At 41.4% G+C, this 144179-nt stretch overlaps 2 protein-coding genes and 1 long non-coding RNA gene across 6 annotated transcripts; 2 read left to right on the top strand and 1 right to left on the bottom strand.

Moving 5' to 3' along the window:
- Nucleotides 1-52081: 52081 nt before the first annotated feature.
- PFDN4 (prefoldin subunit 4) lies at nt 52082-59983 on the bottom strand. Of its 3 annotated transcripts, XM_081947530.1 has the most exons (5): nt 59916-59983; nt 59697-59884; nt 54447-54554; nt 53360-53500; nt 52082-52440 (listed from the first exon to the last, which is right to left on the bottom strand). In XM_081947530.1, exons 2-5 carry the CDS (start codon nt 59766-59768, stop codon nt 52309-52311), a joined length of 453 nt encoding a protein of 150 aa, XP_081803656.1. In that variant the 5' UTR covers nt 59769-59884; nt 59916-59983; the 3' UTR covers nt 52082-52308. The 3 variants fall into 3 exon arrangements, with proteins under 3 accessions (XP_081803656.1, XP_081803657.1, XP_081803658.1); XM_081947531.1 differs by lacking the exons at nt 59697-59884; nt 59916-59983 and adding an exon at nt 59486-59677; XM_081947532.1 differs by lacking the exons at nt 59697-59884; nt 59916-59983 and adding an exon at nt 54642-54664.
- Nucleotides 59984-72084: 12101 nt separating this feature from the next.
- On the top strand, nt 72085-109077 carry CYP24A1 (cytochrome P450 family 24 subfamily A member 1). Of its 2 annotated transcripts, XM_081949140.1 has the most exons (13): nt 72085-72231; nt 82864-82981; nt 89319-89509; nt 90453-90546; nt 91533-91629; nt 92399-92490; nt 94713-94824; nt 96168-96313; nt 99815-99981; nt 100840-100918; nt 103735-103926; nt 105958-106069; nt 107064-109077. In XM_081949140.1, the coding sequence occupies exons 3-13, from the start codon at nt 89355-89357 to the stop codon at nt 107108-107110; spliced, it is 1293 nt and encodes a 430-aa protein (XP_081805266.1). In that variant the 5' UTR covers nt 72085-72231; nt 82864-82981; nt 89319-89354; the 3' UTR covers nt 107111-109077. The 2 variants fall into 2 exon arrangements, with proteins under 2 accessions (XP_081805266.1, XP_081805265.1); XM_081949139.1 differs by lacking the exons at nt 72085-72231; nt 82864-82981 and adding an exon at nt 88070-88622.
- Nucleotides 109078-123458: 14381 nt separating this feature from the next.
- Nucleotides 123459-141736, top strand: LOC309389817. The gene is made up of 4 exons (XR_014175010.1): nt 123459-123597; nt 127689-127865; nt 139203-139378; nt 140922-141736. It is a non-coding gene; the product is annotated as an uncharacterized lncRNA (long non-coding RNA).
- The last annotated feature ends 2443 nt before the right edge of the window (nt 141737-144179 follow it).

Here is a 144179-nt window from a genome sequence, read left to right as displayed (position 1 = left end):
AGGGAGTCAAATAATTGGTAATTTTAGTTTTTAAGGGTTAATTTCACTGGGGTTTTAACTTTTTTAGGTATTGTAACTTATTTATTTATTCTTACCTCCTCTGTACGCTATATAATACTTTTGTACGTCGCCCCGAGTCCCTGTGGGGAGAGGGGGCGACTAATAAGTTCAAGTAATAAATAAAATAAATAAATAAATAAACAGCCAAGCAGAGAACTCACATTTAATATTCTTGTTTCTACATTAAAGTCACAAAGCTGTGCATTTGTACCCCAAAGAGGATATTACTGACTTACTTCTGAGTAAATGTGCATGTATACCCAGAAGCAGGGGTGGGATTAAAAAAATGTTAGCAATGGGTTCTCTGCCTGGTTGTTGGGTGGGTGTGGCCAGGGTGGGTGTGGTCTACTTGGCCACCTGAACTACAGTGGGGGGGGGACGCGTTTTCACCCTCCTCAGGCTCCAAAGGCTTTCCTTGAGCCTCTGGGAGGGTAAAAACATCCTCCCCTGGGCTCCAAAGGGCCTATGGAAGTTAGAAACAGGCCCATGTTCTCACTTCTGGTACTTCTGGTACGTCCGTTTTTCACCCTCCTCAGGCTCTGGAGGCTTTGCCCAAGCCTCCAGGAAGGAGAAAACATCCTCTCCAGGCTCCAGAGGCCCTCTGGAGGCCCTCTGGTGGCTGGAAACAGGGTCATTTCTGGATTTCTGGGAGACCCATTTTTGCCTCCATGCAAGCCCTGCACTTACCTGGCATGGTGAATGAGCCAGGTGGAGACTCGTGGGAGGACAGGTGGGGTGGGCGGTGCCAGCTAGTCCTTGCAACAACTGGTTCAACAAACCTGGTGCAAAATTAACATCCAGTTCGCCCAAACCAGTACGAACCGGTTCAATCCCACCCCTTCCCAGAAACCTGTCTTCATTTTATTCAGTTTTATAACAATGGCTGATGATAAGATGATGATGATGATGATCTTTGCCTCTGACTTCCCAAAGGTTATGTTATTCTGGATGAGGAAATTACAGCATCTAATTTTACAAAAACGGGTATCGCTAAAAATAAATAGGTTGATTTTGGCAGTAAATTCACTCGGACTACAACTTGTCTCATTGGAACTGTTCCCATTAATAAGCTTACAGCTTGAATATTACTTCGGTCAGGAACCATAATAGTTGTTTTCAAACATAAAATATGGGTTGACATGTTTAACTGTTTAGCACTTTTAAAACCCACATTTTGAAATGTATCCTAGATGTTAATTTGTACACGAGCCATGCATTCTTATAGGATTCAGATTAGCCTAAGGCAGGGGTATCCAAACTTGGGAACTTTAAGACTTGTGGACTTCAACTCCCAGAATTCCCCAGCCAGCAGAGCTGGCTGGGGAATTCTGGGAGTTGAAGTCCACAAGTCTTAAAGTTCCCAAGTTTGGACACCCCTGGCCTAAGGCAATAATTTGTGGTGTTTCTTGTAATCAGTGGCTGATGTTTTATTTGATTTAGTAACGTACAATAATGCTTTTTGTTGCACTTTGTGAAGATATGACAGGTCGTCCTTGACTTACAACCATTTGATTAGTGACCATTTGAAATTACAATGGCAACTGAAAAAAAGTATTTTATGACCGGCTTTCACATTTAAAACCATTGCATCGTCCCCATGGTCTTATGATCAAAATTTGGCATGTATTTATGACTGTTGCACTGTCGTGAGATCATGGGATCACCATATGTAACCTTTCCAGCTGGCATCTGACAAGCAAAGTCAAGGAGGAAAGTCAGATCTGCTTAACAACCTCACAATTCACTTAACTGCAGTGATTCACTTAACAACGGTGGCCAAAAATAAGGTTGTAAAATGGAATGTAACTCCCTTAGTAACTGTCTTGCTTAGCAATGGAAATTTTGGAGTCATAATAATAATAAACTTTAATTTATAAACCGCACCCATTCCTAAACAGGACTCGGGGCGGTGTACAGTCATATTAAAACAGTATGAATACAAAATATAGATATACTTAAATCAGTGCTTCTCAATTATTTTCTGTCATGCCCCCCCTAGGAAGAAGAAAACATTTCGCGCCCCCCCCCCCCCCCGCGCGACTGTAAATAGTATAATTTGTCTATAAAATTGTTATAAGTACACCTCTGCATAACATAGCACACCGGTCTTTCCTCGTCTCCAACCGTAGTCACATGCTTTCTTTCCTCTTTCCCTCTTACTTGTCTATCCTTCCTTCCACCCTCCCTTCCTCCTTCCCTTCCTTCCTGCCTCCCTTCCAGTTCCCTCCTTCCTCTTTCCCCCTGCCTGCCTGCCTTCTTTCCTCTTTCCCTATCCTCCTATCCTTCCTTTCTCCCTCCCTCCTTCCCTGCCTCCCTTCCAGTTCCATTCTTCCCTCCTTCCTTCTGCCTCCTTCCTGCCTGCTTGCCTTCTTTCCTCTTTCCCTCTTGCTTGTCTATCCTTCCTTCCACCCTCCCTTCCTCCTTCCCTTCCTTCCTGCCTCCCTTCCAGTTCCCTCCTTCCTCTTTCCCCCTGCCTGCCTGCCTTCTTTCCTCTTTCCCTATCCTCCTATCCTTCCTTTCTCCCTCCCTCCTTCCCTGCCTCCCTTCCAGTTCCATTCTTCCCTCCTTCCTTCTGCTTCCTTCCTGCCTGCTTGCTTTCTTTCCTCTTTCCCTCTTGCTTGTCTATCCTTCCTTCCACCCTCCCTTCCTCCTTCCCTTCCTTCCTGCCTCCCTTCCAGTTCCCTCCTTCCTCTTTCCCCCTGCCTGCCTGCCTTCTTTCCTCTTTCCCTATCCTCCTATCCTTCCTTTCTCCTTCCCTCCTTCCCTGCCTCCCTTCCAGTTCCATTCTTCCCTACTTCCTTCTGCCTCCTTCCTGCCTGCTTGCCTTCTTTCCTCTTTCCCTCTTGCTTGTCTATCCTTCCTTCCACCCTCCCTTCCTCCTTCCCTTCCTTCCTGCCTCCCTTCCAGTTCCCTCCTTCCTCTTTCCCCCTGCCTGCCTGCCTTCTTTCCTCTTTCCCTATCCTCCTATCCTTCCTTTCTCCCTCCCTCCTTCCCTGCCTCCCTTCCAGTTCCATTCTTCCCTCCTTCCTTCTGCCTCCTTCCTGCCTGCTTGCCTTCTTTCCTCTTTCCCTCTTGCTTGTCTATCCTTACTCCCTCCTCCCTTTCTTCCCTCCCTCCCTGCCAGCAGCTCCTCCAGCATCCCAGCTGGAAGCAGCAGCACAACAGTCGCCGTTACCAGGGGCGAAGGGGTGGCAGTGGCAAGATCGGGCGACCGCCGCCCCTTTGTCCCTTCCCCAACAGCGGCTGTTGCGCTTCCGCTTCCAGACGGAATGCTTGCGGGTGAGCTGCTGGCGGGGAGGCGAGCTACCTGCATAAAGACGCCGCCGAGGGCATGGCAGAATATATCCCGGCTTGAAGTGGCAGCGCTGGGGACTGCTCAGAGACTCATCAGAGCCGCGGGCTGGAGCTGTGCAAAAAGTCTGCTTGGGCTGGGGGGGGGAAGGGAGGGAAGCCTGGGACAGCCATGCTTCCCTCCCTCCCACCCCCGCCCGAGCAGGCTTCTTGCACAGCTCCAGCCCGCGGCTCCAATGAAAATCCACAGTCCGAAGTGCTGCCACTTCCAGGCGGGATATATTATGCCTCGCCCACGCCGCCGCCGTTGCACCCAGATGGAAAGGGAGCCTTCGCGCCCCCCTTTACGGAGCCTCGTGCCCCCCCAGGGGGGCGCGCCCCACTATTTGAGAACCGCTGACTTAAATATACAAATAGGTAAACGGAGGAGGTAGGATGTGCACTTACAATATTTAAATTAAAATACAAATAAACATTAAAATTACCCTTAAAAACTACCCAATAAGATGTTTGCCAGGAGGTTAAAAATGGGACTATAAATCAGTTAAGGCAGCTAATTGGAACAGGTGGGTCTTAAGCTTCTGTCGGAAGGAGCGGAGGTCAGTAATAGTTCTAATATTGGGGGGGAGGTCATTCCAGAGGGTTGGGCCCATCACAGAGAAGGCTCTGCTCCTGGGCGCCGCACGTTGACACTGCTTAGTGGACGGCACCCGAAGGAGTCCCTCCCTGTGAGAGCGGATTGGTCGCAGGGATGTGTGAGGTGAGATGCGATCCCGCAGGTAACTAGGTCCCGTGCCATGGAGCGCTTTGAAGATAGTAACCAACACCTTGAAACGCACCCGAAAAACCACAGGCAGCCAGTGCAGCTCGTGCAGGAGTGGTGTTATATGGGAGTATCTTGTCCTCCCCATGATGGCCCGCGCAGCCGCATTCTGAACTAGCTGTAGTCTTCGGGTGCATCTCAAGGGGAGCCCCATGTAGAGAGTGTTGCAGTAGTCCAGACGAGACGTCACCAGCGCATGAGTGACTGTGCATAAGGCGTCCCGATCCAATAGGGGGTGCAATTGGCGCACCAGGTGAACCTGGTGGAACGCCCCCCTTGCCACGGCTGCCACATGGTCATCCATCGACAGCCGGGCATCAAGGAGGACGCCCAAATTGCGCGCCCGTTCCACGGGGGGCAGTTGTTCACCCCCTATGGCCAGCGATGGAATCCACTGGTTGAACCGGGGCGCCGGTAGCCACAGCCACTCAGTCTTGGAGGGGTTGAGTCTGAGTCTGTTGTCCCCCATCCAGACCCAAACGGCTTCCAAGCACCGGGACATCATTTCGACGGCCTCGTTGGGGTGGTTTGGGGTGGAAATGTACAGCTGTGTGTCATCAGCGTACAGATGGTATCCAACCCCAAAACCACGGATGATCTCACCCAGCAGCTTCATGTATGTGTTGAACAGGAGGGGCAAGAGGACCGACCCCTGCGGCACCCCGCAAGTGAGTGGCCGCAGGGTCGACCTCTGCTCCCCTGCCAACACACATTTCGTCCGGTTGGAGAAGTAGGAGCAGAACCACCGCAAAACGGTGCCCCCTACTCCCAACTCCTCCAGCCGGCGCAATAGGATACCATGGTTGATGGTATCGAAGGCCGCTGATAGGTCTAATAGGACCAGGATAGAGGAACAGCCCCTATCTCTGGCCCTCCAGAGATCATCCACCAACGCGACCAAGGCCGTCTCCGTGCTGTGACCGGGCCGGAAGCCGGACTGGCACGGGTCTAGATAGTCGGTTTCCTCCAGGTGACGCGAGTCAATGGTGGTTGTACATCGAGGACTACCTGTAAAGGCATTTTTTGGTGTAGACAGACTCTTATGGTTTTCAGGGATCAACAATTTGGGAGAAGTAATGCTAGCTGAGGAACCTCAGGCTTAGAGAAGAAAGGCTGTGCAGAACAAGAAACATCAGCTCCTAGTGAACCCTGGATTTTCCCTAAAAGGTGCAGAAAATTCAGGTCATGGTTGTAATGGGCTGTGAGAATAACCTTGGGAGACAGGAGGAAGACCCACAGTCTAGACTCTAGACCAAGGGATCTGCAAACTTAAAAAACTCAAAGAGCCATTTGGACTCATTTCCCACAGAAAAGAAAACTGGGAGCCACAAAACCTGAGGGAGCATAGCCAACTCAACATCACTCCCAACCAGTCACATGACACCCAGCCACGTCTACCCAAGTTTTGTAGCTCCCAGTGTTTTCTGTGGGAAATGGATCTCTCTCTCTCCCTCCCTCCCTCCCTCCATCTCAGTTTTTCTCTCTTTTTTCCTCTCCCTCTTTTTCTTTCTTTCTTTCTTCCTTCCTTTCTTCCTTCCTTCCTTTCCCCCTTCTTTCTCATTTGTTTCTCTTTTTCCTCTCTCATTCTCTCCCTCCATCATTTTCTCATTTCTCTCTCTTTTTTCTCCCCTTTTCTCTCTCTCCCTCCTTCCCTCCCTCTCTCTCTCTTTGCCGTGCAGAGGACACTTTTCAATCAACGCTGGCGGCTTTGCTCAGCTGGAGGAGTAAAGAAGCTCAAGGCAGTGGGAAAAGGGCCCCACCAAACCTTGTACAGCCACCCCAGGGATTAGGCTCGGACAAAGCCAAAGCCCCCTTGCCAAAGACACCTGCTCCATGTGCCTTTGCTGCACTTTGTCTGAGTTCGGCCACTCACTTGAGAAGGGTATCCCCACCCATGCGATCCTCCCAGCTGCGCAACAGAAAAGGAGGCAGAGGAGGGTCATCTTCAGAGAAGGTGCGGTGGCTCCTGCTCACTCCTCAGCTGGGGACTTGTCCCCCTTTCCATCATACCCTCCTTCCAGATCCCATTCCCACCCTGCCAGCCCTCGTGTTAGTGAGGTTGCCGTTGGGTACAGCCAGGTTGGGACAGTCTCTCAAGGCAGAGAGCAGGTCACATGACTGGGTCAGTAGGGAGCCGCAGGAGAGAGGTCAAAGAGCCGCATGTGGCTCTGGAGCCACAGGTCACAAATACCCACTCTAGACAATGGTCAGGCAAGACAATCTCAGTCTACAGAAGGAAAGGGGATGGAGAAAGAGTCTCAGAAGGGACCCTCCCTAGTTCTCTGAAAAGTAAAGGCAGGGGAAGTGGAAAGTGCTTTGACACTTGTAAGATTATGTTACTATAACCTTAGCATAAAAGTAGGATTAGTACTCATAGTTTTGGTTTCTTGTCTAAACTTCCTCAAGGGGCTGACAATAGCACAGAATCCGTTAATTGGCAAACACAATAAATATAAATAATTACTGGGAGAGAAACCTATGCCATCATCTTGGTTTGGTAAGGAATATACTGTATGGGTTGAAATCTTGAGTGTTGACACTATGGCATGTCATAGCTGATCCAACTCCCCAGTAAGAAGATAAGGAAAATCTAGGTGAAGCACTTGAAAAAACATCTTCGAATATTGTGCTGATGCAGAATTGTCTTTCACAAAAGACTGTCTTCAGCTCAGTCCAATGACAGGTGCAATAATCTCAAAGTTTGGTTAGTTAATGAAGTGGTCTTATAATGTTATCTAACTGATCTATCCTTATGATCTGGGATTGGGTGATTCCCAAGGGAGGGTGGTTAAATTACTAGCCTCATTTCAATCTCCATTTAAATAGGTTGGACTGAATGAATTGCACACTCAATTAACACCTTAAAATGCACCCCTGTTATAAGGAATAATTCACTCAGATGTGCCATAGTTGAATTTGAAGCTACAGAATTACAATGTGTTTTCTGCTTCACTCAAACCCATAATTTCATCTAGGTTCCTTTGGAGCGAGGTACATAGACTCCCTGTTGATACAATTTGTAGCATAGTTGCTAAATATAGCAAAATGTGAAATCAGAGATTCACTTACCAGATGTCATTTTCTATTATGCTATAAAATAAATGAAACACCCAGTCCCTCCCATTCGAGAAGGATATAATTATTGATTATATTACAATCATTATGTTAAGGCAACAGAACAAAGAAAAGAAAAAAGGCAATTTCCTGAATTAAAAACTATGGCAATGTTTTAATCAACCTACAGCACGTTGGGGACGCACGCGGTGGCTCAGTGGCTAAGACATTGAGCTTGTCGATCAGAAAGATTGGCAGTTCACAGTTGAATCCCTAGCGCTGTGTAACGGAGTGAGCTCCCATTAATTGTCCCAGCTTCTGCCAACCCAGCAGTTCAAAAGCACACAAAAATGCAAGTAGAAAAAATAGGGACCACCTTTGGTGGGAAGGTAAGATCTTTCCGTGCTCCTTTGGCATTTAGTCATGGCAGCCACATGACCACGAAGACGTCTTCAGACAGCGCTGGCTCTTCAGCTTTGAAATGGAGATGAGCACCACCCCCTAGAGTTGGGAATGACTAGCACATATGTGCGAGAAGAACCTTTACTTTTTTATATTACAATCATTATGTTAAGGAAAAAGGAAAAAGAAGAAAAAGATAGAAAAAAGCCAATTTCCTTATCATCCCAAGGAAACATGAACTGAGACCTGAAAGAGATACCTACAATAATAGAAAAGAAAGGGAGAGAGGAGGAGAGAATGAAAGGAAGATGAGGGAAAGAAGAAAGAGGTAAGGAGAGGAGGATGGAAGGGAGAGGAAGAGAAGGAGAGAGAGTAGGGAGGAGAAGAGGAAGAGAAGGAGAAGGGGAAGGGAAGAAGGGAAGAAGGAAGGAGAAGGAGAGGGGGAAGAAAGAGGTAAGGAGAGGAGGATGGAAGGGAGAGGAAGAGAAGGAGAGAGAGTAGGGAGGGGAAGAGGAAGAGAAGGAGAAGGGGAAGGGAAGAAGGGAAGAAGGGAAGAAGGGAAGAAGGAAGGGGAAGGAGAGGGGGAAGAAAGAAAGTAGAGAAGGGAGGGAGGGAGAAAAGAAAGGGATAATAAGGTGGTGCTACAACAGGAGGAAGGGATGGTAAACAAAGCAACCCAAACTGTATATTATAACCTATTACATGAAATAATAAATGTATAAGAATGATAAATGTAAAGAAGAATAACCATTATGTGAATTTATACTTTAAATGGTATGTAAGAGAATAAAAAAAAATTCAGGAAAAAGAAGAAAAAAGTGAATTTTCTCAATTAAAAACTATGGTAATATTTTAATCAACCTACTGCATGTTAAGATAAAATCAACTATATTCCTAATAACATAATCAGAAAATACCAGAAAACCACTCTTGTTTGTTAAATAACAAGCATCCCATTGTTGTTCTATATGGAATTTGTCAATCCTGTAATGATTCATACCATTTTTTCCTATATATATATGAGAAAAATAACACGGCTTCACACTCCACAGCTCGTGAGGTACTATAGATAGTCCTCATTTAGCAATTGCCTCATTTAGTGACCGTTCACAGTTATAATGGTGATGCAATGAATTCATTTGCAATGAATCCTCATACTGTATTTACAATCTTCACAGGTCTACAGTATAAAACGAAGGCAAGTTGAATTAAGACCATAAGCAAAGTCGTAATTCATTTGCAGCTTTGCTTAACAAACAGATTCCCCGACCTAATTGTGATCAGTAAATGAGGATTGCCTGTAGTTCTTTCTTTTGAAGCAGATACAACCCCAGATTTCCACCAGGTTTAAAGGGAGCTTTTTTAAAAAGGCTAATTGCTGACTCTCCTGAACATAGAGGATAATAATAAATAATAATAATAAAATTTTATTTGTTAGCCGCACCCTCTCCAGAAGGACTCGGGGCGGCGTACAATAAAAACACGTAAAATACAAATATAGACAATACATACACATAAATATAGACGTATACGTGGAGGAGGTAGACAAATAAATGGAAATGAAATGGATCTCGTCTCCCTCCCCTGTTGAGAGAGGGCTGTTCAGATTTGACATAAATGGCCTCTTTGATCCCTCTTTCATCTATGTCAAAACTGAACAGCCCTCTCTTAGGGAGGGAGGGGTACAACATCATCTACCTCTAATCTACAACACAGTCTTTTTAACAGTGCCAAAAAGGTTCCATACCCATTTGCACTACTCAGGTTACCCTGAAGACACAAATAAACTCCAGGTAGCCTCAACAACTCTCTAAAATATAATTGTCAAACTTGATCATGTCAAGTGACATTACGTGACATATCATGACGTTTTTTGCCTTTGTAGAACCGGGGTGGGCGTAGCCTGTGCCAGAGGTGGTATTCAGCAGGTTCTGACCAGTTCTGGAGAATCGGTAGCGGAAAATTTGAGTAGTTCAGAGAACTGGTAAATATCACCTCTGACTGGCCCCACCCCCATCTATTCTCTGCCTCCCAAGTCCCAGCTGATTGGAAGGGAATGGGGATTTTGCAATAACCTTCCATGCCCACCAAGCCATGCCTACCAAGCCATGCCATGCCCACCAAACCACACCCACAGAACCAGGAAGTAAAAAAAAATGATACCCCTCCATGGCCTGTGCGTGACGCATTCAGTTTGACACCCCTGCTCTAAAAGAATGCAAATACCAGCTGTCTGCAAGGAGTATAAATCTTGTCATTCTCCACCATCCAGTCAGAGCTGAAGAAGCTTCTTGGATGAGAAGCAAACATCTTCAACGAAAAACCAGAAAGTCTAGTTGCCTCTTGAAAAAAGCACCCTTGGGACCTTATCCTTTATGTTTTGGTTAATCAGGAGCAGAATTGCAACTGCAATTTAGTCTTTAATACAAGACAGCTTCATACTGGAGAGCCAAAAAGTTGTCGTAGTTAAGAGACTAGACTTTAATTTTCATAGTGAGCTCATTGGATGATTCTGGCCAGACACCTTCTCTTAGCCCAACCTATCCTACAGGTTATTATATAAAGACTCTTATATATGCCATAATGAGTTCTAAAGGAAATTCAAATGATATATCTACCTTTCTGGTTTAGATTACTTCCAGGGGTGGTATTCAACCAGTTCAGACCAGTTCAGGAGAACCGGTAGCAGCGTTTTGACTTGGTTTGCCAAACCGCTAACTACCACCTCTTACTGGCCGCTCACCACTTGTCCCTTCCAGCTGCTCACCTCTTCTGGCCACTTGCTGCTCGCTCCGCCCACCCACCCCCTGCCCTATATATGTTGCCTTCACCATGCTGCCCAGCTAATCACCTTGCCAGCTGTGCTCAGCTCACCAAAGGTAAGCAATGCATGCCGTCTGCTTGCCCTTTGCCTTGGGTCAAAGTCCGGGGCCCAGGGATGCTTCTCTCCTCCTTCTTGGGTCCATACACACGGAGCAAACATGAGAAGGAAGCGAGAAGCAGCCAGGTTGAATGCTAGAAGACTTGGTTGAACTTTTATGTCGGTTCTGTGGGCGTGGCTTGGTGGGTTGCCATGAGTGACGTCAAGTTGGCCAAGCTCGTTCAATCACATGAAGCCACACCCACAGAACCAGTAGGGGAAAAAATTGAAAATCACCACTGATTACTTCCCCTAAGGAAGTCTCAATGCAGAAGAAAGGACCGATAGCTTTCTAGGAAATTGATGGAACAAACTATAAAGATAAAAGGAGAACATATAAAAGTCTTCCTATTTTTTCTCCTCTGCTTTATTTTTTCCTTCTTCTTTTTGATTTTTAAAAAATGGAAGCAAGATGCACATTTAAGGAGGGGGGAATTCTTTCTGTTTGGTTCTCTATGCCAATATATTATTTACTCAGAAAAAGAGAAGTCCAAATTCATTCAAAGACCAATTTGTCCTTGGTGAAAGTGATGTTTGTTCCACCTTGAAATTTTCAACCATAGAATACATTCTGATCCCAGGCGTCTTTCAAAGCAGTATTTTAGCATTGAAAACAAACAAACAAGCAATTCTTTATCAAGATAAGGTCTCTGCCTCCAATCAAGAAGGAGGCAATGTCTGACATAGCATCAGGAAAATGTATGAGGATTTTAAAAATTATTTTTTCAGCTTTTGTTGAAAAGCCATTGAGATCATTTATGGGACTAAACCTTTCAATGTTTTGGAGATATCCTGTATCTTTGACAACTGAACATTGCTAAAGATTCAGCCTAGACTTGCTTCAAAACAATGCTTTAAAACAGAGTTCATAGAAACAAGTATGCAGAAGAGTCAAGTCACTTCCTTCTAATGCTGTCTATTCTGCTCTCACACAATTCATACTATGAGGAAGTTCTTTGCCATATGAATGGACTGTCTGTTTTTGTTCTGACTGAAGCAACAGGAAATAATTTATTTTTGTTCTCCATTTTTATACCAACTCTCCAAGTACTTGAAGATGGATTATCACGTCTTAATCTTTTCTCCAGGCCAACCCTAACATGTTTTCAACCTTTTCTTATAATAGCTGATATCTGGTTTCTTCAATTGGCTTAGTATTGAGAAATTGCTAGATAACTTTTATTGATTGGTGGTTAACAGACTAGAAAATGTTTCTTTTAAATTGAGACACATCCCTGCCTACTATGTAAGTAGATTGTAAAACTAGTTAATTATTCCTGTCAACTGCCCACTGAGAAGGTAACAATTTTTGAAATTATTTAACTGCTGGATATAATGATAATTCTTCCTACTCCCTTTTAATTCAAAGGCATACATTTGAACCCTGAGGGGAAAAAAACTACCCACAATACAATTGCAACAGTATTTGAAGAAGTATTAAGGGAAATAAACAAGGCATTATTTTTCCAAAAACATGGAATTGATACAAAAAATATAAAACCACTTAATGAGCCCCGACTATGAGGGGTAATGCTTGTTTCCTGACTCAAATAAAGGCATATACAATACAATACAATACAATACAATACAATACAATACAATACAATACAATAGTAGAGTTGGAAGGGACCTTGGAGGTCTTCTAGTCCAACCCCCTGCCTAGGCAGGAAACCCTATACCATTTCAGACAGATGGCTATCCAACATCTTCTTAAAGACTTCCAATGTTGGGGCATTCACAACTTCTGGAGGCAAGCTGTTCCACTGATTAATTGTTCTCACTGTCAGGAAATTTCTCCTCAGTTCTAAGTTGCTTCTCTCTGTTAGATATTAACATATATCGTGGCAAGTCTCCTCTCTGGTCTGCTGCTACAGCGGGAAACAGGTATCGTTCTGATTGGTCGAGGGGCGTACCCGATCCCTATAAAAGGGGAACCCTCCGACCACAGAGCAAGCTGGATCACTACTACTATTAATAAAGAGCTGTTAAGTCACTTCGTGTCCGCAGTCTGTTCTCTCGTTGCCCAGATCTAACATTGGCGACGAGGGTGGGATCGAGAGGCAGATAGGACGAAGAACGCTACTCCAGAATCTCCGGATTTGATCCAGCCCAGGAATTCGGCAGAAATTCCGGCAGCCATCTCGGTCACCGCAGCGCGGCAAATTCAAACGAGAGAAGATGGCGATGCACACTCCCCCCGCTCCATTCGACCCAGCAAACGACGAGTGGGAAGCCTTCATGATTCGATTCAAGTGTTTTCTCGAAGCGAACGGATACACGGGGATCACCGTGTAAAGAGCTGTTAAGTCACTTCGTGTTAGTTAGTTTCCACCCATTGCTTCTTGTTCTACCCTCAGGTGCTTTGGAGAATAGTTTGACTCCCTCTTCTTTGTGGCAACCCCTGAGATATTGGAACAATGCTATCATGTCTCCCCTAGTCCTTCTTTTCATTAAACTAGACATACCCAGTTCCTGCAACCGTTCTTCATATGTTTTAGCCTCTAGTCCCCTAATCATCTTTGTTGCTCTTCTCTGCACTCTTTCTAGAGTCTCCACATCTTTTCTACATCGTGGCGACCAGAACTGAATGCAGTATATATTTGGTAAACTCAGGCTATTCCTTATTTAACATCAGCACAAATAGATGTGTATGGTTATTAATGATGAAGAAAAGAGAAAAAGTGTGATGCTTGCTTTCTGCCCATCCCCCATTTGATGTTAGAGATGAACAGTCATGCACCCTAGAGCAAAATCTCTTTCATCTATGAAGTCCTCAACTTAACTTCCAAAGCCCCTTCAAACAATCCGATAGAATCCCAACCATCACAGTCTGTCCTGGCCTATAACATGGAAAAGGTAGAGCAGAGATAGGGGAAATAGTGTCAAGGAGAAAGATAGTGTGAAAGGTGAGATGACCAAAAAACAACTGGACATTTCAGAAAAGGGAGACAGGAAAGACACAAGGAGAAATAATCAATGGGCTCACCCAGTTTAGGTGTTGGACTGGTCTACTGCTTGCTTAAAGCCCATCCAGAGAATCCTCCTGCATCTGAGGCAAACAATCAAGTTGGAAACCACACCCTAATTAAGAAACTACTAAGAAGAAAGCCACACTTCCGCTAACACTAGCAGGGCAAGCTACTGTATATAAACAGAGAAAAAACCACACTCTGTATAGTCCTGATGATAATATCTAGTCAGGTAATGGAATGTCTACAAGCAAGCAAGCAAGCTTAGAGAGCACCAAGCAATCCACACTACAGTAATCCAGGCATTTCAGGCAAAAACCAGGAAGTAGCACAAAAATACAGAAAACTTCACCTTTTTGTTGCCATCAAATAGTTGTCTGGATTTCTATCACAAGATGTAACGTGGCTACCAAACCACCATTAGCATGTTATCTATTATGCCTATATTAAAATGCAATCTTCAGAAGCAAGAAAACTTAGCTATTCTCTCTTAGATGCTCAAGAAAGGCCTTCCTACAATCACCTTAAAAAAATCAAGATTTTGGTACCGTCCAGCAGGCAAGCCTCATGAATCCTACAGCCTGGGATCTAGGAAATTCCTTTTAACCATACCAGGGCATTATTGTGTTTCTAATGCTCTATTCTGTATTGCTTTAATTCATCGTCCTTATTCTTTTTGTTTTGTATCAAGTTTTTTTATTTCATATTATACATATTTTAAATATAATACATATATTATATTTATACATATCACTGCATGAATGGTGTGGTACCTGAGTATCATACATTTCAATATAAATAGACATATATTATTACTCATAATTATTACATTTCATTTTCATTGTTTCATATTATTTACCCCAGAGGTGGGTTCCTACTGGTTCAGACCAGTTTGGCCGAGTAGGTAGCAACTTGGCTGCCCACGCCCCTGAACTGGTTCTATTGGTGGTACTGCTTTTTGCTTCTGCACATGCACAGAAGCATTTTTTTCACTACTGCACATGAGTGCATAGTGTGCATCAAGCATGCATATGCCTAAAGCATGTCCCTGAGCAAACCGGCAGGAAAAGAATCCAGAACATATCCCTGATTTACCCGTATCTTTTACTACCACTCTTCAGTTCTAAATCTTCTTCTTACTCTTTCATATATCTTAATATATTGATATACATATACCATATTTCTCCTCTTATTTCTATCTCTATTTTAACTTTTTTCTCCCTCCTATCACTATTATGTTCAAAGATGTGATAGTAACATTTCTTTTCTGTTTCCCATCTTCCATCTGTTTTGCTATTCATGTTTCCATTATTTAGCTCTTCACATTTGTTTATATTAAAGTTCCATCCTTTCCTTCTTTCATTATTCAATATCTCAATATACATGTTTGGTACCAATAACAATTATTTAAAGCATTTAAAATATATCTATTTCATGTTTTTTTCCCCTAATATCATCATTCAAACTTTAATTTTCAATTAAAACTTAATTCTTATTCATACATCTATTCATATTCTTTCCAATTATTTCGTCCATATAATTCAACTATTAATAAACATGTTTACATTAAAATATATTATTTCATTATCTAATCACCTCTTGCTTAATTCTAGAATTTCACAATTCATCGTCCTTATTCTGGCAGGGTTCGATATTTATTGCACACTATCTGTTTGTGATGAAGAGAGGCTTTAACAATTAATGAATTGCAACAAATCTCCTGAAAGCTTTTGGCATTTTCCACTAATGATACCCATTTTCTCATAGATTCAATGCAGAATAGGTACAAAGAGGGACACACAAAGAAGAAAGAGATTATTTAAAAAAGAAGTCGAAGTAACATCCATGACTTCCATCTCAACTCTTTGACCCTCTTCCCACAGAGACCTTCATATAAGAACCAGATTTCCACAGCCAGTTAAGTAGACTAGCAAATTTAGTCTAGTTCAAAGCAGCTGTACCTATGTGAATGTTCCTGAATAGAGGAATAATTAGATTCCCAAAATAGCAGATGAGGGTTAGCACTGTTTCACTACAGCAGCTCTGATTTTGCTCCTCACCCTTTTGGTTTCCATTCTGCCTCAACACACATCTCCATGTTGCACGCCCACCCCACCCCCTTGTGTACCAAGTTAATACAATGATCTCCCACCCATATAATGACTGTGGAAGAAATGAATCAGTTAATCAGGGGGGAAAGCCTGACACTGAGAAGTCAATATATTTTGTTGCTCTCATGGAAATGGTAGGGAAAAATATACTTGAAGACCTCAAGTTGTAATACATTGTAGTGGTTAGTTATAAGAGAGAGGGGGGAGGGAGGGAGACAGAAAGAGAGAGAGAGAGAGAGACAGAATGTATGTGTGAGAGAGAGTCACAGAGAGAGGGAGAGAGGGAGACAGACAGAGACAGACAGAGACAGAGGCAGACAGGGAGAAGGAACAATCAGAAATCTTTGAGTCAAAAGTGCCAAAAGCTATCTTGGTTTATAACCTGCTCTGCTTTTAGCTTTCATTCAATTGCTCAGAGCTCTGCTTTTAAGCTTTCATTCAATTTAATGAAAGAGCTTGTGTACTTGAGATTCCTTTCAAAGAAGAAGAAAATTTCAGATAAATTCTCATGGGTGCAATGCACAGTTGTAATTCTTTCTGTACGAAGTCTCTGTTATTTATATGTGTGAAAATGTCCTGTCTCTCATTGTCTAGTCACCTCTTCAGTGGTCAGCAGTATTTTGGGTATCTGATGTTTTAGTTAAATCTCTAGTGAAGAGACCATGAGGGATCTTCACACACAGTAGGGTACTATCATCTTTGTTTAGTGAAAGTCTTCTCCTTGAAAAATTGATTAGAGAATTTGGTGGAGAACTTTGAAAGACTATTGTTGCCCAGGAGCTGATGAAACTAGTGTTTTACAAAAGCATGTTTGCTGCTTGAAGAAGTGTCTCCCCAATGTCCATAATTTATGTCATTATAATTCTAACAATAACAGAATAATAGAGTTGGAAGGGACCTTGGAAATCTTCTAGTCTAATCCTCTGCTCAAGCGGAAGACCCTATACTGTTCTGACCCCCTCTTCCCCCGCAATCACAGAAACACTCCGAGCCAAAGAAACTTTACGAGGTTTATTGCACAGACAGACAGATCCTTGGCAGCAATCCAACACAACTCGGCCTTCAGAACCCTCCGGCACTGACACGCAATAGCAGCTATCCAGCCTGCCATGCTCACAAGACTGTACTCCCACAATAGTTCCTGCATTGACTTCTGCAAAGGGCGTGTGCACAAGCAGTCCTTTTATAGTCTGGAGAGGAGTCTAATTATCAGCAGCTGAGAGCAATTACCTCCTGTAACTGCGCAATTGCTCCTTATGCCTGTTAGCGCATCGGTAACGAGCATCTAACAACTCACTGCTGATGTCTGACTCACTGTCCCATGACTCCTCCCCACTGCTCCAAGGCATGACATCAGGAGCCCCCTTCCTTTGGCTTTCACTGCTGCTCCTTGCCTCAGGCGCCTCCTGGTGGGCGACCAGCCTCTCTGATCCCTGCTCGGAGTCAGAACCCTGACCAGGGTCCTCCACATCCTCCAGAGCCGACTCATAGGGACCCTCGCTGTTGGAGTCTGGTGGCAGCTCCAACGGCTCCTGCTGGGCCACAACATTATACCATTCCAGACAAATGGCTGTCCAATCTCTGCTTAAAAACCTCCAGGGATGAAGCACACACAACTTCTGGAGGCAAGCTCTTCCACCGATTAATTGTTCTTACTGTCACAAACGTTCACCTTAGTTCTAGGTTGTATCTCTTTTTGGGTTTCCATCCATTACTTCTTTTCCTGCCTTCAGATGCTTTGAAAAATAGTCTCCAATCTATACATGAATATTATCCTTGCATGGTGATTACATTGGTATCTACGAGAACATTGCAAAGTTTGGCAATACTCCAGAAAAGGGCCTCATGTGATATTCTCACCAACACTGCTCTTTGCACCTACTTAAACTGCTACCGTATTGCCAGGTTTACCACTACAAATTCTTCCTTCAATTTTTTTTTCACTTACTCTTACACTGCTGTCATGGACACCCCCTTGGCTTCTTCTCTTGCTTAACTTTAGTTTCTTTATTTTAAAATTAATTTATTTATTTTTAAAAAATGGAGCTATACAATACAATACAATAGCAGAGTTGGAAGGGACCTTCCAACTCTGTCCAACCCGCTGCCTAGGCAGCAAACCCTATACTGTTTCAGACAAATGGCTATCCAACATCTTCTTAAAGACTTCCAGTGTTGGGGCATTCACAACTTCTGGAGGCAAGTTGTTCCACTGATTAATTGTTGGTGATCCATAAAACAATATTATTCACAATATGAAGATATTTCATGCATATTCTTAGAAAAATAAAAATAACAAATGGTTTCAGAGAGAGAGAGAGAGAGAGAGAGAGAGAGAGGGAGGGAGGGAGGGAGGGAGAGGGAGAGGGAGAGGGAGAGGGAGAGGGAGGGAGGGGTAGATAGTGAAAAAATAGGAATAAATTCTGTAGTTTTCCTTCCGGCCCATGAGTGGTTGGATTATGACAAACATGTCAGCCATTTTGTATTTGGCAAACCTCCCTTTGCTAGGCATATTCTGAGGCTGTCCACAGTATAATTTCATTATTTACCATTTCCATACAATTCACAATATACTTTGATGATTTTTCCGTAGAAAAACAATTATAATTGTTCAAAGTAAATAATATCTAATAGACGTTACAACAATATTTTTGTACAACAAAAAATGCCTTCCTACTAAAGATATCTTTCACTATATCTGTAATTTTAATTGAGCCTGTAATTTCTTTTCAATTCTATGGAGGTTTGTAAGAAGAGGAGAGGAGTAGAGAGGAGAGGAGAGAAGAAAAGAGAAGAGAAAAGGAGGGGAGGGGAGGGAAGAAGAGGAGAAGAGCAGAGCAAAGCAGAGCAGAGCTTTTTTTGAGTTACACAACTACAACTGCTTACTGTGCTCCCTGCCACAATTTGCTTAAGGACACAAATGGTGCAATCCCGCATTTTCACGTAGAAATGAAAAAGAAAATTACTTTTTTCTTTTCACAAAGAAATGAAGATGTGATGTGGTGTTGCTTTTAAAATTATAGGTTTTCTCCCTTACATTATTTGTCTTCTTTTAAATCATAAATAGCAATTCATAATGACACCAATAAAATTTCAAATATGCTGCTTGGGGGCAGATAACACTGTCCTATACTGGTTGAAGGACACATGCAAGACTCTCATTAAGATGGTAAGCAAATGTTTTGATTTCCTGGGGGGAATATACAAGATCTTTTGATGATACATTTTGTGACATTTGACTTTATCTTTGATTCCCCTGCCAAACTTTTCTTAATGCCAAGAATGCTTCAGTTTCCAAAGGTTACCACTACTTAGTAAAATCCTCAAACATAGAAATAAAACAAGTGGCAGCTTCGATTTATTCCTAGGGCTTGGATAATGAACTCTGACTTCTAATTTCTCACAAAAATTATATCACATTACCAACACTCTATAGCTACAAACTAAAATGTAGCTGTGGGTACATTAGAAATGCTTTACATTTCTTTTTGCATAGTTGTCGTCCACTTTCTGTCAAGTAAAGTGTCACCTAAACCAATGTACTAAACCTCAGCCAAATTAATAATGATTTGTTTGTAGAAACTCTGGTGTATTTTCTTTCTGTTGGGAAAACACGCACATTCAAACAAGCCTGTTAAAATACGATCATGCTAGCTGCATCCAAATTCTGAAATTAAATATTGTCAGATTGTGTCTGTAAGAATATGTCTTTATACACATTGATAAGCCATAAAGTGATTTGTTGATTCCGCAAACCAGTGGTTGGTTGCTAACTGGTTTGCTACTAGTTTGCTTGTGCGCATGCGCAGAAGCATCTGGGTGGGTGGGCGGAGCCTCCCGCTGCCCATACTACTGGTTCGGGTGAACTGGGCCAAACTGGGAGCAACCCACCTCTGCTACAAACCATGTTTACAGCATACCATGTCTTAATGCAATCCATGAATCCAGTACTAGCATTAGCTTAATTCCCACACATTACAGCAAGCAAATTTGAAGTATAACTAAGTCCTGATAAAACCCAGAGGCAGAATATTTTGAAGCAGAGAGAATGGTTTAAGATTTCAATACTGAAGAAGGGATAGTAAAATGACATCATTTTCTCTTTATGGTTGAGTCCCTCATTTTAATTTCTCTGGTAGTATCTATATGACCTTCATTGATTATCACTGGTGCTAACTAGGTCATGGATTGTAGTCACCAAAGCATGTCAAGAGTGTAGGTTAGACTGGGAATGGAAATTGATGAAAATCACAGAAAACAATGCAAACTACTTCTAGATCATGTCAAGTCAGTATAAGTAAGTATAATCTTTATTGTCATTGTACTTAAAAACAACGAAATTGCAGTGACATGGAAATGCCCATATAAATCATTATAAGTTAAGCTGAACTAAGACATTACTTTTTATCTTCTGTAGTGGCAATTATAGGAAACTAGCCAATAACATGGCATTGCCCAGGTATTTATTTATCCTAATTCTGTATTAGGTTGGAGTCCCCTGGTGGAGAACTGTGAAGCTGTTACCATGGCAACTCCACTGTGCTGTACAGTAGACACCATCTTAAAGCACAACAGGCTGTATTCTAACACTATCATACTAATGCACACCATCACTGTCAAAAGTATTGTGATTTGGCACTATATATATAATTCATTCCTTTTTGTTTCAGCAGCCCAGGTGTTCCAGAATTATGCTGAAACACACACACACACACAGACACACACACACACACACACACACACACCAAGAGGTGTTAGGGGTGTCTTACCCCACAGTATTTGTTTCCAGAGAGTAAATCATCTGTATACCAAGTTTGGTTGAAATTGTTTGAGGCGTTCCAGAGTTATACTGGAACATACACATACACACAACCATTTTTGTATATATAGATTATTATGAAAGCTTCATTGGCACAGATTTCAAAAGATATAAACGGATAGTGTGTGTTTTGGATCTTATGAATTCAAATCATCTCTGATTTTTTACATGGTATGCTTCTACTTGGATCTTTCCAAAGACAGGTCTTTGGCATCAGAGAAGGAAGGGATGTGATGATAGCAGTGATCTTAAAATGAAAGGCATGTGAATATGAACCCAAGATCAGATCGTATTACTTTATTTCACAATCCCAATTTCTTGAGCAGTCAACCCCCTCTTTTCAAAGCAATGAGATATTTACACCATATAAATGTCCCCAAACTCTGAAGGGCATTAACTTTAGGATGCTTGCAATGCACTTCCCACAGCAGGCTTGGAGGGCTGATTTTTTTTAAAAAATCCTATATGATCTGAGTGTGCCCCTATTTAAACTACACCTCATGTCCTTTTATAATATACTTTCTGTAAGGACTCACAAACCCATTTCATAACACCTCACCTGATAAAATACCTGGAAATACTGGTTTCCTTTATGTATAACTAGCCAATAACCCGGCGTTGCCAGGGTATTTATTGATAGAGGGAAAATGTCTGTACCAAACATAATTTCTAATGTTGGATTTTTCCCCTTACCAGGGAAGCCCCTTCGTGGAGTACTGTGAAGCCATTACCATAGCAACTTCCCTGCACTGTATAATAGGAGCCATTTTACGGCAGTACGGTAGAAATCATTTTAAGGCACAACAGGCTGTATCTTAACAGAACACAAACCCCAAGGGATGTTAGGGATGTCTTACCCCCACAGTATTTGTTTCCAGAGAGTAAGTCATCTCTGTACCAAGTTTGGTTGAAATTGCTTGAGGCGTTCCAGAATTATGCTGGAACATACACATACTATATATATATATATAGTATATATTGTTGTTATCAGATTGATCCAATGTAGTCTCTTCAACGTAGCTACATTTTGTTATATTGTCTGCAATATTAAGCAGACTTTGACTGCCCGCTGATAATCCACAATCAATTACCAAATATTATCTTGTCTCATTTTATTTCATTTTTAATGCTTTTAATTTGTACTGTTGGTCTCTGGCCATAATGAAAATTGCTACTACTTTTAGGCTCCTAACCATTATGTGTGGTTTAGAAACAGTGATTAATATGTTTAGCATGTTTGTTTTAATTCCAGATAAAAGGAAATGTCTGACTGGGAGGAAACTGTGAAATCAGAAAATGCATAAATAATACAAATTAATAATATACAGAGAACAGGTCAGAGAATTAGAAACCATACAGTTACAGATCGTCACTGGTTGTTTTCAGAACCCAATAAATGATCTTGCAGTAGAATAAGAAGATTTCTGTTGTCATTGCTGTACAGACATTTTAGTGAGGAAAGTGGAGAGGAAAAAGTTTTTGCTATTCTAGAAACAGAGTGTTGGTATAACTCATATCTCTAAAACTGTGGTATGATAATTTAAAGAATGATGGCCTATCAACTCAGACAAATAAATGGAGATAAGAGATTTTACAATTTTTCAGCATATAATTTTTTGGAATCAAATAAGCTTCTTTTTAAAACATATTACATTATTTCATTTCCTTCACATTGATACAATAATCCTTATATTTTCTTCTCTCAAAGTCCCCCTGAAGAAAGCTTTTGCAAGTTGCTGAGACATTTCATCCAAGGCTACATTGTTGTACACGTATCTGCTCAAAATTAAATTCCTTTAAGCTCCAAAGGGTTTATTCTCAGGTCAATGAAGTTAGGATTTCCACTTTATAGATATGAAACGCTGCCTACAGTCAAACTGTAACTTTCCAGCTTGTAATTTAAAATATTATTTTGTCTCCTTATCATTGGACAGGCCTTAACAGGATTTCACCTTATTTCTTTCTCCTCTCCAATTATCTTTCATCCAGGCTGAACCACCATTGATTGTGCTGCCAATACGGCTGTCAAAAATCAGACACAGTTTAGGTGAAAAAACTTTTAAAAACTGTAACATTATAATATACCCAAAACAGAGTTGGGTTGCTGCCGGTTCGGCCAGGATCAGGCAAACTGGTAGTAGCAGCAGTGGGATGCTCCGCCCACCCGCCTGGACGCTTCTGCGCATGCGCAAGCAAATGCATAAGCGCATCCGAACTGATAGTGAAAAAATTGATAATCCACCTCTGACCCAAAAGTATAGGTAGTCCTCAACTTACAGCCACAATTGGGAGCATACTTTCCACTGCTAAGCTAGGGAGTGAATCACACCCAATTATATGACCTTTCTTGCCACAGTGGTTAAGTGAAGCACTGCAGTTATTGAGTGAGTCATACAGTTGTCAAGCAAATCTGGTGTCAGGGTTTGGATGGATGCCCTAATTAAACCATGAGTCTTGAGCCAAGCTTCAAAAGAAATCCAGTTTATTTATTAGGAGCAACATGTCGACACATACTCAAGTGAAGCCAACCCTGATCTCACGTAATTAATGACCCAATTATGACCCTGTTTCCCCCCTCCCCCCCAGGTGTGTCATAAATAACATTCTCCAACGGAGCACTTTCGCGGGCTATAGAGATCACGCCCCTCCGGCTGCTGCAGGTAACCTGGGAGACAGCCTTGAGAAAGGTATGCAAGGAATGTGCTTCTGTTTGTGGTGGCCATGCTGCGTTGTCAGTTCCTCATCCCCCTTGCTTATGGCAACTCGCGAGCAGGTCAGGGATGCTTTGTGAGTTGACATTTGGCTTCTCTCATTGACTTTGCTTGTTGGAAACTATCTGGGAAAGTTGCAAATGGTGATTACATGACTCCAGGATGCTGCAACCATCACAAATGCATACCGGTTGCTAAGTGTCCAAATTTTTATCATACATCTGTGACGATGCTGTTATAGTCATAAGTGCAAGGAACAGTTGTAAGTTGGTGCCACTGTAACTTCAAACAGTTACTAAATAAATGGTTATAAATTGAGGATTATCTGTAGGGGGAAGCAAGCAAGCAAGCAGTGTTATCATTACTGTGCTACCTTAAATGTGGGCCTCAGGCCTCCAACAGTTTGCTTATCTATAATTTAAACAATTTTCCAATATGTACAATTACTTGTTTTTCTTCATCCAATGTATTAGCATTCTTTGATTTAAGCCAGGGGTGTCCAAACTTGGGAACTTTAAGACTTGTGCACTTCAACTTCCAGAATTCTCCAGCCAGCCATGCTGGCTGGGGAATTCTGGGAGTTGAAGTCCACAAGTCTTAAAGTTCTCAAGTTTGGACACCCCTGATTTAAGCCATCTTGCCAGGATGCATTTTCCCCCACATATAGGATGGGGTTGTTTTTCCAGCACTGTCTTTCCAGCGTATCTTTCTAAAGGAGATTAGTTTATTGAGTGATTGAAGATCTTTTTGGTTTGATTTTTGTCATCGTTAATATTCTTCCCTCCAAGGATAAAAAAAAAAGAAATTGGTTGGAGAAAATACATTTCTGTTCTTCACTAAAGTCCCAGTTCAGAGATGGATACTGAATTTATTTCTTTTTATGGTGATGAGCTGAGTGTGTGTGTTTTTGTGTGTTATTTTCTTATTGTGTGCTGGTTTAGACCAAGTTTGATGGAGCATGAAAACAGCCTTTAAATTCAAAAGTGAAGCAAATAAAGAGTACCATTCAGCCCAGCCCAAACTAAGCAAAGTTGTGGCAATTCTTTCAGTGGTGAATTAAATCTATAGGTCAATTGCTTTCATCAAGAGCAATGGCCTGAGAGGTACTTATTTTAAAATTATTCCTTGCTTTTATGTTTGTTGAATTTCAGTTCCGTACTCAGCTCAGCAGGTAGCTGATGGTAATGATGAATCATGAGACTCTCTTTTAAGGAGGTCAAGATATCCTTTGTTCACTTTGGTTCATAAAGAGGATAATGCAAATTCTGAGAAGATGAAAAAACTGCCCGGCCGTTTTTATGTCCTCTACTTCAGCTTCGTCATACGGTAGCCAACTCAACAAAACCAGACTTTTAGCTGTCTTCTTTGATATTATGTTCTGGGCCACTGAACCAAAGCCTCATGATAAATTACTGCTCTGTGGCTTTTTGACTTCAATCTTTCCCTGGTAAACAGTTTGCCATTTTATGCTTAATATAAATAAATACATTTCATAAAGATACAGTTGTATCAACAAGAAATTGGAGAAGCCGGAGGACTTTTAAGGCCTTCGCTGAACGTTTTCATCTGAGCATTTTTATAATCCAAAGAGAAACGAGCAAGGCTGCCGGGTGGTAGAAAGAGACAGTTTGTTCTTTAAAAGAAGAAACAAAATGTGGGAGGAAAAACTGCCAGACTGATTTTCTGACAAATGAACTGCGAAGCTCCTGTATGGGTTAGACAATTGATGCTGACATTAATTGCAAGCTGGATTTGCACACAACACTGGGCAGAGTGTAGTTGACTGGTTTGTAGAAGACTCACCTGTGTGGGTAACTCGTTGGTTCACCTGTGTTATGCAAAACCAAGTGATTGGCTTAATTCAGTGAAACATAGATCAGTTTATTTATTTCATTTATTTATTTCATCAAGCATGAATTAGATAACAGATATACGTATAAACAGGATTATGAATACATGAAATGAATCCGAATACAAGGGAATATTAGGACAGGGATGGTAGGCACCCTGGTGCGCTTATGCACGCCCCTTAAAGACCTCTGAGGAATGGGGTGAGGTTGACAGTAGACGGTCGACAGGTTAAAGTTTTGAGGATTTGGGGAAGTAATCACAGTGTCAGGTAGTGCATTCCAGGCATTGACAACTGTTAGATACCAGAAACATTGGTAATGGTTTACACCAAGGTCCTCTGCTCTGGTGGGAACAGAGATTCAATCTGATTGGTTGAAGGGTCTGACAGCTCCCTATAAAAGGGCTGCTGTCAGACGGAATCTTCGCTGGATTGTACATACTGGACTTGTGCTAATAAAGAGCTGTTTGTTACTCTGAAGCCTGAGTGTGCCTTCATTCACCCGATAGAACACTGGCAACGAAGGTGGGATTGGAAGGCAACTAGGCAGACAAAAAGAGCACTACAATCCAGCAAGTAAATTCAGCCCGGAGCAATCCAATATAGTCAGACCCTGCCACTTGTCCTAACATGCGACGCTTCCCCAATTGGCCTCAGAGCTGTCCTCAGCCATCACATGCCCAATTGAACCAAGGTGCCCATCGCCTACTACTCACGAACATTGTCTGCTGCCGAGAGGAACTACAGCCAACTGGACCGTGAGGCTCTGGCTGCAGTTACTGGTGTGAAACGGTTCCACGAGTACATCTATGGCCGTGACTTTGAACTTATCATGAACCACAAACTGTTGCTGGGATTGCTGGCTGGGGACTGGCCTACCCCTATTTCTTTATTGCCGCGAATGACCAGATGGACAATCTTCCTCGCGGCCTACAGTTATTGCCTCGTCCATCGACCTAGCTCTACCTTGGGGCATGCCAATGCCTTGAGTCGATGCCCACTGCCTGAACTGCTTGCAGACCCTACCCCCGAGATGCTAGTCCTCCTCATTCACTGTCTTGAGGCTGGTCCTGTCTCGTCTTGTGACGTTGCCCTCCACTCAGCAAAAGACTCTACATTCTGACAGGTTTTGAACTGGGTGTGGAGGGGGTGGCCCAAGGAGCCTGTGGGGTCTGAATTTAAAATGTTTTACTGCAAACGTGATGAACTGTCAGTAATAAATGGTTGTTTACTGTGGGGGGGACCAGGTCATTGTTCCACCCAAACTGTGCATTGCAGTATTAGAGGCCTTGCGCGTAGTGCATTCTGGAATTGTCAGGATGAAATCTTTAGCCAAGAGTTATGTGTGGTGGCCTAACATGGACAGGGAGATAGAAGAATGGGTGGCTACCTACACACCATGCCAGGAGTCCAGACCAGCTGCCCCAGAGGCACCCACTAAGAAGTGGGAGTGACCTCAAGCACCATGGTCTAGGGTGCACATAGATTTTGCTGGCTCTGTTCATGGCCAGATCTTTATGATAGTTGTGGATGCCTACACAAAATGGCTAGTAGTAGTCCTCATGACCTCTACCACGGCAGAAGTGGTCATCAAGGAACTACGGAGACTTTTCTCCACTCATGGCCTACCCGGTGTTTTGGTCTCTGACAACGGGCCCCAATTTACATCCATACATTTCGAGACCTACTTAGCAGCACAGGGAATCAGACATGCCCTGGTCGCTCCATTCCATCTGGCTTCCAATGGTCAGGTGGAGAGAATGGTGAGATCTGCAAAAGAAGCCCTATCCAGGATCGGCCCGGGAGATTGGCAAACACAGGTTGATCAATTCCTCTTCATACAGCACATCACGCCAAGGGCTACCACTGGTAGAAACCCTTCTGAGCTTCTAATGGGTCGCCATGCCAGCTAAGGTCCCACTTAGACTGGCTACACCCAAACTACTCTGCCGCGTCGCCCCCAGATTCGACCGGCAAAATAAGAAACTTTAGCGTAGGGGATCAAGTTTATGCCCACAACTACGCTGGGGGAACTCTTTGGATTCCTGCCACAGTAACAGGCATCACCGGCCCTCGCTCTTACCTATTAGAGCTCAAGGATGGTCAAAATTGGAGACGGCACATTGACCAACTCCGTGGCTACATCTCCAACTCCAGTCTTAGGCAACCAGAGGTAACTCCTGCACGAGTTAGCCAAAGTCCTACACAAAAGGAGCAATAATTCACTCCTTCCACAGATAACTCAGTACCGAAGGTACTGGGGCACTTATCTGTAATTGTTGCAGGCCCGCAGCAAGTTCCGAGTGAACCGGCTCCAGACACTCCAGTTGCGGCCTGTGAGAAGTTCCAGGAGCTTCCACCAGGCGAAGACCCAGAGACAACAGGTCCATCCGACCTGACTGAAGAACATCCACCAACTGAACTGCACAGGTCTGGGTGAGCCACCAGAAAGCCCGACTACCTACGTGACTACGTCACAAGTCGGTTGAGCCCATCTAAGAGGGGAGGGGTGTTAGATACCAGAAACCTTGGTAATGTTTTACACCAAGGTCCACTGTTCCGGCGGGAACAGAGATTCAATCTGATTGGTCGAAGGGTCTGACAGCTCTCTATTAAAGGGCTGCTGTCAGACAGAACCTTCGCTGGATTGTACATAGTGGACTTGTGCTAATAAAGAGCTGTTTGTTATTCTGAAGCCTGAGTGTGCCTTCATTCATCAGATATAACAACAACTGTGTTACTGAAGTCATATTTTCTGCAATTAAGTTTGCAGCGGTTTACCATAAGTTTGTATCTATTGTGTGCTCGTGTGTTGGGGTTGAAGCTGAAGTATTCATTGACAGGTAGGACATCGTAGCAGATAATTTTATGTACTAAGCTTTGGTCAGATAGAAGGTGGCGATCAAAGACAGTTCATCAGAATTATCAAATAATAGAAGGTAAAAAAAAACTGCTGCACAATTAACACATCACTCTGTATTTCCATTTCTGAAAGCTAAAGTAACAAGGTGGCCCAGAAAGAAACAGCAGATCTGAAATCCAAGGATAATAATATGTTCTTTTTCTAACAGGGTTTTCAAACTGTATTTTTTTTTAAAAAATGTTACTTTTCTGCCTTTTTTTTTTTGAACAAGGTGTCATCATCATCATCATCACCATCATTTTAACCATTGTCTATCCACTGCAAGATGAAGGCCACTTCCACATATTTCCAACCAATTTGGTCCTAAGCTTTCTTTTCCCAATTGAGCCTGCAATACTTGCTGATGTCATCAATCCATCTTATTTTAGGTCTCTTTCATGGACCTTTTTTATCAAGTGGGATCCATTCTATGATCGCCCTGATTCACCTGCCATCAGTTCTTCTTGCTATGTCACCAGCTCATTTTCTTTTCAATTCTTTTACTCTCTTGATGATATCGTATACTTTTGTTTGTTGTCTAATCCATGTGCAGGTCTTTCTACCTTGTCTTGTAAATGCTGAGCATGTATCCTTCTATGGCTCTTTGCTCTCCCCGTAGCTTTTGTATCGATTATGAGGTTAGTGTCCATGTTTCACTGGATGGAAAAAACCCAATCCTAAATCAGTGGACAGAATTAGCCTGCAGTACTGCATTCTAACCACTAGGCCACCACAGTTCATAGTCCAAAGGTAATTAGAAGTGCCAAAGAACTTAGAAATCTAAACTGAAATACTGATGCTGAAGTACTGATGTGATAGCATTGTTCCAATATCTCAGGGGTTGCCACAAAGAAGAGGGAGTCAAACTATTATCCAAGGCACCTGAAGGTAGAACAAGAAGCAATGGGTGGAAACTAATCAAGGAGAGAAGCAACTTAGAACTGAGGAGAAATTTCCTGATAGTTAGAACAATTAATCAGTGGAACAGCTTGCCTCCAGAAGTTGTGAATGCCCCAACACTGGAAGTCTTTAAGAAGATGTTGGATAGCCATTTGTCTGGAACGGTATAGGGTTTCCTGCCTAGGCAGGGGGTTGGACTAGAAGACCTCCAAGGTCCCTTCCAACTCTACTATTGTATTGTATTGTACTGATATTGTCTATCTAAGCATTGATTGGCATACTACCATGTGGAATTTAAATTTGTTATTTTACCTTTAAAAAGGTTGTTGTATTAATGTCTTGCTTACAACCACTTGTCCTCCTAGGTATGACTTTAAACAAAGCCTGAGACTGACTTCATCAGAAAAGACAAACATTACAAACAAAAATATGATCAGGTCTATAAAGGCCAAGTCCATCCACCCAAGTCGTTTTTAATTGCTCATAAAGGAAAATTAAATATTGCATAATAAAATCACTCCCAATTAACCATATTAGAGACAAACAACAGACCTCATTTGATTACCAATTTTGACAATCTTATAAAAATATTAAATTATAATAAAGAGTATTTACTGCCATTGATTAACTGCAGTTTTTTAAAAGTATTTCATAAAGGGGGATAGGAAGGGAGAGAGAGGGAGTTATGGCACAGAAGAATGAAACATTGCAGCTCAAATGTCACAAATTAAAGGGGGGAAAGTGTGTATATATTACTGTTTTCGCTTGGAATTTGTTGGGAAATCATTCATATTTGAAACTCTACCATGGGTATGCGTGGGTCGCTTGCGCACACGCGGGGTGTGTGGCACACACTTGGTGGTCACTGTGCATGAATGGGGAAGTGGGTCATGCAGGAGGGGTCATGCACGCATGCTGTAACATGTGCATGCTTTTGGCATGCAACGGCAAAAAGGTTAGCCATTACTGCCCTATACCATTTCAGACAAGTGGCTGCCCAGTGTCTTTTTAAAGACTTTCAATGATGAAACACCCACAACTTCTGAAGGCAAGCTGTTTCACTGGTTAATTGTTCTCACTGTTAGGAAGTTTCTCCTTAGTTCCAGGTTGCTTCTTTCCTTGATTAGTTTCCATCTATTGGTTTTTGTCTTGCCTTCTGATGCTTTGGAAAACAAGTTGATCCCCTCTTCTTTGTGGCAGCCCCTCAAATATTGGAAAACTATCATGTTCCTCCTAGTCCTTTTTTCTCTAGACTGGCCATACCCAATTCCTGCAACCGTTCTTCATATGCTTCGGTTTCCAGCCTTTAATCATATTAGTTGCCCTTCTTTGCACTTTATACAAAGTCTCAATGTGTTTTTTGTAATGTGGTGATGAAAACAGGATGCAGAATTCCAGGTGTGGTCGAACTAAGGATTTATTAAGTGGTACTAATACTTTGACTGTTTATACAACAAAGGAAGTGTATAAACTTCTTTGGTTGAATAAATTTCCTTGGTTGTACAAACCAAGAAAGTTTATACAACAAAGGAGGTAGGGGTGAAATCCACTTATCTTTGCTACCGGTTCGGTAGTAATGTGAGGGTGTGCCAGTGGTGGGTTTCAAAAATTTTAGAACCTCCTCTGTAGGTGTGGCCTGCTTTGTGGGAGTGGCTTACCGGCCATGTGACTGGGTGGGAGTGGCTTGCTAGCCATGTGACTGGATGGGCGTGGCCAACTTGTAAAATGTGGTGAAACTCACTTGACAACGCTCTTGCTTAGCAACCAAAATGTTGGCTCAGAAACTCTGGCATTTGGAGCACGCAAGTCTTAAAGCTGTCAAGTTACAAGAGCCTTGCACCCCTAACCCTTTAGAAAAAAAACCCAGGGGTGTTCAAACTTGACAGCTTTAAGACTTGTGGACTTCAACTCCCAGAATTCCTCCTCTTGCTCTTCATCTTGATGATGTGCGGACGGGCGGGGGGAAGGGAGCTGGAACTGGTTCTAAACGGCACTGTAGATTTGTGGATCTTCATTTATAGATGAGGTTAGAACTGGCAGGAACCCACCCCTGGCATGTGCAGAGCGTAAACAATGGATGCCTGAAAAGGTAAATGAACAGCAGGGGTGGGGGAATCCTCGATGCCACATGATTTAGATTACCTAGAAAGCAGGAAATCCTGCTTTCTAGCTAATGTAAATTGTGTGTCATAGCTGATCATCGGAAAAACCAGTTCGCCCAAACCTTTTTCATTTTTTTTACTACCAGTTCGGGCGACCCAGTAGCATTTTTACTAGTGGTTCGGGCAAACCGGTCCAAACCTGCAAGGAGGTTTATACAGTTCCATCATCTACTTTGATAAGGCACAAATGACTGTGCACATCCTATGAAGATCTTTTAGACTCAGGTGCCAAAAAAAAAGGATCAATCTACTTTAATGAATAGTGGAGTAATTACGCATTGAAATGAGGCTGGAGACCGTTCTTCTGAATACTGCTATAAGCATGCATTACACAACCCTAATTCTTATTACTCATAAGAGAATAAATCAGGCCAAAGACCGTCTTAGGGCCAACATTTTGTTTCTTGCATTGGCCAATTATTTAACTCAGGATATTTGCAAGCAGGAGATGGATACCTCCAGCCTATCCATATTATTATCCTGCAACTAATATTTGGAGCCATGCTGCTTTCAGCCTTGAGCAGTAACTCTTGATAGACCTGTCTTTCAAGAATTTATTTAGTCCTCTTTTAAAGCCATTCCATTAATGGCGAGTGTCCCATCTAGGTGCTATAAATTTCTCTGTTTATTTATGCAGTGGGTGTAAAGAAAAGCATCCTCTGGTCTGCTTTAAATATACTGCCAATCAGTTTCAATGAATGATCCTTGGGCTTAGTATTTTTGCAGTAGCTTTATCAGCCCCTGAGCTACATTTTCTACCTTTTTCAATCATATTTCTTTCTCTTTTCCAAGAAAACATTCAGAAGTTCACCCTTTTCTTAAAAACTCCATTGTTACTTCCCCGTCTTTTCCAGATGAGAAGGAACTTTTATCTTTGATTCTTTACCAAGTTACTGTTACTGAGTTATTCAATAAAGTGGATTGCTCACCTGGAGAGAATGTCTTCGGTAGATTCCACACTGGGGTGGCTTCCCACAATACCATCCAAGGCATATATAAAAAGAGGAGAAGGGTGTAGGTTTCAGAAATCCATCAAGCAGTGGTATCAAAAATGTCTGTCTGCCTTTGCAGAGTTTATTTGGCTTTTTTACAGTTTTTACAAGCAAAGCACAAAGCAACAATATATTGTTTTTGGTTTACTCCCCCATTTTTTCCCTAGTGAATCCAGAATGCTATTCAGGCCAAGGTTGAATCTCACATAACTCCCTGATACGGTATGTCTCTGCTCAGTGAGATAGTAGGCTAAAAGATAACAGGCTACTCAAGACCATAGCTGTAATGCGTATGTCTGTACGTAACCTTTCCTTTATTCCCACATCTGGTTCTGCTAATTAGGTGAGCTTGTAGGTATCCAAGATAACCAGCTACTGAGATCATGGTAGCTTCCTACGCATGTCTTTACCTAAGGTTACCTCTCATTCCTTCAGAAGGGCAAAGAATACAAGGCAGCCCCGGAAAGAGATGGATAGATAACATCGAAGACATGCTACAACAGCATCAAATAACAACGGTTGAGGCTGCCAGAAGAGCAGGAATCAGAATTTTGTATCTCCCTTGACAGTCGAAGCAGTAAAAGATGAAGTGAAGAAGACAAACACACAGTTACTGTATCATGAAGGTTGTTTCCATTCAGGGGTGGGCTTCAAAAATTTCAGCAACAGGTTCTCTGCCCGGGTGCTGGGTGGGTGTGGCCATAGTGGGCATGGCTTAGTCGGCCTCCTGCACCATGGCGGGGTGGGGTGGATGTTTTTGCCTTCTTCAGGCTCCAAAGGCTTTCCTTGAGTGTCTGGGAGGGTGTAAACTGCCTCCCCCGGGCTCTGGAGGCCCTCTGGATGCTGGAAACTGGCCTGTTTCCGCCTTTCCCAAACTTCCAGGAAGCACATTTTCCCCCTCCCCGAGGCTCCGCGTGGGCCCTGCACTTATCTCGCATCCAAAATGGGTTGCATGGAGACTCCTGGCAGGGGTGGGGCAGGGCGGGTGGGAGGGGTGGGGCAGGGTAGGCAGGGCCAGGGGTGGGATTTGGAAGTTTTCTGAACCGGCCATAACTTTAGCTACAGGTTCTCCCGAGCCCGGCAAACCCATAGCAGCCCTCCCCCTGTTCCCCTCTATCAATATGTTTCCTATTAAAAACTGATCTCATTGTCATTTGAAGGGGCAAAATCATTAGACATTTTAAAATAAGAGTAACCTGGGGTAGGAAGTTGAAAGCTGCAAAACAAATGGCTATCCTTTGGTATAAGATGCTATCTTATTTCTTCATCTAAGGTTTCTCACAAGTACCTCCTAATCCCCAGGGAATCATGGGGAGAAGCATGGCATGGAAGAACTGGAAATTCCTCCTGTGTGTGGTCAATCTTGAATAAATCTTAGAGTCCAGCAGTCACAATTTAAAACAAAAACCCCAAAACTGTACGTCGGTAACATAGCAAAATTCCGGTTGCTTATAAAACGCTATAAACCCAGGGATGTTTAATTATGCACGTTGTTCGTAATGTGGTTATGTGGGTACAGTTGTATAATAGCCGAAGCAAATTCATTAGCTTTATGAGAGAGTAGTTATCACTTCCTCCACAGATTGTTATGTAGCTAATGACATGAAGATGGGAATGTAATTAAAACCTTGAGAGCTTTACTCTTCGTTTTAATGTACTTCTTTTTTTCAACCACACAGGGCACTAATTCTCTCAGAAGTGAAAAATGTGTGTGCAAATCACAGGTTAATGTATTCATACACACACACACACACACACACACACAAGTTGTAAATTAAGCTCCAGAGTGGGGTGTTGAACAGTTAAGATGTTCATCAATAAGACTGATATTGAAATCTCATTTGTTTTATTACAATGTTTGCAAAAATACAACACTATTTTGTCAGAATATTTTGTCCCCCCCAAAAAAATTAGTGACACAAATGTCTTGCCTTTTTGAAAAAAACTTTTCTAGCCTAGCCTATAGCAACCATCCAAATCATAAATGAGGTCTGACCTTAGTTAGCCCAAGTCACCTGTTTATACAGTCACACAAAATTATTTTAGGTTGGAGTCAACTCAACCCAACTCAATAGAATAGAATAGAATAGAATAGAATAGAATAGAATAGAATAGAATAGAATTCTTTATTGGCCAAGTGTGATTGGACACACAAGGAATTTGTCTTTGGTGTATATGCTGTCAGTGTACATAAGGAGAATAAAATACGTTCATCAAAAATAAAAAGATACAACACTTAGTGATAGTCAATGTTACTAATAAGATATTGAATCGTATTAGGAAACAAATAAAAACAATATAAATTGAAAGATACAAGCAACATGGTTATAGTAATAAGTTGTAAGAGATATATACTAGTAAGGAAGTGAAGAATAATAGTAATACAGTCTTAGTAATTTATTTGACAGTGTTCTAGGAATTAGTTGTTAAGCAGAGTGATGGCATTTGGGGAAAAAATTGTCCTTGTGTCTAGTTGTTCTGATGTGCAGTGCTCTATAGAGTCGTTTTGAGGATACAAGTTGAAACAATTTATATATTTTAAAAATCTGGCTGCTCTTTGGAGTGTCTTAAATAGTTTGCCTAGTTTTAATCTTTTAATACACTATGAAAACAGTTTTAAAATTGTATGATAAAGCATTTTTAATGATTGCAGTATGAATATAAAAAGTAATTAATAGAGTATTAATCATCCCTTATGTACATTAAACCTCAGTTTTCAAATATGCTGTTCATAAATCTGTATTTGTCTGTATTAGAACTTTGCTTAAAACACAACAAAAACAATATATTTAAGTATTTTGAGAGCTAATTCTCAGGCTATGATCAAGAATTGCGACCCGAGTAACAAATGGGGACAACCACCTTTGAAGTCTTTCTTACTTCTCATCCTTGTCTTTGTGTAACTTCAGAAGTATCTCTTCTCACTTCCTCTATGTGAGTCATATTTAAAATCCGGCATTGAAAAGTGAGGAAAACAAATACTGACAAGATGATAAACAAACTGAAATAATACATTTGCATGTTGTGTCAGCATACAGATTATCACCCAAATTACTTTGGGCAAATCTGTTATACAGTTGTTACTGGAGCGTTGATGGAGCCATGCCATCTGACTGGGTTTTATTTCCACTGTCAAAAACCACAAGAAAATTGCTGAGCTATAAAAGCGCTAAGTTCATTATCTAGTGGCAGTCAAACATGAATGAGTGTTTTGGGGTCCTGAGCAATCAATGAATCCACATCTTTAAATCTGGCTTCTGGGGATTATTTCAAATCAAGAGGCATATTTTTAGAGCAACAGAAGGTAAGGGTGATGGTCCCATTTGTTGCCTCTTTATGTCTTATTAGATCTACTTAGCATGGTCAGTGATTGTGGATTATAAGGCTGTAATGCCTTGGGTTGTTCTTAGTACATAAATCTAACAAAAATAATGATAGTAACAATAAGATTACTGTTGATTAAATTATGCTGAAATCCATAAAGTGAATTGTGTATGAGAGTCTCTGTGTCTATATGAAAAAATGATAGAGGAAAAATACTCTATTATTTAGAGTCATTCTCTTGAAGTAATTTATCCTGAAGGTTAATGTATTCTAAACTAATTCAGAGACTAATAACTGCTTAAAGATACATACAAACATTTTTGCAGTGACTTTGAGAGCTGACCTGATGAGATTTGAGGAGAAATTTGCATGATATTCAGAATGACAAAGGCAGAGAAGAAAGGGGTGTTTCCCTGACCCACACTTTTAATCCTGAATCCTTACTTCTGCGCAGGCAGAAAATGAACGTGAAATTCTGCTTGTTTTCATTATGCCTTTCTTATTCCAATAAAATACATCAATTCTCGTGAGGCCGAATGTGCTTTCTTTTCAGGAATTTTCAATTACATTTTTCAGGTACACTTTATGCATACATGTTTACAGGAGCTCAATCAACAGTCAGAAGTCCTCCAAAGAAAAACCTATTTATCTGGGAGTTTAAATTGAACGTTACAAATCATGAGCATTTTAATCATTGCCGGAACAGATTAAAATGATTAATCCTTACTGAAATTTGATCATAATTTTTGGATGAAATTTGAACTCACATATCTATTTAAATCAGTACAAAAGTAAAGGTAAAGGTTCCCCTTGCACATATGTGCTAGTTGTTCCTGACACTAAGTGCTCATCTCCGTTTTAAAGCCGAAGAGCCAGCGCTGTCCGAAGATGTCTCCGTGGTCATGTTGCCAGCATAACTAAATGCCGAAGGTGCACGGATCGCTGTTACTTTCCCACCAATGGTGGTTCCTATTTTTCTACTTGCATTTTTATGTGCTTTCAAACTGCTAGGTTGGAAGAAGCTGGGACAAGTAACGGGAGCTTACTCTGTTACATGGTGCTAGGGATTCAAACCACCAAACTGCTGACCTTTCTGATCGGCAAGCTCAGTGTCTTAGCCACTGAGCCATGTCCCATTAACTCAGTACCATTTGCTATAACCTTCTCCATTCTCTATATTTAAAATTACATTCCTATCCATTTGGTGAGTTGGCCTTTTTTTTCTATCTCAAGAGACTAGAATTTCTTTTAATGGTGTCTCTGAATTTTTTTTCATTGTTGCAAATTGCTAGAATGTTGGTATTCTCCATTTGTGTGTTTTGCTTATGTATCTCTCTTTCACTCTGCCCATGGTGTCCAATACTTCCTGACCTATAAATATTTTCATGATACTTCCTTTTGGATTTAATGAAAGTCAGGAATGCTGCAAATGTCAAGAAAATGGATTGTACAACCAGGGCTTCTTGGCTGAGAAGCGAAACATCTTCAGAAGAAAAAAGAAAGTCCAGTTGCCTCCTGGAAAAGGATCTTTGTGTTAAACTATGGATATTACACATGTATGGAAGCTCTCGTCTACCAACAGTTGAGCAGTTGCATTTTGCATTAACTTTGTTGTTGTTGTTCTTAGTTGTGAAGCTGTGTCTGACCCATTGCGACACCATGGACAACATTCTTCCAGGCCTTCCTGTCCTCTACCATCCTCCAGAGTCCATTTAAGCTCACACCGATTGCTTCAGTGACTCCATCCAGCCACATTCTCTGTCGTTACCTTCTTCTTTTGCCCTCAATCTTTCTTTGTAGCCCTTTGTAAATCTCATTCCAGGAACTGAATATGCCAAATTGTTAACTAACCCAAACTGTGCTTAACCCAGTATTTCTCAACCTTAGCAAGTTTAAGAGAGGTGGTCTTCAACTCCCAGAAATCTCCAGGCAGCCATGAAATCTCCCTCTCTTAAATTTGCCAAGGCAGAGAAACACTGGCCTAGGGTCTTTATTGTTTCAGGTTTAGATGTCATATTACATCATTACCTTTCAGTAGCACTACCTATCTCTTCTTGATTGGACTTGAAAAGCCAAGTAGAGCTGCATCTGTTTGGATAGGAGATTACCCAAAAAATCCAACAGTGATAAGCTATATTTGCCAACACCCACCATCTGCTGTCAAAATATAATTGTGGAGCCCTAAGGAGATAATGTGAAATCAACTAGTGTTCCTCTTCCATGTCACAGCATTTTGTGTTGTAGTATTTCATTCCTGTAAAACTCCTAATGCCGCTGACTACTCTGTAGTCACAATATCCAGTGGCAACCAAGAAGCATGAATAACAATTTGCATACTTTTGAATCATAAATGTGTTTTGCTGAAGCTGAGCTGCCAGAGTTCATTTATTTATGTTTCCCCTGACATGTTTCTCATTTATCCATGCCGCCGTTTAAATGGGAAGCAGGAGAATGATCACTATTTATTTTCAGTATGTACCACTGAAAATTGCTGTTATAACAAGGCGGCGATTCTGTCATATAAAATTAAGCTGCTGGAAAGCCCCAAATTTTGTAATTTATCTGAAAAATGACAGCTTAGAAACCTTCTGAGATTTCTTTTTTTTATTCCAGCCCTCTCTCGGGAATGTTACAGAATTCCAACCCTTCCAGCAAACATATTTGATCCAATATCCAGGGATTCCTATTCTTAGGATGTAGGAAGCCCACGGTGGATCAAACCAAACCTTTCAACAGGCTTGAAGGAAACAAGGCAAATGGGCTGTACTGAAACTTACTGAACTCTTCAGCAGCATGAACTAATAGCAGAAATTCACTCTGAGGTGGGTTGTTGGTTTGCCAATATTTCCTTAAACTGACCAAGTAATTTCATCAAGTGTTAGCGAGGGTGGGGTATGCGCCCTGATCATATAGACATAGTTTACTCTCAGGTTCTCAGTAAGTACTTTCTATCTTGACCTCTTCAGTTACAATTTCTGGAGAAGATATCTCCTCAGTCTCTTCTTGGTTTAGAACAGTCCAGAGGCCCAGAAGGAAAACAGGATCTTTTACTTTAACAAGATGGGTGGATGTATTGGTTTATTTATATCCTGGCCTTAAAAACCACTCCAATCAGACTGACTCTGAGTGGTATATAATTCCACAAGCCCCTAGTTTTAGTTTAAAAACAGATACATATTTGTTATGTTCTCAAAATTAAACCTGAAAACCATACGTTTTAATACATAAACCAGGAATCTAAACCCTGAAAACCTAGGGGCCAACTCACTGTGCAGAGAAATAGCCCCAACTCTGCCCCTCAGGTTTCATGGAACAACCTGTCAGGCCAAAGCCCAAAGATGACACAGTGAAATCCAACCGAGTCCTGTTGTTTGCTTGCACCTAATAGACAGAATCTTGCCAAACTAAAGCTGAAACTTTTTAATCTAATGGATACATCCTGAAAGATTTGAGGGCTGGGATGGCGAACCTATGGCATGCGTGCCACAGGTGGCATGCGAAGCCATTTGTCAGGGCACACGAGTCGTTGCCCTGAGTTCAGCCTTTTTAAAGCCATTTTTCACCCTCCCCAGGCTCCAGAGGCTTTATAGGAGCCTGGGGAGGGCGAAAAGCACCTTTCCCCCCCCCCCCCCGGGAGGCCCTCCGGAGGCTTCAGGAGCTTCCCTGAAGCCTCCGGGGTGCAAAAAACCGCCCCTATTGGCAAACCGGAAGTTCGGGAATGGACTTCCAGTTTGCTCGTAGGGTCGGTTTAAGCCCTCCAGAGGAGGCTTCAGGAACCTTCAGGAGGCTTCCCTGAAGCCTCTGGAGGACTAAAAACGACCCTACGAGCAAACAGGAAGTGACTTCCGGTTTGCTCGTAGGGTCGTTTTTAGTCCTCCGGAGGCTTTAGGGAAGCCTCCTGAAGGTCCCTGAAGCCTCCGGAGGGCCTCTAGGGGGACAGGGGAAGCTGTTTTCACACTCCCCAGGCTTCTATAAAGCCTCTGGAACCTGGGGAGGGTGAAAAAAGCATGCAAAAAGTGGGGGGAGTGCCTCTCATGCATGCATGCGCACTGGGGGGGTCATGTATTGCATTATGGGTACGGCATGCCCATGCACAACCCCCCTGCGCTCCCCCCACTTATGGCACGTGAGCCAAAGAAGGTTCGTCATTGCTGTTCTAGGGTATGGAACTCTGAACCTCTTCCAGCCCTATTTTATTCCTGTCTCCATTTGTTTCTTTTCTGTTTTCTTTTTGCCTTTGAATCAATGTTAACTCAAAGTGTTAACTCTGGTGACTGCCTGGACTCGTCCTTGAACTTTTTAAACAAGATTTCAAAAATGGTTTGCCCTTGCCTGCTTCCTCACAGTCTCCCTGATTCTAGCCTGCTGCCTTAACCACAACACCAAACCAGGTCAAGTTTATTTCTTAGACTAGCAGAAACAAATGCTTAAATCAACATAGTTATTATTCTATTAAACTGGTAGGTAACAGGGCTGCAAGCATACGTCAATACAAAGTCCATGGAAATTAGATATAATCATATTCTTTGCTCAATTTCTTTCCCTCTCTGGAGTTATTTTTAACCTTGTATACGTTAATTGAGTGGGTGTCTAAAAGCTTAACTTGTTCCATTTAGCACAGTGAATAATGTGGCTTTTCCATCCTTGCTTGACATGCAATCATTTCATTTTTTGTCTCCATCATAAAATCTTTGAATCGAATGCCGTGCTGATCATAGAGCCAGCTTCCTTATACTGTCTTATTAAGTCTGGGCCAGTGACCCACAAGAAAGAAAAAACTGATTCTTACATTCTAAAAGAGATTCAAGCTATTTCACACTTCTCTTTAAGAAAGAGGTCTATGATTTGAATTTCTCCTGGAATCTTTGTTCCTGTTAGAATAAGAGGAAAAAAGACCACAGAACTCTGGTAGAGGTGGCACTCTTATGACAAACAATGTCAAAATAGGGTTGTTTTTAGTTTCTTTATTAACAGATTAACGGATTAACAGACTTGGAAGGGACCTCATAGGTCATCTAGTCCAACCCCCGCCCCCGCTCACGCAGGAGACCCTACTTCATTTCTGACAAATGGCAGTCCACTCTCTTCTGGGAAGTTTCAAGTTCCATTGGTTGATTGGTCTCATTGTCAGAAAGTTCCTTCCCATTTCTAGGTTGAATCTCTCCTTGTTCAGTTTCCAGACATTATCCTTGTCTGGCCTTCAGGTGCCTTGGAAAATAGCTTGACCCCTTTCCTCTCTGTGGCAGCCCCTCAAATATTGGAACACTGCTATCATGTCTCCCCTGGTCCTTCTCTTCTCTAGACAGGCCATGCCCAGTTCCTTCAACTGTTCTTCATATGTTTTAGTATCCAGTCCCCTAATCAGTCTGGTTGCTCTTTATGACATTTTTACCTTTCATAGGACTGAATTTTCTCTTATTTTGCATTAATTGTTATTGCCTTCTTTTTTCCCCAAGATTATATATGTATTTTTCTACAACATCAGAATTTATGGTAGTTGTTTTCTTAGTACACGAGTTATGCACCAGGGCATAATGGGGGATGGCTTTCATTTGTTGCAATTTATTTCTACAGTTGGCTATGCCAAGCTTTCCCAAAAATTCTAGGGACCTCGATACTCTGAGGAGATTCATTGAAAGGGCACATCAGTGGAGCATCCTTTAAATTCCCAGTGCCTCAAGACAACAGGGACTGATAGGGTTGTGCATTAGCATCCTTCACAGGTGGCAGCCCCTGACCAAACTTATCTGGATTTGGAAGCTAAGCAGGACTAGCATTTGGATAGGATAACAATAGACAATTCCAAGTCATGACTGAGATCTTAAAGATGTTGATGAAAAGCAAGAAAAAACTTCTTCTGTAATATCTCCAATACCTTGTTATGTCCATGAAAGCTCCAGACGTTCAGCTCAAGTCAAAGGAGGCTATCTGGAAGCTCTTTGTAGTTGGTCCATAAAAGCTGCCACTTTCAATACATTCAGCAGTATTTCTGGGGAAGTGAAAGACTTGGTTGATGCAAAGCAATCCATATTGATGGGAAGTGCCAAGGCAGTGTGTCTGTCTCAAATTGATTGGTACCCAGGCAATTCCATGACCTGAAGAAAAGCTTCGTTGTACAGATTTATTAATTGAGGATTTTGTAAAGAAAAAAGAAAAAAAAAGAAAGAGAAAACCGAGCTTGGAAATGTATTTTTTAATTTAATATGTCAACTTTTACAGCTGCCTACTCATAAGAATTTGATAGCAGCTTTGTCTATAAAGCTAGTTGTTTCAAGTCCAGGAAGAAGATGGTGAATTCCCTTTTTTTTTCTTCAGCATTCCATGAAACAGTGATATAGGTGATATTCCAATGGGTATAAACAACCCTTATTCTATATAGTTGCAAAGACAATTACGTTTATTTATTTTTAATGCCATTAATCAGAAGTGTCTATGGGGTGAAGTCCAGATGGGGGCCAAAAAAGCCAAGATGGTGACCACAACCATATATTCAAAGCCACCATATTAACTTTTTTAAAATTCATCTATGGATGTCTCCGCCATGAACTTCGGATCAATTTTCCATAATTCTTTGGTTACCGCACACAGCTTGGCTTCCCAGTTGCATAACATTTTACATTTTAGGTGGACTATTTTGATTGTGGTCTGAATGATATGAAATGGAAAAAAATTAAGTGTATCATTTTTCCAATAAAGTTTGTGAAGGTATAAACTTTTCTTAATGTATCCTTAATGTATTCAGTAGTTAAAAAGAGGAGGATTATAAACGTGAATGTTAACTAAAATGTAATCACTACTACAGTTGATAAATTTGCTAAACTGCAGATGAGTAACTGCCAATTTAGATTACTGAACATCTCTATTTGAATGACTTTTTTTTGTATGCATTAGAGAATTAGACAGGTTGAAAAGCTTACTGCTACACTAACAGATGACTTAAATGAAGTTCAATCTCTGGAATAACTGACTGTACAGCTAACGTATTTGCACTGGGAGAGCCGTATGAGTTAATCAGAAGATTAATTAACTAAAGTTTTAGCCAATTAATTCAAAAGTCAATTAATAAACTGAAATAGGATGATGAGGTAGGTTTTTTAAAAAAGAAAATCCATCTCAACGCTGATAACATTGAATAAAAGTCAATGAAAGAGGAAGCAATACTAAAGATTGGGTTTTTTTTTAATAATCAAGCTAGACCTCAATTAATAAATGAAACTTTTCTTGTCCTCTAGGACACGGGTCTCCAACCTTGGCAACTTTAAGCCTGGCAGACTTCAACTCCCAGAATCCCCCAGTCATCCAAGTTGGGAAATTCTGGGAGTTGAAGTCCTCCAGGCTTAAAGTTGCCAAGGTTGGAGACCCCTGCTCAAGAGGTCAGTTCTGATTGAAGTTCTGACCATACATTATAATTCCATCCTGTAGGTAAGAAAGTGGGGTCTTGAAGCAATGTTAGAAAAAAGCAGACAGGATCATACCAGGGGACAAGCTGGATTAACTGGTATATGTAAGCCAGAGATGGAAAGAGCAAGAGCTGCTGATTTGTTGGTTTTAAAAGAGATGTAAGAGAAGCATTGGTGAGATAACCCCTTGTGAATGAGAAACAGAGGGCAAAAATATACTGCTTCTCCTTGGAGTGAAAGTTGGGTGCTCTTTGCTTCTAACTGGACCTGGATGAGAGTGGGGTCCAGAGAGGAAGGTAGGTGGTAGAGGTGAGTGGGGAGAGAATAGATGGGTGGCCTATGTGAAGGTAGAAAGGATTAGTTGCTGCTGAGGAACTATATCAGAAAAAATATTGACTGAAAAGACAGACTTGAATTATATTATTGGGAACTCGCCAAATGAGAAGGGGAATATCCTTCTCTCTGAGATTCAGGAGATTATTGCATTGTGATGAACTTTTTACCTCAAACAAAAATTGCCATTAATATAAATGTCTATGGAGATTCTCAGTCATCCAGGTCATGGCTGTCCCAAAGATGCTTTTTCCAAGAGGAAACTGAATTTTCTTGTTTTTCTTTGAAGATATTTTGCTTCTCATCCAAGAAGCTTCTTCAGCTTCAGAACTACTGCTCTGAATTTATAGGAACTATTATTTGATCCATAGCATTTTCCCTTTTTCCGTGGCATTTATCTTAATTATCAATCAATCAACCATGAGTGGAGCAGGATATTCTATACTGGCAGACCAGTTATCTTAAATTAAATAAGATCAAGGCTTTGAAAGTTTGGTGGTGGCTGTTCCTTAAAGGTGTTGCAAGAAGAATATTTCATAGATTTATTGTCATGCTAAAAGACTTCAAATCTCAAACATTCTTTTCGCTCCATCTTTTCAAATAAAATGAAGCAGTTGCAGACATCTGAATGCTTCCCTATTAGAGCTGAAGATCAATATCTTATCGTGCCAAATGCTGACTTTGGTTAGATTTTAATTTAATCTTTTGCCTGTAATTCTTGAAACTCTATTTAGAATGAAATCTTGCTGTTCCCAAACTGCAGTTTTGGCAAGGATCTTAGCAAGTTTACATATCCCAGTGATGGCGAACCTTTTCGGTACCGGGAGCTCATCTGGGCTGCAACCTGGAAGAGGAGCTGCCCAAGAGGTATGCATGTCCTGGTAAATGAACTTTTGGTTTCTGGCGTGCGCATGCACGCTGGCCAGCTACTCTTTTGGTTACTGGCGCGTATCCACTCAAGACGATCAGCTGGCCAGTGCTCATGCTCATGCCAGAAAATGGAAGACCAGCTCTTCCAGTTTCCAGCACTGCCCCATGAATGAAGCCTAGCTGATCATCGCATGTGCATGCACGCCAGAAGCTCGGAAGAGGAACAGATGACACCGCATGTGCCAGGCGACATGGCTCCATGTGCCACTTTGGGCATGTGTGCCATAGGTTCGCCATCAAGGATATATCATTTTGCATAGGTTCGCCATCAAGGATATATCATTTTGCATAGGTTCGCCATCAAGGATATATCATTTTGCCATCAAGGATATATCATTTTGCATAAGCTGCAGTTGTCAGGCCTGTAGTTATGTTCTTTTTAGGATCTTTGGCCTGCCACACTTTCTTATAATTTTCTAAGCTGTTTCAATAGTGTAGTAGTTGGGAGGGGGGAATAGAAAGGAGTAGGATTGTAGAATGTATTGTTGACATTCTTTTATAGAAGCCAAGGTCATCTTTTGTCTCCGCACCTCGACACCTGACCGGAACCAGAGGGGTGTAGATGCCAGCGTGGAAGATGATGATTGGAACATGTGATGGATTTGTGGGTGTGGGGATAGATCATGAACTTTCAACTGGGGTGGAATTCCAGGATGCAAATCAGAGTTGGAATTTTTCCATAGAGGTGCTAACTTGCCTGTAAAATAAATTGGACCTTTAAGGATGTTTTGCCTTGGACAATGATTTATTTCTGCATGGTATTTAGAACCCTAACAGCAGTAGGACAGCTCTCAAACAGTCAAAACATGGTCTAATCTAAAATAAGAAGTGAAGCTTCAATAGAATTGTTGGAGAACTAGATGGCCCTTTTTGGTAGCCAATCACACTGTGATGTCCCTGGCAGAAGGATGAATGGCAGAAGAATGTAGGGATTTTAATAATGAAAGAGATAATTAATATGAGACGTAAGATAATATGGGTATCAATGCAGTTGATGTTATTATTGGACTATCTTTTTTTTTTTTGAAGAACCCAAGAATGGTATACAGTAATAAAACAATCCTTAACCTAAAAAATAGATAAAACTTGAAACATGAAACTTAGCTATAAAAACAATAAAAGAATAATAAAAGAATAAAACTATGTCAGGCTTTATTGTTCCATAAAAATGTAGTATTTTGGTCCCCTTCCATGCCCCCTCAACTGGAAAGCTGACAAATATAATAGTGTTAGGAGGGAGGGAGGGAGGGAGGGGAGGGAAGGAAGGAAGGAAGGAAGGAAGGAAGGAAGGAAGGAAGGAAGGAAGGAAGGAAGGAAGGAAGGAAGTCAAAGTTTTCTGACAACGAAAACAAATTGAATCTCAAGTTAGAAAGTATGAAGTTTTAATTTTTAGAAAAAGTTGCTTCTCTAATCAAAAGTGAACTGATCAAGAGCACCCAAGCTGCATCAGTCTGCAAGAGGCCCAGATATTGGATGCTTACAAGAAAACAGAAAGGGAAAATGAGAATGATTTAGTGAGTTGTTCTAAATAATTAATCCACTAGAGAAAAATTACACTCATTTTTTCATGACCAGTCAGCCCTCCAGTAATGACTATTAAACTTACCCCATGAATAATGCATTTTATTTTAATAGTTTTTGAAGAAGGCCTGTCTCTCTTTTATTCATTCATTTGGATCTGTGGTACACCAACAAAGCTGATGATCATTTTCCAAAGTCAGTCTCCTATAATAATAACCTTAAGCAGTTCCCCCCTCCATTCAGTGCAAAAATATATGCTTATTTCCTCTCATTTGTTCCACTAATTCTGTGTTGAATTTAGAATGAGGCTTAGAGAAGAAAGCAACTGGAATGCCATTGAAAATGGCAACACTGTGTATTTCATGTACTATGATCTCATGCATAGCTATCTCCTAAACAGCACTGGATAAACTATAGCATATATTTTGAAAATAATACATGGCTTTTCCCCCTTATTGTCAACCCCATAGTTGTAGTTCTATAATTGAAAACCTAAATATTTTTGTACATATAATAGTCACTTCCATCACCAGACTACTACAGCAAGTTGGTAAAATTATCTCTGTTTTATAGTTAGGAGTTCTAAGTCTAAAAAACAATCAATATCAGGGCTGGGGATCTTCTAGCTTGCCAAATGTTACTATACTACAGTTGCCATCATTTTATGCCTGCAGATAGATAGAGATGTGTGTGTTTGTGTGTGTGTGTGTGTGTGTGTTTTAAATTACAGGGGCCCCTATGCTATTCTAATGAAAGATTATGTTATGTTTTCTTTTTCAGCAAGAAGGTTTAACTACAACAGCAGTATAATGAAAACAAGCAATAATATAAAATAATAATAAAAACAATAACTGAAGAAAAAACAGAGACTGCCAATCCTCACTCTTGCCTCTGTTCGCTCAGGCTGCTGGAGTTTGTAGAAAAGCAACACATTCTTTCTCCAAAGTTTGTCTTCACCCATTAGGTAACATTTCAATTAAAGTTTATTGTGATGCTTTTTTTTAAAGAATCATACATCTATTGAGTCAATAGCCCTGTAGGAGGAAACAGTTGTCCAAGTTCAGAGAGGCAAAAACTTTCATCTATAAAACCAAGTACCATATATTCCAGCCTTTTTCCAATTTTACAACTTCCCATATTTTTTATTTTATTTTTTAGTTAGTGCTCCTCATCCTGACTGAATGATAAGAATGGAGAATTCTCATTCCTGTATTCCTAGGGAAACATGGCACCTTCTGCAGCCAAAACAGAAATGGGGTACTTGAGGGTGGAATGAAATCCTTATTAGTCCAGTGTTTAGTTATTTCAAATGAGTTAATCAGGAACCCACTGTTTGGTAAGTTTCTAATGTTACTTGCTTGTTGAAACAAGAGTCAGTGTATTCTTACATTGAGATCAAGCAATGTTAAAGAAGCTCAATTTTGCATGGATTGGATGTCTATCATATAATAATAATAATAATAATAATAATAATAATAATAATAATAATAATAATAATAATAATAATAATAATAATAATAATAATCTTTAATTTATAAACCGCACCCTTTCCTAAACAGGACTCAGGGCGGTGTACAGTCATATTAAAACAGTATGAATACAAAATATAGAAATACTTAAATATACAAATAGGTAAACGGAGGAGGTAGGATATGGACTGTACAATCTTTAAATTAAAATACAAATAAACATTAAAATTACCCTTAAAAATTACCCAATAAGATGTTTGCCAGGTTAAAATGGGACTATAAATCAGTTAAGCCAGCTAATTGGAACAGGTGGGTCTTAAGCTTCTGTCGGAAGGAGCGGAGGTCGGTGGTCTTTCCCTTTTGACATGTTAACTTCTATTTTGACGTATATGCTTTTCTGCTAAGGCACACAAGCTTTGACAGCACAATTGTCTTATATTAATCATGACCATAGTCTGAAGCCTGCTTGGTGTCTAAGTTTACAAATATCGCAAGTGACACCTATTCAGTCAACAAGAAAATGATAAACTTGCCTCCCAATCTACCACCGAGATAACCATCCTGAGATAAATATCCTGCAACAAAAATACCGTAAAGATATTTTTTTTTTAAATACTGTCAAGGAAGAGAAAGGACATTCAGTTTGGCATTTCTAATTGGAAATACAAAAAATGTATTACTGGACTATTACTTTTATTATTATCTAGAACAGTGTTTCTCAAACTTGGCGACTTTAAGTCCTGTGGATTTCAACTCCCAGAATTCCCCAGCCAGCTATGCTGGCTGGGGGATTCTGGGAGTTGAAGTCCACAGGACTTAAAGTCGCCTAGTTTGAGAAACACTGATCTAGAACATTGAGAGCAAAGAAATCAAAGATAATTCTGTCTCTGATTGAATGTCACTAGATGTTTTACCCTGGAGTCTGGGGGGGGGGGAAATACACACTGCATTTGATGGGATTGTGATTTTATATTGATACAAGTCATCTGAGAATTGCCTACCTTCTAAATGGGGGAAAACATGATTAGCTTTTTGAGATCAGTCAAGATTGAGTAGTTACTATACATACCTGTAAGTTGACCGCTCACGACATATCTTATTTATTTTGGAACATCTCATTCATACTTTCAACTCTGCACTTAATCCTTGACTTATGATCACAATTGGAGCTGGAACTTCTGTCACTAAGCGATGTGGCCTTTAAGAAAGTCCTATCCAATTTTACAATCTTTTTGGCTGTAGTTGTTAAGAAAATTATGTGGTTGTTATACAATTCTAGCTTCTCTGTTGACTTTTGCTTGTCAGAAGCTCCCTGTGAAGGTTGCAAATGGTGATTACATAATCCCAAAATGCTGCAATTGTCATAGACAGGCCAGTTATCAAATGCCTGAAATTTTATGCTGTCTGTGGACAGTTGTTAAGTGCAAAGATGGTCTTAAATCTCTTTTTTCCAGAGCTGCTACGAAATGGTTGTTAAACAAATGATCGCATATCGAGGATTACCTGTATTACAACCTACAACCAGGGAACACAGCTTATCTATGGCTCTGTCTCAAATTCAAAAATATTTTAAGGTCATTCAAGGATTGTGCATCTCACAGCATTGTAAAATATGATTTTTGGCACCTTTCTTTAGCAAAGCATGTGGGGAGAGGATCATGGGTGGGTCAGTTTATCCCCATGTTGGAATATAAAGTTATTGCTTGCATTTACAAAAGCACCATTATAGAACATCTGAAGTTTGCTGTGAATTCACAGAGTTGCAGAAACAAGATGTTAATAACCAGTCCTTCTTTCAAAGTTTTGCAATAATGGCCTTGGAGAACACTGGAGCAATCAGTCATCAATAAATTAGGCTTACTAACCTCTTCATGCACAGAATATAGTTCAAAAGTGATGAAAAAAGATAGCATATTATGAGCTTAAGATAGCATTTTATGAGCCGTGATGGCGCAGTGTTTAGAGTACAATACTCCAGGCTACTTGTTTTGACTGCTGGCTGCTTGCAATTTGGCAGTTCAAATCTCACCAGGCTCAATGTTGACTCAGCCTTCCATCCTTCCGAGGTGGGTAAAATGAGGACCCAAATTGTTGGGGACAATATGCTGACTCTGTAAACCACTTAGAGAGGGCTGTAAAGTACTGTAAATCACTATATGTCTAAGTGCTATTGCTATTGCTATATTCAATATTGGCCTTTCATAAATTAACATTTAATTAAATTTAGTTGTAAATTAAAACTTCTACTTGATTCAGAATTAGGTTTCTTCAATCTCCGTTCCATAGCAGGACAGTTAAATGTTTTCTTCATAGGAAGAAGCCAGATGAGCCTTTTGAAAAGCAAAACTATCAAATGGACACAAAGGTTTGCATCTTTTAATTTTTCTAGACTTTATCACTTGCATTTAAATAGCAACAGAGTATGTGGCATTGATGTGTGCTGAGAAAGTATTACAATCTACTTACATATAGTGGTACCTTGGTACCCATCATTAATTGAATTTGGGAGGCACGATGAGTACCAAAAAATGATGAGCATCAAACAATTTTTTCCCATAAGGAACAATATAGTGAGTCACAAGCCAGCCAGCACTGACAAGTTAGTACTGGGACAAAATTTTCACATCAAAATGCATTAAGTATGAAATTGTATGAGTTTCAAAGCAGTCAAGTACTAAGGTACCACTGTAAATGGAATGTAGAAATCCATGAAGATTTACTAATTTAACTGTTGTGGGCAAAAAGGATGCCAGAGGAAAATGTTATAGTTCTAATTCAAAACTGTTATTAGCATTCTTTTGTCAAATGAAACTATTTTAGAGCAATAATTTTCTTCTTGAGATTTGGGATTGCTGGCACTGTAGTGCCATCTTTTGGAAAATCCAAGTAACAGCAATTTAATTTGCTGAAAAGAACGAAGAATTAAGAATAGTCAGCTCTTAGCAATTTTTAAAACTATTACAGGATTTTCTGTATGTACTGTATGTTGGCTTAATACCACTAATACATAAGTTCCCAAGTGCCCTAAAAGCAAATTTCTATCTCTCCAATTCTCTTAAACTGTATTGTATTATATTATACATTATAATGTTCCTACATTAAAAAAAATTAAAACAACATGGGAAGATAGTGGAAGTATATAGCACTTCTGTAGCAAAAGTGTAATGTTATTATGATTAATAGCATATTAGGGAATGTTCATTTTAAAATGTGTATTTCATCACAAATACCTAAGTATAATGCATAGGATGCCTCCTACAGTTCAGAATTCCTTGCTAAGCTAAGCTAGATGCACACGAGACACCAAATTTGAATTCTAGTTTTTAAAAAAATTACCTGAATGAGACCACTTCCTACAACAAAAACAAAATGCCTTATTATCTTTTATTTCTCCAGATCCAATCCCCTATCCTCCTGTTTTCTTTAGAATACTTCATTATGATCAGTATAAAAAATACAATAAAAAGTAATAAAGCATCAAGTTGTACATACTGTAGATTTGTCATAACATGAAGATTATATAGAATCTATACAGCCTAAACAACTAAACCTATAAACCCTATTATCTACGAAACCTGCCTACTTTGTTTACCGAATTTCGGTTGCTAAGTACACTTAAAAATGAGAAGGCAATATTTAAATTGTGGCATACAATATTAAAATAAAATAAAAATTATATAAATAGAACATAAATTTTCCTTTTCTAAATTGGCTGCTTTTTATCCCTAAAGCACTTGATCTCAGAGCAGAATTGCACAACATGGGCCGAAATATTATGGACTGTATCCTTTAGTAATAAACAGGTGAAATCAATATCCGGTCTTTAAACCATTCAATAAGAACAAATATTGTATAGCAAGGGTGGGCAATTCATTTTCCATGTGAGAAACTGCTGCTGCCCCCTCCCCCCACTTTCCGCCCCCATGAGCTGGATAGGGACGAAGGGCCTGATGTGGCCAATGGACCATAAAATGCTGAGGTCTGTTGTATTTTATCTGCTTCATAAAAGGAGGAGCTTAAAACAATACAAATCACTGAGTCTATTTTCCCTTCTCTGTGTTGGCAGATTCTAAAGAATCTTCTTGGTGTTGAATGTGTGCTCTTAAAAGGACTCATCTGTATTTATAAAAATAAAATTATATAAACTGTTGGCCAGTCCAATTAGATCCTTTCATCAATGTACAGTAAATTTCTGGAGTTTGAGTCAGTTCCTTCTGAGGTTCCATATCAGCTTTCCTTTTTTTTTTAACCATCCCAGTTTACTTAAGGGTTCAGATCAGAACCCATAGATAGCAAACTGCAACTCACTGATTATTAACCAATTGTCGTTGTATTTCTCCAGTGACTAGTAATTCACTGGGTAATTCTGATTCAAGTTGTTAGTATTCTGGACCAGGACTGGGTTTCAATGCTCGGCAAGTCTTCTAACCTCAAGGCTGCATTAGACACACATTAATTATAGCCTTAAAGGAAAGTTGATTTGATCCGTTTGTAGGTTGTCAAATGTAAAGATGGATCTAATTTAATTCCTTACATCATATGGACTATAAGCTTAGTTTACCTTGATTGCTGCCAGAATGAATTTCCCTGATTTCCATAAAATCTTGACTATAATGCTTCTTTGTACTTTCAAGGTGGCATAGGTAGTTTGAGCATTTAATTTCCTTTTGCTTTGGAAGACAGATACTTACATGGCTTAACTTGTTCAACTATATGATTATTAACTGATCATTTGTCTCTTCAATTTTTTTTTTTTTTGAAAAAAAAACACATCAAAATGTTTGGGATTTTTTCACAATAAATACACAAATGTTCACATCAAAAGAATGCCATTTTTTTGCTTAAAATTACTCCAAACTTCCCCTTTGAGATTGAGTTAAATGATACTTGAAAATCAACAAACACAGCATATAGTTAACAAAGCAAGTGTATATTTTTTCCTCTTGGAAATAATCTTCTATTGGATTAGGCTGGTCTACAGAACTGATTTTTAAGCTTTCCTATTCAAAGATGCGTTTTGGGTGATAATCTTTGTTAAATATTAAAACTATTTATAATTCATTTCTCAATGAACCGTCTTGCGCTAACATTTAAAAATGTTTTTTCCCCTAAAGTGTACAAATAGGCATGAAAAGAGAATGTATTTCTGTGAGCTTTATTACTTTTTTCAGTAAATTTTAAGCACCCATCTTTAATAACATACCAGAAAATTTGGACAAATTTGTTTAAACATATAAATAAGAATGTATGTAATTAAATACATGAAACAAAAATGTAATTTAAAGAAAAGCGGGGTTTCTCAAAAAAATTGACCATGAAGCAAAAATAATTAATACAAAAACATCCAATGCTATTTCTATTCCTATTTAATTATCGTCTGCCTCGAGATTTATATTGTTGCCAAACTTTGCATAAAGCTGGACTTTAAGATCTGATAATACTCTTTGGATTGATTCCACTTGTGTTTCCAAAGTTCCTATTTCTTCCTGTAAGTTTTTCTGGCAAAGAAAAAAAAATGGAAAAAATGTTAAGTAAAGATTTCAAGGAAACATTTTCCCTTCCAAACATTCATCTATTATATCAAAATCAATAGAGATTCTGTGTCACCTTAAAGAGTAGCGTATTTGTTAACAGCTAAAACAACTTTTTTTCCTTTATTGATTAGACTTCTGATTCAGAAGATCACGAGTTATAGACAGTTTTTAAAAATGTGAATCCATCAGACCACCTTATCTGCATACTTAGAATGTTTCACCCAATTTGAAGTTTTTATATATATTATTTTTACCATGGGTATTTTAATGTTACTCTAGCATGAATGCTTTATCTGGACAACACTATGCATAAATTACTATGCGGTTCAGAAAACAACAATTGAAATGAAATATGGAGCCATTCAAAACTGGAAAAGCAGCGCACCAAAGTTAAATATTGTCATTCTATATATTCAGTGTATGTGCTGGACTTATTATGGGACTGAAAGAAGCAGAAGGTGGTGTTAACATTGCCAGGATATAGAAAACATACAGATATGCTGATGATATTATTTTAGTGGCTGGAAAGAAGAAAGTCTTCATGAATCTTTTCTTGAAGGTGAAAAATGAGAGTGCAAAACCAATCTTATGCTCAATATCAGAGAACATCACATTGATGACAAAGATACACTTTGCCAAGTCATGGTTTTCATAGGTGTGAAAATTGGCAATCAGAAGGATTGAACAAAAACAACAACAAATCAATGTCTTTGAACTGTGATGCTGAGAAATTGTTGAGAGCAAGAAAAAAAGTGATTCATTTATAGATACAATAGAAGAAAGAAGACTACCTGGAAAAACATTTGCCAGATCCCGTCCCCACACTTTTCTTGCTGCAATATCTTAAAAGAGTCACAGAAGTAGCAAAAGGAACAGAACATACCTTTGCCTCCTCCAACATCTCTTCTGTTTCAACTTGGGGGTGACTAATGAAGACATCTCCAATTTGATATGGTATCAATAATGAATCATCGTCAAGCACCAGAATGTCATCACAAGCATCTTGCAGGTTCTGGAGCTGTTTCTGTGTTTAAGAAATCAAGTTATTTTCCCACTGATTTAGCTATCATTGTGATATGGATTGTAATTCAATTTAGGATGATAAGTTCATGTATGTAATGTATATTTATGTTTGCATGTTTGCATGTAATTCTAAATTAGCTGTGACTATCTTAGAAACAGCTTTAGAACAAAATTCAAAAGAGTAGAACCAGCTAGCCCTAGCAGCTATCTCTCAACACTGAAAAAGATAAATTTAAGTGATTAAAATACAGTGATAGGTTTTAATGGCCCATGAACTGTCAATACGATTCTTACAAGGTGAGTTGATTTAAACTGATTTTTAAACACACAGTCTCATGATTCAATTTGGTGACTTGATTGAATTGATTTTAATTTCCACACAGTCATAATCGGTTTGACAAAGTCCTTACTTAGATTTAAAATGCTCTCTTTCACTATATGACTGTATGGTTGGCTTATCTTAAAAAAGTATCCATGTTCAGAGAAATGTAGAATATGGCAGAATACTTAAAGAGTCTCTCTCTTGCAGGGGAAAATAAAGTATGGTTATGTTTAATTTTGTGGGAGAAATGAGTTACTACTCTGAGATAATGAATAACATTTGTACACTATTCAACTTCCAGAAATTCTGAAACCTTTTGTGGCCAATTTGAAACCACATCAAACTTTACCTAACACTATTAGCCAAAAGAAGAAATATATGCCAATAATATTATAACCTGGTAGAAGAAATATTTCTACCGCAAATTTCTTCCCACTCTGCTAAATCAGTGAGAGAAATCTGAGCTTTCACTATTTGTACCATTGCCAGTTCTCCTGAATACCACCGGCACACAAATGAACCAAAGAATAAGGGTTTGGATAGTAGCACACACATTTTTGACAATTAATCTTATGGAAAAAAGTATTGATTTGATTTGATTTGGGAACCGTCTGATTTTGGTTACCTTCTTATCGTCTATTTCTTCTTTAAGTTCTGTAATTCTACTGGTGTTTCTAGCAAACTTGTTGATTTTCTGCTGATCTTCAAAAGTAACATTAACGTCTTCTGCCGCCTATACAAAAAACAAGAGATTCTCAAATATATTGCATGTGAATAATAATCCACTTTTTTCAGTTAAGCTAGGTTACATCATACACACCATTATTTTAGCTTGTCAGAGAATAATCAGGTTATGTTCTAAGACAGGAAGTGATTACATATTCAATACAGATAAGATGTTGACAGAACGAGAGCATAACATTGACAGACAAGGAGTACAGGGAGAGTATAAGGAAAAGCCCTTAGGAAATTTGCATACACAACTGTAACCATAGGAAACACCTGAGATCATAAACAAAACAAGTCATAGTGGCCTGATTCATATATAGCATTAAGCTAGGGCATATTTAGCTGACCAAATCAAAATAGCTAAGTCTGCATATAATGCTAAATACAACAGATGTCTCAGATGACTCTACAATAAAAGGCAAGCAAATCTCACAATGTTGTCATGCTACAGCTGAACTATGCCATTATTTTAAATTGGGGATAGAGGGGATAGACTAATGAATAAATAGGAGAACTGTATGTCCATAAAAATAGAAAATACACAACAAATCAACTGCAATAGAAAAATAGTAATAGTTCCTTACTCTCACAACATATGGACAGACTCAACCATATTTTCAAGGAGAAAACAGTGAGCATTCTAGATCAAACTAAATCCAAAACACTAGGGAATTCCTGTAAGTTTGGCAGACCAACCATCCATCAATAGACACATATAAATAAAGAATATTTACATGTCGGTCAAAAGAGACAACAAAAAAGTAAAGAAGGAAACAAAGACCAGGACATACAGTATCATCGCCAATAGCAGATTCAGATAAGCAGGCATTAACACCAGACAAACAATAAAGCAGAAAACAATACCATAATAAAGGAACTCCCAAGGAGAAAACCATACACACCCCAACACTGGAAGAACAAGCTACTGTATATAAACAAGGAGCAACTCCCCTTTACTATCAATGATAATGTTACCTAGGCAGGGAATGAAATGTCTACAAGAAACCAATCAAACTCAGAAAGAGCACCAAGAATTCCACAGAATATTCTACTACATTCAAATAAAAAGGGCAGTAGAACAGAATAAATATGGAACAATGAATCGGTTTTCTTCCTCAATAATTTTGAGCAAAGAAAAGTAATCCGAAGATTAGCATCAATCTAATGCAGTTAGTTAGACAATGTAATGCGTATTTCTTCAACTTCATGCTCTCTTTTGAACTACAAATATTGATATATATCTATATCTACATATTACACTACCTATATGGTAAAATAAGTTAATGCATTGGTTGTAATTTACTTATTGCTCAGCAGTTTGACTGAAACTGCCCTTGAACACTGATTGAAAAGTTTTATAAAATTATTTAGTTTTACTGAAAAATCAGCTTTTTCCAATAAAACTAAGCAAATAACCAAAACATTAGTGGGGAATACATGAAAACATATTCTCTTTTTATGCTTTTGATTTTAAAGCATAACTTAACCACCCACCTAGGAGAAAGGATTTAGGAGCAACCCAACTCTGAACAAGTCTCTGCCTATTCACCTAATGAGCTTATTCAAATTAGATGAGAAATGAAACCACCCTGGAGGACATATATATTGGGTTCCCCTAATCCAGGGTTCGGCAACCTTAAACACTCAAAGAGCCACAAAGGGAAGCCCCCCCCCCCCCCCTTCAATTCTGGAGCTGACTGGAAGTCCGGTTCCCCCATCACAATTTCCTCCTAGCGTGGTGTCTTTTTTGCTCTGCTGACCGTAAGTCGGTTCCCCCACAATAGTGTCTCCTAATGCAGCATCCTTTTTCCTCTACCTGTCCTAACCAAAAGCCCTATCAATTGTGGAGCTGAGCAGTGACAGGGAGCCGCAGCAGAGGGATGAAAGAGCCACATGCGGTTCCAGAGCTGCAGGTTGCTGACCCCTGCCCTAATCAAACTGCTCAGTCTGAAGAAATTACTTGGATAGAGCCGCAGTGGTGCAGTGGTTAGAGTGCAGTACTGCAGGCTACTTCTGCTGACTGCAGGCTGTCTGCAATTTGGCAGTTCAAATCTCACCAGGCTCAAGGTTGACTCATCCTTCCATCCTTCCGAGGTGGGTAAAATGAGAACCCAGATTACTGGGGGCAACCTGCTGACTCTGTAAACTGCTTCGAGAGGGCTGTAAAGCACTGTGAAGTGGTATATACCGTATTTTTCTGAGTATAAGACGCACCTTTTTCCCTCAAAAAAGAGCCTGAAAATCTGGGTGCATCTTATGCACTGAGTACACCATTTTTTGCCTCCTAAAACCCTGCCCCCTTCACCAATATGGCCATGCAGAGCTGGTAGAAGGCTTTCAGAGAGCTCCTGGGGGCTGGTGAGGGCAGAGATGAGCAAAAAAAGCAGCCTGTTTTTTGCTCAATTTTGCCCCGTCCCCAGGAACACTCTATAAGTTTCCTAATGTCCTTTTTTTTGACAAAAATGGGCCCGTTTTCGCTTTTGGGAGGTTTGCAGAGTGCGAAAACTTTTTTAAAAAAATTGCCTCTTCAAGACCTTGGTGTGTCTTATACTCCGGTGCGTCTTATACTCCGAAAAATACAGTAAGTCTAAGTGCTATTGCTATAAGAAGTGAAACTTTCAAAGCAAAAGAAAATAAGTCCAGTCGCCATGATGTAACTCTCCAACATCTCAGTCTAGATGACTGAGACTCTTTGTAAACATATTTTTAAAGCAAGATTCTATCCTCCTTGCCCCTAAATCACAGCTGAATGTTTAATTGTTTTTATTATTTATAATAAATATAATAAATATATTATTTATAAAATAAAAATAAAAGTGGTGTAGGGTTTCCTGCCTAAGCAGGAGGTTGGACTAGAATACCTTCAAGGTCCATTCCAACTCTGTTATTCTATTCTATTCTAATAAATTATTTTATTATTATTTATTTACTTTGCAATTTTGTTGCAAAGTAAAAGGGCAACTTGTCTCAGGGCAACCAAGTAACTGGGTTTGATCATATATAGAATAGAATAGAATAGAATAGAATAGAATAGAATTTAATTTGTTAGCCGCTCCCTCTCCAAAAGGACTCGGGGCGGCGTACAGTAAAAACCCATACATATATACATATACATACCATTACATATACACATACATACAAACACATACACGTACCCGGAGGAGGTAACACTCGTTAAAAGCATACAATAGTAATAATAGAATTAAAATTAACAATTAAAATACCCTCAGTTAAAATTACAAATACCCTCAGTTAAAATTACAAATTTAAAAAGATTGTCAGGTAATATAAAGGTAATGTTTTGCACAACAAAATTAACTTATTCTTAAAGCCAGTTTAATAAAATACATTCAGCCAACACAGGGACTATTTTGAAGTATTTTAAATCCAAAACAAGAAACCCTAAATAGAAAATGCGCAAAAGAGTAACCCTTTCAAAGCAAGGGGTTAACAAAGGGTAAAATCTCCTAAGCTTAGGCTGTGTTGAAAAAGTGTTGGCCAATGAATTCATCCTCATTAGGATGTTCATATCCTGGAAAGCATTTTCTGGTAGGGACTAATTGACGATTGCTTTATTGTCAGTTATTTTTTTTTCCCCAATAGAAGAGAATATATGTAGTTCATGATTCAACTGCTGAAACCTTGGTGCTCTGTGAGTTTGGTTGTTTGCTTGCAGAAGTTTCATTAGCCAGGCAAGCCAACAACCAAGCTTAGAGAGCCTTAAGGACTGTACAGATTTTACCTTTTAGTTCTGTTTACAGTTACGAGAGTTCCTAGCCCCCCCCCTACCAAATATTAACCAGGTCTGTGGGATGGGAACAGGGGGAGTGCATAGTGACCCAAGCCCTGTCCTATTTATTTTTTTTATCCTACCTTTATTTTATTTTTTATCCATTCAAGGCGATGTACCTATCAGATGCTCTATTTTCCCCCACAAGAATCCTACAACCAATTTCATTGTATACATGATATACAATGACACAAGGCCTGTCCTATTTTTTTTTAATCCTACCTTTATTTTTATCCATTCAAGGTGCTGTACATATCGGATGCTCTATTTCCCCCCACAAGAATCCTACGATATTTGATTGTACACATATGTACAAGGACAATAAAGGCTACTGAAAGGAGTTGGGTTGGACTGAGAAAAACTGACTGGCCCAAAGTCACCCAAATGGCTTTTTATTCCTAAGCCAAAACTAGAACTCAGTCTCCCAGTTTCCACCCCAAGACCTGAACCATTAACCCAATCTGCTGCCTCTCGGTTCTGAGAGTCAAAATAGTGCACCTACGCACCAAAGGGGCAAAGCTTGCACCCAGCGCTGCAATGGGCTCCCCAATAGCATCCAAACAGGTTCACCAATGCTTGACCTCCAAGCATCAGCTGAGTGCTGCTACTTATTAAGGTGCACATGGGGGAGGAATGCCAGTAGCTCACCTAAATCTAGACCCCAAGACCAGACTTTGACATTGGAAGACAGGAGAGCCTGCATGCATTCCCAAATTAATAGGGGGGGGGGCACCAACGAAAAGCCTCTTTTCAGTTGAGCTGGGCTCCTTGACCTACACTAATTTATCTGGCTGGGGGCCAGGAAAGTGCTTTAATCATGCCACTTTTGGGGGTGGCTGGAAACTTTTCCAAGGATTTCCTCGTGGTCTCCACTCCCTGTCCGCGGCGGGCCGTGTTCAGCCAGCAGTCAGAATCACGTGGCGCTTCAGTTGCCCTAAAACTCCCAGCGGCCCCTCAGCCTGAGCTCTACGGCGCCCTCTACAGGCGGCCAAGAGTTTGACGCCGCCGAATGAGGCCCCGCCTTGGCGCCATTTCCCACCTCGCATCCCTCTCCAAACGCTGAGGGCGCCCGACTGGGAGTTACCGGACGCCACGCTTATTTCAGGGCAAAAAAAAAAAAGTGGGGTCCCCCCCCTTCAACGCGCCTCCATTTCGGACAGGTCACGACGCTCACGGCCTCCGCCTGTCCAGGCCTAAGGCCTCCCCGCCGGACGCTCTCCGGCCTCCTCCCGCTCCTCAGCTTCCACTGAGGAAAACGCCGGCGAAAGCATCCCGCGGGGGGGGGGGGAAGCTAAGACAGTAGAACAGCCGCCACTCCGCCCCGAGTTCGCTCTCCTGCCTCCCCAGCCTTCTCACCGCTTTCTTCATGGTGGCCGCCATGTTGTGGACTAAGCCACCTACTCCTTTCTCGACGGGGAGGTTTCCCATTTGGCCGAGGCTCTCCCCCCCCCCTCTCTCTCTCTCCTGTTTTCTCTGCTGCGCCTGTTCGTCCGAGTCGCGGTGAAAGGGAGCGCCTTCGGTGTTCAGTTTGAGGAAAGACGCGGCTTCGGCGTTCCGTTTGAGGGAAGACGCAACTTCCAACGCCCCCTCACCTCGAGGATAGTTGGTATGGTCCAAAAGGGGCTAGAGGAGGAGAGCGGAGAGCAGCGGGAGGTTGGAAAATGTAAGCAGGTTGTGATGTTGGCGAGAACCGGCAGAGGGCGCAACTCCCTTGTTAATGATGGAAAAAGGAAGGAAAGGGGGGGAAAATCTTATTTTGCAAACTAGTAATAAAGGGAAATTCTTTTTCCCATTCAAGTGCACGCAGCACATGAGCACAACCCTGCAGCTGCCTTTATTTACTTACCTACCTATTTGATTTTTAGTTTATTTTTATTACTTTATGAGTAATTCAAGATGGGGGATATATAAGTTCTTCCTCCCCCCCCCCCCCACTACAATAACCTTGTGTGGCGTGTTAGGGTTGAAATAGAGTTCCTTGGAATGATTTAATTTGTTTTACCAATAAAGGAGATTATTTGTAGCTCAGGGCTGAAATGAGGGGCCCTTGATGCTCTCTGAACTTGGTGGTTTCCCTCCAGACGTTTCATTACCCAACTAGGTAACACCATCAGTGTGTTGATGTTGAGTGGGGTTTGCGCTCTTCACTCCTTATTAGCACTGATGATCTTATCTAGTTTGGGCAATGAAAGTCTGCAAGCAAGCAACCAAGCTCAGAGAGTACCAAGGACCTCTTAATTTGATTCTCTCTTTCTCCCTCCCTCCCTCCCCATCTCCCTCCCTTTCTTGTTCTTTAAGACGGCATGAAGAAAAAATATGATCTCCCCTTTTCTCATATTTTAGTTAGAAACTCCCCCCACCCTCGATTTCGCTTATTAAAGGCAAAAGACTCTTTAACACCTAAGTGAAATTTGGCACTTGATAAAAATTGACTTATGAGTTGTGCATAAGAAAAAAAAATCAATGTTCCCTTTTTGAGAACATTAATGAAAAAAATGCTATTTTGCAATATGTCCTTTTCACTGTTCTTTTTCATTTCCCCCCCCCTTAAACTACAGGCTTTAATCAAAGCAATGTGTAAGAATTATTTTTCCATAAGGGAGGAGGCTTTTCCAGTCATTAGGGTACAAAGCCTTTGGGAATGGGTAAAGGTAAAGGTTCCCCTCGCACATAAGTGCTAGTCATTCCCCACTCTAGCGGTGCTCATCTCATTTTCAAAGCCGAAGAGCCAGCGCTGTCCGAAGATGTCTCTGTGGTCATGTGGCCGGCATGATTAAATGCCAAAGGCACACAGAACGCTGTTACCTTCCCACCAAAGTTGGTTCCTATTTTTCTACTTGCATTTTTACATGCTTTCAAACTGCTAGGTTGGCAGAAGCTGGGACAAGTAACGGGAGCTCACTCTGTTACATGGCGCTAGGGATTCGAACCGCTGAACTGCTGAACTTTCTAATCGACAAGCTCAGCGTCTTAGCCCCTGAGCCACCGCATCCCTTGGGAATGGGTAATACGACAATAAAGCAACTCAGCTTCGAGAGTGAAGATTGTTTGCACAGGTTTGTTTCCTGTATCAGAGTGTAATGGAAATAATTTTAAAACTTCCTGGATTTGACACCACTAATTTTGCAAAAGACTGGGGATGCTATTTATTTTACGGGATAGCTCTGTGACTCTTTCTGTCCTTGGCTAACATCTGAATCATAGGAGTCAACGCCCAGTCAAGTAGATTGTGATATCCATTGGAATTGATAGAATAATCATCATATAAAGTCACGTGGCAAAGGTAACGTCCAAACATATAAGTAGACCGGTGGGATTTTAATAACCTCCGCACTTAATGACCTATTGATTACCAGGGGAAAGTGGGGTGTAAATAGATAAGGATGTATTCTGTCTAAAAAGTCTGCTAATCTAAGATTACTTCCTTCTGTTCATCCTCCCAGGTACAAACATGTACAAAGAACATGTTTTGTTGACTCTCCTCTGTAGGATGCAATTAGCTTGATGCTAAATATTGCTTATCCCTATAATATGCATGCGCTTCCTGTAAATGAACCTCCTTTCTTTTACAATTGTAAAACCTTCATCATTATTCATTGCTCGGGTCGTGTTTCTTTTACTCAGAAGCGCACACACAATGCTTCAAACACCAACAGTCTTCTTCTTACTCAAAATCCTTAAAAGAGTTTTTAAACTTGTTTGATTGTTTAATGAACTGAAACTGAGATTTGGACCAGAGGTGGTATTTAGCAGGTTCTGACCAGTTCTGGAGAACCAGTAGCGGAAATTTTGAGTAGTTTGGAGAACCAACAAATGCCACCTCTGGCTGGCCCGAGAGTGGGGTGGGAATGGAGATTTTGCAGAATCCTTCCCCTGCCACGCCCACCAAGCCACACCCACAAAACCAGTAGTAAAAAAAAATTGAATTTCACCACTGCCCACCCCCATCTATTCTCTGCCTCCCGAGTCTCAGCTGATTGGGAGGGAAGGGGGATTTTGCAGTATCCTTCCCCTGCTACCCCCACCAAGCCACGCCCACAGAACCTGTAGTAAAAAAAAATTGAATCCCACCACTGATTTGTACATAGGCATCTGTGGGTTCCTCGGGGGGCATAGGGCAATATAAATATAACAAGACAAGTCTTACCTTATTTTGTACATGTACTGTAACAATGTACCGTATTTTTCAGAGTAAAAGACCCACCTCAAAAAAGAAGCTGAAAATCTGGGTGCGTCTTATACACTGAATACAGCATTTTTTGCCTCCTGAAACCTCGCCCCTTCACCAAAATGGCTGTACATAGCTTGTACCTTTAAGCAGTTTTCAGAGAGCTCCTGCGGACAGGGGAGGGCAGAAATGAGCAAAAAACAGGCCGGTTTTTTGCTCAATTTTGCCCCCCCCCCAGCCCCCAGGAGCACTCTATAAGCTGCTTAAAGGCTATCCATGCCCTCGTTTTGAAAAAACGGGCCATTTTGGGGAGGTTTGCAGAGTGCCAAAACTTTTTCTTTTAATTTGCCTCTTCAAAACCTTGGTGTGTTTTATACTCTGAAAAATATGTACATTTATACACCACAGGAGGAGTTTGCCTCGTAAGTAAGAAGACACTCGCTTCCTCATCCTGATGAAACTCTGATTCTATAGATGCCTCTTGAAGGTGAAGGCGTAATTCATTACTATTATGTTCCTAATATAGAAAATAAGTTGAAGGACATAAATAATTAGTGTAACAATATAAATGGGCTAAAGCAGTAATTCCATGCACGCACGCACACACACACACACACACACAAAAGTGCAAATAAAGCCTTTTGCTGTGAGGCTGGCAGGTTGGTTTTCCCAGAATGCCTGACCTTCTGCTATTGTTGCCTTTTAATAGCCATAGCACTTAGACTTATATACCGCTTCACAGTGCTTTAGAACCCTCTCTAAGGGGTTTACAGAGTCAGCACATTACCCCCAACAATCTGGGTCCTCATTTTACCCACCTTGGAAGGATGGAAGGCTGAGTCGACCTTGAGCCTGGTGGGATTTGAACTGCCGAACTGCAGCTAGGAGTCAGCTGAAGTAGCCTGCAGTACTGCACTCTAACCACTGCGCCACCTCGGCTCTTAAATATGAATAATAATCACATCATTGGCATCCTTCAGTCTCGAAAGACTATGGTATCGTGCTCTGGAAAGAGGCCCTAACGCAGCATCTGGTGTGGCTAAAAAGGCCAATTCGGGAGGGCAATCCCTTCCACACTGAGGGCAGATACATGCCCTGCCCGGCCCCCAGATTTCGTTGTTTCCGTGACTGCCTCTTTGCCTCACCCTGCCGAACAAGTGTCTCTTCGAATTGGAGAAGGCCATGCTGCGTCTTTAGCGTCATAGCTGAACGATCAGAGAACAGGTTTCCCAGCTGTTAATGTCCATTCCCAAGGCCTTTAGATCCCTCTTGTAGATCCTTGTATCGCAGCTGTAGTCTCCCTCTGGGGCGCTTTCCCTGCACTAATTCTCCATACATCTTTCGGGACCATCAGCCATTCTCATGACATGCAACGATAACAACAACAACAACAGAATTCAAACATTATTTAAAGGCTTTCTTGCTGAAGTCATACAAGCATATTTTAATTGCTTTCCATCTCATGACCACGCCCAATTTACTTTGGGCTCAGAAGCTAAACAGGATGGGAGGTGGTTAGTCCTTGGAGGGAAGACCATCAAAAAATCCCAGGACTACAGAACTTACATTAAATAAATCGAGGAAGGAATAAATCTTAGAAGACTGATATTACCAGTTTCTGTGGCCCCCCAATTTTTTAATCTTTTCTCTTGTCTTTCCATCACTACTTCTCAATGTAATTTCTTAAATGGCAACTTTTTAGGGCACTGGTCCAAACCATGACAAAATCTAAAGGGAGAAAGAAAAAAAGCATAAATGTTTTATTCAAAAGTAATGTTATTCTCCACTAATAATACTTTTCCTTGTTGCTAAAGCTGGAGCTGTTTCTGTCCAGGACAACTAGTTCCAATAAGGTCATGTGAAAGAAATAATTGATTTTGAGTAAACATTGGCCTAGCATTTCTAGCTTGGCAGCATCTAAGAAAATGCAAGGCAGTGACGTGAAATAGCAACCAGTAGTCAGCTTCCTCCCCATCTCTGTCATTTATGAATAAATTGCCAAGCCTGGATAATTAAAGGAAAAAGAAGAATTAAACTGTAAAGGTAAAGGTTCCCCTTGCACATATGTGCTAGTCGTTCCTGACTCTAGGGGGCAATGCTCATCTCCGTTTCAAAGTCAAAGAGCCAGCGCTGTCAGAAAACGTCTCCGTGGTCATGTGGCCAGCATGACTTAATGTCGAAGGCACACTGAATGCTGTTACCTTCCCACCAAAGGTGGTCCCTATTTTTCTATTTGAATTTTTATGTACTTTCAAACTGCTAGGTTGGCAGAAGCTGGGACAAGTAAAAGGAGCTCACTCCGTTACGCTGCGCTAGGGATTTGAACTGCCGACCTTTCTGATTGACAAGCTCAGCATCTTAACCCCTGAGCCATCGCACACCGAACAGCAACCCACTGAAGAGGAACCAAATATGTCCCCTTTGAGCTGAATGCCTGAGTGAGTATGAAAACTCATAGGATGCAGGGTAAGGCCTGTAGGGAGACAGCAAACAGCTGGGTGATTGGAGAGGTAGGACAAGCTGGAGTGTTTGTTGATGGCTTTTGGCCCAAGGATGATGAAACCTGTTGCACAACAGCAGCGGATCGGCAGCAGCCAAAACGTACGAGCAGGCTTCAATGCTCAGCTTGCAGATGGCCTAAGGAGCGTCATCCTTCCCCCCCCCCCCCCCCCAGAAACCTCTTGAGTGGCATAGTGGTTATATTGCAGATGGGCCAAGAGATTCTGAGAGCCAGACTAAATGTGACATCTATTGAACGAGTGCAATTATATGGTACATAAATCTGTTCTGTATGGGTGCTGTTATATGACCGAACTCAAGAGGAAGTCCAAGTAGCTGTCCTTAAAAGGAACGAAGGACAATGTGAGGCTTTCTCCAGTAGTTTTGTAGCAGCTGTATGTATTGCCATTTTGACTATAGTTTAGGAAAGACCCTCTAGCCTAGGCATCATCCCAGCAGGTGGCAACTTTTAATCAACTTTGATTGACCTAAGAAGAATAAACCTAATTAGTACTCAATTGGGACAGTTTCAGAAAATCCCATGGTTGTAGGCAAAAACGGGATTTTATATATATATATATATATATTGCAAAGCTATATGATTGTATGGATGGTGCTGTGACTCGACTGTTAAGACGGTGGACTTGTCCACTGGAAAGGTGACAGCAGCCTGGGTTCAAGACCTGAGTGCCACCCATTAGCCAGGGGTGGGCTTCAAAAATTTCAGCAATGGGTTCTCTGCCCGTTTGTTGGGTGGGTGTGGCCTAGTCGGCCTCCTCCACCATGGCGGGGGGGTCTTTTTATCTTCCCCAGGCTCCAAACACTTTCCTAGAGCCTCTGGGAGGGCAAAAACTGCCTCCCCCGGGCTCTGGAGGCTCTCTTCCGGAAATTCTGGGAGGCCTGTTTTTTCCCCTCCCCGAGCCTCCATGCAGGCCTTGTACTTACTTTGTATCCAAAATGAGCCACATGGAGACTCCTCGGAGGGGCGGGGTGGGGTGGGAGGAGCAAGCCAGGGATGGGATTTGGAGGTTCTCATTACTTACGGGTTTTCCTGAATCTGGGTAAACCCATAGCAGCCCACCCCTGCCAATAGGGTGAGTTCCTGTCCTCGCCCCAGCTCCTACCAACCTAGCAGTTTGAAAGCATGCAAGTGCGAGTAGATGAATAGGTACCACTTTGGTGGGACGGTAAGAGCACTTCATGACATCATGCTGACTACATAACCGCAGAAACGTCTTCAGACAGGGCTGGCTCAGTGGCCGTTGAAACAGATGAGATGAGCACCACATCAGCAAAGACTAGTTTTGTGGAGTAAAATCTTCTGGGATTCCTTTACCTTTTTATACGCTTGTATATCGTTTTACTATATCTATATGTCTATCTATCTCTCTCTCTCTCTCTCTCTCTCTCTCTCTCTCTCTCTCTCTCTCTCTCTCTCTATCTATATATATATATATATATATATAAAATAAAACAATATAGGGAAAGAAAAGAAATTAATATAAGGACCTCCCAACAAATTAATTAGTTTTAATTATAACTCCAAAGCAAAAAGAAAATATGCCAAAAAGGAAAAGTTCTAAATATTTAACTACTAAATTCATATGAATGACCTAAATAGGTCACATTTTTCCTATAACAACAGTATGTTACCAACCTCACCAACGTCCTTGTTCACTAATAAATCTATGCCAAAGGGAAACCTGCTGCGTCACTTATGAGAAAACAAAGAGCCTTTTCAGAAATGAGTAAGTTACACATTTCTTCAATCCAACGTCTGTGGAGATTCTCAGTCAATCCAGGTCATAGCTGTCCCAAAAGTGCTTTTTCAAGAGGCAACTGGACTTCCTTGTTTTTCTTGGAAGACATTTCGCTTTTCATCCAAGAAGCTTCTTCAGCTCTGTTGAATAACGAGAAATGAAACGTCTCCAAAGAAAAACAAGAAAGTTCAGTTGCACATTTGGGAGGTCTTGAATCCAATCTTTTATACCCGAGCACTTTTCCAGTTATTCTCGGCTATTCGAGAACAAAGTGGGGGCAGACCAGGTCTGTATCAAGGAAGCTCCCTGGAACACAAAGTCACTGAGTTGAGATTGATTTGAAGCCTGAGAGCCATCTCCTCCATTTGTGTGTTCAGCTCAGGAACCCAGATGTCTTTCTTAATGCTGGCTTGGCTCAACCATCTTTAACCTGGATCCTTCCGGATTAGAATCCCCCATACAATTAGCCAGCCTGTCACCTGGATATTCTAGGACCTTGATGACAAACCTATGGCACAAGTGCTACAGGTGGCATATGGAACCCTCTCTGTGGGCGCCCGTCACCCAGCTCAGCTCCATCGCACATTCATGACCACCTCCTGCTGGCCAGCTGATTTTGGGGTCTCTGCCGCACATGTGGAAGACATGCATGCATGGGTGTGGGGGGAGGGGTTGGGCATGCATGCACGGGAAGCACAGGGGGTTCATGGCGGCTCCGCACATGGCCCATTTTTGGCCTGGAGGGGCAAAGCAGGATGCAGGGGGCTCGTGCGCATGTGCAGGGGGAGCACAAGGAGTCATGCACATGTGCAAGGGGCGGGGTGCATTGCATCATGGGTGTGGGCAATTTCGGCGCATGAGCAGAAAAAGGTTAGCCATCACTGTTCTAGGAACTATACTACCAACCCAAGTGGAAGATACCTGTTCCAAAAAGTCTGCTTTGGAGAGATGTATGTATGTATGTATGTATGTATGTATGTATGTATGTATGTATGTATGTTTATTTAACTTAAGCTTCTTAAAGTGTTCCCGTTTCCTCTTCAGGTTCCCCAGCTTCGGGGGCTTTTGACTGCCTCCTCTTCTCAGAAAGGGATTCTGTAGGTGAGGTTTTCCTGCCAGAGCTCTAGCAATTTTTAGAGATGAATAAGCATTACTATATCTAGATCATTTTTTCTCTGTGTTGTTGTTTCTCCACCAGATGGTGGATGTTGGCAGGGACAGCTGTGAAATTCTTCCACATGCACAGAGAGGATTTGCAATAGGCATGTAATATATTGCTGAGTCTTGTTTGGTTTATTTTTCTTCCCTGCCATTTAAAAGTGAAAGCTGTGTCCTTGGAGGATGAGATGAACTCACTGAACTCAGTGGCCTATACAAGGAAACAACTTCTCACTCTGAAGCGGAATGGCTTTCTTTCTTTCTTTCTTTCTTTCTTTCTTTCTTTCTTTCTTTCTTTCTTTCTTTCTTTCTTTCTCTCTCTCTCTCTCTTCCTCTCTCTCTCTCTTCCTCTCTTTCTTTCCTTCCTTCCTTCTCTCTCTCTCTCTCTTCTCCTCTCCTCTTTCTTTCTTCTCTTCTCCTCTCTTCTCCATATAAACTTCTTAATTGGAAACAACTTATCACTCTGAAGTGGAATGGCTTTCTTTCTTTCTTTCTTTCTTTCTTTCTTTCTTTCTTTCTTTCTTTCTTTCTCTCTCTCTCTCTCTCCCTCTCTTTCTTTCTTTCCTTCCTTCTTTCTCTCTCTCTTCTCTCTTCCTCTCTTTCTTTCTTTCCTTCCTTCTCTCTCTCTCTCTTCTCCTCTCCTCTCTCTTCTCTTCTCCTCTCTTCTCCATATAAACTTCTTAATTGGGTAATATTTTACCGCTTTAAGTCTAACTATATTTCAAAGTTGGTTTTGTTCATTTCTTTCCCCCACTAAACGAATCTTAAAAAATAATCCTGGGATGTCAGTTCAAACATGATACCCTTTGGAAACATTCTGTAAAGAGACGAGCTTGGTTTGAGGTGGTCCCTGCATGAATTGCGTAGTGTGCCCAGGTATCCCAGTTTGTCCTCCGAATCCAGATTCTGTACAAGCCTAGTAACAAATAAAATAAGGTCGTGTCTGATATGTGTGCATTTTGGGTGTGTCTTGCAAACGGTCATGTCTATTCTCCCAACAAATTAGGAGTTTGCCTCAGTTTCTCCGCAGAGTTGCTCCCGATGACAATGATGGCTAACCTTTTTGTTCTCGCGTGCCGAAAGCACGTGCATATGTGTGTAACAGTGTGCATGTGTGTGCCCACATCCATAATGCAATGTGTGTGCAACTACCCCTGCACTCCCCCGTGCAGGCACACATGACCCCCCACCCACTTATGCATGCACAACCACCCCACCCTGTTTTGGGCCAAGCAGGCCTCCCTAAAGCCTCCTGGGACCAAAAGTGGGGCATGTGGTGGCGGCGTACTCCCCCCATCCACTGGGCATGTACGCATGACTCCCCCGAGCGCATACGCACACCTCTCCCACATGTGCCCTGCCTCATGTGCATGCATGGCAGAGACCCGAAAATCAGCTGGCCGGCGGGAGGCATGCGCACATGCGCAGTGGAGTTGAGCTGAGGTGACGGCTCACATGCCTTGCAGAGAGGGCTCCATGCGCCAGCTGTGGCACGCGTGCCATACGTTCCCCATCATGGCCCTATGAGATGGGGAGAGATGGGGAACCTATGATCTCCAAAAGTTGCCAACCTCCTAACAGTTCCTCCTGCCAACAATTGGAAATGCTATTATTTGAATTTATATTATTCGGTGGAAGTACATTCAGTCGAGAAAAGAAATTGTATCCTAGCAAGTACTTCTTGTAGCTCCTAACTAGAGGCTCAGCCACCTAATGAGATAAGCATTGGGTAATAATCTCCCTTGGTTGTGATATACGCTCTGCACTTTAAAGCCATTCCAAGGGGGAGAATCATAACCAGGAAGAAAACAGAAAGAACCAGGAAGACACAAGTCAGGGAGTTTATCCAAAGAGTCTCATTGGCAGCCTTGTACTTAATCTTTAACATCAGCTCACAAGAGTGAACATACTCAACCAGTGCTTAGGGCACTGAGTTCAATGAACTATATGGCTCAAGAGAGTTGGGTTATATGACCTTGCAGAGAGATGGAGTGATAGTTCTTTCAGCCTTTGTGTATTTTGTTTGTCTTTGTGTCTGTGTGTATGTGTGTGTGTGTGTGCGTGTATCAATGACTAAGAGAGAGGGCCTAGGAATCCAAAGTCCTTTTATTCAAGTCCTTTCAAAGTAGGGAGAAGGGGGAAACGCGAGAAGATGGACTGTTATACACTGAGCACTTGCCAGCCAACTTACCTTGGCACATGGCAGAACAGCACTTGCCAGCCAACTTACCCTTCCACATGGCAGAACTGAGCACTTGCCAGCCAACTTACCCTTCCACATGGCAGAACATGTGGAAGGGGCTAAAGGGAAACCATGATAACAAAGGAATAGAGATCCTTTTACAGAGAGAATATTTGATGCATGGATTTATGTCCTTTAGGGGACAGAGTAAGCCAGTAAGAAGCCTATTGGAGTTCTTTAAGTTTGTGGCAGTCATAAGCTCTTAATATTCAGTGAAATGCGGTTGGGGTGGAAAACAGGATGGAAGACTGAGTCAACCTCAAGCCGGTGAGGATCGAACTGCCAGCATACCGGTTTCTGGCATACCATGGACTAGTGCTGCTCCACAGACCAGGGGTTGGGGACCCCTGCATTCTAGGGATTTGTATGTTGTGTAGGAACATGGTGGCTCAATGGCTAAGAGGCTGAACTTGTCGCTCAGAAAGGTTGGTAGTCCAGTGAGCTCCCATTACTTGTCCCAGCTTCTGCCAATCTAGCAGTTTGAAAGCACGTAAAAATGCAAGTAGAAAAATAGGGACCACCTTTGGTGGGAAGGTAACAGCGTTTTGTGCACCTTCGGCGTTGAATCATGCCAGCCACATGACCAGGGAGACGTTTTTGGACAGTGCTGGCTCTTCGGCTTTGGAACGGAAATGAGCACCTCCCCCTAGAGTTGGGAACGACTAGGACATATGTACAAGGGGAACCTTTACCTTTACCTTTTATGTGCCATGGGCTGACAGGCTACTGATTCATGTGCTGGTCCTTCGAAGCTTTTAAGGATGACATTGTGAACCATGTGAAAGAAACATATGCAAAGTGGTACTTTCGTGAGTCTTCAATCTTTCTAGTTAACTGGATTGCAGAGAAAGACTTGCTGTCTCTGCCAGTTTAGACACACTTCTATTCTCAGTTCCTCTCTTCCAAGTTGAGTTCACCTGTTGCCAGTATTGATCCCTGGTGCAAATTACAATGTGAGTGTGACGAGCAGATCTGAGCATGAGGGATGTAGTGGTATCCCACAGATGTGGGTCTAAAGAAACTGATTGATACTCCCCCTCCTTCTCTTCCACAGGCCAATCTTCTGTGTTTGTCTGAGTTAATGTTGAAAAAAATGAGATACAGTCACATCTCAGGGATAGTTCTCAGCATAAATGTTTTCCTTGGAGCTCTAGGTTCAGCAGTATCTCTAAAGACAAGCAATTATTACTAACTTATCATCTGTTTTATCACTGGTCTATCTTTGCCAACAGCAGAATTATCCGCACAAAATGGCAATCCCATCCTGTTAGGCTTGTACTGTAAAAAAAAAAAAATCAGCAAAGTAACTTCTGTCACCTTGCTTTATTTAGAGGCCTAAGGGGAACAGCATATATTCCATTCCATTCCAATCTTATTCTTCAACATTTTCCAGAGAGCGCTGGATCAGCTGTCTCATCGCTTGCTATGTACTATTCGGTAGGTGTCAGAAGCTATAGAGGGAAGAGCCTCCTCTACCCACCTTGCCCTCCCTATCTTTATTCCTAATTTATCCTCTTGGGAATCCTTCCAGTCACTTGCGTAGCTTCCAGAAAGTTTGGCAAACTCTAGCATCGGTTAAGGACGTCAAAACTAACATGGCATGAATCACAAGCGTCTCAGTTGACAATTCCCACCAATCCAGATTTTGGCATTGCGTCACTTTCTTTTTTCTTTTTTTTTAATGTATCCACCTTTCAACAAAGATGACTTATGTGTTGGTTAAAAAGGCAGGATGCTGATAAGCCAGCTGAAAGATTCCAGCTGTTTGTTCTCTCAAAGTCCCCTGCTTTCCAGATTGAAAGTGCCCATATCTTTTGAAACTAGATCAGATTTTGTGGTCAGACCAGGAAAAAAAAAGTAGCTTGCTAGTATATAATTTGTTCTGTTAAGATTTGAATATTGATAGGCTTCCCGACCTAGGGACGTGATGGCTCAGGGGCTAAGGCACTGAGCTTGTCCGGCAGAAAGGTTGGCAGTTCAGCAGTTTGAATCCCAAGCGCCGCATAACGAAATGAGCTCCCATTACTTGTTCCAGCTTCTGACAACCTAGCAGTTCGAAAGCAAGTAAAAATGCAAGTAGAAAAATGGGAATCACCTTTGGTAGGAAGATGGAAGTTTTCACGAAGATGTTGGATAACCATTTGTCTGAAATGGTATAGGGTTTGCTGTCTAGGCAGGGGGTTAGACTAGAAGATTTCCAAGGTCCCTTCCTATTCTATTCTATTCTATTCTATTCCATTCTATTCCATTCTATTCTAAGGTAATAGTGTTCTATGTGCCTTCGGTGTTTAGTCATGCCGGCCACATGACCACAAAGACATCTCTGGACAGTTCTGGCTCTTTGGCTTTGAAATCGAGATGAGCGCCACCCCCTAGAGTCGGGAATGACTAGCACATATGTGCGAGGGGAACCTTTACCTTTAGGCTTCACGAAGTGAATTTAGGTTAATTCTGAATATCGATAGGCTTCCTCAAGACAGTTTAGGCTAATTCTGAAAACACATTTGAGGGGAGGGTGAGATTTTGTCAAACAATTTTTTAAACCTCAGATTTCAGTAATAGTATGAGCCCCCTAAGACCATTTAGTGCTAAGTAAGCAGAAAATTGAGGCTGATGATTTTCATTATGATCTTTTAGGGATCATAAAATCATACTCTAAAATCAGTAGAAATAGAGATTAGAAATACCTCCCATTGGCTGGGTAATCATATCACCCTTCTTTCTCAACTACATTAAGTATGCATAATTGCATTCTAGCACAAATTGTAGAGTGTGGTAGACAATCATGCTTGACTTTATCAAAGTTCTTTGCATACTTCACAATTTCAACTGGTAGGTGCAACCTTAGAAAAATGTCTGTACATTTCTTAATATAAATTTGTGTAAACACTTCTGGCTACTTTCAAAGGTGCAGAGGAGGGCTTGGTGGAAAATTAAAAGAAAGTGATGGCTTAGTCTTTTTTTATTTTAGTTTTTTTTTTAAAAAATTGGGCAACTTTCTTAACAGATTTCCAGAGCACTTGCAGATATCTTTCTGGTTTCTAGCAAAGTATTTGAAATGCCTCGTGATTGATTGCAGGATAATTTTCCCAGGGTTATATTTGAGTTGGAGACTAGAACACGTTGATTTAAAGCACATATTGCTCATGAGACAGATTTAAGGAGGAGATTAAGTCCGTCTGTATAGAATTGTTCAAATTTCTGTATAAATGTGAGTACATAACATAGATAATTGATTGAGTATAGACAATAGTAAGCATTTGATTGCATATATATATATATATATATATATATATATATATATATATATATATATATATATATATATAACATAACGTGCTTAGTGAGTTCAGAGGGGCAACGGGAGTATAATTATGTTCTTGTGAGGCAGGACTACAAAGACAACGTTGTTTTCAAAAACAAAATGGCAGCTGTTCCAGGAATAGTTCTTTCTAGAGAATTTTCTTTTTTTCCCCCTCTGCTTTTCCCATGCTTTGCGTGCTTCCCAGGAACCTCTTCGTTCTATCAACATTTCATAGCCTTCTAAATATGTCATAGATGAGCCGACAGTTTTAGTTTCCTTGGAAAAGGACATTTGAATTAGGGGCTTTTTAGCTTGACACCCCATCCTAAAAAAAAGTTTTCTTCAAGAAACTGATTACCAAACTAGTTTAAACATGGGCCATACTGTATAAACTGTAAGATACATCCACAATGGGCTTTCAAAAGAACCATCAGAGGCCTTACCAACCATACCTCTTTAAACTGAATAAAAGCCAGTTTGATCTAGTGCATGGGTGTCAAACTGGATTTCTTCGAGGGCTGAATCAGGCAACTACAACATGTAGTTGTCCTCTGGGGGTTAGGGGGAGATACGCATCGTACGGCAGGTGGGACGGACGCCTCCTGCAGCACCCTGCTGGGGTGCGGAGATGCCACGCTTCCCCATGCCCCATTTTGGCTGGCAAGGGCTGCAGAAGGCTGTACAGGCCTAAAATAGGGTATGGGAGGTGCAGAGGGGCCAGATCTAAGCACCCAACTGCCAGATCTGGCCTGCGGGCATTGAGTTTGATACCCCTGATCTAGTGGTTAAGGCGCTAGGTTAGAAAACAGGAGACTGAATTCTAGTCCTGCCTTAGCCATGAAAGTCTGCTGGGTGCTTTGGGCCAGTCCCTCTCTCTAAGCCCAATCCACCTCACAGGGTTATTGTTATGAGGAAAATAGGAGGAGGAAGGTGTGTTCGGTATGTTTTCCACCTTGAGTTATTTGTAAAAATAATAAAGGGGATTGAAATAAATAAAAATAAAATGAATGCAGTATCTTCTGCATTCCTATTCATATAACATTCATTCCGTGCCTAACAACCCATCAACATTGTTGTAAACCAGTGGTTCTCAACCTTCCTAATGCCGCCACCCTTTAATATAGTTCCTCATGTTGTGGTGACCCCCAACCATAAAATTATTTTCGTTGCTGCTATGTAACTGTAATTTTGAATCGTAATGTAAATATCTGATGTGCAGGATGTACTTTTATTGCTATAAATTGAACATAATTAAAGGATAGTGATTAATCACAAAAACAATATGTAATTGTATATTGTGAAATATTTATTTCTAATTACAAATAAATGAAATTTTGTCTTGAGGCATGGTGTAGCACAGGGGTCGGCAATCTTAAACACTCAAAGAGCCATTTGGATCCGTTTCCCACAGAAAAGAAAACACCGGGAGCCACAAAACCTGGGTGGGTGTGGCCAACTCAACATCACTCCCACCCAGTCACGTGACATCTCACCGCCAGACATGCCTACCCAGGTTTCATGGCTCAGTGTTTTCTGTGGGAATAGGGTCTCTCTCTCTCTCTCTCTTCTCTCAGCCTCCCTCTCATTTCTGTTTTTCTCTATTTTTCCTCTCCCTTTCTCTTCTCCCTTTCTTTCCTTCCTTCCCTTTCCCTCTTTCTTTTTCTTTCTTTCTCATTGCACATGATAGCAAATCCAAAATAAAGTTATTAATTGTAGGAAATTGCTTCTCTGTAATCTTTTCATGGTGAACTCTAAGTTGATGGAAGCTGGCAAGATTGTATTAACAGCAATAGGATATATATTTTGATTTCTTTTGAGTTTGACAATATAATACGTTATCCAAAATTGTAAATAATCTTATTTTCAGATGCATTTTTTTTTTGCCATCTCTGTTATTTTCTTTAAAAAATATCAGAGTTGCTTCCAGTTTGTGCCTTCTGGCAAACTGCAATTTTCTTGGCAAGAGATCTAGCTTGCCATTGCTTTTGTCATAGGTCTGAGAAAGTTTTTCTTTCTTTCTTTCTTTCTTTCTTTCTTTCTTTCTTTCTTTCTTTCTTTCTTTCTTTCTTTCTTTCTCTCTCTCTCTCTCTCTCTCTCTCTCTCTCTCTCTCTCTCTTTCTTTCTTTCTTTCTTTCCCCGATTTGTTTCCCTCTCTTTTCCCCCTCTCTCATTCTCTCCTTCCAGCTCTCTTTCATTTCTCTCTCTCTCTCTCTCTCTCTCTCTCTCTCTCTCTCTCTCTCTCTCTCTCTCTCTCTCTCTCCCTCCCTCCCTCCCCTTTTCTCTTTCATCTGTTTCTTGCGTGTGCAAGCAAAATACCCTCCTGGGCTGGGATCAGGGCGGCGGGGGCAGCAACTCCTTCCGCTGCTGCCACTGAGAAGTGAGTAGCTGGCTGAGCTGCGCAGGAGAGCCACACTGTGCAAGAGACTCCTCAGCACCAGACTCAGGTCAGTGCCAGCCACGGTCCCCTTCGTGTTGGCTCAGGAAAGAGCCGGAGCTGCTGTCTCTGGATGCAGAGAGGGAAGAGTTCCAGAGCCCTGCGCAAGGAGAGCCCTGTGCAGCGCAGGAGAACTGGAGCTCTTCCCTCCCTGCACCCAACCAGCTGCTGCTGCTGCTCCCCATTCCCCTCCTTCCTGAGCCAACACAAAGGGAACAGCGGCTTGTGCTGACCGGAGTCCGGCACTGAGGAGTCTCCTGCGCAGTGTGGCTCCCCTGCGCTATGTACCCAGTTACTCATCTCATTGCACAGTGGCAACAGCGGGAGGAGAATTGTTGTCCCCTCTGCCTTGATCCTTGCCCAGGAGGATATTTTGCCTGCGCGCGCGGTCTCCCACTCGGATCCCAGCGGAATTAAGCAGAGCCAAATCAGTGGAGCCAGGCCTATGCCAGGGGGAGGGGGGAAAGCAATGTCAGGTGGAGACTCGCCGGCCACCGCATCCTCTCCTCAGCCGCTGCCCTTCTCGCTGCCAAAGCCTCCCCCTTTGATGCAGCTCAACCCTGGCAAAGGTGTGCGCCCTGTAGGAGCTCCCGGGCAGGAACAGTTACTGAAAAATGCCCCATGGGAGGCCGGCCGGACTGGCCTGCTGGGAAGCCCGTCTGTCTTCTGGCACCTCTCCTTCCGCCGTGTGGGGAACCCGAGTTGCTCCTTCCCTTCGGGCCGGCTTCTCGCCAGCCTCTTCACGGGAGGCTCCTTGGCGACCCCTGTGAAAAGGCCGTTCAACCCCTAAAGGGGTCGCGACCCACAGGTTGAGAACCGCTGTGCTAGAGGAATGTTAATCAAATTGGCAGAATGAGTGGAATGGCTAATACTGTAAAAGACCAGAACAAATTCACAACAATCTTGATTCCTTGGATATGTGCATGGAATATAACATCATATATTAACAGAGGCCATGCAAAGTCTTTGTATGGGGAAAATAAATCAAATCTACATCATGAGATGCGATAGCTGGCTATATAATAGTATTATGAAAAGAATATTAGAATTGTGGTTGGTCAACGTAACTTAATAGTGTGATACAGCATCAGAAAAGGCAATTAGCCTTACCTCGTTTCAATAAAAACATAGATTCCAACTCAAGGAAGAGATAGTGAGCTTCCATGACTGAGGATAGATCTAGGCCTGTATCTCTCTTGATGATATTGGCTCTCAGTCATTAAAATGGCTTGAACCTCAAACAAATTCTAAAATGGAAGAAAAGCTCGCATTGCATGAAGTACAAGCTGCACATAAAAAAATACCCTGGAGCTTTATGTAAATTGCCTCAACTGGAAAGACTAAAGGAAAGCTGGATGAAAGAGGAGGAATAACTTTAACTGGATCTCCGGAAAAACCCAGAGATTCTTGGAGATCCAGTTAATTAAAGCTAAATTATTCTTCCTCTTCTGTTCAGCTTTCTTTTAAGAATAAATTGAAGGAAATACACTCATTCCTCCATTGTTGTGTCTTCATGAAGGTTATTCTGGAAAGTTCACTTTGCCCTATTGTGAATGCCGATTCAGCTAAGAGCCTTTCTAAAGTTAATTCTGGAATTACACGTCAGGCTGACCTTTCCGTATGATTTAGGTTTGCAAATTCTTACCTGCACGTGCTACAATTGTGCCCGACTGAGAAAGATTTCAGTTGATTTTAGAGGAGACAAAGATAGACTTGGCTGTAAAATTTAGCAGAGACGATTGACTTATTCAAGTTCTCTGGAGATCCAGGCATTTATAAACAGGGATATTGTGGTTGATTTTACAAAGAGTTTTGCCTTGCAAATACAACTTCAGCTCTACTGCGTGTATGTTAGTAGTTTGAGCCTCTTTTTTTGTTTATTGATTTTTTTAAAAAAAGACTTTATAACTCCCTGTTGCAATCTTTATCACTGAAAGAGGCTTCTGTCTAATCTCTTCTATACCGGTAATGTGTGAGAGGGAGGAGGAGAGGATATTGCAAAATATACTCTTGACACATGCTACTCCTGCTCAGTGGTTTTTCCAGCGTGCTAATTGCTCCTTAAACTAAAGTCCTTTTCTGAGGAAAAACGTTTGATTATTTCATTTATCACACTGATAATTGCCACTGTTCTAAGGAATTCAATAAGTAACCGTTCTATAAAGTATCTTAAAATAGACCACATGGCTGGGTCAAAATCAGTTTGTGAGCTCCAAGGGATGAGCCATATGTGAGTCTTCACGATCATAAGGCTGTCATTGTACCAGCCTCCCCTAATGTGGTATCCTTCAGGTGGGTGTGGAACCAGGGGTGGGCTTCAAAACTTTCAGCAATGGGTTTTCTGCCCTCACAGAGAGGGACTCCTCCGGGTGCCGTCCACGAAGCAGTGCCAGCGGGCGACGCCCAGGAGTAGGGCCTTCTCTGTGATGGGCCCGACCCTCTGGAATGACCTCCCCCCTGACATCAGAACAACTACCGATCTCCGCTCCTTCCGTAAGAAGCTTAAAACCCACCTGTTTAGTTTAGCTGGCCTGGCCTAATCCCAGTTTAGTCCCTCAATCCTGCACTTTTAAATTTTTAGGGGTTGGTTTTAAGTTGATTTTTAATTTTTACCATCCTGTACAGCTTTAAGGTTTAATTTGATTTTAAGTGTATTTATTCTTTGTATATGGTTTTTAATGTGGTGCCTGTACACCGCCCCGAGTCCCTTCGGGGAGAGGGGGCGGTCTATAAATCAAATAAAATTGAATTGAAATTGGGCGTGGCCATGGTGGGCATGGCCTAGTCAGACTCCTGCACCATGTGGGGGGGACGTTTTCACCTTCCCCAGGCTCCAGAGACCTTCCGGGAGGCCTATTTTCCCCCTCCCGAAGCCTCCATGGCCCTACACTTACCTCACATCCAAAACGGGCCGCATGGAGACTACTGGGAGGGGTGGGGTGGGAGGGGTCAGCCAGGGGTGGGATTTGGAGGTTCTCCAAACAGCCATAATATTAGCTACAGGTTCTCCCGAACCCGGGCAAACCTGTAGCAGCCCACCCGTATTTGGAACACATGGAAGTTATAATCCTATCTCCCCAGCAGCACCAGGCTAGTAAAGCTGCCCTCCCTCATAATCTTCAACTCATCTTTTGAACCATGGAAGAACAGGAGCTTTGTAAATCTCTCTTTCCATTTTCTCGTGTATTTCATCTGGTTTTATTCTTAGGTATGTTTAGAATTAAAACAAAGGAAAATAAAAGTACCCTATTTTTCAGAGTATAAGACACACTTTCCCCAGCCCCCAAACGAGGATAAAAATCTGGGTGTGTCTTATACACGGAATACAGCATTTTTGGCCTCCCGAAACCCCTCCCACTTCACAAAAATGGATGTGCAGAGCAGGGGTGGGTTCCTGCCAGTTCTAACCTCTTCTATAGAAGAGGTTCCACAAATCTACAGGGCTGTTTAGAACCGGTTCCAGCTCCCTCCCCCCGCCCGTCCGCACATCATCAAGATGAACAGCCAGAGGAAGAACTCTGGGAGTTGAAGTCCACAAGTCTTAAAGCTGTCAAGTTTGAACACCCCTGGGGTTTTTTCCTAAAGGGTTAGGGGTGCAAGGGTCTTGTAACTTGACAGCTTTAAGACTTGCACGCTTCAAATGCCAGAGTTTCTGAGGCAACATTTTGGTTGCTAAGCAAGAGCATTGTTAAGTGAATTTCACCACATTTTGCAAGTTGGCCACACCCGCCCAGTCACATGGCTGGCAAGCCACTCCCACCCGGTCACATGGCCAGCAAGCCACACCCACAAATCAGGCCAAACCTACAGAAGGGGGTTCTAAAAAATTTTGAAACCCAGCACTGGTGCAGAGGGTTTGCAAGGCCTGCAAAGTGCTCCTGGGGGGCTGGGGAGGGCAAAAACGAGCAAAAAATGGGCCATTTTTTGCTCATTTTTGCTTCCCCCCCCCCCCCCCGCCAGCTCCCAGGAGCACTTTGCAGGCCTCTCAAACTCTCGGCATACCCCGTTTTTCAGAAAACATGAGGCTTGCAGAGGGTTTGGGACGTCTGCAGAGTGCAAAAACTTTTTTTTAAATTTACCTCTTCAAAATCTTGGTGCGTCTTATACTCCGAAAAAATACGGTAGAATTTTTTTTGGGGGGTGGGGGGAGAGGGAGAGGACCTGCAATGAAATGCAGCAATGTGGAATGTTTTCCAGCAGTATTCAACCTTGGCAGCTCTTTTGCCAAGATTCTCCATTCTGAACCCTGGATTCCAACAGGCAGGAAGCCTCCTAACAGCTACTGAACGCATTTGGGTCTCATTGACTATTACTAAGATTTCCTCGTTGAGATTATTTAAGAGGTATATGCTGCAAATCCTGGGATTTTTTCCAAGCCTTCTTGTTAATTCTCCCTTCTGAGTAGGTGGAGATTTTCCTTCCACTTAGTTCCTCAGACCCAACGTTCGGAAATAGAATGAAAACCTATCTTCCCATGTATCAATGTGTGTCCCCTCCCCATCTCCTGCTCTGTACATCTCTGAACTTGCCATGTCATCTACTTCAGAAGGATGCAAGTGCTGAAGTCTCTGATGTCATAAAGCCTTGAGCTGGAAGAGAGCCAAGACAGAGCAGCCATTGATGCTAAGAGACAACTAACTGTGTTTCTGCCGCATGCATTTTTGAGGTATGATTTTTCTCTTTGGTAATTCCCTAATCGTGGCTGATGTAGAACAATTCAACAGAGGCCACGTGGAATGTAAGATGGAATAGTGATTCTGTGTTGTTGAGTCACTTCTACAGGTGAAGGTTAGGGATTCCTAGTTACAGGCAAGAGATTTCTTGTGGCCTCCTATCATCACTGTGCAGTTTGGAAAACCATTGTACTTGGGTCGAGAGTAGGTGCATCGCATGCATCTGTATTAGGGTTGGAACCCCCTTGTGGAATGGCTGTGAAGCTGTTACCATAGCAACTCCACTGTGCTGTACAATAGATGCCATCTTAAGGCACAACAGGCTGTATCCTAACACTATTACACTAATGCACAGTATCACTGTCAAAAGTACTGTGATTTGACACTATAGATATAATTTATTTCTTTTCATTTCAGCGGCCCAGGCATTCCAGAGTTACACACACACACACACACACACACACACAGACACACACACACACACACACACAGTTTTATATAGATAGATAATAAAGGCAGGACAATAAAATCTAGGAAAAAAGCTCCCTACATTAGATAAGGAAATATTTTCTATTGTGTTTGAAAGATATTTTCCCCTCCTTATTTCTTGATTCAATTATTCTACTCATCTGTTCAAGCTGCAGACAAAGGAAGATACCACCTGTTAGCAATAAAGGAAACCTACAAAGATGGAAATTAATCTTTCTTTTAACTCTCTCTCTCTCTAGTGTTCTCAGCCAATACCTGCTGATTTATTTAACCATTTTGTCAGTACTCACGTCCATATTCTATTGGAACATTCTGAAATTAAGCACTGCAAGCAAAAACAAAAACCCTTTCTTGGGTTTCCCCTTTAGATTCACAGATGCCCTTTAATAGCAAACGTTTGCAAGCGTGTTCCAGCATGAAAGCAAATGCAAAATCAGTTAAAGATAGCTTGAATGGCTTCCGAGTAGTAATTTCCAGAGCGTAGGGAAAGGTCTGGACATGCTTTTAAATGCAAGAAGTTATATTCAGCAAGCATGATTGTCCTGTATAATTGGCAGTTGCCCAGTGAGATTTGAAACTGCCCTAGCTTTCCTAGGGTTACAACAGCATTCTTATGCAAGCAGCATTTTTTTTTAAGCAGGAAGATTTTTATTTCTCCACCTTTCTCAAAACACAATGAAAATAAGTGCTCTGCCCCATTTTAAAGCATTTTGCTGGTGTTTCCTTGCTTGTCAATCAGAAATCTAGTTTGATTTAAAGCAGGAGAAAGTAAAAAAAAAAATTAATTCATCAGCTGATTGTGACATGGCGGTTTTCTGATGATCATGAGATGGGGAAAGATGAATCAATCATTTGTGGTTAAACCATCAAATAAAAGCAGAGCCCTGATTGAATGACAGAATCATTGACTAGGAAGGGGCCTCTAAATCCATTAAGTCCAACCACCTTGTCAAGTACAGGAATCCAGGTTAAAACATCCATGACCTATGACTCTTCTAGTGAAGCTCATGTCTGAAGAAATATCCTTCCGGGTTCAGTTCCAAGTGGAGAAAAGACACTGGAAACATGGTGGCTGTTTGGAAAGATGGTTTTTAATGGCGGACATGATCACATGCCAGTGGTGGGTTGCAGGCGGTACGCCCCGGTATGGGCGTACCAGAGCCTGCCTGGAGCACTGGGTACCATTCCAGTATGGTGCTTTGGAGGGCCCACTTACCTGTCCTTCAAGCCTTTGGCGCTTCTTACCTGTCCTTTAAGCCTTTACCTGTCCTTTAAGCCTTTGGCGCTTCCGTGCATGGCGCATACAGTGCCTGCACGATGCTCTGCCGAGCAGCTGGAGCATCGCGAAGGCTTTGGGATTCATATTATGGCTCTGCCTGAAGTAAGTAGATCTTTGTTATGTAGAATAGACTGGCTCAGGCCTTAATGGCCCATTGTCAAAGGTGGGGGTGCAGGGAGATGCTTTGTCTCTAAAACATGTTTTACCTTTTCTCATCCAGAGAAATATAATATTCTGCCTTTTTAATATTTCCTAAAATATTTTATTTTTCTAGGAGAGTGGTGGGTGCAAACTTCCTATACTCGACACCAATGGCATCTTCATTAAACAGCAATGATGGCAATACAATAATCATACAAATGTTACATCAGACACAAATCTACTAAATCCAGGTATTAATATGATTACATCATCACACACATTTTGTCACCCATACATGTCCTTCAATCTCTCTAGGTAAACGTTTCCCACTCTTAAACTGCTCTTAATGATACGACATTACTGTATTTTTTTCCAGTACGCAGTGGGAATCTGCCCTCCATATCTTACGTTCTGGGTCCCGTGTTCTGAGTTGATAGAGAAGAGATTTTGTCTGTCTTTTCTTTTGTTGGAAATAAAATGGAGGCAGCCTGCAGGTAAGGAAGTCTCTGTTTATTTGGTAGCCAGAAAATAGTGGCATGTTTTTGAGATGGCTGACAAAATTGGGTTGAGAGTGGGTGGGATTTTATACATTCCATGGGACTTTGTCCATTTCCTACCATCCAGTCAGAGCTGAAGCAGCAGCTTTTTGGATGAGAAGCAAAACATCTTCAAAGGAAAAAAACAGAAAGTCCAGTTGCCTTTGGGACAAATCCTAGGTGTTTTGTTTATCTGAGCTAACCTTGTCTGCTTCGACTTGTTAGAAGAAATGCCCTTCTGGGTTCAGTTCCAAGTGGGGAAAAAGACACTGGAAACATGGAGACTGCTTGGAAAGATGATTTAATGGTGGACAGGATCACATGGCTTGAGCTCCTGAGCAGAGAAGGGCAGAGATGCTGAGAGTCCCTGGGTTTTATGGACTCTCTGGGGCCCCACCTCTCTGTTTCCTGTTCCTATGTAAGAAATGTATTCTGGTTGGTTGTCAGACTTCCGGAGTGTGGAGGAACTTAGCTAACTTTGTAAGCTGTCCTGAGACTCAAACTTGTTTGCCTTGCGGGCTGATGTAATCTTCCCAGGTGCCATGTGGTGAGATGAGTTGGGGGAGGGGTAATCCTACCTTTGTTATGTAGAATAGACTGGTTCAGGCCTTAACGGCCCATTGACAAAGGGGGGGGGCAGGAAGCTGCAGGGAGCTGCTTTGTCTTTAAAAATACGTTTCTCCTTTTCTCATCCAGGGAAATATAATATTCTGCCTTTAAAAATATTTCCTAAAATATTTCATTTTTCTAGGAGAGGGAAGGGTGAGTGCTAACTTCTTACAGGCTCCTTGCCTATTGTGTTACTTATTTGGAGTTTCTGGTTGCTTATGAATGGATTGGCCCAGTCTTTCTGCATGGATAAAAAAAAATCTCCATTCCTAAAGACGAGCCACTTCATGCTTCTGCTTGAGGCTGTTTTGCTAGGAGGATTGGGCTGCTTTCTGCCTTTAAGATGTCTTTCCTCTTCTCCTTCATGGGAAATATTTTATTTTGTCTGTTTTTAACATTAAGAATAAAGAATATTTTATTTTGGGGAGGCAGGGCCTCCTTCACCGTGATATTTCCTCAGTTATTTAATAAGTGTTATCATATTCCCCACAAGTGATATAATACTTGGCTTTTGGCAGTAGTATTAGAATCATATTTGACATTTCAGGACTCCTTGACCTTGACAACAACATGTTACCGAGTCTATCTAATGAACATCTCCTCCCCCCCTCCCCCCCTCCTTGCTAGAAATAGAGTATATGTCAGAACGGCTCATTTAAAACTGAAGACAGGTTGAGAATGGCTGGTGGAAATGTTCACTTTTCGGAATGAAATTGAAGAGAGTGATTTAAAGGTCTCACTAATGTAGGAAGTTAGCACCCAGCCCTCTCCTAGGAAAATGAAATGTTTTAGGAAATATTAAAAAGGCAGAATATTGTATTTCCGTGGATGAGAAATGGAGAAACATGTTTTTAGGGAGGAAACAGACTCACTTTTAATATCTCCCCCACTTTTGTCAATGGGCCATTAAGGCCTGAGCCAGTCTGTTCTACATAACAAAGAGCTATCCCCCTTCAGGCAGAGCCATTTCATTGCCCTTCATTGCACCACCCACCAAATTTCAACCAACCTTAGCCCACAGACAACCAGAAAGCTAGCTGTGACCTCTGACAGCAACCAATCAGGATACCCTTCCTGTGGCCCAGGAAGTTCAAAGCCCAGAGAGGGCATAAAACCCAGAAACTCTCAACATCTCTTCCCCTTTTCATCCAGGAGCTCCAAGACATGTGATCCTGTCCAGTGTTGGAAGAAATGTCCTTCTGGGATCAGTTCCAAGTGGGGGAAAAGACACTGGAAACATGGAGGCTGCTTGGAAAGATGATTTTAATGGTGGACAGAACCACATGGTTTGAGGTCCTGGGGGAAAAGGTTATCACAGGCTTCAAGATGTTGGGTGAAAAAGAAAAGAGAGACTGAGATGAGTCCCTGGTTTTATGCCCTCTCTGGCCTTTGATCTTGATCTTGTATTCTGATTGGATGTCAGATTCCATGGGGCCATGCAGGGGCAACTCTCTAGGCTGTGTTTTGAATCTAAGTTTGGTTGTGCATTGCTTCTTCCCAGGTGCCCTGTGGTGAGATAGGCAAAGGACTAATACTATCATGCCTTAGTCCCATCACCCTGGAGCCAAGGGGGGAGATCTTTGTTGTGTAGAATTGTAGGTTTCAGAAATCCATCACGCAGTTTGTGTCCAAACTATCTATCTGCCTCTCGCAGAGTTTATTTGGCTTTTATAAAGTTTTTACAAGCAAAGCACAGAGCAACAACACATTGCTATAACAGGTTCACTCCCCCAAATCTTCCCTAGAGAATCAAGAATACTATTCAGGCCAAGGATACCTCATGCCTTTGCTCTGGTGAATTAATGAGCTAAAGATAACTGACTATGCATCACCTTTTTCTTATTCCAGCATCTGGTTCTGCTAATTAGGTGAGCTTGTAGGTTTCCAAGATAAACAGCCACTGAGACCATGGTAGTTTCTACGCATGTCTGTACGTAAGCCTTACCTCTCATTCCTACATAGAATAGACTGTCTCAGGCATTTTAATGGCCCATTGACAAAGGTGGAGGCTATTAAGAGTGAGTCTGCTTCCTACCTAAAAACACGTTTCTCCAATTCTTATCCAAGGAACTATAATATTCTGCCTTTTCAATATTTCCCAGGATATTTCATTTTTCTAGGAGAGGGTTGGGTGCTAACTTCCTACACCATCATTAGACCATCTTTCCTATCCAGTCTTCCAAAAAAGCTTATAAAAAGTGAGCACTAGTTAAAGAGTTGGGTGGGCTCCTTATAGCTGGTAGCACATGTCAATTAAGGCAGCTTGCAATCCAGTAGGATCAGTTTGTAGTCTATATCATTGTCATAGCTAAGAATTTCCTAGTTTATTAGGGATTTTAAAAAAACAGAGATATAAGAAATCAGTGGGTAGCCCAGATTTTAAGTTCTTGTCCACTATCAAGCAACCACTGGTTCCAGCATGCAATTAATTGATTGCCAGTAATTTTCTGCTTTTGTTATCCACATCTTTTATCGCTGCACCTCCTTCACATTTTTAAAAGAGGAATGCACATAAAGTCTAAAATGGATTGTACAGGTAGTCCTCAAGTTATGGACATAATTGAGACCCCCCCCCCAAAAAAATTACATTGCTAAGTGAAACCTTTCTCAAGTGAGTTTGCCCCATTTTCTGGCCATAGTTGTTAAGTGAACCATGGCGTTTGTTAAATTAGTAACATGGCTGTTAAGTGAAACTGGATTTCCCACTGATTTCGCTTAATGGAAGGTCTTAAAAGCCGATCACTAGGACACTAGGCAGCCATCATAAATGTGAAGCAGTTGCCAAGCATCTGAATTTGGCTCATGTGACCATGGGTCTTCAGTGTGAAAAACGGTTGTAAGTCACTTGTTTCACTTGCTGTTGTAACTTTGAACGATCACTAAATGAACTGTTATAAGTCGAGGACTACCTGTATTTACCCAGAACTAACATCAAAGTCAAAATGGCCCTATTCTTCAGACAAGTTCTGAGATTGTCTCCCCTCTTGAAGTTTATATTGGGGTCAGAGCACTATGGCATTCCTGATGTTTTCCTTCTGTCATATCAGCTTGCCCTTTTCCTTATGTTTAAACAATCTTGGGTTGCATTCTGGAAATGTTCCTGCTAAATCTGACATTGAGCCATGATGTGTAAACTTTATCTTCCTCATCGCCATGGTCCTTATAAAGGAAGTGTATTTATGTGACCTGACCAGTTTGCCCAGTCGTTGGTAAATTTCAGGGGTGGAATGAGAAGAGAGGAAAAAGCTTGCAATTTAGAGTGGGAAAGACAAGCCATTGGCTGTTTGTCAACCAATCACCGTCCTCCAAATATTTCCCGTCAACATTAATAGGACAATATCTCTCCCCAGGTGGCTGCAATAGCAACAACAACAACCTATCAAAGAATGTCGTTCGCCCAGGATACTATATATCCATTATGCTAAATTATGCTAAAGATCACCCCCCCCCTACATTCCTTAAGAACACACGCTGCTTTTTCAAGCAAACTCAAGAAGTTTACAGAGCAATATTCTAACTGAGTTTTCCTCCACCAGATCTGCATAAAAAAACCATACATCCCAGTCGGAGGCAGCATTCAAAAACCGGTTGGCTGGGAATGATGGAATTGTAGAACAAACAAACAAACTGTTGTCTATCCCTCAAATCAGATTAAAGCGTGGCTTTATTTTCTCTAACCTCAACTCGGAAGAATGGGAGACTTAACTGGACAGTCGTTTGTCTGAGATGTGTAGTCAGAGGACAGGTTCTCCTGCTTGAGCAGGGTGGGCTGGACTAGAAGACCTCCAGGGTCCCTTCCGGCTCTATTCTTGTTCTAACTCGGGACAAGGGCAGGGGATGGGGGGCAGTGGATCACAATGGATCGTTTGTCCGTCCCGCTCAGCGTGGACAATCCTCTCGCCGGTTGAGTAAGTTACCGCGTTCGCCTGAGGCTTTCCCGGAACGAAGGAGCGCGTTACGCAAGGTGAAAGAGTAAGAGAATGCGCCGCGCCCTCCTCCGTCCCCGGTTCTTCTCACAGCTCTCCGCCTCTACGGCCGGCTTCCACCTGACTCTGCGAAGCTCAGCCACCGCGATCCCAGGCGGGAGAGGTCCCTCGCTGGGTTCCCGGAGGAGAAGGGCTCGCCAAGAACCGGGAGTTCGCCGGGATTACTCGTCCCCGGGAGGAACGCAGCCACATGGCCGCAAGCTACCTTCCGCCTTCCCGGGGAGTCCCCGAAAGCTTCATGCGGGCAGCAGGGAGGAGGGGAAAGCGGCGCCTTCGCCTGAGCGATCGCTCGATCCGACCCGCCGAGGCTTCCCCGGAGGCGGTCGCCTTCCCCGCCCCACCCAGCGCTCTGCACTCCTCCCCTGCCTTCCAATTGGCAAGTCCCGCAGCCGGCCCCCTCAACGCTATATATGCCTCGTTCCGCTGCGTTATGGGGACCTGAGCGGAGAGAGCGCAGCATCCTCATCCCGCCGGGCTCCAGACCTTGCCTGGCGTTGCGCGAGGGGAGACAGATTCCCCCCATCCGACGCCACTTGACTCGAGAAAAAAAAACAGTTTCTTTCTGGTCGCCAGGGATCCCGACTGCCGGGGCCTTCTAGATCGCGTCCCTTCTAGGTTCCCCCTTCGTAGCTCTTCTCCGCCTTCCTCCCGCGCCTGACTTTTCAGGATATATCCCTCCTTCAGCCGGAGATTCGCCGGCGTTTGAAGCATCCATCCTTCCATCCAGTATCAGAATCATGAGTTCCCCTTTGAAGCGAGCCCCCCTGTTCAGCACTCTCTTAAAGCTGCGGGGTCCTAGGAGCGCGGCTGCTTTGCAGCAGCAGCAACAGCTGCCCACTTCGTCCGCGTGCGCCTTAGAGCCCAAGACGCAGGTGCCTCCTTCTTGCCCCATGCACGCTCCTCATTCACTTTCTGCCCTTCCCGGTCCGGTCAAATGGCCTCTGATGGGCAGCCTCTTAGACATCCTCTGGAAAGGGGGCCTCAAGAAACAGCACCAGACGCTGGTGAGTAACCTGTGCTTCTCTCCCCACTCTCCCTTCCCAATAGATCCCTAGCCCAAAGGGTCACGTATGATAGAACGGGTAGTTCTTCGAATGGTAAAAGCAATTGCTAACCCTCTCTGACCTTGAGGTTTTAATGGCAGGATTGAGAAATATCTCTCTTGAGAGTTTGGAAAGTATTTCCAAGATCGTCTAGTTCAGCATCCCCTATCGTTGTGATCGAGGGACCGATGGCCAGATTCCCAGACAGTATCATTCCCTACAAATTGGATCAAGTTAATCCAGTCAGTCTTCAACCAACGCAAGGAATCAGTCATTGGTGCATCCTTAAAGGGATGACCATTCCCGCATCTTGTTTTAAAAAACTTCTTGAAGAAGAAGAAGAAGCAAGCAGTTTTTGAGACGACATGTTCTTACATCAACGACACTAGGAGGTTCTTAATCCAATGCTTAATATAAGCCTCCCCACTGCCACCGTTTGAACAGATTTATTCTGATCCATCTTTTGCCTGCAGGAGCCGCGTCTTATAAAATGCTAGACATCGAGTGTGTGAACTGAAAGTTGTGTGTGCCATACGGTATATTTATTCGCCTCTTCTTGCAAGGAGTTCTGTGAGATGGGTGAGCCTCGGTGACGGAGTCCTTAGCTGCCCGATTTAACCTCCCCTCTTCCTTCCTTCCTTTTTCTTTCTTCTCAAGGCTGAGTACCACCAGCGGTTTGGCAAAATCTTCCGCATGAAACTTGGGAGTTTTGACTCGGTTCATATAAGCGCACCCTGTCTGCTAGAGTCTCTCTACAGAAAAGAGAGTGCTTATCCTCAGCGCCTGGAGATTAAGCCCTGGAAAGCCTATCGAGACTACCGTAAAGAGGGCTATGGGCTACTTATTCTGTGAGTAAAGACTTGGAAAGACACGTATCACTTTGTGCTGAGAATGCCCCGTGCTTATGTTTGGCTTGAGGTTTAAACACAAGGGATGCTAAGAGCAAAGATTTCACATTGTTGTTTCATAAACACGTTTTTGAGTCTTTGGAATCTACAAATATGAAATGATCATGGGAGAAAAGTCAAAGTACCATTTGTGGGTGGTGAATTCTTTATGCATTAAACCTATTTGTTTAGGTTTTCTTTAGAGTTCTTTGGCTTTTGGGACCATGTTCTGTTGTTTTATCTTGGAAGCAAGCAAGGTTATCAGCAAACCAGTGTAGAGAAGCAATTTGTACCATTGCCTCTGGTTAACTTGGACCTAATCCTCCTGGCAACATTAGAATGGAAAAGTTGCAGCAGGAAAAAAGGCAATTTTAGACCTAATGCACATAAGACAACATTCAAGCCAGAAGGGAAATGCAGAATGTGAAGAATGCTTTATAATGGTAATTTAATATTTCAGTAAAAGTAAGAGATCACTGACCACTTTCAGTGATTTCCTCCAAAGATCAGTGGCAACAGAAATATCTAGTGCATCTTCCTAAAAGATAAATAGGAGTCTCAGAGTTTTAGGTGAGATTAAATCAGGAGAATTCCAGTAAAAAGCAGCAGAAACCCACATGCATAAGGTACATTTCCATGTGTGCCCAGGGCTCAAGCTTGACTAAAGGGAAATTTTGTCTTTATTTTATTGAAAGTAAATAATATATTGGGCTGCAAAGCAATTTTCCATATTATCAAACTTGATTAGTCTGTTCGTTATCTTCCTTAAACTGTATTAGCATTCTCTTACGAAATTTAATGCCCAGATTTAATATTGTTTTAACATTTCCTCATATACCTTTCATTTTAACCAGGAAATGTAAAAAAAAATATTTTAATCACTTGAATGTTTGTTTTTTCACAGAGAAGGGAAGGACTGGCAGAGAGTAAGAAGTGCATTTCAGAAGAAGTTAATGAAACCCATGGAAATTGTGAAGTTGGACATTAAAATCAATGAGGTACTACACAAGAAAGGTCTGATCCAGACACAGGTGTAATTTTGAACACTCTTGTTATTATAGGAAGTGCTGTAAAAGAGAGAGGGGAGAAATAAGAAAATTATCTCTCCACAAATCATGTGAAATCTTTCTTAACTTATGCCAGTTGGAAATCTAGTTGAAACAATAATTTTGAATGCATCTCACTGCTTTCCCTGGCATGTAGAAATTTATCACATGAGAGAAAATTGAAGGCTACAACTTCCTTCTAAGCATGCCAATTTTCTATATGCAGGAAGAGGAAATATTAATGTGAAGAGCAAATATTCATATCTACCCTTCAGTTGCAAATGGTTTAAAAGCATATTACTTAATTCCTATTTCACTTTACTATTTCACTAGTATCTATCAAGGGACGTGGTGGCTCAATGGCTAAAACGCTGAGCTTGTCCATCAGAGAGGTCAGCAATTCGAATCCCTAGCACCGCGTAATGGAGTGAGCTTCTGCCAACCTAGCAGTTCGAAAGCTTGTAAAAATGCAAGTAGAAAAATAGGGACCACCTATGGTGAGAAGGTAACAGCGTTCCGTGCGCCTTTGGCGTTTAGTCATGCCGACTACATGACCACGGAGACGTCTTCGGACAGCGCTGGCTCTTCGGCTTTGAAAGGGAGATGAGCACTGCCCCCTGGAGTTGAGAACGACTAGCACATTATATAGTATCTATCAGTTACTAATATATTTTTCACTTCTGGCTTAGTTAAAGTTACCAAATGAATAGAACTTTTCCAACCCTATGATAATTTTGATCACCTCTTTTCTGTATGTTTTCCATGGCATCTGTTTTGTGATGCACTGATCAGAACGGTACATGATATTCCAAGTGTAGGATTGGCACACCATGGACTTATGACGTTAATATTTTAAAATTTGATTTACCGCTAGTTCCTAACGATCTTTCATTTTTCTGAAGCAGAACACTAAGAGATCTTTTCAATCTCTTCCACAGGTCCTAGCTGATTTTATGCATCAGATAGACACACTCTGTAACAAGAACGGAGAAATAGAAGATTTATATTCTACGCTGAACAAATGGTCATTTGAAAGTAAGATTTTTTTCATTCATTCTGAGATCATTTCTGCTTTTTCTCTCTACTAAAGATGTATACATGTAGGTTAGCTTTCCCCAACCTGGAGTTCTCAGAATGTCTTAACCAGGATGGTTATGTTGGCTAAGAATTCTGGGATTCCTTCCCCCACCACCCCAGGTAAAGATCAGATGAAGAGCTAGTTTGGTGTAGTGATTAAATTGCTAGTCTAAATACCAGAAGATCACAAGTTTGAGCCCCACCTTAGGCATGAAAGCTGGTTGGGTGGCTTTGGGCCAATCATTATCTTCCAACCCTATCCACCATAGGGTTATAGAGAAAATAAGAGGAGGAAGGAGTTTTAGGCATGCTTGCTAGCTTGAGTTACTTATAAAATAATAAAGATGGGATACAAATCTTATAAATAAATAAATGTCCTCCATATAGAGAGGAACTCTAGCCAGTTGCTTATTACTGAATGCATTGTCCTTGGGGCGTCAAAAGCAGAATTATCAATAATGGACATTATATATTAATTGCATCAAAATGAGAGGATTGGGCATCATTTAAAGTTCTCAGAGAGATATGTTAAGGCAGGGGTGTCCAAACTTGGGAACTTTAAGACTTGTGGACTTCAACTCCCAGAATTCCCCAGCCAGCCATGCTGGGAGTTGAAGTCCACAAGTCTTAAAGTTCCCAAGTTTGGACAGCCCTGCATTAAGGAAAATGTAGTCAAGATTCTTGGAAATACTTTTGCTATGAATTTTTCTTCTTCTTCCCCCACTAGGTATTTGCCTGGTGCTATATGGGAAAAGGTTTGGACTTCTGCAGCAAGACGTAGAGGAGGAAAGTTTGAACTTTATCAAGGCTGTAAAAACGGTATGAAAGTCCCATGTGCATGATAGCCAATTGTAAGATGTTAGCAAGTCGGCCATATGTCAGCACAGGGCTGACACCCTATCTGCTTCCGTAGGAATTGCAATCCAGGGACCCACCTATATTTTTTTTTCAAACAAGTTTTGTATTTTACATTACTTATACATACCAATGTGTGAATGGTGTGATACCTGGGTGTCATACATTTCAATACAAATAATAATATTACTCATAAATATTACATTTCATTCCCATTATTTCATATTGTTTACACATACCCTTACTACCATCCTTTAATTACTAAAAACTCCTTCTTATTCTTTCATATATCTTAATATGTTAATGTATATATACTATTATTCCACTCTTATTTCTATCTCTATTTTAACTTCCCCTCCCCATGCCATTGTAATATTCAAAGACGTTTCTTTTCTATTTCCCATCTACTTATTTCACTCTTCATATCTATCTATATTAAAATATTTATCCTAATGTATATTGCACTATATACAAAATAATTATCCATCCTATATACTTCTAATATTAATACATATTATTGAAGTATAATCATGGAAAATCTTTTACTCTTTTTCTCCCCTCTCCTTATCTATTATCTCTTGCCCCTCTATTTTGCTATTGCACCTCCCAGCCTTCCCTGCACTTCAATTATGCAACTCCAGCATGGAATTGATTCTGGGATGTATCATCAATAAACAAGGAATCTCAATCAATGAGAAGTACTGAGAAGACCCAACTGGTGTGAAGTTTCCAAAAGATGCCCTAATTGATTCATGAGCCTGAGCCAAGTTTCAAAAGAAAACCAGTCATTTATTAGGAGCACAATTTCATCAATACCCTAATGCAGTCAGATCTAAGCCTCATTTGAATTAGAGCTGAACTTTACCCCTGTTCCTTCCCTCCCCTCAGTCTGTGTCATAAATCACATTCTCCAATGAGGTGCACCCCTCACAAGCCTGCTGTAGTAATCTGAGATCTGATGCTAGCTGAAGGTATGCTTGGAATGTGCTCCCACCCCTACCCCCGCTTTCCTCACCATGTCAACTTTATGAGTTGACAACTGGAGCATCTCTGTGTAGTTCATACACAGAGATGCTCCAGTTGGGTCTACTTAGTCATTTCCATTGATTGAGCTCTCTTGAAAAAGCCCTTGAAGCTCAATAAGAAAATAAGATGCAAGGAATAATTCCAGCAGGATGTAGGATAATGCCTTATAGTAGGCTGGGTTACTGGTTGATTATTAGTTGCTGTACAGGTGTCAGGGATTTTTTCCCACCACCTTTGATGAAGATGCTTGGAAACTGTCCCTAGGTCCTTGCAATTTCAATTTCTATGGTAGCCCTCCAGAAATACTTCAGATTGTTGCCCTCCAAATGGTGGACTCAGACTATATTCACACAAAACCCTTTATCAGATACATGAAAGTCCCTACTGCAATAATCAAGGTTTGGTTCATATATATAGGTTCAAATCCCAGTAAGGGTATGGCTAGCTGATGAGAGCTAAATATCTTGAAATAGATCTATACTAGTCTCCCTTTATTTATTTATCAGCACAAATACAACACAAATGTAACAAAGGCAACATTAAAAATATGGTTTTCTGCCTAGATGGTCTCCTGGAGTGAGCCAAAAGACAGAAAAGGGAAGTAGTGTGTTCCATGCCATATTTGGGCATACCAGGGTTTGTGACGCAATACATGATAGATGATGATAGATAGATAGATAGATAGATAGATAGATAGATAGATAGATAGATAGATAGATGATAGATAGATAGATAGATAGATAGATAGATAGATAGATAGATAGATAGATGATAGATAGATGATAGATAGATGATAGATAGATAGATAGATGATAGATAGAGAGAGAGATGATATAGAGTGATCGAGAGATAGATAGATAGATAGATAGATAGAGAGAGAGAGAGAGAGAGAGAGAGAGAGAGAGAGAGAGAGAGAGAGAGAACTCTAAGAGTGGGATAATTTGGGATTCAAGTTAAGATTTTATGCAGTACAGTGAAATGTGTAAGGATCACTATGATCTCCTGTCCACATGGAACAGCTTCTACTTGGTATTCTAGTTTAAGGCCCAAGGATTTATTGAATCTAAGTTAATACTTTTTCTAACAGGAAATTATATGTTCTTTTGAACTTTCCCCAGTACTTTAATAATGGCATTTGTTCTTTTCATGATATGCTACAGATGATGAGCACTTTTGGGAAGATGATGGTGACGCCAGTTGAACTCCATAGAAGTCTAAATACGAAAGTTTGGCAAGCTCATACAAATGCATGGGACAATATATTTAAGACAGGTAACTGAAGGACACTGAAAGTATTTTGTGAAATATGCATTTGCATTTTAGGTTGGGCAGCAGATTTTGCATCTTGCATCAAGAAACCAGCCTGACTATCTGGAGTTCATTTGTTTTCCTGAAGCATTCTGTGGAATAGGTTAGATCAGTGTTTTTTGTTAAAAGTTGGCAGCCTTAGGATGCAAGGACTTCAATTCCCCAGTCAGAATGCTGGGAGTTGAAATCCTCACACCTTAAAAGTTGCCAAGTTTGAAAAAGACTGGGTTGGATGAAGAGAGAATGCAAATCTTTATCCAATCACTAAACCCTGTGGTTGAACAAAACTTTTATCTTAAAGCTCCCTTAGTCAAGTTTGACAGACCCACTAATATACTAAAATAGATATTTAACTTTTTTCCCCCTGCTATTAGTGACAATTGGTATGAATGCTTGGTTGTATGGCTTAAGTTCACCATGGAATGAATAAAAATACTAGAATAGTCAAGGCAAATTTTTGAACATTATGCTTGTATGCTACGTTTCCTTCAATGAACTCCAACAAAATAACCAGGCATCGTTAAAATAAAATAGGGATCTGAACCTTATTTTTGCATACTAAAAGTCTTCATCCTTAATGAAAGAGGAAGGAGATTGCCTTTTTGTAGACCAACCTATTAAACTCTGTGGCTCGCCAGTCATGTTGGAACTTATTCTCCCAGAATTCCCTGTTTTCAGACATGCTGGCAGGTAGTCCTGGAAAATGCAGTCCAAATATATTCAGAAGATGATAGACTGGAAAAGGTTAATCTAACTTGTAACGTTTCCTGATGTTTTTGAAGGTTTTAAATGTCTCGTGTGTATGAAAAAATAGACCTTTGAAGTTTCCATGCAATAATATTATTGTTTAATTATCACTTTTGTCAGAGTCTGTTGTTGCAGTAGCACATACAGCAAGGACACACGAGTAAATGAACTTCAGCAGGATTCAATTATATATAAGAAACTTCTTTATATACAATACCAAATAGCAGAGTTCAGCATACAATATCAGGAACACAGAAGCCATATTCATAGAAGCAAGTCATTACAGAGTAGAGAGATACAGAGGCCTACATTGTACAGAGGCTGAGCAAAATTTACAGAGGCCAAACCAACTCTTATATAGAGTTCAGCAAGTCTAGGCCACACCCAGATTCCAAACGTCTCTTATGGCCCCATACAAATAAATACTATGTTTCGATTTTGCAACAGTCCCCTGGCTGACCTATTACCATGTTTATCCAAACAGTTCCCATTGGCTGACCTGTTGCCATGTCTATTCCAGTCTATAAACATACTCTGACACTTTCTCTTTGCTCCTGCAGTGAAATGTTCCATTGACAGCAGGCTGAAAAAACACTCCGCAAATCCCTCTGAAGACTTCCTCTGTGACATCTACTTTGGGAGCCAGCTTTCGAAGAAAGAACTCTACGCTGCTATTTCAGAGCTTCAGATTGCTGGGGTTGAAACGGTAAATGCTGTTAGCTTCTTTTCATTGATAAATGAACAGTGATTTCGGATTTCTGATAACCTGCCACACACTGCAAAGGCTTTTTCTCTTCTTCCTTCAATAGGAGCTTATTCTTTTAGGTAGCGCTTTTATAATTAGCATTGAATAAGGGATTTTAATACAATGACGGCATTCGTTTGTACATTACATTTCGCTGTAAGATGCAATGCATAGTTGTTTTGCTTTTTTTCTATGATCTTGATTTTAGGCCATTCACCACAATGATGAATTCCAGAAATATCTCCTATAATTCATATCACGCACAAATTTTGGTTGTGATGGGAATTATTGTGGGGGTTGAAGGAGCCTAATGAATTATCTTAAACTTAGCTGACCATTATTTGGTACAATTCCATGGCAATGACAATCTGCAATTGATGCTCATTACCATTGGTAGTTGCCTTACAAAGCTGATTGGTGCAAGCAACCATATCCGCATATGTTGGGTTCAAACTAACTACTTCATTGTATTCTGCCTATATTACAGGAATCTCTCCAGAATACGTGCCTTCTCTTGGGAACAAACAGATAAGGTCCCATGGTATTTGGGGGGAGGGAGGGATGTAAGCCCTAGATCTTTTGTGATTGAGCAACAACTCAAGGCTAATTTCTCTCTTGAAGTCACCTTCTTGTCTGTCTGGCAGTTTCTCAACACAAAGTCACACAAAGCTTGATAAAACTAAATAACTATTTAGACAAGTTCATGAAGTCATCTGGAGTTAAGGAGATGTTTTTTTTTTTTCTAGACAGACACGGGTGAGAAAAAGACAAGGACATAAATGCTTGCTTTGCAGTTATTTATTAATGCTAAATAATTGTGGGATAGCTTCTGCAGCAATCTACCTAGACGCCATTGTGTCATTGCAGTATGTATTACGAATGTGCTGCATTTCAGATTCAGTCTCTGAATAATACTTGCATAATAATATTATGTTTCCATCTCTGAAAACACAGCACCTTGCTTTAAAACACTTTTAAAACAGCTGCATCCTTTCCCAAGTTTGTGCAGTAGTGGTGGAGGGTAGCCACGCACATCCAGGAAAAGAGGTCGCGGCTTTGAGATATTGCATTTGGGCTCCACGTGCTCTTTTTTCTGTCTCTAGACCAGTGTTTCTCAACCTTGGTGACTTTAAGTCACTTTAAGACTTCAACTCCCAGAATCCCCCAGCCAGAGTTGATGGCTGGGAGTTGAAGTCCACAGGACTTAAAGTTGCCAAGGTTGAGAAACACTGCTTCTAGACAGAATCCAAAATTCTGTACAGCCCTGGAGTTTATCCTTTTTGTTCCCAGATGTGATGAATTTGTGCACCTTTGAAGGGAGAGGTGGTGGAATGGACCAATGGTGAAGCAGCAATTTCCCAGGAAGGAGAAACCACATTCCAAGGAAAGGAGTGAGACAAGACAAAACACAGAGCTGGATAGGAGACAGAGGAAGAGATTATAGATAGCCACTCCCTATAATCTGCTAGAGTATATCCATTAGGTTATGCATTTAATCTGGCAAGATTCTGTCTATATATATTAATGAGCAAATAAAGAGCTGAACTTTGGCTAACTCAGTTCAATTTCTATGTCATTCTTGGGTAGGGCCTGAAATATCTGCTGGGCTGTATTGCAAACAAACATCCATTTGCAGTAGAATCTTCTGGGATGGGAAAGCTTTGGATTTGTTGAACCCTTGAACAGGATGTAAAACATAGTAGAATCCTAGCAGACATAGTCAGTTGCAAGGATAATTAATTAGAAATTACACAATTATATGAATGTAGACTTATGTAGATATTCTGTCAGTATAATGGAGAAGTAACATGGAGAATGTGGACGGGTGCCTCAAGCCATTGGAAATATGGTTGCCAAGTTCTAATTCTCAAAGTGGCAGAAAGGGGAAAATAAGAGAGCATTTAGTTTAGTTTAGTTTAGTTTATTGTCATTGCACCTTGTACAACGAAATTAAATGTCATCTTCAGTGTACATTCTAACTATAAAAATAAAAACACAAACATACATCCTTCACATTCTATATAATCAAAATTGAAAACCCGATATCGCATTTATATTGCACTATACTGTAGAATTCAATATAGTTACTGCCCTGGGATAGAAGCTGTTTTTCAGCATATTTGTCCTTGATTTTATTATCCTGTACCGTCTGCCAGATGGTAATAGTTCAAAAAAAGGGTGACCAGGATGAGATGGATCTTTAAGAATGTTTTGAACTTTCTTAAGGCAGTGGGAGCTATACAGCTCTTCCAAAGAGGGGAGAGGGCAACCAATCATCCTCTGGGCAATGATGTTAGACCAAATTAATTTAATTTCATTTTGATTAAATCAAATCTGGTTTTCATTCTGACCCTCCATTTATTGTTATGTTTTAGAAGAGTGTTTTTAGCATGACGTTAAAGAGTTGTGGGAGGGAATCTTTGTCCCTCCCAAACGTTGGCATATTCTTATAGGGTTGATGAGACCAAGCCATCCACCCAAGTCTCAAGAACTGAATCAGAGCTTCTTTCACTTTCTTGTTTCCTATTAGGGGCAGGGTGGGGTGGGTTTCCCTTGAATTCGAGAGAAATCTTATGAACATTCTACCTGCACAACAGGTGGAAAATTTAGAAAAGAGTGTAGACGAATTTAATTCTGGCGTTAAGAAACGGGAAAGAAGAGATGGTTGCTCCTATAAAAGTTAAAAGCGGAAAAAAAGACATTTCAAATGGCCCTACTGTGACCTTGTTGTCCTTCAAAAAGGGGTAGTAAAGATTTTGGACAGAAGTTCAAAACTCTGTAATACACCTTACACAATCTGAGGGCAGGTAGTCCTTGAACTAAGCCTGGAATTACGGTTGTAAGCTGTTACAGTTGTAAGTCAAGGATTCATTTTTGGACAACTTTTGCAGTAGTCATTAATGAAAGGCTGCGGTTGTTAGCCGCATATATTTTATCCAGTGGATTTTTTTGCTGGAAACTACAAATAAATGCTGGAAAGTGGCAAAAAACCATCTATCTAAAAAAACGTTTATTGTAGATGTACATATATTTTTATCTATGTTTCACTTTTTGTCTTCTTGCTTGTAAGCCAACTTCTTGCTACAGATGCTCTGAACTTGCATTAGGGAGACCAGATTTTATTTATCCATACTTGAGACAGGAGGAGTAGGGCACAATCTTACAATATCAATATTTTCTGCATTTCATTAATGATATTCTTACATTAGACATACACAAAGATGAGCACCGCCCCCTAGAGTCAGGAACGACTAGCACATATGTGCAAGGGGAACATTTATCTTTAGGTTTTAATTTTTTTAAGTGTCTTCACATTTTTTATAGAGCCATTCCTAGGATAAAAGCAAGTTCAGGCTTTTTACATGCCAAAGTTGCCTATAGAGCAAAAACATTTTTTTTTAGGTATAATGTGTTTAGGTTTCCTGTGTTAGCATAATCATTCAGAGTGTTGATTTCTTTTAGACTGCCAACAGTTTACTTTGGGCTCTGTACAACATCTCCTGCAAGCCAGATGTCCAAGCAAAGCTGTTTGAGGAGATACAGAACGTGGTTTCACCTGGAGAAGACCCAAATTGTGAACACCTGAAAAAAATGCCCTATTTGAAGGCATGCCTGAAGGAGTCAATGAGGTAAACTGATTCACAAACCTAAGAATAAAATTATTATTTCCCCTTTGAATTGGCAACTGTAAAGCACAAAATTCAAGTAAATATTGATAGTTCAGAGGAAGACCGATGTAAGATGGATACAGAAACAGAACAGGCTGCAATTCCACCTTTTTCTTCTTCTCTTTGAGGACAAAGAGCATGTTGTAGTGGTATGTGGAGAAGACCTTGGGAGACAGGGGAAAGAGATGCTACCTAGGGAATGGTCAGATAAGAGATAGCACAGCCCACAGATGGATAATGGGCAAGATAAGAGGCTGAGAAGGAAGGGACCCTTCCTACGGTTGGCACAACTGCTTTAAAGTTCATTCCCAGTCTCAAAAATATGTAGCAATTTTGTTGGAAGGGTCTTCTCTACTGTGAAGAGTGAAACACAACAAGAATTTTGAAATGGTTACACCAAACCTTTCTAAGATGAGGATGTTAACACATGGTGTTAACACATGGAGCAAGAGGTTTAGAAAGTCTCTTTGGTTACGTCTGATGTTTTGTGGCGCAGTGGTTGGAATGCAGTACTGCAGCCTACTTCTGCTGATTGTCGGCTGCCAGCAGTTTGACAGTTCGAATCTCATCGGCTCAAGGTTGACTCCACCTTCCATCCTTCCTTCTGAGGTTGCTAAAATGAGGGCCCAGATTGATGGGGGCAATATGCTGACTCTGTAAAGTACTTAGAGAGGGATGTAAAGCGCTATAAAAGTGGTATATAAGTCTAAGTGCTATTGCTAGTGCTATAGCCCAGCCATTAATGTGTGTCCCCCTTGATAGATATGTTGACACCCCCCCCACACACAAATAAAGTGCACATATTCCATTTTACTGTAGGTTAACACCTTCTGTGCCGTTTACCACTCGAACCCTTGACAAAGAAACAGTCCTTGGGGATTATGCTCTTCCAAAAGGGGTAAGTGACTTCCACCACGTACTGTAAATGCTCCACTTATTTTGATTAAATGGTTGAATGCATAACCTGTTTTTCAACCAACAACAGCACTTTTATAAAATGTGATTGGCCTTATATCTTATCACACTTACTGGCATGTGTTAGGGTTCTAAATACCATGCAGAAATAAATCATTGTCCAAGGCAAAACATCCTTAAGGGTCCAATTTATTCTACAGGCAAGTTAGCACCTCTATGGAAAAATTCCAACTCTGATTTGCATCCTGGAATTCCACCCCAGTTGAAAGTTCATGATCTATCCCCACACCCACAAATCCATCACATGTTCCAATCATCATCTTCCACGCTGGCATCTACACCCCTCTGGTTCCGGTCAGGTGTCGAGGTGCGGAGACAAAAGATGACCTTGAGCTTCTATAAAAGAATGACAACATACATTCCACAATCCTACTCTTTTCTATTCCCCCTTCCCAACTACTACACTAATGAAACAGCATAGAAAATTATAAGAAAGTGTGGCGGGCCAAAGATCCTAAAAAGAATATAACTACAGGCCTGACAGCATGTCAATAGTTGGGAGAGGTCCTGCACTGCAGGGCCGGATCTCATAAATAAAACGCTTGATCTCCTTTATGTCGTGATAAATGCCCAAGCATAGTGTTGCAATTGCTTTTAAATCTCAGGCACCTCTTACCATGGATGTATAGGTAGTGACTCAAAGTTGTAGGCCTTATTTATTTATTATTTATTTATTTTATTTCTTAGATTTTTAGACCGCCCCTCTCCCAAAAAGGGACTCGGGGCGGTGTACAGTCAATATAATAAAATCATTCATAATAATTAAATACATTTAAACTACATTTAAGATACATTTGGAGGGGGAAATAGGCTGTACTAAGAAATAAATAATTTATTTATTTATTAAAATAAATAATTAAAATACCCCAGAACATTTTTACATCTCCTGGTAGCATTTTTCTCACATGATTTATTTCCATTCTGAGCTAGGAATACACTCAAACCGTAATGTAAGATCCTATGAGTTTAACATAGATCAGGGGTCGGCAAGCTTAAACACTCAAAGAGCCATTTGGGCCTGTTTCCCACAGAAAAGAAAACACCGGGAGCCACAAAGGTCCTAACCAGAAGTCCCCCATTCAATTCTGGAGACGACCAGAAGTCTGTTTCCCCCACCATGGAGTCTCCTCTTAGCACAGTGTCCTTTTCCCTCTCCCTGTCCTAACCGAAAGCCCTATCAATTGTGGATTTGACTGGAAAACCTGCCCCTTGCCATAGAGTTTCTTTCTGACATGCCATGCTTCCCCCCCCCCACACCCCAAACTGGAAGATCCTTTCAAAATTGTGGTGCCAACCAGCGACAGGGAGCCACAGCAGAGAGTTGAAAGAGCCACATGGGGCTCCAGGACTGCGGGTTGCCGACCCCTGACATAGATTAAGCGAAAGAAGAAAAATCCCTTCCTTATCTCCCTCACCCCCCAAAATGCAGAAAAAAAAATATCCTTATTCTATCCATATGTATGACATCCAGTTTTATCCATTTCGGTCTTTACTCACACCCGCAAAATATTGTCTGTGGCTTCTTGCTATCAAAATATATATACAATATTCAGCTTTTCTTGATAGCAACGATTTTCTCTGATATGGATTTATTTATTAGATTTATTAGGCCACCTTATCTCAAGCACATGACTGGGTATGAAAATAATAAAAGTACATTATTTTAGAATAGAAAAGATGAAATGGAACAACAAAGAGAAAATTACAAAAACGTTACTCAGCATAACCCAAAAATGGGCTCCATCACACACTTGTGGCCTCAGACTCAAAGACTTTACTAAGATGCCACTGAGCAAACTGTGAAATATCCTTCAGTATATTTTATTTATTTTAAATTCTGTTCAGTCAGCATTCATGTATCATTTTGGGGGTTTTCTTGGGGAAAATTGGATAATGATAGCTGCCTTGATATCCATGTTGCTTTATAGTGGCTGTGTTAACATAATATCCTTAACTAGCTTATTCAAAAGCTTATCAACAACATTCTACCTGGTTAGAGTTAACTTGATGAAGGTAATGACTTTTGCCTTAGGTAAGCTAAATGTGTTTGATTAGATTCAAGGCATTGAATGAATTCAGAAAATAAATTAATTCAGTAAGCAGATCAATTATCCCATGTGAACATGATCAGTATATATAAGCAGACATTTAACCCATCCAGCTCCTCCCTGAACCCCAATGTAGTAAAGTTATTGGGGGGAGAAGAAAATCATTTGTTGATAATTCAGTGATCTGCCCGGTAAAATAATAAAATATATTTTCTCAACGTTGGCCTCCTTAAAATTTTTATCTTAAATTATAAGGCCTGATCCTGATCTCTTAGGTGTGGAAAGCTCTGCTTTCTGTAGCATTACTTAACATGCTTGAATTCTGGCTCCTACTCAAGTAAAATCTCATTTAACTTGTCTTTAAAAGGGGGAAACAACCCTGTATTCCCCCCCCCCCCAAGAATGCCATTTCTCCTAAGAACTAAAATCCTTCCTTTTTTTAATTCACTGGAAATATATTTTCATTGCAAGAAGGTTTGAAAACTCTTGTCATAATTTTATCTCTTGTTGTTGACTATGATCTCTCCTTTGGATTGTGCTATGTGCCTACTTTAGGTTCACCATCAATGTTTTGATATAGGCAACTTCCCTGAGTCATTCCCCCCCTCCCCCCCCAAACAAAATACATGTTGCACTCATTTTTCTCCCTGCTTTCTAAATGCACTTTGTGTGTTTGTGTTTGCATTTACAGACTGTGTTGATGATCAACACTTACGCTCTGGGATGCAATGAAGAATATTTCAGTAACTGGAGTGAATTTCAGCCAGAGCGTTGGTTGCAAAAAACCATCCATCCATTTTCTCATGCTCCGTTTGGCATTGGAAAAAGAATGTGTGTTGGGCGTCGACTGGCAGAGCTGCAACTCCAGCTAGCTCTCTGTTGGGTAAGCATTCTGTTAGTTTAGATACATCTCTCTCTCTCTCTCTCTCTCTCTCTCTCCCATTAATCTGTGCAAAAGAGAAACCATTCTATGGCAGCAGAAATGTATTTCCTTGTAATGGAATGTAGGGATGATCTTGGAGAACGAGGCAAAGTGATGCTACAGAGGGGACGGTCAGACAAGAGAGGGAAGAACCCACAGTCACTGAATGGTCAGAGGGGAAAAGAATCTTAAGAAAGACCTGCCTCAATTGATCAGTTAAAAGTGGTGGTGGGAAGTTTGTACTTTCAGAGTTGCAATAATCTATTAAAGTAGCCTTACAGAAATGTGGAATTAAGCAGTAAACAGTAACAGAGTTGGAAGGGACCTTGGAGGTCATCTAGTCCAACCCCCTGCTCACACAGGAGACCTGTACTAGGGATTCGAACCGCTGACCTGCCTACCGTTTTGATCAACAAGCTCAGCGTCTTAGCCACTGAGCCACCTAGTCTTCTGGTTGTGTTTCCTATTTGGTTTGCCTGGAATAGCTGACGTCCATATAAATTATCAAAACCTACATATCTTCTCCACTGCAGTTTTGTTAATCCCTGATGGTATTTCGCTTGAGAGATAGAGATCTGAGAGTCTGAAGCTTTTTTTTTTCAAAGCAGGGAATATAGCAGCTTTGCATGTACCATAACAATGCTTCAGCTTAATGTTCTTCTTCAGGCACAGCCAGAAGGAAATTATGTATGTATGCGTCTGCTTTGGTTTTGCATTCATCACATTCGCTACATCAATTGAATCCAACAAGTGTGATGAATCTTAATGAGGATTAGAAGAAACGAGCCACTTTCCAAGCACAGATTGCAAAATTGGCTAGTTTTCACAGCTCAAGATTTAAAGGTAGAAAACCTAGCTGTGATTAATTTCCAATGGGTGAAGAAACTCTCAGTTTCCCTCCTTGTCATCACTCTGGAGGGTGGAAGAGCAGAGAATGCAAGCTTTTTGTTTCATTAAGCTAATTTATTTAAATATTAGGTAAATATAAAGGTAAAGGTTCCCCTCGCACATATGTGCTAGTCGTTTCCGACTCTAGGGGGTGGTGCTCATCTCCGTTTCAAAGCCGAAGAGCCAACGCTGTCTGAAGACGTCTCCGTGGTCATGTGGCTGGCATGACTAAATGCCAAAGACCCTTGGAAGGCTGTTACCTTCCCACCAAAGGTGGTCCCTATTTTTCTACTTGCATTTTAACATGCTTTGGAACTGCTAGGTTGGCAGAAGCTGGGACAAGTAACGGGAACTCACTCCATTACGCGGCGCTAGGGATTCAAACCACTGAATTGCCAACCTTTCTGATCAACAAGCTCAGTGTCTTAGCCACCGAGCCACGATGTCCCTATTTAAATATTAGTCAAAGTTTATTACAATATTTAATACATCAACACTGATCTTTTTTGAAGTTACAGAACATTTTACAGATGTTCTTACATTAATTATGAGGGCCAGGATTTCCTGAGAAACAATCTGTTCAAAGTTTTGCTGGCCAAGCCCTAGTGAAAGATCTGAAATGATACATTGGAGCAATTTTCTCCTTTGTACTGGAGGATGAGTTGCCTTTTTGATGAGATGAACTTCCAATTTTCATTAAATCTAGGAGGAGGATTCTCTTCACAAAAGATCTTCAAAAAGAGGGTCGAAGGTCATCTATCAGAGATGCTATAGTGATCCTGCACTCAACAGAAGATTGAACCAGAGGATCCCTTCCAATTTTAGGGTTCTGGGATTCTGTGTTGTCCTTCCAAAGGAGAAGCGACCAAATGAAAGCATTGCTACAATCATTCCTACCTAAAAAAATTATATTGCTTATTTCTGTTACTGAAAGGGATGAATTTTTCAAAGCCTTATGAACTTTGCTGTATCAGATTTTCCTGCTATTGCTGCCTGTGGGGTTAAACTTTGACATAGACACTGACAGGTTCCCCAGCTCAGAAAAAATCTTGATTACAGGTTGGGGAGGCTCTGATGAACTTCATTTCCCCCCTTGTATTACAGCTTATACGGAAGTATCAGATTGTAGCTACTGACGACAAGCCGGTTGAAGCTCTTCACTTAGGAATCCTCATCCCCAACCGAGAACTTCCTATTGCATTCAAACGTCGCCAAGGTAAAATTAGTGTCCCATAATGGAATTAATTATGTTTAAGGTGATCTTTAACCTTAAAGTCAAAATCAGAGACTCTTCAGAAATGGAATGAGAATGACTGGCAGCTGTTAAGAGTAATTCTACTTGCATGTTTTTGAAAAGGAAAATTTCTAGCCGTCATGATTGCAGAGGGAGCAGAGGGACGGTGAAAGAAAAGAAAGAAGGAAAACAATGCAATTTGTTAACATCCTACATTTTGAAAGTGTATGCAAACACAGATAAACATTTGGGTCATGATAGACATCTATTTTGTCAAGTACAGAATACCAAGAAAGCACTTTGTGAACTGAGTTCATTGTGACATACTGCATTTTTCGGAGTATAAGACACATCTTTTTCCCCCCAAAAGAGGCTGAAAATCTGGGTGCATCTTATACACTGAATACAGCTTTTTTGGCCTCCCAAAAACCCTCCTCCTTCACCAAAAAGGCTGTGCAGAGCCTTTAGGAAGCTTCCAGAGTGCTCCTGGGGGCTGGGGAGGGAAGAAATGAGACAACAATGGGCTGTTTTTGGCCCCTTTTTGCCCCCCCCCTCCCCAGGAGCACTCTATAAGCATCCTCAAGGTTATGCATGCCCCCTTTTTTTTTTTTTGACAAAAAACGGGCCCATTTTCGTGAAGAAATGGGCCGTTTTTGGGAGATCTGCAGAATGCAAACACTTTTTTAAAAAATTTGCCTCTTCAAAATCTTGGTGCATCTTATACTCCTTGCGTTTTACACTCCGAAAAATACGGTAAGTGTGGTATATGGACTGAAGGTTCCTGGTGCAAGCACACATGTGCTAGGAATGAAATAAATAGGACATTTTACAGTTCTGTTTTGATCAGTTCCTTTTAAAAATTTGGCTACTAAGGCCTTTCATAAAGATACTGGTAATCAAAAATACTAGTTTAACTGTTTCCCTTTTTCTTCCTGAACTGAAGAATTGATTAGGTTGTCTCTTTGTTTTCCCATAGATTCTACCGGAGGAACAGCTGACATTTTTGTTAGACAGCATTCTTGAATTTTGGCTTCCCAGATCCTGCTAGAGTCTATTTATATTTTGAGCAATGTGTGTTAACAGCAAGGACACAACAGCAGGAATCCAAAGCTAGCTTGAAGGCAAATCAGTCAAGCTATGTTGAGCACACCTAAGCAGTCACTTCACATTAGTGTAAAAGGTGTACCAAAGGTTCCAAAGGTATATGGTGGAAGAATGGCAGAATTACAAACTTGGTAGTTTCTTTACTCCTAATCTTGGGATGAAAGAAAGGTCCATTCTTTTGCATCTGCTGCTGTGAAATGTACAGTTCTCAACCCATGCTGTTAATGTTTGTAGGAAAGCAATAATCACGAAGTGATGGAGTGACTTGAGTCTCTGAGTTCACTCTTGACGTCAGGATGGAAACGCTGGAGGAGAAATTTTGTTTTGCCTGTCTCCAAGTCCTGATGGAACTTTAAATGAAGACCTTTGTCTGCAAGAGGGTGAACGTGATTGCAAAGGGACGGAAAGTATCCTAGGGGGTGGACTGTGTTAGATGTCCGTAAGGGAAAGAATGGCAATAATAGAAGTACTAATAGAGGAGGAGAGCTATGTTAAGTCTACGGTGGCAAGAAATCTGGAATGAATGCAGGGTTTGTAGAAATGCTGAAGGGCTGTATTTTAAAAAACAAAGTAAGTCTGGTTGGCTCTGATGTTGCATTGTTACAACTACTGGCGCTTTGAGCAAACTCAGCAACTATATATGGAGAAATATCATGCATACAAACACACACACACAAACACACACAGAGGCTTTCAGGCAGACAGAACAATGAGTCACATTACAGAATGCAGACCACCCAAATTGTTATGAGCCCTTCAAGGTGATGTGTACTTTGGAGACCAGAACAAATAACTTATGCTCGGACACAGTGAGCTGTACACTCGATGACTCCATCTAAGAGGTGAATAAGATCATACAAGCAGACCAGTACAATTTATTTCCCACCAAATCAAAGCCAGCTCTTAAATTATTTCTAGCAGTCCAACAACTTTTCCTTTTGCTAACTGAAGAACTGAGGCCATCATTACATATACTGATGCAACTTAAATGGTAGATATTATGGGGAGCAATTGCAAGTCTAGGTATTCCATTCTCTCCAACATAGACACTCATATAATCTGTCCACCACCTTTTAAGGTGTTTATCAGCTTTCATGTGTGGATGGTAGGAGAGGGAGATGGGGTGCTATCTTTTCTTTTGCCACAAAACAACAGTATATCTCAGGTTCTTCAGATATGATAATCGTGATCTTTTAACTGCCTTTAAAACAAGAGTAAACCAATTCTTTGGGACAATGCTGTAAGAGTTCCATGCAGGTTCTTGATCTCAGAACTGAGAGCAATTAGATGTGATTCATTTTGAACACGACTTCCATGTGTGAGCTGCCATGGTTGGAAAGAGGATGCTAGTCTGCTTAGACAATCAGTCTGGTCCAGCAAGGTTCCACTTAAGTTTCCAAATTCACACTATGTCACAATTTAAGCAGAATGGAACATCTGCCTTACAACATTCCATAGCATATAAGGATCATAGTTCCCAGGTATTTGCTGGTATTCCTTTTGATACAGTTTCCTTCTTATTTTGTTTTTACGTGTTTTTAATTGTATTTGGGTTTGTTTGTTTTTTAAGTAAATGTGTTTTTTAAGACCTCTCTATTTTGAAGATTGTTCATAGCTTATTTTTTCTTTGTTTTTTTTAAAAATTTCAACATCCATTTCATTGTTGATATTTAAGCCCAACTGTTCTGAGAATTTTGTAATAAAAAGAATTTGTGGATAGGATTTTTGTTTTATTTGCATTGAACGTGTCAAGCTTCTTCAAGATTAGCAGACTTTATAAAGCTTTTTAATGGAAATTGCTTCTGGTTGTGATGCTTTCTTCTATTCAAAATGGTTGTTGCACTGAATGCAATGTTTGTACAGTATTTTCTTTAAAAATGGTTTCCCCTAAATCTACACTGGAGCCCAGACATCTTTCACAAATCCAAATCTCATTTCAGAAATCAATCAGTCAGCATAACACAAATACAACTCCCCACCTAAAATGAAAACTGTTTCCCCGTCTTATATAATTGAACTAATACATCATTATACTGTATATTATATACCTCTGGAACATCTTTCCCACCAATGTGAGGTTGGCCCCAACCTTTCTATTCTTTCAAAAGGGCCTAACGGCATGTCTCTTCCCATTGGCTTGCAGCCCCAGTGGGGGAACAGCACAATGGAGGTAGTTGATTGAGTAATAACACATCCTACCTTCCCCCACTCCCACCCTCCGCATGTGTCTAATTTTAATTTTTTATTTATTAATGTAATATATATATGTGTGTGTGTGTGTGTGTGTGTGTGTGTGTGTGTATGTATGTGTGTATATATATATATATATATATATATATATATATATATATATATATATATATATATATATATATATATATATATATATATATATATATATATATATATATATATATATATATATATATATATATATATATATATATATATATATATATATATATATATATATATATATATATATATATATATATATATATATATATATATATATATATATATATATATATATATATATATATATATATATATTACTACTAGAAGCTGCCCCGAGTTACCCTATGGGTGGCCAATACATTTTATAAATAAATAATCAGAAAAATACTCTTGTATGCTCGAGAAAGAAAATACTCAAATTTGGAGTAGGGGATAGAAGTTGGAAAAAGTTGGAGGAAATAAGAAGTCAAGCACTTCACCTTCATTCCTAAAATTCTTCATTAGCACAGCTCTATCAAAAATAACTTCTTTGAGTAGGAGCTAAAGTTCTCAATCATAAAATTGCACTCCACACTCCAGTTTTCATTTTATGAACATTTTGAAAAATCAGAAGAAATATAGGCTTTCTATGCCATTCTGTCTTTTTGCATCTTTATGAATCTCTGAAGCTTTAGATCAGAAGTTTGGTCTTGATCTGTTTCAAAAGAACCCTGCTTCAATCAGCACATCCAAGAATTCTATCCAGATCTGTTCAATTGGCTTCAGATTTAGGATTGGTCTGAATCCAATATATATCCATTGTAAACTTTGTGGTGTTCCAAGCTATTTCTTTACCTCGCCTATAATTTGTGGATTACCACCATATTTCCATTCTCTATTTTCCACATAACAGTTTGTTCAATGTTTCCAAATCAGAACTGGAGTATTAGTTAATATTCTGGCTGAAAAGAAAGAGGAAGTTTTCCTAGGATGTGCATTGATGTCACTGAAAATTGGACATCAAGAACAGTAACTCTATATAACTTAGTCTAACTCAAATAAATCTGTCAAATATCATGTTGAAGTGATCCTCAACTTACAACCACAATTGGAACCAGAATTTCCATTGCTAAGTAAGGCAGTTGTTAAGGGAGTCACACCCAATTTTAGGATGATTGTTTGCATAATCATTGCAGTTTTTAAGTAATTCCCACAGATATTAAGTGAATATAACTTTCCCCATTGACTTTGTCAGAAACTGGCTGGGAAAGTCACAAATGGTGATCTCATGACCTGGGGGACTGCAACGTTTTAAATTCATGCTGGTTACCAAGCATCCAAATTTTGATCACATGCCATGGGGATGCTGGGATGATCATAGGTGCGAGGACTGGTTGGAAATCACCTTTTACAGAGCTTTTTTGATTGGTATAAGTCAAAGACTGCCTATATTGGCCTGTCCGATTTGATGTGGTTATCTATGGAAAAGCAGTTCACTTCCCAGATTCAGGTTATGGTTTTCCCATATATTTCACCCCTGAACTATTACACACTGAATGTGGATCCTTACCAGTAAATATATTCTTTTTTCATCTACTAGCTAATTCATGCATAAGTCATAGAGTACATAAACAAAACTTATTCACCCCATGATCCACTGCTGAGTTGGTAGGCAAACCTAGCCTCAGAAGTGTGTAATGCTAATACTATAAGTAGGATGTTTCATTAGAGAGGAATAAGATAAGTATTTCATACAACATTAAAATGAGCTGAAGCTAAAGAAGACTTCATAAATACTGTAAAGAAGGCTTATCCAGATATATTTATAATCAAAGCAAAATATTGTTGGTTTTTTTAATGCTTTATCCTAGTTAACTATGAAGAGGTCATGACAAAACCATTTAAGGAAAGAAGCAACCTAGTGTTAAGGAGCAAATTTCTAAAGGTTAGAGCAATCAAACAATGGAATAGCTTGCCTTCAGAAGTTGTGCATGGCCCATCACTGGAGACTTTCAAAAAGACACTGGACAACCACTTGTCTGAAATGGTATAGGAACTCCTGCTTGAGTAGGGATTTGCACTAGAAGACCTCCAAGGTCCCTTCCAATTCTATTATTTTATGTTTTATGTTCTACAATGACATTTTAAAAAATCATAACTTATTCAACTTTTGATTGAAATATCTCTAAGAGTATGCATAACCAAATGAGGAATTACTAGAAGGGAAGAATCTTAGCTAAAGTTTGATACCCATAAATTGCCTATTGACTTAGCTTTGATTAGATCCCACCTTGAGTACTCTGACCATTTCTGGACATCGCATTTTTGGAACACTTGGAAAAGGCAACAAGCATAATTAGGAACCAAAGATGAAGAGAAGTTGAAGAAGCAAGGGATATAATAGCAGTCTTCAAATTCCTGTAAGTGTGTTTCACAGAAAACAATTTGAGAGTTCAATCCTAGGCAGGGACAGATGTTTCTCTATCAAGGTGCAAAGAGAAAATATATGCTTCAAACTCCACATAAGTGTCAGGAAGAGCATCCAGCCAATAAATGCTCAGCTCCCTTCAGTTGCCCTGAATTTACCCCAATAAAAGGGATTACAGGGTTGTAAAAAGAAAAAAAATCTGGAGAATAGGACATGGAATAATAAATTTACGTTATAGGAAAGCAGAAGGTTGGGGATAAAAAAATAATCTTTCTGACAGTAAAAATAGTTTGACAAAAGGACCAATTTCCCAGGGAGTTGATGAATTCCCCATACTGAGTGTATTCAAGCAACACTGGATAACCATCTCTCAATGATGTTTTAACTTGAATTCTTATACTGAGGGAGCTGGATGTGAGGGCTTTAATGTCTACTTCCAAATTGGTGATTCTATGATATGTTGCAGTAGATTCTTGCCTAATATTTAGGGTGCCGGTTAAGGTATGACTAGAGAAACATGAGCCACACATAAGCAACACATAAGCAACCTGTGGAATTTTGGGAGAATGTGGTAGATTGTATTCACAAACTTCTTAGATGCATCTTGTATAACGAAATTAAATGCGATCTTCAGTGTCCAATGACAGTTCAGGTTGTGGTTGTTAAGGAATCATGTGCAGTCATTAAGCACAACATCAAGTGGTGGCTGTTTCCTCATTGACTTGACTTATTGGAAGCTGGCAGTGAAGATCACAAGTGGGGATGATGTGACTGTGGGAAGCTGTGACCATTGTAACTGTGGGCCAGTTGCCAAGTGCCCCAATCATGATCCTGTGACTGTGGGGACACGGCAACAGCCACAATTTCAAGGACTGGCCATGAGTCTTTTTGTTGAGCTCTGTTGTAACTTCAAATGGTTGCTGAACAAGAAATCGCTAACTGAGGACTACCTGTATAGTCAAAAGCCCTTCCCTGTCTTTCATGGTTGACTAAGCATAATGATATCCCTGATGACAACAATCAGACTAACCACTTGGTGGGCTCCATAGTACGGTGGGGGTTTCTGGCCTGCTGGCAAAACCATGTCTTCGTGCTTTTTGAAAGAATGTTTGGGCGGGGGCAACCTTATTATTTCTTGGTTGACTCTATGAAAAATGGCTACCATAAGTGTTCGTGACCATATCACAATCCAATCTAATGACCAAGAATGTTTCTCCCATCCTAATGGGACCACTGTGGACTGCAAAGGCATTCCTGTAAATATGCTTGATATTTACTTTTATTTAAAAAAATGATTTGGGATTTTTTTTAAAGAAAAGATAATAATAGTGTATAAGATAGCTGGGCTTTGGGCTACTTCTTCCATAAGCTTTTGTGAAAAGACTTCGTTTTTCTCCTTCCAATAATAATAGATTTGCCTGTTATTCCAGACTACGTTAGGTGTAAAACTTTTCTTCGTAGATGAAAATTCCTACCAAACAACTTAATTGAATACCAGATCTTGAATACCAAATTACTAGATTAATAGATTTTTACTGGAGAATCAATCTTTCCAAACATGTAGGCTTTTCTCTGCCCCCTCCCCCCCACCACACTCATGTGAGCGTACACACACACACACACACACACACACACACAAACACACACAAAGAACTATGCTTGTTAACATAGTCAGAACGTTTCTGGATGGAATTACAACCTGAAGCATTTTAAATATTCACCTTACTTTCTCACCTTTGATCCTCATAGCAAGACTGAACCTCTGCCCCAAAAAACCGCAGAGTTGAACCTTTTATACCTTTGGATCTATTTATAACTTTTTACTTACCAAGCAAGATGACCGCTTCTGTTGCAAGAGTTGGCACTTCCACTTGATCACCCGCAAAAATAGGCATGGCTTGTTTTTTTAAAAAAAACACCTTGTAGTAGCTTAGCCGGTCAGGCCAAAGGACAATTAACAGGGTGTTAAAGTATTATTTGAGCAATACAACTAGAGAATGTAAGAAGTCAAACAGGGCATTCTTTGCGACTGGTAATCAATATTCTGTGATTAATTTGAGGTCACTGTGACCTGAAAGACCTCGTTAGGGACAGAACATCATGGAGAAATCTCCAGTATCTAACTATGGAATCACTAAAAGTCAATGCCAACTTGATAGCACATAATCAGTAGAATACTTTGACCTTAAACCTTAATATCTAAAACAACATTTTCCTGGTAACCCCAGATTATGTTTCCATTTCTCTCTTGCTTCTCAATGGTCATGACTTGGCTTAATTTTTGTCAACACTCCAACTTTAGCTGATTATTCAAGTGGGAAATATTTCCCAGTTCTATAGCCTTGCAACATTAACTTTAAACTCCCAAATCTGGATGCACTGTTTTTATGTAGCCATGGACACTAAATAAAGGTTCCTATGGATGCATGTCCAATAACATTTCTGAGAGATGCTACCACAAATGGGCAGGGGAAGAGAGAAAAACAGATTTTGGTGATAAAAATAAAGGCATGTGAGTCTGTCAAGAAAACAAACAAATAGAACATTGATGAAATCGACCTAGAGTTCTCACTTGAGGTACAAATGACCAAACTCAAATTGTCCTGCTTCAGATGCATTACGTGAAGAACTAGCTCTCTTGGGAAGGGTCTCATGCTGGGAAAGGTGGAAGGAAACAGAAGAAAAGGACAACAGCAGCAACATTGATTGACTCAGTTACAGGTGATGGGTACACATTGGAATACTTGAACTATCAGGTTAGGGATAGATTGCCATGGAGAAAATCTAACTATATGGTCATCAGCAATAATGTGATGGCATGTAATCATCTCCTCCTTCTCCATCTCCTTCTCTGTCTTCTGTTTTTCACCATAACTTTGTCATAATTATCACTAGAATGATTAAATTAAAAATCTCAATGTAAGAAATATCTTGTCTTTTTTGTTTATCTGCATTTGAAAAATAAATTTCCAATTATTCCTTAAAATACAATACACTAATAATGTCCAGAAATGAAAGATCCCAGGAGCTGGAAAATTAAACAAGGCAAAGGGGGAGAGACAGACAGACAGACAGAAAGGAAGAGAGGGACAGAAAGAGAGAGAGAGACAGAAAGAGAGAGAGACAGAGACAGAAAGAGAAAGACACAGAGAGAGAGACAGAGAGAGACAGAAAGAGAGACAGAGAGAGATACAGGGACAGATAGAGAGACAGAGAAGGAGAGAGACAGAAAGAGAGAAAGAGAGAGAATGAGAGAGAGACAGAGACAGAAAAAAGAGACAGAGACAGAAAGAGAAAGAGAGAGAGAGAGAGAGAGAGACAGACAGACAGACAGACAGACAGACAGACAGAGTATTGACCAACATTGAATCTCTAGCATCATCTTTATTCTTAACAATGCTTTAGGACCATCTGGAAGTCTTAGAAGGAAAGGGGGGGTTAGTTTTAAACAAATCTTTTTGAGAAATGTACTTCTTTGCTGAGAAAAAAGACAGACATAAGATGGGCTGATAGAAGCATAAGGTGGTGAATCTCCAAGATGAAATGTGCTATAGATATATTTTAAAAAAACAATTCCAGATTTTCTTTTTAGCGAATAGTTTTATTTTAGTTTATATCAGTTTTGTTTCATTTTACTATTTTCTTTTTCTTTTCCTTCTACATAAATAATAAAATATTGCAAAAATTACTTTGGTACACTTTACTCATACAATGTATGAATCTCTGAGAGAGATGGGTGGTTAAGAAATAGGAAAAATAGGTAAGTGAGTAAAACTAAATTTCTGGACAAGTACTAATTCTACCAACCATGTTGATCCTTCATTCTAAGTGACTCTATTTTGGCTTAATTCCTTTTGACAGTAGCCACTCAAGCACCAGAGGCGGAATGCTCGCAGTTCGGCCCAGATTGGGCGAACCAGTAGTGGCAATAGCGGGAGGCTCCACCCTCCTGCCCAGATACTTCTGCACATGCGCAGAAGCATTGTGTGTGAGTGAACGCGCAAGCACAAGCAAACCTGTAGGGCCAGAATTTGCAATCCACCTCTGTCAAGCACTCAATTAAAAGGTCAAACTGATTTCCTAATTTTGTTAAATAAAGAACCAAATACCCCAAATTAAGTCAGTATTTTTTTTCTGTCATATTTCCCCATGTCCTAATCATCAACTTTCTAGGAACATCTTTAACCAAGTTTTAATTCACTATTCCTCAGGGCAGTTGACCAGGATGGCCTCTAGTTAACCCTACAATTTGAGGAGTGCTTGGTTATCTCTGAGGTTGGATGTTTTCTTGCTTGCACTGATGGCATTAACTAGTTTGGATAATGAAACATCTGCAAGAAAACAACCAAGGTTAGAGAGCAACAAGGACCCTCATTTCCATCCTGAGCTAAAAATATTCGCCTTTATTGGCACTACTGTACAATCTTTTATAGATATAGGTTAGACTCTGGAACGCCTTGAGCAATTTCAACCAAACTTGGTACACAGATGACTTACTCTCTGGAAACAAATACTGTGGAGGTAAGATACCCCTAACTCCCCTGGGGGGGGGGGTTCTGTTAAGATATAGCCTGCTGTGCCTTAAAATGGCTTCTACTGTACTGCCTTAAAATAGCTTCTACAGACTGTACAGTGCTGTGGAGTTGCCATGGTAACGGCTTCACAGTACTCCACAAGGGAGCTCCCTCTGGTAAGGGAGAAAATCCAACATTAGAAATTGTGGTGACATCCATGGAAGGAGGGTTGGAATAAATAAACACCTGGGCAGTGCCGGGTTCTCAGCTATCTTTAATAAAAATGATCCAGGGAGTTTGAATGTGTACAATTCATTGAATCAAAACCTAACCAAAAAGTCTGGGTTCACACAAAATACTAAGTCACAAAATATCAAGAACAAGCCAAAATTAATATGAACCAAGCTTCGCACATTGTATGAATGGAGCTACTGGGTCCATAATAGCTAAACATACTATGTGAATGCAGCCAAAAATGGGGAGGGAACAAAGCAACAAGGCAATTTAGATGTTAATTCTTCATTAACAAGTGCTGCAGGAGAATCAATTATACATCCCCAAAGAAGGTATCTATATTGTTCCTGCCACAGGGCTGTTGGTCGTGGTGGCCTCTGGATAGCAGAATCTCCATACCTCAAACTTATGGGAACTCATTCCCCTTCTAATAAACGGACTTCAACATTTTTCATACAAAGAAAAACCTGGGCAATTTGTTCTTGATTACAGGAGTTGGACTGAGAGATGAAAGACTAATGATCACAAAGCCAACCTATCCATTGTCAGAGTCACGCATCTTCGAGGCATCCTTTCTTTCCCCTTCCTCTCTATAACAACTTTAACTAAACAATGCTGTAATAGATTTACCATTACCAGAAAGATCATATCTCAAAAGACTGGCCTGCAACAGGATGCTTGGATGGAGACTGGGGGTGGTGTTTGACATTAGAGTGTTTATTGATGATGAATTCCAGACAAAGAGACTTGGAAAATATCCTTTTCAAACATTGTTATGAAACTGAACTCAAATTCCTTTTATGTTTTTTCTTATTTTCCAGGCTGCCTCCTGAGAAACAAAGAGGAAAAACCGACTATTCTCAAACGCTGTGTCAGTTGGCACAGATGATAATAAAAAAGTATCCCTCTCCTTCAAAAGTACCAAGGATTACAACAGGGCATTGAGTGCACAGAGTCATATTCAGAGATCTGATTCAACAAAATCTGTCAAGATTATACTTAGCATGATTATAGTATTATAATAAATTGCGAAATCACATTCAACTTATTTGGGTTCACTAAACTTGAATAGAAGATCAGATATGTGGATGCATGGAGGAAGGGGGGCAATTCCACAGTTGTCAAGTTAGTTAGTTAGTTAGTTAGTTAGTTAGTTGATTTTTATCTTGCCTTCATTATTTTTATAAATAACCCAAGGCAGCAAACTTATATAATACAGACAGTCCTCAAATAATGACCATAGTGGAACCTGCCCATCATAATCATAAATCATGTGACCAACCTAATTTCTTGTAAGTTGAGGACAATCTGTACTTTTTCCTCCTTCTGTTTTCCCCAAAATGATCCTCTGGGATGAGGTGGGCTAAGAGAGAATGACTGACCCAAAGTCATCCAGTCAGCTTTCATTCCTAAGCGGGACTAGAACTCCCAGTCCTCTGGTTTCTAGGCCAGCATCTTTACCACTGTACAATACTGGCTCTCTCCAGAAATAAAATGTGCTTTACTACAGAAAATGAAAACTGGTCTCCTACAGATGTTGATGCTGTATGACTCCCTAAACAAAACTTGCTTGTTTTTTTTTTAAACTTGGTTTAATAGAATGCCTATGATGCTTTGTATGCCCAATGTACTGAAGAACTATAGAGCATTAATTTTGGTTACCTTAGGGGCACATATTGTTATGTTATTCAAAGCGAAATACTTAGTTACATGGTTGAGGTAGAACTTGCAAGTAGAAAGTTAATACTGAGGGATATTGGGAATTTGTAAGCAGGTCACAGTGGCCATTAGGATCAGTTCCCCTGTGGCAAGAGCAAGATTGACTCTGAGGGGACGTAATTTGATTCTCCAGGAGCACCCAAATCAGTCATGAAGAATTAATATCTAAATTATTACAGGTTATAATACAGGTTATATAAAAGAAAATGACAACACCTCTTTCAAGTCAACCATAGTTCTTGTTGAATTCATGGGCAGGTGCTGGTTATTTTCTTGGCAGCAACACAAAAGCAATATCTCTTTCTCTTTCTGGAATTTATGTTTTGACTTCTCAGACTTGCCCATTGAGATCCAGGAAATCTTGTATTTCTTGGTAGTTTCCCACCCAAATATTAATCAGGATTATTCAGGGCATTTTTTTAGAGTTTCTACAAGATTGGTTAGATGCTATCTCTGCTTTATTAGGTTCAGCCATAAAATATGAACAGGCTTCTCCAGTTCTTCATTGGAGTAAAATACTCCAAGCAATAAAAAGCAAAAACAGAACCTTGCCCTGTATGTATGTTTTGAATATGCAAGAGGAAAGAAGACACTGTTGTTTTAACACTTTCTAACAGCCTTGAGTACTAATACAACCAGGAGGAGGGAGAGGTAGTTTAAAGAATATTAATAGGTAACTAATCTGTGTCAACTTGTTTTGATTACACATGCAACTCTCCCTATTTAATTTTCCTGTCCTGATAATTGCAAGAATGGTTCCGTCCTCAGAAATTAAATTGACCTAGAATTTACTAAGATTCTGCCCCAAAAAACTATTATCTAAAAATCTGAAATGTGGAAGCATGTTTCTTTGAGGAAATGAAGCATGCATTTACTTCAGGCTGAGAAACTAGACCCAACCCCTACATGAGGAGAAACCAGCTAATAAAACTGGTATCTCCTTAGGTTATTAGCAGATAATACCAATAGTATTAATTAGTTTCAACTTTCTATAGTGAACAATGTTTTAAAGTCTACCTAAAGAATAATAAATATATGAACCCTCAGTTTTGTTCAATCTCTCAACATGGTCAAGGAACATGAAAAGGATGCCCTTTCCTTCAATTTCTCTAACAATATTTGAAATAGGGATTTTTTTTCTTTCAAAAAGATCAGACCTGGCCTACTCTTGGCCCCTTGAATGGTATGATAAGAGCCATATTCCAAAAACTAGGCAGGAGAGTGCAAAGAAGCAGCAAGGATTCAACTGAACTAATTTATATAGAGAGAGCCCATCTTTCATTCAGAAAGGAAAAGTGGCATATACAATATTTCCACATCCCATTTTCCCTCACAACAACCCTGCAAAGTAGTCTGAGTTGAGCGATAGTGCGTCAAATTCATCCCTGTGAACTTCTGATTCTCTCTTTCTCTTATGATAATCATAGATGTTAATCTCTATGCCACACACAAAAATGAAATATTGTTCAGATATCAGCTTTCCCATCCTGTCTACAATCCTGGCACATTGCCCCAAATCCATCAGGAGCTTCCCCATTGGCCAACGGAAGGGCAAACAAAATGGCTGGCTTTGCAGAGGAAGCTGTGAAGGAACTGACATCACAAACAATTGCCGCTCTAGCATGCTGCACTTGCTCTCCTTAACGGCCGAGACATTCCAGAGTTATGCTGGAACACACACACACACAGACACCCACCCAACCACTCACACCCAAGTGGTGTCTTACTTCCCTAGTTTCCAGAGAGTAAGTCATCTGTGTACCAAATTTGGTAGAAATAGCTTGAGGCGCTTAAGAGTTATGCTGGAACATACATACAGCGGTGTGTGTTTGTGTATGTATAGAGACACAGAGAGAGAGAGAGACACGCACAAGAGGAGAATATATATATTTATATATATACATATACATATACATATACATATACATATACATATGCATATGCATATACATATACCGGTACATATACATATACATATACATATACATATACATATACATATACATATATATTCTCCTCTTGTTCACATTAACATTGCTCATTAAATTTGCTATTTGATTATTTTAATCCACCTAGAATAGTACCATGGAGAGATAGGCAGCAAATAAATTTAACAAATTAGTGAATAAATGCATACCTGAAGCTTTTATTACAGTGTATAGAGCCCTGGAACCATAGAGCCCTGCGTTGTTGGTGTCAATGTAAAGTCTTCTGGTTAAAAAGAACAAACGTCCACCCATTCATACTTCATACCATAAGTATTTGAAAAATGGTTAAAATAGCATGATGTGTTGCATCATTGCACAATGAGTAGATTATATAACAGCACCTGCATTGACTTCCTGCTCCCCTCCCCATTTATGTATGATAAATACATAAATATGTGATAAATATATTTGGCCTGAAGGTTATTCCTGGGAAGATTTGAAGAGTTGACCACCTATGATTAACTTCAGGAATCCAACTTATTTCTCAGCTCTAGTGATCACAGCACTTCTACCCCAGACAGTTTTCCTTGTTAAGTCTAAAATTATTGCTTGAAGACATACTCAGAACATTAAAAGAAAGGAATGTGGATTCTTATCTGGGAAACCTATGTTCTTGGACATATGCCGGCTGACAAGTTGGAACATCTTAGTATTAAACTGCTGAATTAAAGAGGCTAACATGGATAAAAGTGGGGCAGATGGAGTACATCACATCATAAGCATCTAATTAATGGATCATCTATCTCAAATTGGCAGCAAGAGTGATGTACTCCATCTGCCCCACTTTTATCCATGTTAGCCTCTTTAATTCAGCAGTTTAATACCAAGATGTTCCAACTTGTCAGCATATAAATATAAAATATATATTATATAAATATATTTTTAAAAGAAGTCTGGAAATGCCGATCAGACAAAATAGTAAAAATAAGAGTTTCACTATAGTTTAAACTGGAGTTGCTCCAAAGGTAGTATATTACAATTTATATACTTGCAGAGATACAAGTATATAAATCATAAGTATAAAGACATGAACTTTTAGAATCCATCCATATCCTTTTTGAGTCACTTGTTTGTCAGAATTTCCAGACAAATACACTATGCAATATCTAAGCCATTTAGGCATCATTTGTACAAAGTATCTCTATGCAGGAAGCATACGTGTCACACATTACTCTCCTCTCAGTCTCAGGGTTGATTATGTCCTTGAGAAACATGGAGCTTCAATCTGAAACAAAGGAGAATAGAAGTCCCAAATCAGCAAACTTTCCTCAAAACAATGGAAGCAACACTTGGATATTTCCAAAAGTTGTAATCAAAAAGATAGATAGATGATAGATAGATAGATGATAGATAGATAGATAGATAGATAGATAGATAGATAGATAGATAGATAGATAGATAGATAGATAGATAGATGATAGATAGAAGATATAGATATAGATAATATCTGTCTTGATATAATTAGTTTGAGTTTGAGTTTTATTAAATTTATATACCGCCCCCCTCTCCCCGGAGGGACTGGGGGCGGTGAGCTGTCATTAAGTTGGGTTGACTCTTGGAGGACCACATGAATAAATGTCTACCATCTCAATAAGTCCCCAGAAACATCCTGCTTTTCCAGTGTTATTCCAATGAAATCCATAATCCCATTATTCACTTTATCTATTGTCTTGACTTCATCTACTTCCCTCACCCTTGCCAAGGACATTAATTTTTTCCCCCTGCTTCAGGATCTGCATACAACAAAAGCACAAAAATTCAAGATTCTCGCATATCATTGCCTCAAGCAATTAAATAGGCACTCGAATAAACAATTGGTTCTTCTCATTAGATATGAACTGTATTTCATTTTCAATGAAAAAGATATGAAATATTAATGCTTTGTCCTGACCTTCCTTTATTGTATGATTTCTCATGCCGAACAAAGCCTGAATGAATCCTTTTGGAAAAAGCATTTGCTAGGGTCTAAAAAGTTGGTGACTCAATAGCTAAGACGCTGAGCTTGTCGATCAGAAAGGTTGGCAGTTTGGCGGTTTGAATCCCTAGCACCGCGTTATGGAGTGAGCTCCCGTTACTTGTCCCAGCTTCTGCCAACCTAGCAGTTTGAAAGCATGTAAAAATGCAAGTAGAAAAAATAGGAACCACCTTTGGTGGGAAGGTAACAGTGTTCCGTGCACCTTCGGCATTTAGTCATACCGGCCACATGACAATGGAAACGACTTCGGACAGCTCTGGCTCTTCGGCTTAGAAATGGAGATGAGCACCACTCCCTAGAGTCAGGAAAGATTAGCACTATGAAGTTGCGTGTTACATCTATAGCTATTTTGCCTCCAACTCTTGGACATTGAAAGGCTGACCTGCAATCAAGTGGCCCACTGGCAACCTGCATAGAGTCGTGGAAGAGTCAGGCAGCCTATACGTTTAATCAAATAAATAAAAACCCCAAGGCTTTTAGTCTTCAAACCCATTTTTCCTGTTCCTGGATGTTGTAAATAATTGCATGTTCCTTGAAATTCATTAGCAATGACATAAATCTGAGTTCAGCAGTCATTTTTTAAAATTCTTTTCCTCTACTTTTGGGCAGATTTGACAATGGAAGCAAAAGACAGAACCTAATCAAATAGACATCTGTAAGAGCAAGGAGGCAGAGAGGGACCCTCTGAAGCAGGTGATCTGTCACAAATTATTATCTGAGCTGTCTTCTTTAAAAACCTGGATTGGATATTTGTAACTATGTTTCCTTTTTTGTTTCTTTTATTCAATAGTATACAACATTTATAGCCATGGGTAATGAAGGACCTAAATGCACCAGCTTTTAGGAAATGCAAAATATTTCTGTTTCAATGACATGAGAGGTCCAGGAGAGTCTCTTGCTTAAGATACTGAAGTACCACCACCAATCAAAATAGGCAATGCAGGTAAAACTTACCAACTGCATTGTGACTGGCAAGTTTATCGCTGAGTGCTTAAGTGCATTTGTTAAGTGAAACATCACATGACTATACTGAGTTGCATCATCCATTGCAGCTGCTGTGATTAAGTGAATCATCCCAGGTTCTTAAGCACGATGTCACATGACTGCGGCTTGCTGGTTTTCCCTTTAACTTTACTTGTTAGAAGCCAGCGGTGAAGGTTGCAGGTGGCTGTGGGATGTTTGACTCATTGTAAATGAGCACCAGTTGCCAAGCACCAAAATCATAACGATGTGACCATGAGGATACTGAGATGGACGCAACTTCAAGGACTGGGCATAAATCTCCTTTTGCAATGATGAAAACTTTGAACAGAAAGCTGAATAAGTGGCTGGTAAGCAAGGACTATTTGTAAATAGATGGATAGGTTCACTGTTAAGGCCAATATTCAGAACTGGAATCTCTGGGCTTATACCAAGAGTCCAAATGAAGGACTAGGGAGACATGATAGCAGTCTTCCAATATCTCAGGGGCTGCCACAAAGAAGAGGGGAGTCAAGCTATTATCCAAAGCACCTGAGGGCAGGACAAGAAGCAATGGGTGGAAACTAATCAAGGAGAGAAGCAACTTAGAACTGAGAAGAAATTTCCTGACAGTTAGAACAATTAATCAGTGGAACAACTTGCCTCCAGAAGTTGTGGATGCCCCAACACTGGAAGTCTTTAAGAAGATGTTGGATAGCCATTTGTCTGAAGTGGTGTAGGGTTTCCTGTCTGAGCAGGGGGTTGGACTAGAAGACCCCCAAGGTTCCTTCCAACTCTGTTATTGTATTGTATTGTATTGTATTGTATTCTATTCTATTCTATTCTATTCTATGATATGCTATTCTATTCTAGTGCATTTTATAGGGGATCCCTGTTGGCTTTAAAAACCTCTTTCTGCTTACTGCTTCTTTTTGTTTGCTATGTGCTCACATCATGTGATGAGTGAGTGAGGTAGAGAATGTTTGCTACCTATTTATCCTTCCTTTCTTGAGAATGGTACCTGTGGACTCAAAGGCTGAGGGCAATGTGTGTGTGTGTGTGTGTGTGTAGCCTCAAGATCACCCAGAGAAGGCCTGACCAATAATCTTATTCAGAACAAAATAGTTGTTCTTATTCTTAATGAATGACTTGCACGGTTGGTTTTCCTCTGTTGTGTTCCATGATTGCAACTAAGACAAAATGATAAACGTTTGTTCAACTTCCACAGTTCCTCAGTTTTTGCAGTCCATCCTCTTTTTCCTCTATAGTCCCCCTTCTCTTTGGATGCCCATACAGAAACATTAAATAGTACTTGTTATATGAATCCATTCTCTGAATTTGAAAGAACAGGGTGAACCTTCAAAAGGGCACTCCAAAAAGCCAAGAGCTTGGCATGAGCTATCTTGCAGTTCATTACAAAAGCATGCTGCTTTATTTCCCTCTGCTAATTGGCCACCTTAAGCCTGTTATTAAACAATTGTTGGCAGACAAAAGCAACCTCACCCATAATGAATGTACAAGAAGTTGGCATAGCACAAAGAGCATTTTTAATCATTAAAGGCTAAATCAAGGAGCATGTTAGATTTTCCAGCCCAGTAAGAAATGTTGCACAACTGGCAAACATCATATAATTCCCTGGATAGTTTTAAGGATGAAAAACAACAAGATCCATTTTTATTCTCATTCACAGGATCTTTAGGACCCCAGCAATGGAATCTAATTTTCCAAGTGTATATGATTAACTATATTTAGGTCAACAGATAATTAGAACTGCACAAAAAACAATTGCTACCGACTTTTCTCCCATTGAGAACCTGTATGCTGCAGGTGTCAAAAAGAGGGTTGTGAAAATATCTACAGACCCCTCACATCCTGGACATAAATTGTTTCAACTTCTACCCTCAAAACAACATTATAGAGCATTGCACACCAGAACAACTAGACACAAGGACAGTTTTTCCTGCATGCCATCATTCTGCTAAACAATTAATTCCCACAACACTGTCAAACTATTTACCAAGATTATATTACTATTATTCTTCTTATCCTTCCTATTACCTATCTCCTTCTACTTATGATTATAACATTGTTGCTTGTATCTTTACAATTTATATTGTTTTATCTGGTTGCCAAGTATGATTTGATTGCTTATTTAGTAGCCTATGACTATCACTAAGTGTTGTATCTTATGATTCTTGATGAATGTACTTTGTATGTACATTGAGAGCTTACACACTGAAGACAAATTTCTTGTGTGTCCAATCCCACTTGGTCAATAAAGAATTCTATTCTATTCTATTCTATTCTATTCTATTCTATTCTATTCTATTCCATTCCATTCCATTCCATTCCATTCCATTCCATATTCCATTTCTTTCAAGGAATATTACCATTGAAAGAGAAGGATGTCCAGCAAAGTAGTTGGATGGACACAGTTACAGTGTTAATCAGTTCACCATGGAAAATCTGAAAGATAGGCTGGGAAACAGATCATTTTGGAAGAGATATATTAATGTGGTTACTAAGAGTCAGCACTGTCTAGATTACCATTGCACGCTCACCAATCTTCACCATTACACTGGAGATCTAACACTCTGTACATGTTTATTAAATAAAATTTACATACATATACATACACATACATACATACATACACATACATACATACATGTATATGTATATGTATACGTATACATATACGTATACATATACATATACATATACATACATATGCTGGTTTTGTTGTAGTATTCGGGTCTTTTCCCATGTAAGATTGAGATTGTCTTGGCAACATTTCAGCGAGGTCTCACTTGCCATCCTCAGGCTGGTGTTTTTCTCAATCTTACACAGGAAAAGACCCGAATACTACAAGACCAGCATACCTGCACCTGTGAAAATCTACGAACACACACACACACAAACACACACACGTGTGTGTGTGTGTGTGTGTGTGTGTGTGTGTGTGTTTGTAGATTTTCACGGGTGTAGGTATGCTGGTCTTGTTGTATTCGGGTCTTTTCCCATGTAAGATTGAGATTATATATATACATTTTATTTAATAAACATGTACAGAACTATACACATATAGATATATAGATATAGATATAGATGATATAGATATAGATAGTGAGTGTGTGTGTGTGTGTGTGTATTTGGTGGACTATAATATCCACTGGTGTATAAGACGCACCAAGGTTTCGAAGAGGTAAGTAAGAAACAAACATTTTTGTCTTCCCCAGCCCCCAGGAGCAGTTTGCGGGCTTCAGCAGGGCTGCGGGAAGGAAAAAAATGCCCCCATTTTTAACCATTTTCCCTTCCTCCAAGGGAATGTCAATATACTCAGAGTGCAATAGAGAATAATGAGAAAGAAACTGAATTTTGAAATTTTTATAGTTGAAGTATTTAATTGAAATACTACAAAGTCACTGGGTTCATTCTGGGGAAAAAAGTGAAATTGGGATTCTTTTACTTGCTTTCATGCTGTGATTCATTCCTTAGTCAAGGAAGAATGTGATTTACTGCAATATATTAAATTATTTGTTTGCTTTCTGGTGAGTAAAAAGCACAGGAATGTATGGCTTTTGGCCATTAAAGTACAAGAACAGAGTAAAACAAATACCATTTCTTTAATTAGCTTGGGTTACATGTGGGCCTGGCTACAAATTGGCAGTTCCGAAACTTATTTAACTTAGAGCAAAGTCTCCATCCAACAGAAATAAGTATATTCTCTACTTGGAAGTAAAGCCACTGAATTCAATATTCTCAATTTCAACCTAACTTTAGTTTTAAAGGGAATAAGAAAGGGATTCTATACTAAAGGAAGGAAGGAACATTCATTCTACATTCTGCTTATTTACGAACTTTTCTTCTTTCTGTGGCATTAATTGAATGCAAAATATTGTCCCTAAACATTGTTGCTCACTGGTTAGCATCGGGTGTTGGAGCACCCACAACATCTGAAGGCAAGTCGCTCCACTGATTAATTGTTCTGTCAGAAATTTTCTCCTTAGTTCTCGGTTGCTTCTCTCCTTGATTAGTTTCCATTCATTGCTTGTCCTAGTCCAATCCCCTCCTCAGGCAGGAAACCCTACACCACTTCAGACAAATGGTTATCCAACATCTTCTTAAAAACTTCCAGTGTTGGAGCATTCACAACTTCTGGAGGAAAGCTGTTCCACTGATTGATTGTTCTAACTGTCAGGAAATTTCTCCTCAGTTCTAAGTTACTTCTCTCCTTGGTTAGTTTCCACCCATTGCTTCTTGTCCTACCCTCAGGTGCTTTGGAGAGTAGTTTGACTCCATCTTCTTTGTGGTAACCCCTTAGATATTGGAACATTGCTATCATATCACCCCTAGTCCTTCTTTTCATTAGACTAGACATATCCAATTCCAGCAACTGTTTTTATATATTTTAGCTTCCAGTCTCCTAATCATCCTTGCTACTTTTCTTTGTACTCATTAGATCAAGTGCATGTAAAATTTGAATCCACCATGGCTCAGTCCACTTTTTGGAGTATGATTACTGACACATCATCCCTGTGTGGCCAACAGGCAAGAAAGAAATGGGTAATTTTAATTTGTGTAATTAACTGATTACAAGAAATTCACTGAACTCAGCTGATGACTACAGTTGAACAAGGTATGATTGAAAGGTGTGTGGTATTAATTTGCTAATTATTTGCTTGAAATGTCTCCCCATTTGATCTCTTAGGCTTCTTATTGATATATGCAAATATTACAGCCCGGCAATAATAATGTTTAAAGTATAACCTTGCTTTTCTTCAACCCTGCCAAAGGCTGTTTCAGTGCAATTCTGGTCTGCACTGAGAGTCATGCCAAAGCGAGGATAGAATAATTCATAATTAGAACTATTTTTTTTTAAAAAAAAAGATTGTGATTGCTGCTGTTGTGTCAATCTGGTGGCAGGAGAAATGTATTGTCAACCTTCATCCCTTTTGAAAACACAACATGATATCAACAAGAAACCAACTGTTGACGAATGAAGTGTGCCTCTTAATTCGATAAAGGGTTCTGTTGACATGTAATATCACCGGCGTTTCAAGAGCAGACATATTTACTATGCTATAGTGCTGCTATTTTAGTTGAGCAGCCTCTTGCCAACCAAAACAGTCATACTTAAAAGATCATCTCCTACATTTATGACATAATTCTCACATCCTACCTGCCATATGTGCCCAATTCCCACTTAACCACTTGAAGCAGGTCGTGTTACAAGTCAATGCAAGTCACTCTTGGATCAATAACTGCCCAGGAACAGCAATCCTTATGTTACATTTCCTCATTAGAGTTAATCACTGTCATTTTTACTCGCTCGCTGAGAGATAACTACTTCCAATGCCTCCATGATTCATACTATAATTGCTGGGAGAAAGAGAAATATAACAGATGCCCAGTTACTGAAAACATTTGGGGATTTTGAAAGATTTCACAGGCCTATTACACAAGCAAACTCTAAGACTCCCTCTTAGATTGTTTAGTACATTCGCCAGCAAAGTTGTAACTGACCCAATTCATTTCCAGCTGTCCCTGGTTCTATTAACAGCTACCGTATTTTTCAAAGTATAAGGTGCACTGGAGTATAAGACGCACCAAGGTTTTGAAGAGGCAAATTTTTAAAAAGTAGGTAGGCAACTAGAGGGAGAGAGAGGGAGAGAAAGAGAGAGAAATACAGTAGGTAGATAGGGAGAGAGAGAGAGAGAATAGTTAGGTAGGTAGAAAGATAAAGGGATATAGAGAGAAATAGAGAGAGATAGAGAGATAGAGAAATACAGTAAGTGTTCCATAGGGAGAACAAGGCAGTCAGGAACTGAGGCAAGGCAGGTTGAAGCGAACAAAACCTTTATTAAGAGAGACAAACAACTCAACGTAAGGCAAACCACGAACTGGCAAACAGTGAAGCAAATGACAGCTGACAGCTCTTTTATACTAGAGCTGTCAGACACTTAGCCAATCAGGTAGCTAGATTCTCCCGCCAGCAGGCTGCACACATCTTAGCCAATCAGGAACCAGCAATGCAAGAGAATGGCAGGGACTTCAGTACTTAACACCCGTCTCTTCCCAGTTGGCACATACATAGTCCACCAAGTACGCCGGCCGGCGTCAGCTCTGCCCTGATCGTCTCAATTCAGGGGCGGCGGTCGAAGGAAGAGTCTCTGCTGGCTGGGCCTGGCGAACTGCCGGAGACTGAGTGGCCGAGACGGAGGGAAGAGTGATCTCTGCTGGACCAACAGGACTACCAGTAGGGCAGGCAATGAGAATGTGTCGGGGCAAGTTGCGGGAACGGCTTCTGGTGGTGTTAGTTCACCAGGGTAGGATGGGGCCTGCCCTGGTTGGTGATCTGTAGCCCTGGTCAGTCTTCTGTCAGTCTGTCAGTCTGATTTATGTGCCGGCGCCACTCTCGCCCATCGTCAAGCTGGACCCTATAAGAGTAGGGTCAAATTAGCTGTATTATTTGTCCGGGGAGCCACCTTGGTTTAGCCCCATAGTTTTGGGTGTAGACCAGGTCTCCCAAGCTAAAGACTCAAGTTGTGTTGCCTGTATTGGGGCTTTCCTCTGTTGCATCGCTGGGGTGCAGCTGGTCCAGGGTTGTCCGGAGCCGGTGTCCCATAAGCCATTCTGCTGGGCTTTGGTTGGTAACTGGGCACGGTGTCGTATGTTGCGCCAGGAGGTATTGGGACAATTTGTCGTGCCAATTTCCTGGCCCCAGGTGGCCCAATGCCTCCTTAGCCGACCAGATAGTTTGTTCCACCAAACTGTTTCCGGCTGGGTGAAATGGAGCCATGGGTGCGTGTCTTATGCCCTGCTGTCCTAAAAACATTTGGAACATTGCCGACGTGAATTTGGGCCCGTTGTCTGTTACCACCATGTCTGACAGTCCATGTGTTGCAAAGAGCCTTCCCAACACCTTGATGACAGCCTCCGAAGTGGTGGATGGCATGAGTGCCAGCTCCACCCACTTCGAGTAGGCGTCTACCACAATTAAAAAGTTCTGCCCTAGAAACAGGCCCGTGAAGTCCAAATGGACGCATGCCCACAGAGCACAGGGCATGTCCCACTTCCTGATGGGCACTGACGGGGGAGCCGGCCTCGACTGCTGGCACTGTTGACAGGTGGCTACCCAGTGCTCTATCTCCTGGTCAATTTTGGGCCATCACACGTAGCTCCGACCCAGCGCCTTCATGCATACAATACCTGGGTGAGCAATGTGCAGGCAACTCAAAATTGGCGCCCTCAGCTTGGGGAAAGGTACTACCCGGTTTCCCCACAGCAGGCAGCCATTGAGAATGGATAGCTCATGCTGCTGTACATAAAAGGACTGGAGCGCCTGACCTACTGGCCCTTGCGGCCACCCCCTGCGCACCCAGTTCAGCACTTTGGAGAGGACAGGGTCTGTAGCAGATAGCCTGGCAATATCCTGGGCGGATATTGGCATGGCTAATTCCTCAACCAGGAGGACCGAGGCAGTGGGGGCAGGGTCCACAACAGGCGCTGGCAAGGGACAGTGACTGAGGGCATCTGCATGCCCCAAATTCTTTCCTGGCCTATAGAGAAGTTGATAATTGTATGCTGCCAGGAAAACTGTCCATCTGGACATTCTAGGTGACAAAATCTGTGGGGTCTGGTGGTCCCCTGCCAAGAGACCCAAGAGGGGTTTGTGATCAGTGACCAATTGGAAGAAACGACATAGACGCAGTCGTGAAAACGCTTGACCCCTGCTACAGCAGCTAGGGCCTCTTTGTCTAGCTGACTGTAGTTTCTCTCTGCAGCAGAGAGAGTGTGGAAATAGTAGGCAACTGGGGCTTCTGAGCCATTAGGAAGGATGTGGCTCAGAACAGCCCCAATGCCATAGGGTGAAGCATCGCACGCCAAGTCCAAAGGATGGTGGTCACTGTATTGGACCAGCAGTGATTGGGATGTGAGAACGTCCTTAACCGCCTGGAAAGCATGGGCTTCCTTGGGACCCCAATGCCAGGGCGTCTTAGAGTCCAGGAGTCTGTGCAGAGGCTCTGCCAACGAAGCCTTATGGGACAAAAATATGGCATAAAAATTAAGTAGCCTGAGAAAGGCCTGAAGCTCTACCTTAGATGATGGTGTGGGGGCCTTTTTGATGGCCTCGACCTTGGATGGGGTAGGGTGGATGCCTTTGGCGTCCACAAGGTACCCTAAAAATTCCATGCTGGGGACACCTATCCTGCATTTTCCTCGCTTAAGTTTTAGCCCAGCCTGGCGAAACGGGTTAGGACTGCCCTCAACTTGTCGATGAGTTTGGCTTGATCCCTGGTGGATACAAGCACATCATCGAAATAGGGTACTACCCCTGGCAGCCCCTGGAGCAGTCGCTCCATTAGGCTCTGAAAAATGCCTGGGGCTACGCTAACCCCAAACAGCAACCTCTTGTACTTAAAAGCCTCCCGATGAGTCACAATGGTCTGGGCCATGGCAGTGGCCTCGTCCACCAGGAGCTGTTGGTAGGCTTGTGCCAAGTCTAACTTGGCAAACACATTTCCCCGCCCCAGGGAGTGGAGCAGGTGCTGCACCACGGGTACAGGGTAAGGGTTGGCTTGCAACTCTTTATTGATGGTGCATTTAAAATCTCAGCAGATTCTAATGCTCCCATCCTGTTTGATGGGTATCACTATGGGAGTCTCCCAAGGAGAGTGGTCCACTGCCTCTAGGACCCCTTGTGCTATTAACTTATCCAATTCAAGGTCTACTTTGGGCCGTAGGGCAAATGGCACTCTCCTAGGTTTAAGGCGTATTGGTGCCACCTTGGGGTCCAAATTAAACGAAATGGGTGTCCCCGTATATTTACCGAACTGGTCGTCAAATACATCCACGAACTCACTGGCCAGCATGGCGAAACAGTCTGGAACCACGGAGTGGATGCCAGAAATGTTGAGTCCCAATGAGGAGAACCAGTCCAGCCCTAGGAGGCTGGGCAGCTGGCCATCAACAATGATGAGGGGAAGAGCCCCTGGAAGTAGCCCATGAGATGAGGGATTTGGAAGAGCCAGTGTCCACTTCCATTTTACAGGGCTCTCCCTCAATTTGGACAGTCAAATAGATATTGTGAACTGGCTTTGATAGAGATGCGTGGCTGACGGCCCATTCAGAATGCTGCTGGTCACCTGCAATGGTGAAACAGTCTTCGCGGTGCCTAGGAGCCCATCTTGTGGACTGCCTAGGCAAGGTGCGTTCAAGAGGCTGGTCAGTGCAGACCGACCTGCACACTTTGGCCAAATGTCCCTTACTCTCACACTGCTGGCAGGTGGCGGCTTTGAACCTGCAAACTGACCTTGCATGGTTCCCGCCACAACTGAGGCAACCCGGCTGAGGCAAAAGTCTTTCTGAGTTCGTTTTTTCCAGGTTGCCAGGTTAAGGTGCCTGATTTCTTCCTCGACATCTGAGAAATCTTCTGCATCGACTTCGTCATGGTGGACAGCGTGGCCCCTGCTGGCATGGGTGGCCGTTGGCAGAAATTTTTGAATTTCTGGGGTAGACTTATCAGACATTTTGTACGCTGTGGCTTCATCCACAGCTGCCTGAAGAGTCAGCTCTTTTCGCTCCAGCAAACGCCGCTGAAGTCTGAGGTCTCTAATACCACAGACCAGCTGTTCCAACAGGGCATCATCCAGCACAGGGAAATTAGAAATTTAATTTGTTAGCCGCACCCTCTCCGCAAGGGACTCGGGGCGGCGTACAATAAAATATTCATACATACATATAAACATAAAAATACACACATATACATACATATACATACATGCATGGAGGAGGTAATAATTAAAAATACATTACATTAATAATAATAAAAATTAAATTAGTCATTAAAATACCCCGAAATAATAATACAATTTAAAAAAGGACTGTCAGGAGGAAAAGGATAAACTACGGTTGAGCCAGGCCAGACAGTTGAAAGAGGTGGGTCTTGAGCTTTACACGGAAGGAGCGGAGATCGGAAGTAATCCTGATATCAAGGGGGAGGTCATTCCACAGGGCTGGACCCATCACAGAGAAGGCCCTGCTCCTGGGTGTCGCCCCCCGACACTGTTTAGCGGACGGCACCCGGAGAAGTCCCTCTCTGTGTGAGCGGATTGGTCGTAGGGATGTATGGGGCAGGATGCGATCCCGCAAGTAACTAGGTCCTGTGCCATGGAGCGCTTTAAAGATCATAATCAGAACCTTGAAATGCACCCGATAGACCACAGGAAGCCAGTGCAGCTCGCGCAGGAGAGGTGTTACATGGGAGTACCTAGTCCTCCCCATAATCACCCGCGCGGCCGCATTCTGGAACAACTGTAGTCTCCGAGTGCATCTCAAGGGAAGCCCCATGTAGAGAGCATTGCAGTAGTCCAGGCGAGACGTCACCAGCGCATGGGTGACTGTGCGCAAGGCATCACGGTCCAATAAGGGGCGCAATTGGCACACCAGGCGAACCTGGTGGAACGCCCCCCTTGCCACGGCTGTTACATGGTCATCCATGGACAGCCGGATATCTAGGAGGACACCCAAATTGCGTGCCCGTTCCATGGGGGCCAGTTGCTCGCCCCCGATGGCCAGAGATGGAAGCAACTGGTTGAACCGGGGGGCCGGAAGCCACAGCCACTCCGTCTTGGAGGGGTTGAGTTTGAGTCGGTTGTCATCCATCCAGATCCGTACGGCTTCCAAGCACCGGGACATCATTTCGACGGCCTCGTTGGGGTGGTTTGGGGTGGAGATGTATAGCTGCATATCATCAGCATACAGATGATATCCCACCCCAAACCACGGATGATCTCGCCCAGTGGTTTCATGTATGTGTTGAACAGGAGTGGCGAGAGAACTGACCCCTGCGGCACCCCACAAGTGAGGGGTCTCAAAGTCGATCTCTGCTCCCTTGCCAACACATGTTGCGTCCGGCCGGAGAGGTAGGAGCCAAACCACCATAAAACGGTGCCCCTGACTCCCAACCCCCCCCCCCCAGTCGGCGCAACAGGATACCATGGTCGATGGTATCGAAAGCCGCCGAGAGATCTAATAGGACCAGGATAGAGGAACAACCCCTATCTCTGGCCCCCCAGAGATCATCAACCAACGTGACCAAGGCCGTCTCCGTGCTGTACCCGGGCTGGAAGCCGGACTGGCGCGGGTCTAAATAATCATCTTCCTCCAGGTGACGTGGAAACTGTTGGGCCACCACACTCTCTACAACCTTCGCTAAAAAGGGAAGGTTGGAGACCGGACGATAATTAGCTAGCTCCGTTGGGTCCAGGGAAGGCTTCTTGAGTAGGGGTCTCACAACCGCCTCTTTCAAGGTGGCCGGCAAAGACCCCTCGCCCAACGAAGCATTCACTAGGCCCAGGAGCCAGTCGTGTGTAACCTCCCAGGATGCCAGTACAAGCCAGGAGGGACACGGGTCCAATAAACATGTGGTAGGTCGCAGACGTCCACGTAACCTGTCCAAATCCTCGATGACAACCGCATCAAACTCCTCCCAGAATGGTCTCTCAAGACTCGCCTCGGGCATCTCCACTGGACCACTGAAAGGGACCCATCCCATCCGGATTTGAGCGACTTTGTCCTGCACATATTTCCCAAATTCCTCTGCTCTGCCCTGTAGAGGGGCTTCCCGCGGCCTCTGAAACAGGAGGGAGCGGGTCACCCGGAACAGGGCAGCAGGGCGGTTATCTGCGGACGCAATAAGAGTGGCACAATGTTGACATTTGGCCGCTCTTAATGCCACAAGGTACGTCCTTAAGTAGGTTCGTGCCTGTGCTCGGTCAAATTCAGAGTGGGAGGATCTCCAACGACTCTCTAGGCGTCTCTTGTGGCATTTCATCACCCTTAGCTCCTCGGTAAACCAGGGAGCCAGGGTGGTTCGTTGCCACAGGAGAGGCAGCAAAGGCGCCACTCGGTCTAGGGCCCTGGCAGCCGCACTATTCCATGCGGCTACCAGGTCCTCCACCCGAGGGCGGGTCAGGTCCACAGGAGGTGGCCCAAGCTCCGTCTGGAACTTATCTGGTTCCATCAGGTGCTTGGGGCGGAACCATCTAATGCCTTCCGGTTCCGCCTCCCCGCAGCGGGGGGTAGCACCAGGGAAGTCAAGTCGGAGAAGTGAGTGATCTGACCATGACAGGGGAGTGATAGTTAAATCCCCTATTCCCAGATCACTCGTCCACTGGCCAGAGACAAAAACAAGGTCCAACGTGTGGCCCCCTTCGTGGGTAGGGCCCTGAATTAATTGGGTCAGGTCCATGGCTGTCATGGAAGCCATGAACTCCCAAACCCCCTCAGACGCTTCTCCCATCGACGGCAGGTTGAAATCCCCCATCACTAAAAGTTTGGGGGTCTCAACCGCCACCGATGCGATCAGCTCCAGGAGTTCAGGCAGGGCCGCTGATGTATAGCGAGGAGCCAGGTATACTATCAGCAGGCCCAACTGCCTCCCTGGGCCCCATCTCACGACAAGGGACTCACACCCGGATGTCTGCGGCACAGTGAACTCTCTCGGCTCTAAGTCTTCCCGGATAATCACTGCTACCCCACCGCCCCTTCCCTGGGCCCGAGGCTGGTGAAATGCTCGATAACCTGGTGGGCACATTTCCACGAGGGGGAGACCTCCCTCGTGACCCAACCAGGTCTCAGTTATTCCTGCGAGGTCCGGCTCCCCCTCCAGAATTAGATCGCTGATGAGGGGGGCCTTATTAACAACGGACCTCGCATTGCATAACAACAGTCTCAGGCCCTGGGTCTGTAGATCCTGACCACCTAGTATGCGGGGGTTGGTACAAGTGACCGGGTATAACCAGCACCCCCGGTCTCCCAACCGACTACGACTACGGGATTACAATGTAGGGCCGCTGTCCTGAGGGAGGCCATGTAGTCCGTCATGGATCCCCTTCTTGCTGGACCCTCTGTCTAAATGCATAGCGTCCTGCCACATGTGAGCGAGTTGGAGAATAGTGGTTTTTTAACTTCTCCAAAAGTGTCTCCCAAGGCATTGAGTGAACGGACTGAGGGGCAGCTAAGGCTCTGGCTGTGCCGAATATCTTGTGGCTGCAGGCGCTGAGGAAATAGCCTCTTTTACGGCCACTAGACAAACCGGTGAAGTCGTTCACCTCCAGGAAGCACGCAAACTGCTCGAGGTAAGTGTCCCATGTTTCTGTGGCTGGGCTGAATGCCGTGAATGCCGGTTGGGTAGCCATCCTGAGAAGGACGGAACATAAGGAATCAGTTTTGGAGTGACATCTCATCACCTGTGACTTGAGGCAGCTCTAACAGTGACATTGCTTTTGTCCTTTACCTCAGACCTGATCCCATCCTCGTCGCCAGTTCCGTAGAGAGAACGAGGCAGACAGGAACTGAGGCAAGGCAGGTTGAGGCTAATGCAACCCTTATTAACAGAGACAAACAGCTCAACGTAAGGCAAACCTCGAACTGGCAAACAGCAAGCAAATGACAGCTGACAGCTCTTTTATACTAGAGCTGTCAGACGCTTAGCCAATCAGGTAGCTAGATTCTCCTGCCAGCAGGCTGCTTGCATCTTAGCCAATCAGGAACCAGCAATGCAAGTCAATGGCAGGGACTTCAGTACTTAACAGTAGGTAGGTAGGTAGGGAGAGTGTGTGTGTAGGTAGATAGGTAGGTAGAGGGATAGAGAGAGAGAGAAATAGGAAGAGAGAGAGAGAGAGAGAGAGAGAGAGAGAGAGAGAGAGAGAGAGAGAGAGAGAGAAATACAGTAGATAGGTAGGGAGAGAGAGAGAGTAGGTAGGTAGGTAGATGTTTCCAGATGTATTTATCCATGTGCTGGAGAAGGAAATCACTGACAATCTGCAGCACCCAAGACTTTGTTTCTGCTGGCACAGCACTTGATCAATGTAATTCTCATCAATCAGTTAAAGAGCTTTCCAAAAGGAAAAAAAGGTTTTTGCACTCTGCAAACCTCCCAAAAATGGTCCGTTTTTCATGAAAATGGGCCCTTAAAAAAGGCATGAATAGCCTGGGGGGGGGCTTGCAGAGTGTCCCGGGGTGGGGGGCAAAAACTAGCAAAAAATGGGCTCATTTTTTGTCAAAAAATGCATTCACAGCCTTATCGAGACTTATAGAGTGCTGCTGAGGGTTAAGGGGGGGCGGGCAAAAAACTGCCTGTTTTTTGCTCATTTCTGCCCTCCCCAGCCCCCAGGAACTCTCTGAAATCCTCCATAAGGGTATGCACGGCCATTTGGGTGAAGGGGGCGGGGCTTTGAGAGGCAAAAAATGCTATATTCGATATATAAAACACACCCAGATTTTCAGCCTCTTTTTGAGGAAAAGGGTGCGTCTTATACTCCGAAAAATACAGTAATCAAGTGGAATGTTCTCCAAATTGTGATTGAGACAGCTATAATTCAGTGAAATAAACGATCAAAAAGTTGGTTCTATCCTTGTTCCCGGCCATGTCTTCTGCACCAGGGGAACATTAAACATTGGGGAGAATAATCACCCTTTGTTTATTCCTCATCAGATTATAAGGACAGCAACTTCTAGCCCTTCAAAGTAACAATTTATAGAATGGAAGAGCAGCCAGTTCAAAAGATTTTGTAAAAGACATTAATCCAAAAAGTTCTTTGGAAGATTTCACTTCCATCCATGAAGAACATTGTATATTTATCTCTACTCCTTTATTTCTGTTTTTAAACAATCATCAATCCATAAACAATCTGGCCTCTTATCCCATGATCACTAAGTTTACTCAAGAGGCTTTCATGAGTAACCTCAATGAGGAACATTAATGAGGAACTTTTCAAAAATACAAAAATATAGTTTCCATAATGTCATGTCCATCTGTTAGTATTCAACTTTTTGAAAAAGTTGGCTATTCTTTTTAGTCATACTCCCTTCAGCAGGAATCGATCTTGTTTATGTTATTAAAAAAAATAGTCTCAATATATCTGAACAGCACTAGTATTGAACAGGCCATGCCAGATATAGTAGTAAGAGAGAATGTCCTTCGATGGCAGTACAAAAATTCACAGGCTAAGGAATGGTCAGATCAGAGGTAGTTTAGCATGCCGAAGTATTCTGAAGGTAAAGGCTGGGGAGAGATGCAATTTCAGATTTGCAATATTCTGCTAATGTAACCTTATTTAAGCAATGAGCGCAATGGCTCATTAGTCAAGACCTGAGCGCTGCACAATGGGATGAACTCCTGTTACTTAACCTAGTTTGAAATCATGCAAATGCAAGTAGATAAATAGGTACCACTTCGATGGGAAGGTAACAGCATTCCATGAGCCTTGGTTATGACTGTGGAATGTCCTCGGGCAACACTATCTCTCTCAACTAAGAAATGGAAAGGAGCACCATCCCCTAGAGTTGAACATGGGGAAACCTTCACCTTTATTTTAATCTTATATTAAAGTTAGAACTAGTACTTCTGGGTAAGCTTCTTGTCTGCTATATTTGTAGGGCATCCATTCTATCCATTGTAACCTCAACCATATCAGCATATCCCAAAGGTGCTTTTGGGACAGCCATGACCTGGATGACTGATGAATCTCCATAGATATTTCAACATGTGAGGACCATCTGTAGCATCCTGTAATGAATCTAGCCACAGAGAAGGCATTAGAAGCAGCTTTTGGAGGAACTGTCCTTTAGTTCACCTACCATCACATTTCAACATTCAGTAGCAGCAACTCTGATGTCAGGGTTCTAGGTGACATACTCAAAGCAAACAAAATTCTGAGGAAGGCACAAGCTGAAAACCAGCTCTGATTATTCCTGCGGTTTTCATCCAATTAAAAGTGAAGTTTGTCACTTTCTCAAAACAATCAGTCACATGGTCCAATCAGGATAGTGTCCAGTTGCTAGGTGAGGCCTGTCCACTCTTTCCGAGCACCTGCAGGAATGTCCTTGGTTTCCAAGAGAAAGTATTTCGTTTTGACTACAACACGCCAACTATCTCTGTTCCCCCATCCCTATTCTTTTTCTTTAGTGTGTCAGCAGTGAAGTCTTAAAATGGCCTCCATCAGACCAGCTTCAGGGTTGACATCTAGATCTTCTAAAGATTTCTTTTGCCCATAGCAAAGAGAGATGTCAAGGAATGAATCAGGGATCTTTAAATTCAACACAAGTGCAATATTATAGAAATGACTGCCAAGATGTGGCATGGTAGGTATTTATTTATTATATTTGTCTTTATTATTTTTACAAATAGCTCGGAGCGACGAACATACCAGCACACATTCCTCCTCCTATTTTCTCCACAACAACAACCCTGTAAGGTGAGGTGAGCTGAGAGAGAGTGACACCTAAGGTCACCCAGCTGGGTTTCATGGCTAAGGCAGGACTTGAACTCATGGACTTTTGCTTTGTGGACTGGAACCTTAGCCACTAGACCAGTGATGGAGAACCTTTTCAGCACCAAGTGCCAGAAAGGGAGCGTGTGCTCGTCTGGGCTGCAACCCAGAAGAGGAGCTGCCCAGGGGGGCATGTGCGCACTGAGAAATGAACTTCCAGTTTCCGATGCACACTTGCATGCCGGCCAGTTAGTCTTCCGGTTACTGGCACATACAACAATCAGCTGGCTGATGTGTATGCTCACGCCGGAAAACAGAAGACCAGCTCTTCCTATTTCAGGAACGCATAAAGGCCAGTTGATCGTCATGCATGCATGCATGCCAGAAACCCAGGAACAAGCAATGCCACACATGCCGGGCAACATGGCTCTACGTGCCACTTTGGACACACGTGCCATAGTTCACCATCACGGCAGTAGATCAAACTGGCTCTCTATAATGAGAGAGAAATATATAAAAATATAATGGGATGAAGCCTTTCCTAGCATAAATGAACTCCTGCCTGATCATGCTTCCCTTTCATGTGCATAGAAGGCATTTTAGACATTCTTTCTCAAGGAGATGTCCTACATTCTGCAGCCCCATCGTTCTCCATACTAATGCAAAGAGATACTGTGTTTTCTCTCCAGCAATTTTGCATCATCTCACAGCCATGGCCCTGTATTTGGGAGGAAGTATTTTCTGGGTCTTTATCAGTGGTGGGTTGCAGGTGGCATGCCCCGGTACAGCCGTACCGGTGCCTGCCGGGAGCACCAGGTGCCATTCCAGTATGGTGCTCCAGAGGGCCCACCCACCCGCCTGCCATCCTTACCTGTATTTGAGCTCTTCGGTGCTTCCGTGTACGGAGCATACGGCGCCTGCGCAATGCTCCGTCAAGCAGCTGGAGTATCCCAGAGGCGTCACAGAGCATCGCAGGAGATAAGGACGCATGTGCATGCTGTGCGTGTGTGCACGCGTGCTACACGCGTTCATGTGGTGGATGCCGGGCCCCATTGCACCGTACCGGTTGCAACGGGATCCGGAAACCCCCACTGGTCTTTACATTATATGTGCAGACATCCAGAAGCATTGAATCAAACCGTGGGGCACCCAAGAATGAAATAATGTGGCCTTAGTTCTCTAAGCAACCTCAAACTAAGGAGAAATTTCTTGACAGTTCTAATAGTTATGGCAATCAGTGGATTGATTTGCCTCCAGAACTTGTGGGTGCTCCAACACTGGATATTTTAAAAAGAGAGATTGGGCAACCATTAGTCTGAAATGTCAGTATACGGTTTCCTGTTTGAGCAAGGGGTTGGACTAGAAGACCTCCAAGGTCCTTTCTAACTTTGTTATTCTGTTACTTTCTCTTTTAGAAATGGATGGAGGGGAGACTTCATTCTTTTCCAGCTTTGTAATGAGGTGCTATGATTAAAATAAGGTCTTGTTTTTCCGCATAGCAATGTATGGCTGTGAAAGTTGGACCATAAGAAAGTCTGAGTGCCAAAGAATTGAGGCCTTTGAACTGTGGTGCTGGAGAAGACTCCTGCAAGTCCCTTGGACTGCAAGGCAATCAAACCAGTCAGTCCTAGAGGAGATCAACCCTGACTGCTCTTTAGAAGGCCAGATCCTGAAGATGAAACTCAAATGCTTTGGCCACCTAATGAGAAGGAAGGACTCACTGGAGAAGAGCCTAATGCTGGGAAAGATTGAGGGCAAAAGAAGAAGGGGACAACAGAGAAGGAGGTGGCTGGATGGAATTATCGAAGCAGTAGGCATGAGCTTAAATGGACTCCAGAGGATGATAGCGGACAGGAAGGCCTGGAGGAACATTGTCCATGGGGTCAGGATGGGTTGGACATGACTTCGCAACTAACAACAACAAGGTCTTCATAGTCCAATTAATCCTTCAGTCATATGTGATAGGGATGCGGATTCTGCTAAGGGGAATGATGCATTCTGTGCCTTTTAGCAGAAGTCAGAATTTGCATTTCAACTCACATAACTATGATACAGCATCAATGTTGGGACACTAGCAATTTCACATTATCCCCTTCTGCTTTTCACTGATCATGCTTGGCTGAATCTGCTTTTTGACATCATTTATGTGGATTACGGGCCTAAATTGTGGTGTGTTTTTTTAATATTGCTGTTTCAATTGCAAGTCTTCTTATAAAACATTAAACACAATTTTCACAACTTTGCTGGGAGTTGCCTTGAAAACTGAAAAGTATTATAAAATAAGGAAATGCAACTGTAGTGGAAAACCTTGCTGTGCAATTCAGCCTCAGCCAGAGAATTACAATTACAGCAATTGAAGCTCGGATTTCATGGGCATATTAGTAATTCTTGGCTGCACACATCTTTGTGTCTGATTCTTCATGGCTACATCTCATGTAATCAATTACTCTGCCTGTCAATAATTCTTTAGGCAACGTGGCAACCTCTGTGGAAACCTAAGATTGTAGCATGCATATCTCTCCCCCGCCCCCAAAGTCTGTAATGATTTCTCAGATAGTTTTTATTTTATTTATTTTATTTTGATCATTGAACCGATGTTCTGACTTGCTGAAACAAAACTTGAGTGTGAAGGTTGATTCTCCAATCTCTGGTGTTTTTACATTTACCTTTTGAAAAACATGCCCTGGGGACTATGTGCAATCCACTGGGATAGAATTGCTACACATTTTAAAAATGCCGACATTAGAATATTGATCAAAATTTAAGTCGCAGAGCCATGCATAGTTCAAGCATGATTCAAAAGTGCTTTGGAGTTCACACAAGCACAGAGCCTCTTGACTCTTTTTCAAATAGTCTGAGCTTCAGCAAAAAGCTTGGGGTGGAGCAGAGTTGCTTTAAGCCATTTAGTAAATTTGACTGTTTTGATTTTGACTGTTAAAATGGGATCCCCCTTTTTATCCTCACGTGAAAGCCTGGGAAAAGTCATGGAGATCCAATGTACAGCTGAGAGGTTCGACACTTTCATGGAACCCAATGGATAGTGTGGTTGTAAGTCCTTAACTCAGGGGTGTCCAAACTTGGGAACTTTAAGACTTGTGGACTTCAACTCCCAGAATTCCCCAGCCAGCCATGCTGGCTGGGGAATTCTAGGAGTTGAAGTCCACAAGTCTTAAAGTTCCCAAGTTTGGACACCCCTGCCTTAACTTATGACAATAAGGGAGCCTGCCAGGGGGGGCTTCAAATATTTTAGCAAGTGGTTCTCTGCCCGGTTGTGGGTGGTCGTGGCCATGGTGGGAGTGTCCTGGTTGGCCTCCTGCACTACAGCAGGGGGGCTTTTTGCCCTCCCTGGGCACTGGAGGCTTTCTTCGAGCCTCCAGGAGGGGGAAAACAGCCTCCCCAGGTTCCAGAAGCCCTCTGGGACCTCCCGAACTTCCAGTAGGCCCGTTTTTCACCCTTCCCAAGCCTCCGCATCCACCCTGCACTTACCTTCATCCAAAACGGGCTGCGTGGGAACTCCTAGGGGGGGAGGGGAGGGGCAGGGTGGGTGGGGCCAGCCAGGAGTGCGATTTGGAAGTTCTCCAAACTGCGCCGAATCTTAGCTAGAGGTTCTCCCGAACCGCTGCGAACCCCCAGCAGCCCATAGGTCTCTCACATGAGTGACTTGACCATTTTTGCAGCTCTTGTTAAGCAAATGCTACTGACAAAAGGCAACCACTGCAGTTAAGCAAATGCCTTGATCGTTAAGGAAACCCACTGTTCATTAGTTGCAAAAAAAAAAAAAAATGTGGACAGACATGATCATGAGACACTGCAAATGGCCACAAATGCAGGCTTTGTCAGGTCATTTCATACAGGCTGGTTGCCAAGTGCCCGAAATGAAGTCACATGATCGTGGGGTGCAGGCAGCCATCAGAACTTACTTCAGAACTCTACAGCACAGTACAGAAACTGTACAGCGAGTTCTGTACCCCTTGGAGAGGTTTCATAATTTCAAATGGTCTCCAAGTGACTTTTCATAAATCAAGGGGTACCTGTATTTCTCCCAAATCATTTTAAGTGTCCATAGTCCCACTAACATGCTTCTGTTTTTCCCCTCCATGATATAGCGCAACCTCAGAATTATAGGGTTCTATAGGGTTCTATGAGACTCTTTTGTGAGAATTTGAAAAAAATGTACTGGTTGCCCCATTGTACATAGCAGGAAAATGTTTTGATATGTGAGCCTTCCAAGAAATAGTGCATGCAATAAAAAAAAAATCGAGGCCATTGTCACACTACGTTACGCCATAAAAAGGAGAGTTACAAAGTTTAGTAAATATATATATGTGTATATATATATATATATATATATATATATATATATATATATATATATATATATATGTGTGTGTGTATATATATATATATATATATATATATATATATATATATATATATATATATATATATATATATATATATATATATATATATATATATATATATATATATATATATATTAAAAGCACTGAATTCAACTTGATATTAACTGGTATTTTTTTTAATCATAAAATGCTCATAATTGCTATTTGAAGGTTCAGCATTAAATGTAAGAATATCAGATAGAACGTTGTCACACTAAGTGACACCATAAAAATGAGAGTTACAAAGTTTACTAAAGAAATATTGAAAAA

This window comes from Natrix helvetica (assembly GCF_964273705.1).
Source record: "Natrix helvetica genome assembly, chromosome: 3".
Taxonomy (NCBI): domain Eukaryota; kingdom Metazoa; phylum Chordata; class Lepidosauria; order Squamata; family Natricidae; genus Natrix; species Natrix helvetica.
Note: the sequence above shows the minus strand (reverse complement) of the source record. Positions and strands in the feature narration are given on the sequence as shown.

Bases quoted from the DNA above. Each gene is read 5' to 3' on its own strand.
- CYP24A1 (XM_081949139.1), top strand. From the start codon at position 88,356: ATGAGTTCCCCTTTGAAGCGAGCCCCCCTGTTCAGCACTCTCTTAAAG. The intron at 99,982-100,839 runs GTAAACTGATTC...ATTTTACTGTAG, and splicing joins TGCCTGAAGGAGTCAATGAG to GTTAACACCTTCTGTGCCGT. The intron at 100,919-103,734 runs GTAAGTGACTTC...TTGCATTTACAG, and splicing joins ATTATGCTCTTCCAAAAGGG to ACTGTGTTGATGATCAACAC.
- PFDN4 (XM_081947530.1), bottom strand. From the start codon at position 59,768: ATGGGAAACCTCCCCGTCGAGAAAGGAGTAGGTGGCTTAGTCCACAAC. The intron at 54,555-59,696 runs GTGAGAAGGCTG...TTTTTTGTATAG, and splicing joins CGGCCACCATGAAGAAAGCG to GCGGCAGAAGACGTTAATGT. The intron at 53,501-54,446 runs GTAACCAAAATC...TCTTAAACACAG, and splicing joins AAGAAATAGACGATAAGAAG to AAACAGCTCCAGAACCTGCA.